Source organism: Pleurodeles waltl, chromosome 9 (assembly GCF_031143425.1).
Source record: "Pleurodeles waltl isolate 20211129_DDA chromosome 9, aPleWal1.hap1.20221129, whole genome shotgun sequence".
Taxonomy (NCBI): Eukaryota; Metazoa; Chordata; class Amphibia; order Caudata; family Salamandridae; genus Pleurodeles; species Pleurodeles waltl.
In genome coordinates, this window is record NC_090448.1 from 302,027,703 (window position 1) to 302,171,881 (window position 144,179).

Sequence of the window (144,179 nt, forward strand, 5' to 3'; positions counted from 1 at the left end):
CCCCCAGGAAGAAGTCCACTTGTCCAAAGAAAAAGACCCTCCCTCCCAAACCCAAACCCACCCCTCCCAAATCTGACCCCACCCAAAGATGATCCCTGAGTTGCCTGTCTGCCCACTTGATGCCCCTACCTGTGGAGGTTCCTTGACAGTGATTGGAGTCAAGTGTGGGCTAAGTAATGTGCATGAACTGATGTGGACTTGCTAATGGCCTTTGACTTAAATCATTTGGATTGAATAAACTCAAGTTGTTGTTTTGTTGGATACACATTTGTCCTGCAATTACGTTTCTTCCTTTATGTTGTTCCTGAGTAACTTGTGTTGTATGCCTACAGTTGTGTTTGTTTCGCCCTGATTTCTGATCCAGTTGCTGTTGTTTGCAATATCTGACATTGTGGGCAGTGCTGGTGTCACCCAAGACAAAGGTAGAGGTTCAATGTATAGATATTTGGGTGGTAATCCAATTGGGGTGTCATTACATTGTGTTATGTTTGGTATGGTAAGTATTTCATCTTTTGTTGTCCAATGTCAGCATGTATGGTGTTAGACTTGTCCCCCTGATTTGGATTGTACATTTGTCTCATGTGTGGATGCTCGAGTTTTGTTTGTTCTCACATGGAGAGTGTTCAATTGTGCTAGCTTCCTCTGCATTTGACTGAGCAGGTATCTATTTTGATCTGTGTACCTTGCAGCTACTTCATCTAGACATATAGCTATGCTGTTGCTGTTGTATGTGCTTTCTTGACTTGCACTTACACATTATGCAGATAGGCATGCGACTTGGCTCTACTATTGTTTGTCCCCAAGATGCATGAAGGGCCAGTTCTTCTGCAAATGTTGTTTTAAGGGCATGTGCAAACTGTAATGTGCCCTAGTGCAGCATCCTTCCATGAGTCCCCCATCCCTATTCTGAAGGTAGTGTTTGCATTGTGAGCTTTGGATATTTTTCTCACAAAGTATTGTCCATCCCATTGACCTTCTATTGTGTTGCAGTATGGGTGATGTGTGGGTACATTGCAGGGCTGTTTCATGGGAGGGGTATTTGTGTTCCATGACACATCCATACATATGTGTTTTCAATCTGACAACAGTTTATGGCATGTGTGCAATGTGAGGGTGTCATTGGAATTATGTGTGATGTCACTGTGGTATTGCTGTTATGTGACACAATTTTCTGTACACTTCACTGTCGATGTGACTTAGATGAGCAGACGTATGTTTTTGTGGAGTGTGACGGTGCAGTGTCAGTGACCTGCCCAAAGGAGGCATTTAATGGCTGTGAATGTGTCTGACTGAGGACACAATGACACGTGTACTTGGTGCCTGTAGCGTGAGCCCCATATCATGTGGATGACGGCGCGACGATTTGTTGTTCTCAATGACACAGGCAGGTGTGTGTTCTTACCATCAGTTGCGTCCATGGCGGCGTGGATTTTGGGCTCCATTGGGGAGCAGCACCAGGACGTGTGTGATGGGCTCCATGGCAGCACAGAATATGTAACATTATCTGCAGGTGAGTTGCAGGTGAGTTGCACCCCTTTAAACTCTCTGTTTCCACCCGCTGGAGCTTGGTGGTTGAACCGCCATGGTCACTTTGACGTTATGCAACATCATAATGTGTACGGTGGAAACACTGGCTCATTCGACCAGTTTGGCCTTCCTCGTCACCGCGGTGGTCAGCGTTGCCTGGCAGTGCCGGCGGGACTGAGGAGGACTTTGCTCTATGGGACTGTGTTAGACTTTTCATCCTTGGCGTGGTCTCCCTTAACTTTTTGCCTCTGTTCCCCAGGTTGTTGATGTGTGCTGGACTCTGATTTTACTGTTTTTGTTACTCTGGGCACTTTACCGCTGCTAACCAGTGCTAAAGTGCAAGGGCTCCTGTTTAAAATATGTACGTAATTGGTTCTCCATGATTGGCATATTTGTTTTACTGTTAAGTCCCTAGTAAAGTGCACTAGAGGTGCCCAGGGCCTGTAAATCAAATGTTACTAGTGGGCCTGCAGCACTGGTTGTGCCACCCACACAAGTAACCCTGTAATCATGTCTCAGACCTGCCCCTGCAGTGTCTGTGTGTGTATTTTTACTCTGTAAATTCGACTTGGCAAGTGTACCCACTTGCCAGGCCTAAACCTTCCCTTTTCTTACATGTAAGGCACCCCTAAGGTAGGCCCTAGGTAGCCCCAAGGGCAGGGTGCAGTGTATGGTTAAGGTAGGACATATAGTAATGTGGTTTATATGTCCTGACAGTGAAATATTGTTAAATTCGTTTTTCACTGCTGCAAGGACTGTCTCTCTCATAGGATAATATGGGGGCTACCTTTAAATATGATTAAAGCGTAGATTCCCCTAGAGAGTAGATGGACATGTGGAGTTTGGGGTCCCTGAACTCACAATTTAAAAATACATCTTTTAGTAAAGTTGATTTTGAGATTGTGCGTTTGAAAATGCCACTTTTAGAAAGTGAGCATTTTCTTGCTTAAACCATTTTGTGACTCTGCCTTGTTTGTGGATTCCCTGTCTGGGTCAGTTTGACAGTTGGGTTGTTTTTCACCTCGCACTAGACAGTGACACAAAGGGGACTGGGGTGTAACCTGCATTTCCTGATTAGCCATCTCTGCTAGGAGGGAGGGGTGGAGTGGTCACTGTCATCTGAAAGGACTGTGCCTGCCTCTGACAATGCCGGCTCCAACCCCCTGCTGTGTGTCTGATGCCTTGCCTGGGCAAGGCAGGATTTCAGAAGGAGGTGTGAGTCCCCTTCGAAGAAAGGTGACTTCAAAGACTAAAATGGGTATAAGAAGGGCACCCAAATCTACAGACTGGAGAAACACTTCTGGAACCAAGAGGAACCTCTGCCTGGAGAAGAGCTGATAGCTGAGGAAGAAGTGCTGCCCTGCCTGTGACTGTGCTTTGTGGAGCTTTCCTGCAGTGCTGCTTCTGCCAGAGTAAGAGGGCAAAGACTGGACTTTGTGTGCCTTCCATCTTGTGAAGAAATCTCCAAGGGCTTGAGTTAGAGCTTGCCTCCTGTTGTTTGAAGTCTCAGGGACAGCAAAGACTTCTCTTTGCCAGCACCTGGAGTCTCTGGAGAGACTCCTGCTCTGACAAGTGGTGCCCTATCCAGTCCCTGGGCCCTTGAAAGGAAAGCTGGTGGAATCCAAGGAAATCGACTTCGGACGACTTCGGTAACGCGCCTGCACCTGACGCCGTGACCTTCGCTGGAACGCGACGCTCTTCGCAGGCCCGACGCCGCAGCAGTCCCGCTGAAGTCCGCGACTCCGTGGAAGTCGCCGCACCACGTCGTGACCGACGCTGCTCGAAGTGCACGGATTCAACGTTTCGCACAGACACCGCGATTCCCGGCTTCGCGCATCGGCTTGTTTTCACTCTTCACCAAAGGTACTGTACTTGGGGGTCTACACGACTCCATGTCCGGCGCCGCTGGTGTCGGCTTGTTGGGAACAACTCCGTCACGAAGCCGTGTTAACATCTTATCGAAGCATTTTCGTTTCTAAGCGCTATTTTTGAGTTTAATCTTTAAAAATTCATAACTTGACTTGTGTATGTCGGATTTTTGTCGTTTTGGTCTTGTTTTGTTTAGATAAATATTTCCTATTTTTCTAAACTGGTGTTGTGTCATTTTGTAGTGTTTTCATTAATTTACTGTGTGTGTTGGTACAAATACTTTACACCTAGCGCTCTGAAGTTAAGCCTACTGCTCTGCCAAGCTACCAAGGGGGTAAGCAGGGGTTAGCTGAGGGTGATTCTCTTTTACCCTGACTAGAGTGAGGGTCTTTGCTTGAACAGGGGGTAACCTGACTGTCAACCAAAGACCCCATTTCTAACAGACTGCCAACATCATAATTCGGTGGTCCGACTGCCAAGCTGATGGTGGTTGACTGACGCCACCACCATTGTGGTGGTAGTTTTGGAAGAATAACCTAAGTCATTCTCATTTCTTTATTCAGGTATGGTCACAGCTGATACACTTTTAAATGCCATCTGGACAACATGAGAGAATGGCCATTAGACTCACTGAAAGAGAGCTCTAAAATGTTGTTGCAGCTCTTGAAGAAAGAGCCGTGGTGAACCTAAATACTTCTAAGTGCAAAGCGTTCCTGCTTCTCAGCCCTCTTTTTCAACCTAAAATGGTGAGTAGATTGGCCAAGTATGAAAGACTGTTCAGAGCTTCGCATGTTAGGCATCTAATTTTGAATTACGCTTTTGTTTTAAGTGACAACCAGTGAAGGCATAAGAGGATTGGGATGAAAGAGTCAGTCTTACTTGTTGAAGAAAGGAATCTAGATTTGGAGCATAATATAGCTTTGAGTGAGATATGTGAGGCATCTGGATTCCAAGGTCCAAATATTAAGTAACAAAAGCAAAAGGCAGGTTTTCTGTGGACTGAGAATGTAAACGCTCTCATCCATCTACCTGGATTTTAGAGAGTAGAGTGTGTGAGGTGAGAGTATCAATGATGAAAGTTTTTAGGTTCTGTAGATTGTGGGTGTCATCTGCATATTAATGAATGTGAACTCTCTATCCCTTGAACAACAACTCCAGTGGTTCAAGATACAAATTGAACAAATGGGGTGCTAATTTTAAATCCTTGGGCATGCTTCAAAACTTTGTAGCACAATCTGAGAAATTGTTTCGAATCTTCGCCAGTTGAGAACGATTGGTTAGAAAAGAGGAGAACCAACACAGTACTGGATAAGTTGTGATGAAAGCTGTTAAAGTAAAACAGGGAAAGAGGGCTCCCAACCATCCAATAGGCAATATGCATCATCTAATAGGTTTTTGTGGCATCCTATTGCTACAGCCCTGCGGAATCCAAACTGACAATGCGCAAATACCTGCTAGTTGTAAAGGCATTTATCTCTTTACGGCTTTAACAAGCCAAGGTAGATAAGAGAAAGGTTTGATATTTGGCAAGGAGAATAAGGTCAAGCTTGGCAATTACATGTTAGCTACCATTTACTTTCATGCTAAAGAGAGGCAGTCTTACATTTGAATGCACCTATTTCGTTTTTACAACCTGCTTGGTATTTAAGATGATGTTATGTGCATTAATTAGTTCTTGTAGCTTCAGACGTTTTGTAATGTGATCAAATACAATCAAATAGAGATATTGGTTGACAGCTGAACAAAATATTTTTCTCACCGTTTTTGAAAACAGACACAGTCACTGCACTCTTCCTGGTTTCAGGCACTAAGACAGATGAGACAAACGTAGTAATCCGTCTTGTTTGAAAGAGCAGGTGGGTGCTCAAAAGTCTCCTTCTACCATTGAAAACTTTACTGGTATCTTATCTTACTCATTAGGAGATCTCCCAATAGAGAATTTCCCTGTTTAAAAAATATAAGGGTAACTGCGTTTTCTGTATGGATTAAGCTCAATTGCACAGGGACCTTGCCAACCTGAAAAGATGTGCAAACAATAGGACCACTTTATTAGGGATTATTAGCAATATAAAACTGTACACAGTGCTCATGCCAATCGACAAAATGACTGCTGGTTTAATTTATTTGGTCATAGGCTTCTAAATAACTCTGAGCATGGATTAAAGGCCTTTAACAAACCAATTAATTTGTCTAAGGAATTCCTCTTTTTCATACCATGCAAGAACTCTTGTATCGTATATCTGATTGTGTTTTGTATTACCGTAAATAGTCTGGTGAATCCCTTAACATCGCTTGGTAAATCAACAAAATCGTCAGATGTTCGTTACAAAACAGATCCAGAACACATTCTAGCTAAGGAAAAGTTAGTGAGGAGGGGATTGCTGAATTCGAGATCCAAAGATACATATAAGACACTTTTACAATTATTTGCAACACTAATTGTAGCTGGAGATCCAACGTATTTCAGATATATAGAGCCAATGAATGACCTGAATAAGATGGATGTCTAGTTTTAGGCACCAAATTAGATTATATTCGTTTTCATCCTTGACCTTTATTTTAAAATCAACTATAAATGTCTAATGCTACACCAACGCAAAATGTAATATGTGTGCTTAGCAACAATCAAAACAATTACTCAATATATGCTGACCTACTTTAACTCCATTTATTAGCAAGGGCTGTGGAAAGCCTCATTTACCCCACCTAACTGCAATTTCTGCAGGTATGGAAAAACCTTATTCTAATTTCAATTATAGTAAACAACAATTATTATTACAAGTCACTCTCCTCTCCAGACAAGATTAGATGCATATGTTCGAATATTCCATGCAATATTTTAGAGACATATGTCTCACAGTTTAATTTTATTAGCATATTAAACACATTATAGCTATATTATTCCATCATAAGGTCCTTCGTGACTGACAGAAGAACATAATAGTACAGAGTTCCGCCTGCCTATACTGATATTGGGCAACAAATATAAAATTCATGCTAATAACCCTCTTGCCAGACAACTCAACCACCCTTAAAGTGCTGAAAGCATGAATGATAGCTAAACTTGTTTATGTGTTTTTTAAGTACTATAGGATGCCCACAAGCATATGATATTGGTTGTTGTAATTAAACTTCACCATTCAAGACCCCCTCTCTCTAGAGAACGACTGTGTGGCGTTTAGTCATTGTTTCTTACAGCTGCGCAGGCATGTTTCATGAAATCACCTTCAGAATCTTATGATGCAATGCTGCCATGTAAAAGAATGTTTGTAACACTTTATTGGCAGCAGCTCTGGCTGAGGTGCCATAAATAAAGCATACGCTTTTTTTGTTGTTTCTTCTTACCTTCTACGTTGCCTCACTTGTCTCCACCAGAGCCTCCGCTTTAACCACCACACTTCAGGAGAAAGGGGGACCACTTTACTGAAACCTGCAATATTCCAACTGTATATGGATATGTTAGAAATATTTCATTATTTCTTCTTGAATATAACTAAATGCTAGATTGTGGCATTGTCAGTTATCAAGATCTGAAAACATGTTAGCTATTATTGAATCAGTCCTGTGATTTTGCGAGTCACCGTGTTTGCTAATGCAAAATCTATTCATACATTGTCCCTGAGTAGTATGAAGATTCCAGCTCTTCTCACTTGGCAGAGATTGCATTGCATGTTAACCATAATGTGTGACTTTTTACTTTTCTCTAAACAAAATGTAGAATTATAGAGGGGTAACTGTGAATAAAGAGTTTAAAAAACGGATTTAGATTCAAAAGGTTTATGCTGAATGTGATTAATATTTTAGACAAACACATAGAAAAGACAATTTTGTGGGTTTGTTTTCATTCCATCGCTATCGGTATCATTGTGTAAGAGAGTGTGAGAACAGGCACATAACGGTCATTTGGAACAAAATTTACAAGCTTTTTGGTGAAACCTTTAAGGAAAACTTTTGGTGGCTTAAAATGTACGAAGAGGTAGTACAATGGGTTTGTGTCTGTGCTGTATGCAAGGACAGTAATAAAAAACTAAAAGTTGGTCGGGAATCGTATACATCATACAAGACCCTGATCAACCCTGAGTAAGAGTGTGTCTTGATTTTTTCAGACCATTAAATGGGATACTGCACAATTTGTGTTTCAAAGTTGTCATTGTGGATTTGCACACTAAAGAGATGAAAGTTGAGTTTGTGAGTGACATAACTTAATCTGTAATCATTAAAGTACTCTGAAAGATGTTTGCACTTAGGGCCTGATTTAGATCTCGGCAGATGGAATACTCCCTCACAAACGTGATGAATATCCCGGCCAATGTATCATGATATCCATAGAGTATAATATGATCATAATATGGCGGACGGGATATCTGTCATGTTTGTGATGGAGTATGCCCCTCTGCCAAGATCTAAATCAGGCCCTTACTTGGTCAGACAAAGGTACACAATTGAATTCAGATGAAATGATGACCTTTGAAACATTGTAAATCAACTGTATACAATCTCCACGTTAATGGCACTGTAGAAAGGGTGAAATGATTGGTCAAGGGAGTGATTGAATTGGCTGTAAGGAGCACAGTGGATGTAGCGAGAGCTGTGCTTGAAGCAATGTAGGCGAACCAGATGTGCAAAAATGGTATGACTGGAAATATTTCATTTTGGATGATGCATGGAAAAGAAGGACAGACCAGATTTGTTCTGGGTTGGATGATACCGTTAGTTTTTGAAGAAAAAAAAAGGCTGGCCAGATGCCTTTAAAGGTAAAAAGAAGAGATGGGTTGAGGTAGGCAACAGGATGTAATTTAGCTCTAGACAGCTTGTATGTCACCTTTCAAAATTTTGAGAGCCAGATCAAGGCCAAACTGTCAAGGGTAATTATGTGATACTATCAAGCGTCAGAGGTGAAGCAGGAGAAGGATTGTTCTGTATCAAAAGGATGCTGAGTGTTTGGACGTAGTGAGGGACAATGAGGATGATGGTTGGCCTGGGCTAATTTCTACAGCTATGTAGAATGTTTGGAAGGTCTGAGGAATGTAATAGAGGCTGGAGATGTGAGTAGACCATGTTGTGATTGAAATAGTAAGGAAATGGCAGGCTAACAACAGCTAACCATCCTAGGACATGCCTGATTACCAGGTTGTGCTTGTAATGTTCTGCTTCTTTACCTCTTTGTTCAATATTAAACAGTAGCAGGTGTGGGTTATCAATGTAGAGAGGTATTTGATATGTTCAACTTTATGAATGTTATGTTTTATACCCACTACAATGTGTCTATCTTTTGTTCTAGTATAGTACAATGTATTATTAATTCATGTCAAGTTTTCATTATTTAAATGTAATAAAAGGAAGGAAATGTGCTATAAGTACTATGCGGCTATGGCTTGGATTAGAATGTGTTGACATCTTCCTGCCAGGTAGCAACTGTGCGAGTCAAATGGACTGCTGTGTGACTGGGCTATAGTTGTTCATCTCTTGTGATATGTGCTACCAATAAAGGTTAATATCCCCACGTTAGTGACACTCCTCCTTACTTTACCATACCTGGGCAGCAGGGTGATGGAGGAGCCATACAAAACATGGCCTCATCTGCTTCATCACCCTTTCCTATCTAGCACCGAGTGTTCTCCCTCCCACACCACCCTACTGCTAAAACAAATATACTTGGCATCCTGCCACCCTCATTCACCACTTTCTGTGCTATTCCACCAGGACATTGACTGCGAAACATCATAGGGGAAAAATATCAAGGCCTATGAATTAAGGACAAAATTATCATGAAGGTAAGTATGCATAGGTAAGGAAAGGTTTACTATACATTTATTTACATACAGTTACCTTAATGATATGTATATCGTCAATGTTAAGTAGATGTGGAGTTTGGAACAGTAAATATATACTTAGCCATATGCACAAACCTGCTAGAAATTTGGGCCTAGCTGTTTTTGCCCCACAGTATTTTTGTCCTCTATATTATTACAACCTCTTCGGCATTACCCATCTCTGCTCTGGTGCCCTGCCATCTACCATATCCACCCTGTGCATCTAGCCTCCCTGTCCTGCCCAAATTAAAAAAAACTGCAGACCTTTTATCCCACCCACAGCACCCTCTATTTAGAGAACTTCTACCACTTCGTCTGCTCAATATAAAATGTAATACTTGGCCTCCTGTCACTCACTGTCATCACCCTCTGGTTCTGCGCTTCTTTCTCGCTGAAGCTGAGCTTTCTGCGCTCCACCTCGCAGGCAGCCCATGCCTCACTTTGCAGAGACCCGCAGCTGACAAGGAATGTGGCAGTTGATAAAGAGGGAACTCCACCTAGGTTCTCCGACTTTCCTGGACTTGTGAAGACCAAAGAAAGCAGGTGAGACTGCCAGCTGCCATTGCTCCTGGGTATATGGAGAGCTGAGCAACGCAAAATAACTTCGGGAAAGTGAGTACTTCCCATGGTGACGTCACATCAGAGGAAACAGCTTTTGTTTTTCGCGGCTGTAAGACAGCAGAACATAACCGGCAATACAAGACAGTATTCTTGTCAGTCATACATAAAAACACTTTTATTTTACTCAATTAAATAGCATTCTGATTCCTGTGCGTGTCTCAATCAATTGTTACCTGCATCTGTGGTTAAAGAATGCTTTGCCACCCAGGATTAAGCCTTAATAACTCTCGACCGCGCTTCTCCTGCGTTTCACGACGGTTCTTGTAATTTCATTGACCTGCACTGTACGTACTTTGCCACAGGGCTCCAGAGATAATAAGCAATATCTTTCACCTCTGTACCCTAGTGAGTTTCTCCTTATGAAGAACTAGTCTGACATGAGAAAACAAAATCCTTTTTATTACAGGGCAACTTGATCAGCCAAAATAGGATTTCATCTTGCATAACCTGCAGCCATATTGACTTTAACTGAGATGGAGGGAGTTTGTGTTTTTTCCGTAATATTTCTTCTCTGCTGGAAAGATTCACTTATAAGAACAGAATGCTGTTCTCGCTTCTTTGACCACTGGGGTTCTGGGATCAATAAACGTTTACTTTGACATAACAGTCAATAACACTTGCAGGAATTCGTTCTTCATTTGTACTGGGAGTGCCCTGGTCCGGGGAGCCCGTACCAGATTTGCAATCCATATGGATCCTTAAATGTATTCTTTCCACTTCTACCTCTCACTACCTCAGTACTAGCATCCCTGTACTGTGCAGTCAAGAAGTAATACATTTTGTTAGGACCCTCGATGGTCATTGATTCTTAGTGGCATCACCTGGATTCAGTGTCTCACTGATCTGCAATCCACGGGCTTCTTTCCTGCCCTAGCTTCCACAGCTATTATATATGATTTTAGAAAGGCCAAGTAGACGTCTACCAAACTCCTGATTATTCAAAGATTCTTTGTTTTGTGTCATTTAATGTATAGCATATAACAATACATTTTGTCCCACATTTGGCATGTTTCATGCATCTGAGATGCCTCAAGGTTGTACAAGCAAAGAACGAGGAACTATTATAACGTATCCAGAGTTACAGACTGTGTGGGTTTATAAATAGATACATATATTCCTCTCACTTAAGTATCCAGTACCTCCTATGTTGGTAACTCTCTAACCACAACTATAAGTAGAACCTACTGGATTATTTGAAATTGCCGGTTTCATTGCTATTCTGACTCCACTCTACAAATGCATTTTGAGAAGCAGAAAAAATTAACTGATCTCTTTACTGATAATTCATACTATCAAAAATTACTTATTGTAGTTTTCAAAGGAACTATCACAATCATGCATATTAATTATGGAGCTAATTGGCGCCTACCCATTAAGGCCAGCAATTTTTGATGTTGTGAATACAGATCTTTTTTAGCTCATCTTTACCAATAAATCTCCTGATAACCAGATTTTTCTTTGTTTATGTATTGATTGATAAAGTTTTCACCATGAACCAAACAGGATATGCAGACCAAAATCTACTGACACATCCCTGCTTGTTAGTTCCGCAACTGCACTCAGTTTGGGTGGGAAATTCAAAGAGGAGAGCTGCCGGGTTACGAGGTTAATGTATGTGTCAGGGACCTTCCAGTGGTGAGAACGAAGCACTAGTATCCACAAACTCGTACCTGAAGAAACATGAGAAAATGTGAAATATCAGAAAGTCTTATTTTAAAAAAATGTTTGGAAGGACAGCAAAGAATGATTCTTTGACAGATGAAGTGTGGGAGGGTTCCAGTTCTTGGGACCAAAACCGAAACTCATAGGATAGATCGAGGGAGCACCAAGACAGAAATATCTTCCGATTGAAGAGGCCTGCTAGGTGAGTACAAGGCAATCAATATTCTCTGGTAGAAAACTAGGCAACAGCTTAATGGTACTATTTTTGTACCATGGTAAAAATGTTAAACACTATTGTGGCCTTCAAAAGTAGACAGTGAATAGCCTTCGTAAGGGGCAACACATGGTCTCGTTCATGCTGTGGCAAAAAAATAAATAGATAGGCATGTTGTGGGTTTGTTGGATGCAGGCAGGCACTTCTTAAGTTCATACCACAACCTAATATGGCAATCACATGCTCTAACATAGAGGGTTTTCAAACTTTGTATTAGGTTTTCAAACATGCAAAAAACAGTAAAAAGACAATTAAAGTAAAACTCAGCATCAAGAGGAACCATGTAATCCATTGTATACAAAAAGTATTTGCTATAATACTTGTAGCAAGAATTAACCATTAATATACACGTAAAACATAACCCATAAGTTAATTTCAAAGCCACTCAGATACACCCATGTCTCTATCCATGGAGGGGTCTGGCTTCTGACCCCTATATCTTTTCGAATTTCTTGAGGCATCCTTTACCCTCACATATCACCTTCTGGACCACATTTTGGACAAGTACCAAACCATGCAAGCACACAATGCTTTTTAAGTGAGCGGTAGCCAGCCAAGGCAATCGATAAGAATTATCTGCAGGCTAAAAACTGGCAATGGATGAATAGCTATTGACCCATAGATAATGCTACATAGCTATAAAGGCGAGACCTTTATATCTGAAGTCTTTAGTTGATTAAGATTTGGTTGCTATAACCTGGATGGTCCCAAGATATCTCTGGAGCATCCATAGCTGAGTGGCATAATGCAAAATGTTGCCCTCCCATTACAGAATGCAATGAGGGACACCTGAGTCTCCCATATCTCACAGATATTTAATGATCTTGGGCAGAATGGGGACCTTGAAGGGTTGGGGTCCTCCTTGAGATTTGGGGGCCGCATGCACCACAAGGGCTGCAGGGGCCTGCATTACGCCTCTGCCACATCTGCAACCAGTGGTAAAAGAATTTAAACTATCTGAAACAGGCTCTCAAAATTAAAGGGGACAAGTGTCAATGTCTGCCATGAGATCCTGCTGCAGCATTCCCCTCTCCCACATACGCAGTGCACTGTCTGTAGATTTACGTTTTTAACAGAGCCTCAGTAGCTTCTTCGTCTGGGTCAAAAGGGTAGTGTAGGTCTCTTGAGGGTTTCCAATACTATTAGGTCTACCCTAGGTCTGTTAAACATGGGGGTAGGGAAGACGGATGCATGTCAGATTTTCAGGATAATTACTTAGTATTTAACTTAATTTTCTTTAGCTTATTTGAACTTAAATGTATCTATTGGGAATAGTTGAATATCTTTCAAACTCGCTGGGTGATAACCCTGCCCCGGCTCACAAGGTTAAGAACCTTGGCTTTCTATTGGACTCTAAGCTTTCCATGAACCCTCAGGTGGCAAAGGTATCTGATACTTGTTTCGCTGCTCTAAAATGGCTTCACAAAATTGTCTGGATACTACAATCTTCAGTCCAAATAACCCATTATACAAGCACTTATTTTGTCTAGACTCGAGAGTGGGAATGTCCTCTACTTAGGGATAGACAAAGCCTACATCAGACACTTGCAGGTGGTTCAGAACTTTGCCGCTAGTTTGATTTACAGACTCTCAAAATATACGTCCACTTCATCTCTCCTTTGCGAGCTTCATTGGCTCAAGGTTGAGAAACACGTTCAATTCAAAGCCCTATGCTACATTAATAAAACAAGAGTAGGGGTTGGCCCCTGTCATCTTACTAAACTGATTAAAATACACCAGCCATCTCGTTCTCTACGGTCTAGCAGCCATTCCCTGTGTACTATCCCCAGGGTCAAACGGACATGAATGGGTAAGCTTTGGAATGCTTTACCAGTATACTTGAGAAACTGTACATCATTAACCACCTTTTGTAAACATTTAAAGACCTGGATGTTTTGAGCCAACGTGCTCCGTTGGACCCTACCTGTTCTGCACACCGTCGGGAAACCCCGTGGGGATAGCTGTTGCTCTATGCACATTTTCAAAATAATATTAATAATAAAAATAATAATAATGATAATTTCATGGATTTGGTCCTCCTGGGCCCTTGTTGGACATCCTATTCATATCTACTAAGACGTGGTGCTGATCTACTCTCTCACTGTGATGGCAAACTTCAGTCAGCCATGGGCCAACATTGTAGACACCCTAGCATCACAGTGCAAGAGTGTCTGCAATGTTTGAAGCATAGGTTTTGTAATGGAAGGGGTGGGTGGGAGTAACTGGGGGAAGCACAATGTCAATGGACTGGGGCAGCACACGGACAGCAGAGGGTGGGCTTGATGGGAATTCGGAAGGAACATGGAGAGAGAAGTACAAAATGGAAAGAGCTGGAAAACTACTGCACTCCTAGCGTGCTGAAACAAAAAGAAAAAAGTAGCACCTGAAAACGTGAGCAGTGGAAGGACATAGTAATGCATCTTTCCCGCAGGAACGGAAGAAACACAAGCAGATGAAGGAAATTCTGTGGAAGGTGATGAATAAGAAACTCGCGAATCAGTGGTAATGACGTTTTACAATTGGTAAGCAATAAGCGGCGTCTAAGCTCGCTGTTTTAGGGAAGACCTGATGAGATGATTCACTGGGGTCAGTCGATAAGCTGCAATATCAAAGGTAATGGACTGCCTCAGTCATGCCTCAATGGTTTCAAATCATTGTCAGCACAGTCAAACGGTTTAATCAGAAACTGTAACCCAATAAAAAAAAATCTCAAAGTATTCCTGTTTTTATCCAGTGGTGAAGTCAAATTAATGCAATTTAGGTTTGTAGATTTTAATTAGGAAAATGTTAATGTTTTCTGTAAAGCACACGGACATTGCTGGTTCAAAATACCACCCACTAAGTCAAAAAGAATGCATTCAAATTACAGCTGCTTTCAGCGGGGTTACGTTCATGAATCCAGGCTGCATAAGCAGTGGCAGTGTTGATACTCTGATAGGGAGCGGCTGATAAAAAAGCCTTGGCTTGTTTGTGAGACGATCAGCTGACCTGCACACGGATGGGGCTGGAGTTGTAACCGCTGCCGGATACATTCCTGAATTTAATAGTTTTAAAATTCATTCCTAAACTGAAAAAGAATCCTGTTCACTCATTGACAATGCAGTTACTGTTCTGTTTAAAGCACAAAACACTATCTCACGATTTAATTACAATAGCACTCTTTGTGGGACATCGCTATAGAAACAGCCCAAAAATTTACCAGGGCATTCTGGGAACTGGAGGCTTTTCAAATCCTTAAGTGCGTTAGGACGACATTTGAGCATGCGTTTCGGACTTTGAGCTTTATATTCACACAAGGTCACTTTAAGTGAGGGATGTTCAATTTAAGCCGAGGAGTGTAGATCCATGCCAGATTCTATGTTTTCCTCAAAATTGTTCTGTATTTATTTTGCCTTAGTATCTGTAACTTAGTTAAAGAAAGCAAAACTCGGTAAACGTTGCCGCTACTTAAAAAATAGTTTCTGCAGGTTATATCGGTGGCATCACACAAAACATTGGGACCACCTGGAGGATATGACGAGGGCCCCTTGAATTTCCTCATATCCCACTGATGTTTCATTCTCCTTGAGCTGAATTGTAACCCCAGCTTAGGTTAAAGGGCCCCTGAATAGTTTGTGGCCAGCACTACACCCTGCGCGGTTTGTATACATCAGCAGATGACCTTTCCTCTTAGAAGAGAACGACTTACATCCTGTGCAGGGAGTTACAACTCTTGGCACAAGTAAGTATTCCTAGCATATCACGTTCATGCCCTAAATCTCAGAGGCAGTAGTGTTGAGGACAACTGGTTTCGACAAGACAGAAGCACTAAACCCCTTGGCACACACCAATGTGTATGCTACTTGGTGTTGCTGCATTACTAGTGCAGTCAATCCAAATCAGTTCAATTACATTCATTCAAGCATGCAATATATATGCAAACCCAACTTAGAAATTCTGTTATCTTCTTGACGGTAAGAATTGGCTGAAACATGTAGGCAGTGACGGCTGCTGATATTTGAAAGTGATGGGGCGTAAAAGTTGCGAGTGAGCCTAACTATCATAAGACAGGATCGGGGAAAAATCATTGCTTTATAATATCAGGAGAACTGCATGATTTGAAAATGTCGTGGCCATTTCAATGGAAGTGTGCTGTCTGTGGATGTCCTGCACCATCCTTCAGTAATATATTTGCAAAAGTGTACCACAAAATGCACCACCACCAGTTACATACTACACCCTTACCAAGTTCCCAGATGAACGGATGTATCTCATTTGTGGCACTTGTGCTTTGTGCTACATTTGCATTTTTCACAAGCCCTATGAGTTCGGTGATACAACAACGATGGCAGTACCCCACTCTGAAAATTGTCCCAGCACCATAGCAGCGTTTCAGTAAGGCACACCAGATCCACACACCTTGACCCGATGCACTTCCACTGTGGGCCTGAGGATGTTGATGGTAAATGCTGCACTTTTTTAACAGCATCCTCAGGCCCAGAATGGAAGCTGCACATCTGCTGTTCACTTAAGTGGGAGAATTGCATTTAACTGTAGAGTTCTTCTCATTGTCCCAGTGTTGTCGCAGCAGCAGTGTGCAGGAGGTGCATCATGCATGTCGAAAAAGAGAACATTTTGAAAACTTTCTGAGCACTCTGGGCAGCTTGTACTTCTGAGCACAGGGGATGCATTTTGAATGCAGGGCACCTTCAAGGCAGGAAATATGATCTGGATGTCACCAGTTAAGCTAACATTTTGGGCCCAGGTGTAGCATTCCTCCTTCAACTTGTAAACAATTATAGAAAGCCTTATACATATAGAACATATATTCTATTTTTAGAATGTGTTCTATTATTGCTTGCAAATTGCAGAAGCAATGCTGAACCTGCAATCACCAGGACTGCTGCAGTGGCAGTACTGGAACCAAAATACAGGTTGTTGGCAATACCATGCCATCCTGTGCAACTGTTTGAGTTATACAAACGATGGTTAGGGATTCTGTGTGGTGGAAATCATGACACCCTGAATATCTGCTGAACCTCAGGTCAGCATCACAATATCAGAGTTCACATCTAAGGTAAGGCTGGGATTTCAGTCCCCAAAATGTACAGACTACAGCCTGAGCCCAACCATCATCTGTTTCCAGGCCCCTCTTTATGTCCTGACAAAAGGTTTTTATTGCCTGCATTTCAATTGCCTGCTTTCAGCAAACCACAGTGCTTCATTCAGGCTGCAAAACCCATTTTAGAACATAAACACGGAGATCATAAACACGGGGGTGTAAACTTCAGTAAAGAAAATCCCACCCTTGCTGTACCTCTGATGAGCTTGTAACCACAAGGGTCCGAGAGAGTTCACAAAATGTTTGTTAGAAATCTTAAAGTGACAAATGCAACCCTGCACGAACAGCGCTTTATTTGTAATGTAATATGATGAACTGGGTTGCTACATTAGGTCCGGTGAGTGCACTGAAGCGAGGCTCAAGAGAAAGGCCGACAGTATGATGCAGGTAAAAGAGTGAACATGCACATCCGCTGACTGCGTCACGTCTGTACCAAGCGGGATTTTACATCTGTGCTTTGACTCTGTGGCTTTTAAGCGCTACGGTAATGTTCCAGTGGCAGTGTTCTGACTCCACAGGAAATAAACACCCCTACGCACATCTGCTTCCAAGGCTTTCTCTCCTAGGGGATGCCTACGATGATATTTGCTCCATTATACAATAGCTCACAGGCTCACCTGAGTTCAATATTTAGAAGAAGGGCAATAAAAACGCGCAACGGACATTACATCTCCTTAATCAATACAGAGACAAGCGCTTTGCAAAATGTACTTTCATTGCCATCCAATGAAGAGCCCAACATGAGCTTGGCACCTGCAGTTAGAGGCACACGCAATAAAATTCGACTATCAATTAAAAAAATGTGTCACTATATAGAGCTCTAAAATATAATATCATGACCATGATTCCTACAGTGTAAACATGTAAATTGTTATAGAGTCCATTAGCAGCAGTGCCTCTCCCTGCGCTGTGATCTCCCTTGCTCCCCATGGTCTCTCTCACTCCCCACGTACACCTAAATCTTTTTTTTTCAAGCATTCTAGTAACAGGCTGTGGTAGTGACACTCTGGTGATCCCTGCTGGTCCAATGGAAAACCTCACCGCTGTTACTAACAAAAAGAAGGGGTTGCAAGAAAATGTGTGTTTTACACTGTGTAAACTACTTTATCTAGCTCATCATCCTCTGCTAATGAAATAGTGGTCTCGGGAGTGGAGTGATTTGTAGCATTTTGATTAATTTAATTTCCATGCCACAAGCACCCCAGGTTTTTGCACCTTATGAGGCTGCAATCAATAATAACTATTGGTGCAACCAGTGGTTAATTTGTAAATAAAAACGTGCTGGTGCCCAAAGCTCTCCTTTAAAACATGCGGCGGCTGCGATTAAGTGTGCGAGCACCGAATAATAAGGCAGTATAATACTAAAGCCATCGTGGGCCTCTTTAATCCGTTTACAGCCACTCCCTGCCCCTTAAGCTCACTCTTGCAGCTTTCTGCCTTCTCCCTTTTTCTCTTCTTCTGTCTTTCCCATATGTGTCTTTTGCTCACAGAAATGCCTGATGCAAAAAAATAAGTGCTGGTTCTCCCCACCAGCAACCACCGGCTCAAATTAAGCACTGGGTGCAACCACTGCTCTTCTGTTTACACCTGGATGCTTTCAATAGAAAATCTATTCTACGTGTAAGGAAGGCCCTGCAGGTGGCATATGACGCTATAAGCTGTGAGGCCTGCTGGTTGTCAGGGCAAGCAAGCCTCTTTAAACTTTTGAATGTGAAGCAAGCGCAAATGAAAAGAATCGCCTTCTGGGGCACAGAATGAATATCTCACTTGCGAACATTGAAATCAGCTGTCAGAAAAAGTGTGTTCACAGACACGTGGTCAAGATTTAATTACACTGCTATGGTTGCGGAGCAGCACTTTAAACAAGTTGGCTGTGCGGTGTATGCTAAGTGTATCCAGTTGTTGGAAGGGCAAACTGGTGCTGAATAGAGGCACAGCCAATAACAGCTCAGCAATAGAAAATAACCACAGGGACAAGTTGCTACTGGAAGGTTCCATGGACAAATTGCGCAAAGCCAGACGAATGGTCTGTGATGGAAAACTGTATTCCAATAACTGAGGGAGAGGGGTTTCTTTATCTGTACATTGCAGATGTTATTATCATTGTTTCATCATGAAAGGCTTTGTTGCAAATGCAGAATAATATGCTTCATGAGACATGAGAGGCACGTGGTATCCATGGGTTATTGCTGAATCGCGATAGATCCTGTTTTTTCAAATAAAGGCAGACAGAAGTTTGATGATATGGTTTTGAAACGTATTTTATCTAGTCTTTTGTCAGGCGTAGGCAGCACCCTGGTGGGAATTTGATTTCGACGCCGTGTTATTATTTATTTAAAACATTTATAGTGCGTTACTCCCCAAAAAATGATTCAAATAGTTTTCCCACGCACTTGTTCCTAGTCAATAGGCATCAGCGAGAGGCTGCAGTCGGATATAAACCCCACACAAAGTGCATGGAGGGTGATGAGGAAGTTGGCTCTAGGCCTGAAAACTCGATGTTTGCCACAACTTTCTAAATGTGTGATTGGCAGTGTTTATTAATGAAGGGGCTGGGCAGTTTAGCCAAAATGTGCACGCGCTTTAACAGTAGCCAACCAAAATGGAATCTAGAATGTGAAAAGCAAAACAAAAAAAAAGTAACCATATGCTGATTTAGTGGCTCTCCTCCGGTCCTCAGCGCTGCAGTCCCTTGACGCTGCAGTCCCTCGGCACTGTTCTCTACTGCAATTGAATTCTCCACACAAATCCACACTGCTGTCATGCTGCTGATAATGTTCAGCAGAATGAGTCCAGTGACAAGATTGGCTGGGGCAGGCTTCCTCACGCTCCTACAGGCACTGGGGGCCTGTGCCTGCTCTCCATCCAGCTGTTAGACAGCTGGGTGGAGAGGTTTATACTGCGCATGTCAGGCTGGTTGTCGCAAGACAGCCGGCCAAAATGACTTGCGCAGTGTTAACTGTGAGGTGAGCATCCCTCCCCTGCTGCCAGTCAGCAGCAGTAGCCCCGCCCCCAAACACAGCTTGGCTGGGGAAAGGGAAAGGGAAAAATTAAATGGTAATAAATGCATTTTATTACCATTTTATTTTTCACCTTTGCTGTGCTGGTAGTGGGGAGAGGAGGGTAGAGGGGGCAACGCTCCTCCACCCTAATATAGGGGCCACACCTGCATGTAGGCCCAACAGATGTCGGCGTCTTAACAATTACTTCTATGAAGCCATCCTGTGTTTTTCATCTTGTCACAGGATACTATAAGAAATTATACTTTCAGGGGTTTTTCTATATACCTGGAGGTAATTTTGTACCTATATCCCACCCACTAAAAAATAGAAAAAGCTCCCTTGAGTATCAAGGTAGAGCCCACCAAGATACAACCCATATCTTGGTGAGGAATCAGTGATGAAGCATGCCATTAGGAATCCTAGTTGGTGAGAGTCCTTTTAAACAAATGGGGACCTCCTTGTAGCATGACTGAGAGACAATTGACAAGTTACCAAGGGACTTTTCTTTTGGTTTTTGTACCTTGTGACATTACCAACTTTGGGGCATGCACTAGCTTTGCTGTGGTGTAACGCATTGTACAGCATTTGACTAATCCTGGCATTTCTTGAGGATCTTTTAAGTTTCAGTGGTTCCATATTCTCTAGAGGGAATCTCTTCACTACAGACTGCTTCCCACTTGCTCTTTCCAACTATTGTTTTTTTCTTCAGGTTGTTTCCGTACAAGGCTGTTGCAGCCCTTTCCTAGGGAATCAGTTCTGTTAATGTGCATAGTGTATTGGATGTAGGTGGCACCTGTGGGAACATTAGTCATGAGTCCATCTCCATCTTAAGGAGTCTCCTGTTTTGCAAGAATAAGCCATGCCGATGACAGAAGAGTGGGAGTTTTCCTGAGGGATATTAAAGCCACTGTCTATGAATAGATCACCTATGAAAATACAAACCCTCCACCTCCAATTAAACATATTCATGTTTCTAGAGACCAGAAACTGAGACAGCAACCCCTTTGTGAGGTATTTGGTCCTGTTAGAGAGTAAACATTATTAATAAAAATGAATCACTAAAATGCAATGTGAAATAATAGGCCTCACTGAAAAAACGTTTGTTAGAAAAATAAACCTGCAGCTTTAATATGACTGACATGGTGGACACCATAAAGAACGTGTTTAATATGAACTAGTAATGTCTAATGAAAATGTATTTTGATTAATCATATCTATATGTGCTAAAGAAGATTAACTATTAATGTATATAAAATTATTGTTTGAAATTATTATTAAAATGTTTTATTTTCTTCATGTATTCAGCATCAGTGAAGAGCCTCACATTTTAGTAATTTCCCAGAAACACAGTGTTTAAATGTGTGCTAAATTTGCAAATAATGTGTCATCAAACATCCTGTGTGACCTGCATTTTTCTGTCTTGTGCTCATGTTGCACTTCTTGAATTTTCCTCAAGTTAATAGTTGCGACATTTACAATAGGCCTTAGTCTTTGGCAGGAAGCAACATGCCATGTTTAGTTCAAATTGTAATTTTTCTACGAAACCTGCTGACCAGAGATGAGAGAGTAGTGACAGTGTAAACCAATACAAATATGCTCTATGAAGAAGAGATATATCTGCAGCACAGATTAGGTTTCATTGGCTGCACACAAAACCACCCCATAGACTTGTCCATTGGAGGCTTAGCTAGTACCTTTTAGGACTTTATTATAGCAAAGTTTTAGGTGATGTAAGTCAGCTCCTAGATGACTCTGTTCCAGTACATTCGGTTCTAGTTTCTGTGCTGAGTTAGATGTGTTTCCGTCTTTGCCTATGAATCTATCAGTTCAGCCCTATTATTACTGAACTCTTGCCCCTTTCATGTTCCTGATGCCTGATGCTGTCTGAAGAGCTGCAGTTCCTGCGCTCTGCTGATGAAAACCCTGCTGACTGCTGTTTCATTTAGGGGAGGTATAACCAATGTGCATTTGTTTTTCCTTCGTAGGTTTGCTCCTTAGAAAATCCATCTGCATGTTTTTGGTTAGTGACATAGTTAGATGTTTTCCAAATTCATTTTTGCTTATTTTTATTTTTGCTTGAAGCTCACACATGCTTTTTAAATTAGAGTAATAACCAGGGGTGCCTGACCTAATACAGGGAGTGCAGAATTATTAGGCAAGTTGTATTTTTGAGGATTAATTTTATTATTGAACAACAACCATGTTCTCAATGAACCCAAAAAACTCATTAATATCAAAGCTGAATATTTTTGGAAGTAGTTTTTAGTTTGTTTTTAGTTTTAGCTATGTTAGGGGGATATCTGTGTGTGCAGGTGACTATTACTGTGCATAATTATTAGGCAACTTAACAAAAAAAAAATATATACCCATTTCAATTATTTATTATTACCAGTGAAACCAATATAACATCTCAACATTCACAAATATACATTTCTGACATTCAAAAACAAAAGAAAAACAAATCAGTGACCAATATAGCCACCTTTCTTTGCAAGGACACTCAAAAGCCTGCCATCCATGGATTCTGTCAGTGTTTTGATCTGTTCACCATCAACATTGCGTGCAGCAGCAGCAACCACAGCCTCCCAGACACTGTTCAGAGAGGTGTACTGTTTTCCCTCCTTGTAAATCTCACATTTGATGATGGACCACAGGTTCTCAATGGGGTTCAGATCAGGTGAACAAGGAGGCCTTGTCATTAGATTTCCTTCTTTTATACCCTTTCTTGCCAGCCACGCTGTGGAGTACTTGGACGCGTGTGATGGAGCATTGTCCTGCATGAAAATCATGTTTTTCTTGAAGGATGCAGACTTCTTCCTGTACCACTGCTTGAAGAAGGTGTCTTCCAGGAACTGGCAGTAGGACTGGGAGTTGAGCTTGACTCCATCCTCAACCCGAAAAGGCCCCACAAGCTCATCTTTGATGATACCAGCCCAAACCAGTACTCCACCTCCACCTTGCTGGCGTCTGAGTCGGACTGGAGCTCTCTGCCCTTTACCAATCCAGCCACGGGCCCATCCATCTGGCCCATCAAGACTCACTCTCATTTCATCAGTCCATAAAACCTTAGAAAATCAGTCTTGAGATACTTCTTGGCCCAGTCTTGACGTTTCAGCTTGTGTGTCTTGTTCAGTGGTGGTCGTCTTTCAGCCTTTCTTACCTTGGCCATGTCTCTGAGTATTGCACACCTTGTGCTTTTGGGTACTCCAGTGATGTTGCAGCTCTGAAATATGGCCAAACTGGTGGCAAGTGGCATCGTGGCAGCTGCACGCTTGACTTTTCTCAGTTCATGGGCAGTTATTTTGCGCCTTGGTTTTTCCACACGCTTCTTGCGACCCTGTTGACTATTTTGAATGAAACGCTTGATTGTTCGATGATCACGCTTCAGAAGCTTTGCAATTTTAAGAGTGCTGCATCCCTCTGCAAGATATCTCACTATTTTTGACTTTTCGGAGCCTGTCAAGTCCTTCTTTTGACCCATTTTGCCAAAGGAAAGGAAGTTGCCTAATAATTATGCACACCTGATATAGGGTGTTGATGTCATTAGACCACACCCCTTCTCATTACAGAGATGCACATCACCTAATATGCTTAATTGGTAGTAGGCTTTCGAGCCTATACAGCTTGGAGTAAGACAACATGCATAAAGAGGATGATGTGGTCAAAATACTCATTTGCCTAATAATTCTGCACTCCCTGTATTTATAAATGTTTATTACTTGATTGTGATTAATTCAACTGCACAAACTAAATGTATTCTGTTTCTATTTTTTACCTAATTCTACTGTTATTTCATGTTGTTCTTTTGGAGTGCTTAATGTTAAATACATTGGCAAGATTGAGATGCTTTAGACGATTTGGACAGCCTGTGATGTTTCTGTATTTTTATCATTTAGTTTTGGGCATGATCTACGTGACTTTAGCATTGTTAATTTGAGGGCAATAAATGTATAAACTTTAGTAAACTGGTGTGGTGATTCATGGCCACATAGGTCATAGTGTGTATAAATTACTAACTCTAAATTGAATATTTTGATTATTGGCTGATATATTTGATGTTTACAGGTTTATATTGTCCGTTTGGATGTTCTCTTACTCCTGTCTGAGTCCTAAAATTTGAGTCGACCTCGGAGGTCTTTACCCTTTACGTGTCACCTTATCATTCTACTATAAAATAACATAAGGTCTGACACATCCACCGATTTTGGTAGCAGGAGATGGTTTTGTCTCAATAGGAGGGACACATCCTAATTTTGATGATTTCATCTTAATAGGAGAGAATTGAGAGATCTGGTTTTGCCACTGCCTGTTTAGATGAAATATGGTTTTGCAAATGCGTATTTAGATGAAGTATGGTATGTTCCCAGTGTTCATAGTGTTATTTGAGTTCTGACTAGGTTTTGCGCTTACAATGCTTTAGCAAATCTCAGGTGAATTGTAATGTATGTGTGAAACAGGGAGTTTGCATACTTCAAGTAGTTTGAGTAGGGAGTTTGCATACTCCAAAGGTGTAGGGAAGTTGGCATACTTCAATTGAGTGTAGCTCATGGTGCTCAAAAATTGCCCACGTGGATGTTGGTATACAGACCCTGCGTTGGTCTAAGACTCCGGAGTTTCGTACAAGTGCAGAAGACACTCAGTTGTTGTTTTAACTTGTCTGTTGTGTTGGGTCGATCGGGCGTGGTTGACAAATAGAATTCCTAGAGTGTGTGTTAAGGGAGTGTTAGTATGACAAATACTTGGTGATTCCTCAGAGATCAAAGATTATCTGGTATTAGTCACGGGTGAAATTTGCTGGTCAAATTTTACTTACGAATGAGAGGAAGCTAAACCCAGATGAGTAGTTGTCAGAGCTAAAAGCCACAGTCAAAATATCTGTAAAGCTTCTGAAGTGATTGAGCCCCTACCTGTAGTAAGCAGACAAGTTGGTTTGTTGATTTTTCTTTGGTGCTCAGTTTTGAAAGCTCGCCCACGAGGCTTTCTCAGCGGCTGTGTGAGTGAGGGTAACGTCACTAGGTCCATGCTGGGATTGGTCGGTTGGAGAAAAGGAGCAGCAAATGGATTGGTGGACACTCTGGACAATGGCTGTTCACTATAAATTGAGAGAAACAGGCGAAAATGATTTTGGGATTGAATTACTGCCTGTTTTGAATTTAATCTGTAGTTTTGAATCAATTAAAGCTAAAAAAAAAAAAGAATTCAAAGCGTTAAGGAGTGCAATAGGAGGAGATGCTTTTATTCCAGTCGGGTTAGAAGAAATTGCCCTGCCAGAAGGTACACCCGCATGCATAGTAGTTGAAGAGTAAGGTCCCTCAAATATATTTGGTTAAAACAGTGGTTCAAAATAACAGAGAAGGAAGGGAGCTTAGCGTTATAGAAGTTTTAATTTGTGAATTTTTGTAAATTTGAGAAGAATACTTTACGAATTAAAACCGCCTCCGAGACAAGCACAATTTGAAGCTTTAGCTCTTTGGGAGTTAGTAGCCAGACATCAAGAGGAATTAACATTTCAAAGATGAAGAGAAAAGTTGAGAAAACTTTGCTAGAAGCAGAGTGGGATAAGTAGCAGAAAGTCTGTAGAACTGAAACTTCACAGGGTATTGGAATGTATCCTGCAATTACACAAGAGAAAGAGGACAAAGCCTGACCATAGAGGAAGAAAAAGAAAAAGGATCCTGAAGAAACTGAGTCAAAGTCAGATGAAGCTAGGAAATCATTGACTTATGATGGTGACTCAGATGATGGTGAATTTATTACACAATTATTGAGAAATTGTCCTGCTCCATATGCACCACCTCCAGTTGTAGCAATACAAAGTCAAGTACAAGTCACAACTAATGTTCCTGCTATTACAGTTACTCAGACTCCTGCGATTCAAACTGTTGCACAGCCTGTAGTTATTTCTACAATTCCTGTTGTAAGTTCTGCAACAAGTTTTACAGTACCGGTGACACCACAGTTACCATAGATTGTTCAAAATCCAGTGATAGCTCAGGTGGAGTCTACATCTAATTCAGTGACTCCAGTGCAAGTTTTTAGTCAAGCCCAGACAATGCCAAGGTATACTCCAGTAACAGTAATGCAATCTGGTTTCTCAGTATTTACAGATCAGAGTTCTGGAGTAATTTACTCTAGAAATTAGAATGCTCCATCAGGTGTAAGAAGTATTAACAGTTCCTGTCACTATTGGTCTAGTTGTTCCATTGTATGTCAGAGGAAATAACAAGAGCAATGTACAGAATTTCTTTAATCAAATGCAGAAATTGAGAAACTCAATGCTATTTCAGTAGTTATGTCTCCAATTAATCAAACCTTTTACAGAACAGGTCCACTTATAGACTTAACCTATTCCAGGAATTCACAAAATTTGGAAACACTGAATCCAAATCCAAATTCAATTTTGATGACAACTGAGAGAGTAATGGGTCCTCCATGTATTACTCCACAATGTGTGCCTAATGTCTATAATAATGTTTATTTACAAGGCTTGACGGCTCAACAGTTAACAGACTGGTTTGAGAAAATTAGTGGAGTAAAAACAGTTACTTGAGGGTGTAGAACACAGTCTGGCAAGATTAAAATTAGAATAAAATTTAATGATCAAAGGGAGGCTTGAATTAACTAGAATTTACTCATATAATGAAGATGAATTATGCTTCATGAGTAAAGATGTCACAAACAGAGCAGGATTGGTACATCAGAAATTTTCTGAACTTGCAGAGAAAAATGAAGTAGATATTGAGAAATCTAAACCATTGAAAAGGAGTTACAGATTAGAATTTGATTCAAAAGCCATTGAAAACATGGGATCACCTGGAAAGAAAATTCACATGAAAGAATTCATCCAAAGTATTCAAATATGGAGAGCACTGGATAAATGGGAAGGCAGATGGGTAAAGAAAAGTGACCAGAAGAAAAGAGAATCTGCAAATTCGAACTCTAATGACACACAACAGACTGATAGTCCAGTAAAAATATTACCAATTAGAGAAATGCCTGAAGGAAATTATGTTCATGTCCCTTGCAGCAGGAGTGATATGTTATCCTTCACAAATAATTACTTGAGATTGAGAGAGAAACCATTGGAATGGTACCATTAGACAGATAGGTTTGTGAAACTCGCAAAATACCCTGTGGGAGGATTTAAATACCTTGGTTAGAAATAGTGCTTCCAGCCTATTTATGTGTTGAATGCAAAAGAAGTGTTAACTGACTGGCCAACAAGAGAGCCTCCATGAGTTCTAGTTAGAGGCGCACCATCTCCTAATGTAAAGAAAAGCTATTACAGTGTGACTGAATTTTTTATAACGAGAATTTCGCATAAAAGCATTGATTATCAGAGAATTGATAGGACAGCACAAGAAGCAAACAAGTCAATTCATGCATATTCTGAAATGTTGTTGCAGGCATTTAAACATTATAGTGGTACAGAGACAATTGAACCTAAAGACATGATTCATTTCATGTTCAGATCTGTTGAAGGATTGAGACCTGAAATTGGTCACATGCTTATGAGTCATTCGATTTGCTGGCAAGCAAAACCAGTTGATGAAGCAATGCAGTTTTCTGAATTCTGCACTGATGAAATTGAAATGAAGCAGAAGAGATTGAACGATAGGGTAATGGTGATGCAGATTAGAGCAGCACAATCAGGGATGCAAGGAATTCCACAACAACAGGGAAATATGCAAATGAATCAGAATCAGGGACAGGCGAGAGGTAGAGGATGTGGTGGTGGTAGAAACGGAAATGGAAATTGGGTTGCTGGTGTTGATTGAATACTAATGTTAATTCAGGTGATATGCAGACAATGAGAAAGATGTTACCTTGTCACTCTTGCTGGGGTTTCGTGCATTGGAAACGGGAGTGTCCAATGATGGTACAGGAAGGTGTTGTTCAGATCAATGAAAATAATATTTTTCCGAATTTGAGAAGACCAAGAGTTCAGAATCATAATTTAAATGTCCAGAATATGAATAATCAAATGAAACTTTCTCAGGAAATACAAATTCCCCAACAGCAGGTGCAGGTGCAACATTTTCAGGTACCACAGCGAAAACAAACACAACCGCAGATACAAATGATGCCACAAAAGCAACAAATGCAAATACCTCAAGCTCCAATGGCACAGCAGCAGGTAGTGGTTCCTCAGCAGACGATGGGTCAAAGGTTAAGTCAAAACTTTCAACCACTTATAACACAGATTCCCCTATACAGTGAGGATGAAATGAATGATGAAGTTGCGAGTGGGAGTTCGGATGAAGAAGAATGTGTGTTAGCAGCTTCATTCGATTAGTGGATTAAGGAGTTCTTATGTGAATGGAACAGTAATGAGTCATCGAGTCTCATGTTTGGTTGACGCAGGAGCCACGTGCTCTACTGTCAGAACTGCAGAAGTTCCCAATGTGCCACTTTCTGGGAAAACAGTACCGGTTGTAGGAGTAGCAAATCAATTCCTAAAAAATCCAATTACTAAACGGATTCCTCTTCAAAGTGGTACTTTTGAAGGTTTGCACACATTTGTAGTTTGCGACTCAAGTCCAGTATGCCTTGTGGGAAGAGATTTGTTGTGCAAAACAAAATGTTCAATTACCTGTACGAATTATAGAATTGCCATTCAGACAAATAGTGATGATGTTGAGGAATCATCCATACCAATTGACTGTCATTCAGTTAATGAAGAATTCCCACTGATTTCTTTTTATCCTGCATTAACAGTACAAGACCTGTCAATTGAACTATAAGGTAGAGTTACTTTGCAAGTATGGGATCTTTCTGGAAAAGACATTGGTTTATTTAAAGGAGTTGAATCAGTAAAAGTCACAGTCAAACATAATGCGTTTTTTTCTGTAAACTCCTCAGTATCATTTGGGGCCAGATGTAATTGAAGGGATTACTCGTGTAATTGCAGTTTTTGTCAAGCAGGGAGTTTTGGAAGAAGTATTGAGCAGTCCATATAATTCACCTATTATGGGTTTGAGAAAACCAAGTGGGAAATTTCCCATTGTTCAGGATTTGAGAAAAATTAATTATATTGTAGTTACATTTTATCCAATTGTACCTAATCCAGCAGTGATTTTGCTCCAAATTCCATGTGTCGCAGAATGTTTCACAGTAGTGGACTTATCTCAAGCATTTTTCTAAGTGCCTCTGCATGAGGATAGCCAGTTTATTTTCTGTTTCAAATTCTGTAATCGTATGTATTGCTGGTGCAGGTTCCCACATGGATTTTCTGAATCCCCGTCAATTTTGAATCAGGTGTTGAAAAAGGTTTTGGAATCATTGGAAATGCCTTTCCAATCAATTTTGGTTCAGTACATTGATGATTTATTAGTAGCTTCAAAGACACAAGAAACATGTAAACAAGATACTATTGCGTTGCTGAATCATCTGTCTCCATCGAAATTACACTACTGTAAAAAAGAAGTGAAATATTTGGGACATCAAATAGAGAAAGGTGCAAGGAAAGTGGCCAGAGAAAGGGTTACAGCTATTTTGCAAATTAATCCACCTGTTACTCCAAGAAATGTCAGGATATGTCTGGGACTGGTGAGTTACTGTCACCAATGGATTTCCAAATTTTCTCTCATTTCAAAGCCACTGCAGAGACCAACCCACAAAGATCTTACTGACCCAGTCCCATTTGATGAAGCTTGTATGAAAGCTATTATTGAGCTGAGAGAGAGTCTGTGCAAAGCACCAGCTCTGGGAATGCCTGATTACACCAAATAATTTTCATTGTTTTGCCATGAACGGGATTGCTGTGCACTTTCTGTACTAACACAGGTACATGGTGACATAAATAGTCCTGTAACATATTTTTCAGCTACTTTGGATCCCGTGTCTGCAGCTTTTCCCAGATGTTTAAAAAACTGTGGCCACGGTTGGGTCGAGTCTCGCTCAGATTGAGAACATTGTGATGGAACATCCTTTCACTGTACTGGTCCCTTATTCAGTTAAGGTGTTGCTTACCAGGACTAAGTCCCAGCTGGTCATTAAGACCCTGGCGGTCTTTGACCGCCAGGGTTACTGTGGCGGTATAACCGCAAACAGGTGGCAGTGAGAGCCGCCACATTATGAATGTTCCTCTCTGACCTGGCACTCCACAGAGGACTGCCGGCGGTATTAGGAGCCAGCCCAGCAACATGGTTTTCGCAGCAGTAGCACCACCACGAAAACCATGGCGGTAGGGCTACCCGTGACAGGGAATTCCTTCCCTGTCACCGGTAGAAGGCTCCCCCCAGCAGGCACCTGACTCCCCCTACAGTAACAGCACCTCCCACCCCACTACTCACATAGCACCTCCCTAACCCCCTGCTCACAAAGCACCCACCACCCCCTACTCACATAGCACCCCCAACCACCTACTCACATGCATACAGACACCCACAGACACCACACATACACCCACCCACCTACACTTCCAGACACACATCCACTCACACGCATCCATCCACGCATTCACTTACACAAACTCACATGCATTCAGGCATGCATACACACAAACATTCAAACACACATCCTCACATGCATACATACTAACATGCAGACACACGCTCACTTCAACATTTATACACACATTCACTCACGCATACAACCACGCATAAACCACAACACTCACAGTCGCATTCATTCACGCAACACATGCATACACACATGCAGACACCACACACTCAGACACACACACAACACTGCCCACCCCCTTCCCTGTCGAACGCCTGACTTACCTTGTCCAGTGAGGAGGTTGTCCTGAAGGGAACAGGAAGGGGTGCTGCCACCGCCTGCAGCACCCCGCCAGCAGGACACCGCCGGGCCGTATTAATGGTCTTAATATGGCTGGCAGCATCCTTCTGGTGGGGTGGCGCAGGTGGTAGCAACACCAGTGCACCACCGCCCGCCAGCATGGCTACTGCCGGATAGCCACCCAAAGTGTGGCGGAAATCCGGCAGTACCCATTGTATGGCGGGCGGAAGACCGCAAGCACTGGTGGTCTTCTGGCACCCATGGCTTTGGCGATCTCACTCAGAGACCTCCAAAGTCATAATAAGGGGCTCAGTATTTAACAAATGCTCATCTGATGAAGTATGAGTTGTTAATTTTAGGATCCCCAAACATAACGCTCAAGAGATAAACTGTACTTAATCCAGGAACCTTGCTTCCAATAGACAATGTTGAAAATACAAATGGAAAGGAAGTTGAACATGACTGCCTAGAGGTTACTGTGTTGTGCACCAAACCCAGACCTAATATTCAGGATCCTCCATTAGAGAAAATGATCAAATAATCTTTGTTGATGGTTCCTGTTTGAGAGATAATGCGGGAACATTGAAATCTAGATATGCCATGTGCACCATTTCTTGTGTACTTGAAGCTTCATGGCCTCAAGGAGTATTTTCTGCACAAGTGGCTGAATTGGTGGCTCTTACTAGAGCATGCTGTATTTTTGCACAGCTGAATGTTACGATTTTTACAGACAGCCAATATGGATTCGGTGTTGTGCACGACTTTGTGCAGTTGTGGTTCCCAGAGAGGATTTATGACCCCTTCTGGCTCACTAATCAGAAATGATGATAGAATTCATGATTTGTTACAAGCCCTACAACTACCTGAAAAGATTGCTGTCGTTAAGTGCAATGCTCACCAGAAGTCGAGCAATTTCATCTCCATGGGAAATTCCTATGCAGATTGAGTTGCTTGATTCTGTGCATTAAATTGTGTTACTTTTAATGAAGAATGGAATAATGTTAATACAATGAACACTTATGAGACAAGTCAAAGTTATCTTTTGACAGTAATTGACACTTGGAAGAAGATCAAAAGACCCCAGGATGAGGTTCCAGAAGATGAAAAGAAAAGCTTGATAAAATTGGGTTGCATTCAAAGAAAAATTGATGAAATTTGGGTTTCAAATGAAGGGCAAGTGGTTTTGCCAAACTGTCTACTGACGCAAATGGCAAGATGCAATCATGGTCAAACACTCATTTGCAGAGATGCAATGATTCGAACACTTAAGCAATCCAGGTTCAATCCAAAGTTTAGACAGGTTGCTGAAAGTAATTTGTCATAGATGCATTACATGTCAACACATGAAAGTGGGAAAAAGTACTGTTGTCAATTTGAGTCACATCGGAAGAGCAGGTGGTTCATTTAACAGAATGCAGGTGGATTTATTTGATATACCTCTGTGTGGTGTTTTGAGATATGTGTTTGTGATTGACTGTATATTTAGTTATTGAATTGAAGCCTACTGTACACCTGGAAATGATAGCCTCACTGTAGCAAAGCTGGTACATAAAGAGTTGATCCCCAGGTTTGGATCTCCAGTCTCTTTAGAATCAGGCAGAGAATGTCATGCATACAAGGCCCTCCATGACCTGGGACCTACCTCAACTACTGCATCACCTTTGACTACCCCACCAGACCTCTCTGTTCTGTTCAACAAGCACTAGCCACAGTACTCCGTATATAGAAGACCTTGACTGGTGGAAGATCCTTTGCCTTCCTCAAGGCAAAGAGCTGGAACACCCTGCCCCTGCACCTCAGGGAGTCAACATTGCTGCATCAGTTCAGGAAAGACCTTAAAACCTGGCTCTTCAACTGAAGCTCAGAGGACAAACCCCCTCAGTGCCTTGAGACCCTTACAGATAAGTAGCTGCTCTTTATAAGCATTGCTTTGCTCACTTCAATAATGAGGTGATAAAATTACTATGTTCAGCCTTAAAAATTGAGCAGAAGCTGCACTGTAGCTATCTCCCTGTAGCTTCTGCGTTAGTAGAGCAAATGAATGGCACTCTGAAGGCTCAACTGGCAAAAATGTGTGCCTCTAATAGTCTGAAATGGCCTGATGCTTTACATTTGGTCTTAATGAGCATGCAAAATACACCTGGCAGGAAGCCTGGACTTCCTCCGCATGAAATCCTAATAGGCAGAGCAATGAGATTGCCTGCTGTTTCTGCAAATGCATCTGTAAACATAACAGATGACTTGGTGCTGGATTACTGCAAAGGTCTAGCTGATGTGGTTCGCTCTTTTTCTTACCAAGTGGAAGCTATGGCCGTGCCACCATCCCAAGACCAGTGTATCAGTCTCTGAGTTGGTGATTGGGTGGTAATCCAGAAGCACATGCGGAAGTCTTGCTTCGAACCTAGGTGGAAAAGATCTTATCAGATTGTACTGGTGACAAAGACTGCTGTGAAGTTTACTGGAATCCCGTACTGGATTCACGCCAGCTATACTTATAAAGTGCTATATCCTTTGGGTGATTAAGAAAATTCAGTGTTGCTGAAAGTACCAGCAGAACTTGTACAGTCCCAAGAAGCAGAGCAAGAGCCTGCAGAAGTAAAGACAGTGCAAACTGGTGAAGATCCCAGAGGTACACCTCTGAGAGATGAAATAGAGGACAATGTTGATATTCCTCTATCAGCATTAGCAGAATCAGAAGTGGATGTAGCAGGAGAGTCAAGTCTGAGCCAAAGGCTCTCCCAGAAGCCGTCAATTGGGAAAATTAGTTGAAACAGATCCCGTTTCCTAACGTAACCGAGAGTGGAGTTGCGTTGAATCAAAGTCATGCAGATTTTACTCCTCCTGAAGTGGCTAATGGCGCAGGTGAATCAAGTCAAATTGCTGCTGAACCAAGAAAAATCATAAGTCCAGTTTTGCCATCTCTCTCTAGAAAAATTGTGAAAGGAGACAAGTGCCATACACTTCAGGTAACAACTGAAAAGGTTCCTGATGTGTTGTCAACTATTAATGAGAAAGCAGAAGAAACAACACAAGAAGCATATCTGAGTGAAGGAGAAACAAGTGCAAATCGAAGTTCAAAAAGAAAAAGAGTTGCAAATTGAAGATACTCAGGTCTTGAATCGGCATACCTTGCAGCTAATTAGTGGAAACCCAGGTTTATGTCCTTTTGTTTTGACTGTGAGAATACAGTTAAACCTTTTGGAACTTGAAGTTGCATTTGAACTGAATATTGAAATCACTTTGTCAATTGAACAAGAAAGACATTATATACTGGAAATAATAGTTAGCGATCATCAGATTATGATCTACTACGAGACTTTGAAAAACCTGATTTGACAAAGATGCTAAACTGATTTTTGACAAGCTTTGTAGAAGCCTTAGATCTTCTGTAAATAGAAGACTGAAGATTATTTTTGATTTTTGTTTGACTGCATAGTTAAATCTATTTTTCTTTTTCTTTCACTTTCTGATTCTTTACAGGCCATTGATACCAACCGCAAAGGCAAAAGAAACAATGGGTGTTGCAAGTGTATGTGTGTTGGATTGGCAGTTCTATGTGTATTAATATGTTTGCTGTTGATTGTAAGTATGAGTGTTTCTGATAAAGCTGAAACTAATAATACACCTTCTCCCATGACTACTACACTTTCTAAATTAGAAAAGGTTAATAGGGATGAGAAATACTTACACTTAGACAACCCACAAGGAGATCTTTCTTTCAATGTTTTCTATCGCTTATTGTATGGATATGTGAGAAAATGGATGTGAGAGTGTGTTATTTGTGTACACAAGTTCCTTCATTAGCGCAAGAAGGAATTACTTATCATAGCTTACCACTAACATATGAAATTAGTTGCAGTCTTTTATTAACAAGGTTCTATAATCAAGAATACTTATAATATTTCTATTCCAATTTTTACGCTGCCTTTTCTTTTGTTCCTGTTAACCAACACTTAAACAGTATTGCTAGAGCTAGAAACATTGACACTGTAGGAGGTTTCTTTGAGCCTACATTAACATTTGGCATGGCCTACGCCCACCATAACAACCTCACATGCAGACTTTCACCAGAGGAGAAAACGTTCCTGGATCAAAGAGATGATAGAGGAAAGGCAATGAAGGAGAAAATAGAGAAAGGTTTAGTGAAATGTACATTTAGAAATGATCATGCATATATTGTAACTAACACACAAGGGAAGCTTGCTTTAGATTACCAACATTTAGGAAAGCTTTTTATATACAGGCCACAATCCAGAACCGGTACTAAGTTTGTGGGAATGGGTGTTTGTAGACATGTATTTCAATTTAAAAATACATGGCATTTTATGCTGAATGGACAAGATCCTGCGATTCCTGGGGTTTAATACATCTCTGGAAAAATGCTTATTATCATCTCCCTAGGCATGGTATGGGACTTGTTACTTGGGAGTGGTCTTTCCAAAGATTTATCAAGTGACAACATAGATGACACACATGAAATTCAAAGACCAAGATCAAAAAGTGCAAGTTATTAGCAAATAGTATAGGATATATTTGGAGCAATCATTTCTTCTGTAGCAGTTGTTCTGACTAACCTGAAAATTAGAAAGCTGTCTACCATTGTAGATAATATGTTAATAATTTTTTTGAAGATAAAAGTCTGATGGATACTGAAATGGCTGCAGTACATTCAATGGTTCCTCAGAACCATGTTGCATTAAACAACCTTTTAGCAAAAGAGGGCGGAGTCTCTCGAATGTTTAAAGCGAAACATTGTTGCACATTTATATCTGATAACAGTAAAGGAATTAGGAATTTTATTAAAAACTTAACAGATCAAAATTCTGAGTTCAAAGACTTGAAAGAGCCAGGTGTGTGTGAAAATATAGGCACAATTTTCACTGGAATCAAAAATTGGTTGGGAAGTCTTGGTCAGAGAGCTGTGGGAATGATATTGAAACCATTAATAATAGTGGTTGTGTGTGTTATTTGCATAATCGGATTTTACAAATTGTATAGATTCATCTAAAGACAAAGGATGAAAAATGAACAGAGGAGCGAAGAAATAAAAATGAAAAAGATAAGACGCAGATATTTTCATAATTTGCAAAATTTTGACAAATGAAGAAAACTGAGAAAACCTAATAGTAGATATAGTAAACAAACTAAGGCCCTCTTTACAACCCTGGTGGTAAATCCCGCTTTCCGCAATGCAGAAGACCCCAACATACTGCTGCGGCCACGGAATTCCGTTACAGGTATTACGACCCACATCCCGTAATCCGCCACAATACAGACACCCACACAAGTCTGCCACACCAAAGGTCAGTGATAAACTGGCGATACCAAAACCTACACCGTCACGCCAACAGGAATACACCCACACTATCACGACCCACGAATCAACGCGGCGGTTATTCAACCGCGGTAAACCATTGGCGGTACACACCGCTGCGCTCAAAATACACACACACTTACAAAACACAACCACATTGGGCAAATCAAAATACACACACCTGATACACATACACACACCACACCCACACACCCAATCCAATATACAGCACACACCCACATCACCCACAAACCCTTACAACCAAAAATTTGAAAGAAGGCCAGAGAGAGAGACTACCTAAAACAACACCAGCATCCACAGACACACAACACCATCACTTACACGACATCCACGCACCTCAAACAACACACACCAACACATCCCCTCACACATCACAACAGACACCACCTCACACATCAGCCACACCACATCATGGCACCTCAACGACACCCCAGGTTCTCTGAGGAGGAGCTCAGGGTCATGGTGGAGGAAATCGTCCGGGTAGAGCCACAGCTATTCGGATCACAGGTGCAGCAGACATCCATTGCAAGGAAGATGGAGCTATGGTGCAGAATTGTCGACAGGGTTAACGCAGTGGGACAGCATCCAACAACATGGGATGACATCAGAAAGAGGTGGAACGACCTACGGGGGAAGGTACGCTACGTGGTATCCAGACACCAGATTGCTGTACAGAGGACTGGCGGTGGACCCCAACCTCCTCCCTCACAACTAACAACATGGGAGGAGCAAGTCTTGGCGATCATGCATACTGAGGGCCTCGCAGGAGTAGCAGGAGGAATGGACTCTGGTAAGTCATTTCTTAACTACTTTATCACCCCAACCCCACATGCATGCCATCACATACCGCCACCCTTACCCTCACACCCATAATCCCAACAACCCACAGATACCCCACTAACACAACCCACACATCCCAAAACCAAGCCCTGCATGTAACACCAATGCATGGCCACCCATCACTAAAGCATGTCCAGTAGAGAGACTCACTCATGCCCCAAAATCACCAATCACACAAGGGCCATGGCAATAATGCAAGCACAGGAGTAGAGGGTCACTCACCCATTGCACAAGATGGCACACACAGATGCAATAATTATGCATTTACACCTCAACAGGACCCCTACCCAACGTCACCGGACAGGAGGTGCCAGACATATCAAGTCCCCCCACAGAAGAGGCCCACAGTGACAACGGCAGCTATGCACGCCTGGATCAAGATGACCAGCCTGTCCCATCAGGGACCTCGGGACAGTTGGTTCCCCTGACACAGTCACAAACCACCACTGAACCTCCCCCTCAGGAAACACCACCACAGCACCCACCCAGCGGGCCCTTCCCTCTGTCCCCAGGACACATCAATCAGAGGTGTGTCCACCACTACAGGGAACCCAGGCAACCCCACTAACACAGGACAATCAGGGACCTGGGGGCAGTGGCAGTGGGCACACGGTTCAGGGGACAGAGGCACAGGATAAAAGGTAAGCTGGGAGGACTGCTGTGTGACAGGGGGAGGACAGGCCCAGGGAACTGACACTCCACAAGGCACTCTCCAACATCATGGGAGCTTACCACCATTCCCAGGAGACCATGGGCACGGTACAGGCCAAGTTTCAGGAGGCCCAGTGGCTGCAGGAGGAACACTACCTGGGGATCAGGGAGGAATTGAAGTCCATCAACACCACCCTGGTCACCATTGCAGGGGTGCTGGCAGACCTTCTCAACACCAGGAGGGACACAGTGGCACACCAACGGGCCCCTGACACTAGCCTGGACGATGAAGAGCCCTCCACCTCTGCCGGCGCTAGTGGCCAGGAGGCACCGCCACAGGAACAACAGAACACCAGCACCCCACCTCCTGCAGATGGAGAACCACCCCGCAAACGGTCCCTGAGATCCAGGAACAAGACAGAGAACACTGCCAAGAACCCCGCCAGGAAATAAGACCCCCCTGAATGTCACAATTCTGTCCCACTTTGTCACCCTGTCCACCTTAAACTGCCTTTGCTCCACTTCCTATGCCCCTTTGGACAATGCACCTGTGAAACAAATAGACTGGACTCTGCCATGGACATTCCTCCACCATCACTCCAGCCCATTTGACAACCCCCTCCACTTATTTGCACAGAAATAAACACACTTCAATCACAAAACAATCTGGAGTCAGTCTGTGCTTTCACAAATGTGTAATTGCAATATCTATGGAATATAGCAATTTCAATGTACTTGTTCACATACCAATGTAACACAGCAGTAGGCCAGCAGTAAGCATAGCAGAGGGCACGAAGTGGGAGCCAGATCTGTGAAATGGAAAGTCAAAGTGACAAGTCAGTGTCCATACACTGAGTGAAAATGACAGACTTATGCTAGCTCCAACAATATTATGAGATGTGGGAAGCAGTTACATCTTCTTACCTGTGTTTCACTGGAAGTATTGCATGATGATGTTGTTCGGTCGTTGACATCTTCTTCTTCTGCCTCCTCTTCTTCGCTGTCCACAGGCTCCACAGCTGCCACAAGACCACCATCTGGTCCATCCTCCTGCAGAAAAGGCACCTGCCGTCGCAAAGCTAGGTTGTGCAGCATACAGCAGGCCACGATGATCTGGCACACCTTCTTCTGTGAGTAGTATAGGGATCCACCTGTCAGATGGAGGCACCGGAATCTGTCCTTCAGGAGGCCAAAGGTGCGTTCTATAATCCTCCTAGTTCGCCCATGTGCCTCATTGTAGCATTCCTCTGCCCTTGTCCTGGGATTCCTCACTGGGGTCAGTAGCCATGACAGGTTGGGGTAACCAGAGTCACCTGAAAATGTCGAGGGACAACTGTTAGACACACACTAACCCTTGGGGACAACACCATACCCAGACACCTATGTCAACTGTATTGGGACCTTGGCCTCACCTATTAGCCACACATGGTGCCTCTGGAGTTTCCCCATCACATAAGGGATGCTGCTATTCCTCAAAATGTAAGCGTCATGCACTGAGCCAGGATACTTGGCATTGACATGGGAGATGTACTGGTCTGCCAAACACACCATCTGCACATTCATCGAATGGTAGCTTTTCCGGTTTCTGTACACCTGTTCATTCCTGCGGGGAGGTACAAATGCCACATGTGTTCCATCAATGGCACCAATGATGTTGGGTATATGTCCCAGGGCATAGAAGTCACCTTTCACAGTGGGCAAATCCTCCACCTGAGGGAAAACGATGTAGCTGCGATGTGTTTTAGCAGGGCAGATAACACTCTGGACAACACGTTAGAGAACATTGGATGGGACATCCCTGATGCCATGGCCACTGTTGTTTGAAAAGACCCACTGGCCAGACAGGACCTGCACTGGATTCCTGTGGGATGGCGGATAACTGAAATCAGGTCTAGCTCCAACTGGGCACACAGTTCCAGGATTGTTGCACGATCAAGTCTGTATGTGATTATGATGTGTCTCTCTTCCATTGTCGACAGGTCCACCAGGGGTCTGTGCACCAGAGGATGCCGCCATCTCATCACCTGCCCCAGCAGACGTGCCCTATGGAGGAGAACAGCGAGCAGAGAGTCATCCAACACTGAGGTATCACAATGTGTTATTTGCAGGAACGTTTGTAATTCGCGATGTGCCGGTATCTGTCTGTATTCCCGGCCTAGATAGGTGTGACGCAGTTTTGATCCATGCCATGAGGCCCCCTGAAATGGCGGCTGCCTGACCTATAAGGTGGGACAAGGGGAAATGAGGTAACTGCGCTGGCGTTGTACACCGTCGTGGTGGGCGGTCGAAGACCGCGGCGCAATTTTGCATTGGTTAACATTGGGCCCTATGGGTCCCAGGAGCCAATGACGATGTACGCCGGTGGTGACAGTACTCACCTCCGCGGACTGTAGTGTAGCCATTTTTAATGTAGCTTTTTGCGCATCGGCTTAAAGGATTAGGCCTCTGAGCACTTTGCCCTAGATGCATTTTATTTAGCCTCGCACTGTTATTTTACAATAACCAGATTCACGGTCTTGTTTTATTTTCTTCTATCACACTGTTTAGCTTACTTCAGCACTGAAGTTCTCAAACAATACATTCTTGCTCGCTATGTGCTTCAGTCAAGGATACAGTCTGGTACATTGCCGATAGACGTGGTAGAAGTTTAGTCTTTAGGGTTAGAAGAAAGTACACACTCTTACGTAGGGATGTTTCTTAGAACACCAGCGTGTTAGTTATAAAAACACTTCCTAGTCCTGGTACACGTAAGAGGGAGATTCCGACCAGGGAGCCACAACTAGATGCTGACTGCCCTGTTGCAGATGCTGATCCCGATCACAGGCCTTTGCTCAGGTATGAGGGTTGATGTCCTTCCGGGGAACCTGAAAGGCAGGCTTAGAGCTTAACATGCTGTGCTCAAAATAGAACTTAGAAGAGAGAACGTAATCTAGTAGCACTATGATAGCGTTATTCTTATGTTTCACTCTCCTCGTTACTATTTCAATCCTACTGTGTTGTATGGTTCTGGTTATTGCGGCTCACGCCTTGTTATCTAAAATGCAGTCGTTTTATTAAACCAATCTATAAAACTCAAACTGCCTTTGTCATTTATATATGAGACCACACTGTGTATGAGAGAACTGGTTGGGATCTGAGTGACCACGACTTCCCTGGGAAGCACTGAGATGTCATGCGCTCGGCTGCCCAATTGTCTCTTCCCTTAGGGAGAGATGAGGCACTGCTAGTTAGCCCGAGCACAACCCGGATTTGGGGTGACAAGGGTCCTTCGCCGTCGGTTAGACTTAGTCCCCCACCCTGTGAACGATCCCGCCACCCAAAAATCCAGTAGTCTCATTAAGATAATGAGAGCCAACGCGACATGGCGCCACCAACGATTGGTCTGGCTCTAATTTTCAGGTCCACCAGTCTCTCTTGGTCTCATATATTATAATGATCCCTCAGTTCCTTTAACGGAGACGTACGTGGCACTGAGGACTTCCACCGCCGCGATATAGGTAGTCCTAGATATAGCAAATGGGGAAAGACCCCGTTTTTGGTGTGACTTCTCTGAACCATCACAGTTTTTCTAATGGCAAATCCCCAGTTTATACAAATAGCTCTTAATATGAGACAGACGCTCACGGCACATTTGCTTGCACATGGTCTTACGATCCAGGGGGGTCCAGTTACGTTTGTGGTGGCCGCCCATGCAGCCTATAGAACAGAACTTTTTTATTCTTGGGTCACATTTCCAGCAGTTGATGGGAATACAAATACATTTCACACATATAGCATTGCGAACGCGCCTGGCCAGTACAGGGTGTACGCATATCTAGAGATACCTCTATCTTATCAAGAACATAATAATTGGCTTGATGGCGCCCTACCCCATACAATATTGCCAGTAAGGTTAGGTCCACTGAGTAATGATGGTCCGACCTGGCCTTTATTGGCCACATATACACCACATTCTGTGGTTGCAAACATGCCGGTTGCTGAAGTTCGTCGTTTATATACAGACTTAACGGCTACATATAGATGCTTAGTACAATTTGTGATGCAGACACTCAATACAAACCCAGCGCGTGCTGCTCCAGCACAACCACATGCAGTAGCTCCAGGCATAAACCCGGCGACTGCACACTCTATCATGGGTAAAGTTCCAGCAAAACGGGAGGAGACTCCATTTTGGCTGGCACAGAAAATTAATACGCTGGAGGCAGTATTTCCCCATACGGGACCTCAGGACAAACATAGAATATTAACTATGTGTTTACCATTTGGCATGGTTCCCACAGTGGAACATTGTAATACATGGGGCACGGTGTTTGCAGCGCTCTACACAACAGCACACGGTACACCGACATTGGCAAACCTATCGGAAGTGCTTAAACAGATTCAGGATGAATACGGGGCTGCCCCAGCCTTAGATTTGGGAATGCAACTGATGGGCAATTCTGCCACGGTTTCTTCAATAATATTAAGTAATCTTAAAGGGGAGGATGTTGCACTAGCGGTGCGTATGCGTCTTCGTGATGTCCTGCAACTCGATCAGGAGCGGGAACTGCCTAAAATAATAGCGGAAACATATTCCAGTATCGGTCGAGATAGCCTAGTGGCTAGACCACAGAAACCACAGTTTCAAGAGAAAATTAGTAAAGATAATACTAAACAGCAACCTGAGGGTAATAAAAAGCGCTCGGAGAAAAAAACAACAGACGCCTAAAAAAGAAAAGGGGAGAATCTCCGCGACCGGAGACCCCGCAGATTAGGTATAATCTCAGAAACAGGGATAACTTGAAAACGCCTGATAGATATCAATATACTGATACACGCCAATCTCGTTCCTTTCAGGACTCATCGGAAAAGAGAAATGAGAGAGGTGGGCGGTCAGAGCGGAGAACAGAGTACGTGAAACCAAGACAGGAATCACAACGCTCTTCAGAGGTTTCTGTCAAGAAGGAAGAGAAACCGATACAACAAAAACAACAGTTTAAACAGAAAAAGGTGGCAGCAGTCTCAGTTAGACATGCCACGCAGGAGGAGAGTTCTCTTGAAGAACAAGACATGGGCCGTAGCACTGCTAGACAGCGCGGCAGAGGTCACAATAGTTTGCCGGAATCTTCTAGAGCATCTGGAGGTGAAAGCAACTGATGACTTCATACAAGTTGAAACTGCAGATATGCGTGTCTCTGAACCAAATAGGGTATATACAGTGACTTTACAATTGAAAGGAGACATTGAACACACTATAAACACAATCTTTTGGGATCGTGTAGTCAAGATATATGACATTTTGCTGGCTGAACAGGATTGGCCGCCTGACTTTGTTCGCACCTGCCCAGTTGGGGAGGAGGTTATTAAACCTTCGTTCTCACCACTTGTTCCAGGGGAACTCGCAGAGTCCTATAGCATCAAATGGGCTCTAGCACAAGCACCTGCCTTATATAGAAATCATATAGGGTGGGATAGGGATTCTCCATATCATGTAATTCCGATTAAAGGTGAACCTCAGCCACAACCACAATATCCGATAAAACATGAAGCAAGGGCACCGGTGAGAGAAATACTTACGCAATTAGAATACCAGGGAGTAATTGAACCCTGTGTCTCGCCGATGAATAATCCCTTATTCCCTGTAGCTAAACCAGACCATTCATATAGAATAGTGTTAGACTACAGACATTTGAACGGACATACACGTACATATGCTATACAAAATTCACATAGCGCCGCACTGATGAACAACATTGTGCGGAAAAAGTACAAAACGACTTTAGACATCTCGAATGGTTTCTTCTGCCAGAATATAGCACCCGAAAGTAGGGACCTTACAAGCTTTAGTGCGTTAGGCTCCCAGAAAAAATTCTGTTGTTTGCCTCAGGGGTATAAGAATAGCCCGGGACTGTTTGCGGCTCATGTGACTGAAATTTTACACGGGTTGGACCCTGAAGCGTTGTCATATGTAGATGATATATGTGTCCAATCATTGTTGGGCTTTCTAAATTTTGGCAGAACATACATTCCTGATTATGCTACATGCATAAAACCTTTATATGAATTAATGCAGTCTGATTTTTCAAGTAGATTCTGGACAATTGAACATACACATACTCTTCGGGAGTTACAAGCGGATCTGTTAGCTGTGAAACATTTACATACACGTGACAATAAGACACATTTGGTCATCAGGGTAATAGCTGGGGCCATTGGGTTTACGTATGTCACATTTAATGAAGGTGAGACAGTCTTGATTGGATACAAGTCCCACTTGTATTCGGCTGCGGAACAACGATTCGCACCAACAGAGAAAATTCTCACCGCTGTACAGATGGCTGTTATTAAAGAAAGACCTCTTGCCCTATAGTCGTTTCCCCTATTCCGGCCCTAGAGGCTGTTACAAAAGCGAGTGTTCCTAATGCGAAAGCACTGCACCCGCGATGGATACAATGGGCTACGTCTTTGACAGCCACTGATGTAGATTACATTTTTGACCCAAAGTTACAGACTCAGAAATTTCTGCAATATGAAATTGAATATCCAGTTCCCGCTGACACGTTGCCTATTGATCGTTATCAAGTGGTCATGTACAACGATGGCTCTGCGCAACCGGAGGGGTGGACACAAAACACTAATATTCTGCTGCATGTGCAGTAGTGAGTGGCCATATGGAGGGGGAGAAATTCTTCCCCCAACATACTTATACACAAACCTTAGGGGATTGTACGGCACAATTGGCTGAGCTGAAAGCTCTATTGCTGGCATTAGAACATACGGATCCGACGCAGTTTACTCTGATTGTTTGTGATTCATATTATTGCGTCCAGTCTTTTAATGAATACTTGCATTACTGGCGTTTGAATGGGTTCTGAGATTCAAAGGGCAACACCATAAAACACAGACTACTGTGGGGGAAGGTAGCGGACCTGAAGGAGATGCTACCCAAAGTCCATGTTGTACATACTGTTGGACACCAGCGCGTTGGAATACACGTTGCTGGGAATTCTCTGGCTGATGAAGCCGCAAAATCGGCAGTGGCTGTTGCCACTGTAGCTGCAGTGACTCGTTCGAGTTCCAAACCAGACACAGAGATTCTGGTTGCCATAAAAGCTACGGTTGATGGCACGCCTTATCCTAAAGGATTTCCTAATAAATACCAATACTTTATGGGAAGTATGCTGAATGCTGAGGTCAAAATTCCAGGCATAGGCGTACGCGAGATCCCCAATAAAGTTGTAAGACCTCAATTGATTAATGCAGTGCATGAGGGCATGGCATCTGCACATGCTGGCGTGGCCGCCACAATTTCGCTATTACAGGCCCGTTACTGGTGGCCTGGTCTCTACAAAGAGACTAAGCAGTATGTCCTTTGTTGTGACATCTGTCAACAAATTAAAGTCTCAACAGCTAAGCGCCCGCCGCAGACCCCCCTCTTAATATAAAAAAAAACATTACAATGTGTGTACTTGGATCATTGCAGTCCACTCACAGCGGATAGTGCATATAAATATATACTGGTGGCTATAGATTCTTGCTCCATATTTGTGTGGGTATGGCCACAGCGCTCGGCTGACGCTCAAACTGTTATTAAAGATATGCGTGTCTTTGTCGGTACATATGCAGTTGCGCCGTTCCATTCGGACCAGTGCCCTGCTTTTGCCTCAAGGGCATTCAGGGACACCATGGCTTTGTTGAGGGTCCAGCTCCAGTTCTTGTCTCCATTTCATCCCGAAGGAAATTCTGTCATGGAGCGTTTAAATCGCAATTTAAAGCAATCCTTAACAGCAAGAGTCTTAGGTACGGGTTGTAGTTGGCTAACCCACCTGTATGGAGTACAGAGAGCACTCAATAACTTGCCTAGAAGGTCCCTGGGGGGTCGTACTTCATATGAGTGCCTGTTCGGAACACAAATGTTTGTTCCGGATCTAGATGGTCCTGGTGTGGAGGCGGCGGAAACGCCTTTTGACATAAATGATCGTGTCACTGTTTTGCAGGAATTACAACAGTTCCGTGAAGATAACTCTTCTAAAAGTGCTGCCTCCACAGGAATTAAGGATGTGCCAGTAACACCTACTGGTTGGATTCCCAGAGTTGGGGATCTTGTGCGTGAAAAGGTCGCAGTGAAAAAAGAATTTGGCCCTTCTTATCGAGCACCAGTCCCTGTGTTGGGGACACACGGAACAAGAACTGTTATTTTACCACTGTTGCCAGGTGCCAAAGAAAATCGCTTTGTTTCTATTGACAATGTCAAGTTACAACATGTGGCCGATTCTGCACAGCAGACCAAGAGGAACGTCCAGTAGTTCCTGAATCCCTCTCACTACTGGGGAAGATGTTCCGCTCCAAGTTATTTATAACAACACTGTTGCCTCTCCGAGCTTGGGGAGGGTGGAAGATGATCTTGCATTGGTTTCACTGACGACGAATAACTTGGAAACATTTGATCGAGTCATCATGACTACTGATGTTGCGGGTGGTGCTATCTACAGTGTACCACCGCGAGAAACACTGACTCCTCCATTGAATACGGCGGCACCTTTTACACGAACTGCCTCTGAGTACTTTGCCAACAGCAACGATACTCTATCGGACTCGTTTACCTCTTCAACACCTGACCCAAGTCCACGTAAGCTGATTTGTTGGCTTAAAGATATGTATTTTGTTTTTCCTTGGAACCATCTGTGGCTTTTATTGACTATGTCAGCATTTTTTCTCTGGATAGGGTTTGTCGTTACCTTTTTTCTGTTGATACATGGTCATTTTCTTCCTGAGAGATCAGCGGTTGAGCAGGTGGAGGAGGTGTTGAAGCCACATTTTTCGTCACATAAGGTTCGAAGAGACTTGTCCTTTGTGAACATTTCTGCAGTACCAATTCCGGATGGGATTGTGTGGGATAAAGTAATGTTTGATATATACGGTCCCACTGAGATAATTCAAATACTGTATGTTCTAAAGTTATCTATGAAGGATATCGTAATACCAGGCATTGTATCTGATGATTGGGATGTGAAGACAGTTGATTCCATGATGACTGAATTACAATACTATACTGTCTATGAGAATGAAGGTGTTTACCAGTTCAAAGACAATTATGGTGACATGTTTTGCTATAGTTATTATGGGCACCACTTTATACATAAAGCAAGTAGTCTGAAAACAATATTTGACTATACACAATGGGAGCATTGCCCGACTCCCCCGCAGGGGAGTTCTAAAACCTATTCTGATAAATTTGCGTATTTTTCTGGGTATCATCAAATGAATGCTAAGTCTTATTATTTTAAGTTAACTCCGTCTGAAGATAAGCAAATGTTGTTGACTAATACGAAATTCATATACTCAGATTCTTTTGTTTCCCGACTGTCGATTGAAGGTTATGAATATTGGTCAAATAATATTGATTTGAAAAGTGTTTGGGGAACAAAACATTGGCAGACACAGGGTAGAGAAACATTGTTTAGAGCATGTCTAATTCCAGTCCAAATGATTTTTTTTAATGAAACAGTACAACAGACTAGTTGTCTGGGCTTAGCAACGATTAGAGAATTGAATATGCCTAGTATACCTGTCCCTACAAAAATTAAGGATTGGCAGAAATATATTAACGCCACTTTTAGTGAACTTACAGACTGGGTCCAGAATGGTACGTTTAACACTTCATTGTCACGTCCGGGCGGGTGGTTATTGTGGCCTATAGACACCAATAGGTGTCATCAACGTTTTGTCACCTCCTCGGGGGGTTTCAGGACGAGTCGGGTAGACCCTCGCTACATATCACCTGAACATGCTGAGATTATTACTACATATATTGTGGGAAAATTGTGTCAACAATGGTTAAGATCATCCTCACTAGATGCTTTCAAGACACATCTCACTCTCCTGTCTAATAACACTGACTTGCAAGATTTTTTGTCAGGCCCGAAGACACCATGTAGGAAGCGTTTCTTGTACGAAGTGTATAATGAAATATGGAAACTTTCCAAACAAGAGGCTTCAGCCCGGTTAAGGCAAATAGATCAGGAAAATTTGAAAAAGGCATTAGCTGTTGTGGATAATGGAATTCACACCTTGTCCGACCGAATATATACCATTGACAACATTGTTTCTTCTGCTATAGACATTATACGATCTGATATGTCTTCTTTATATCATGGACAAAGTCAAACGAGGTCCATTATGCAGTTGGGTTGGACACTTCAGACATTGAAGGCGGGTCGCGTTCCATGGCAGCACATCAGTGCCAGGGAGATATTTTCTTCCTTTAATTTGACACGACAACAACAACTGATGGCTAAGAAGGAGGCGACTTATGTAATGCTTAACATTGAAAAATTGCCCTTTACCGTGGCCAAGATTCCCTCAGCTGAGTGGTTAATACACGGGGTTATTAATCTGCCTATTTCTACACTACAATTCACATCTTGTTTAAAACATGTTCCAGTGGGCAGATATGAAAAGCTGGGAGATAGTTATATAAATGATGTGTGGGAGCTTCCCTTCTTGTACAAATGTCTCAATGGCATGAGAGAGGTTTTTCTTAGCGGTAGTGAATGCAAGACTTCAGTCAGCCATTCGATGATTTGTAAGCAGCTGTCCTTGCATGGGGCATGTAATGCCTTGATTGCGAACTTAGCTTGCTATTCCGGTCCCCTTGATTAAACACACATTCCAGGTGCTTTCAAACGGCAGCTACGTCCTCCTCAATAGTGGAGACTGTTGTGGCATGCGGGCCGGAATAGTTTACGTTGTTTCGGTCACCAAGGTCGTTACTTGCTGCGGGAATGTGTTGTTTCCCCCCACTAAACTAAGGGAGGTAGCAGACATCTGGCCTCACATTGCTACTTCCAAGGTGAATTTCGACAAGTTAAGTAGACTAAAGGCTCTATTGTTTCAGAAGCATGTGGCCCTTACATCTGCACGCGAGACCTACGCACTTCAGGTGGCGAGGTCATCAGCAGAAATACAGTCCCTGTTAAATACTAACTTTCTGAGCCACTTTGGTGAACTTGTGGGATTATATTTAATGCGTCCAGCACGACTGGATTGGCGCATTTTTTCAAAGCCGTAGGTGTTGGTTTCATTCACACCTTCTCTTCCATATTCGGTTTAATACCTTCGGCTATTCATTCAATTTTCGGAAGCATTTTTGGGGGATTTCCGATCACTTTGGCTTTCTTAGCTGGCATTTTGCTGTTGCTGTTGTTTTTCCGCAATGGCTGTCCCGCCGCAACAAGTGCGAATGTGGGCGCTCCCATCAGCGCAGCTGTGTCGTGAACGCATGATGCAGCACTTTGGAGCAGCACTCCTGGGACATTTGGAGTGTGACTGGTCTCTGTCATTCAGACCGGTTTTGGATTGTGTGCAGCCTGTGTTTCGGTGCCGTTGGTGCTCTTTTGAACATGCACTAGACGTCTGTCTCTCACAGCAACGCCCCCCAGTGGTTGATGCTGATCTTTTGATGTTCCCGATGAGGGCTCATTCCCAGACATGCGCGCTGCGGCTGCGTTTGCTTCGTGAGGCTGATTACGAGATACCCTTCCTGGAGGAAGTTGATATTAACTCGTTCACAGGCACTGCACGGGATGCTGCCTTGGTTGATATTGGGGCTTTGGAACACACCTGCTTCTTAATGGTCTTTGGCGTGGATTTTCTGGTCTTGTCATCTGCCGAAGTGGAGAACCTCCTGCTTTCCATGACCTCTGCTTGAATTGGATTTGGTCTAAATTGACACTGTTACCTGAATTTGGCTCTTAGACGCATGCTTATTTTTAAATTTAGGATTATTGTGCTTTGATGTCTTCTTGACTTGTTGAAATTAAATAAGGTTTTAATTAGTTTTTTTGCTTAGGGCATTTTTTAGCTTCGGCTTAAACCACTTTCTACCGACAAGGGGAGGGTGTAGTGTAGCTATTTTTAATGTAGCTTTTTGCGCATCTGCTTAAAGAATTAGGCCTCTGTGCACTTTGCCATAGATGCATTTTATTTAGCCTTGCACTGTTATTTTACAATAACCAGATTCACGGTCTTGTTTTATTTTCTTCTATCACACTGTTTAGCTTACTTCAGCACTGAAGTTCTCAAACAATACATTCTTGCTCACTCTGTGCTTCAGTCAAGGATACAGTCTGGTACATTGCCGATAGACGTGGTAGAAGTTTAGTCTTTAGGGTTTGAAGAAAGTACACACTCTTACGTAGGGACGTTTCTTAGAACACCCACGTGTTAGTTATAAAAACACTTCCTAGTCCAGGTACACGTAAGAGGGAGATTCCGACCAGGGAACCACGACTAGACGCTGACTGCCCTGTTGCAGATGCTGATCCCGATCACAGGCCTTTGCTCAGGTATGAGGGTTGATGTCCTTCCGGGGAACCTGAAAGGCAGGCTTAAAGCTTAACATGCTGTGCTCAAAATAGAACTTAGAAGAGAGAACGTAATCTAGTAGCACTATGATAGCGTTATTCTTATGTTTCACTCTCCTCGTTACTATTTCAATCCTACTGTGTTGTATGGTTCTGGTTATTGCGGCTCACTCCTTGTTATCTAAAATGCAGTCGTTTTATTAAACCAATCTATAAAACTCAAACTGCCTTTGTCATTTATATATGAGACCACACTGTGTATGAGAGAACTGGTTGGGATCTGAGTGACCACGACTTCCCTGGGAAGCACTGAGATGTCATGCGCTCGGCTGCCCAATTGTCTCTTCCCTTTTAGAGAGATGAGGCACTGCTAGTTAGCCGGAGCACAACCTGGATTTGGGGTGACAAGGGTCCTTCGCCGTGGGCTAGACTTAGTCCCCCACACTGTGAACGATCCCACCACCCAAAAATCCAGTAGTCTCATTAAGATAATGAGAGCCTACGCGACAGGACGTGACCGATATTTTCTGTCTGTTCACTCACTTGATACCTGACCTTCAACAGGAGAGGACCTACACTGCAATTGCTGCTGTGACCTGAGTCTGGAAGCGACGGTGGCTACAGTGTCTGGGGAAAGGGCCCCTGCCTTCACATCGGACGAGTTGGAGAAACTAGTGGATGGGGTCCTCCCCCAGTACACGCAACTGTACGGTCCTCCAGACAAACAGGTGAGGACACTGTGAGCATGCTGTGTGGGTAATACCTGTTTTGAGTGGCGTGGATGGAAGATACATGGGGGGGGCTGAGGCCTGCATGTGCGGATGTTGAGTGTATGTGTGTCAGGGCATGGGTGGGAACTGGTGGGCAATGACTATGATGGTCCGGACAGGTGAGTAATTTCCTTTCCCACCTGTACCATTCCTCTAGGTCAGCGCCCACCAGAATAAGGGTATTTGGCATGCCATCACCAAGGACGTCCGGACCCTGGGGGTCTACACACAGACGGAGCACCCACTGCCGTAAAAGATGGAAGGACCTGCGCTGCTGGAGCAAGAAGACAGTGGAGGCCCAGCTGGGGATGGCCTCCCAACGTGGAAGGGGTGCCCGTCGCACCATGACTCCCCTGATGTACCGGATCCTGGCAGTGGCCTATCCGGAGTTGGATGGGCGCTTGAGGGCATCACAGCAGCCGCAAGGGGGTGAGTACACTCTCATTCAGCTGACTGCGCGCATTACAAGGTGTCGGGGTGGGGGATGTGGGCAGTGGGGTCCCCTAGGCCAGGGCGAACTTGGTAGGCAAGGTCCCTTGTGAGGCAGGCTCTGTGGCACCCCAACCCCACTAGTGGTAAGAGCCATCTTCACCTAGTCAGGCTCCTGTGACTTCCAGGTGTGCAGCAAATGGGCTTAGGCATCTCCTTCGCCCCAGTCACCTCAGGCCCTGCCCCAGTCAGCCCTGCTGCCCTCAGTGAGGAAGACCTCCTGAGATCCCTCACTGTTGGGCAATCTACCATTTTAAATGCCACCCAGGGTGTTGAGAGGCATTTGCAACAAACAATTGCATACCTGGAGGGCATTCATTCTGGGCAGGAGGCCCAACAGAGAGCATTTCAAGCTCTGGCCTCAGCACTGATGGCAGCCATTGTCCCTGTGTCCAGCTAACCCCCTCCAACTTTCACTACCCAGACCCAACACCCTGTACCTCAGCCTATCCCAAGCACACCATCAGACCAGCATGCACACTCATCAACACACAAGAGTGGACATGGCAAACATAAGCACCACACACACCACAAGCACTCACACAAGCACCATCCCCATGCAGACACACCAACATCCACTGCCTCCACTGTGTCCCCCTCCTCCACATCCTCCTCCTCCCTCACTGTCTCGTCTCCACTCATACCTGCATGCACTACATCCTCAGCCACTACCTCCATCACCAGTACGCCCATCACCACACACCGCTCATGTGCACTCACCACCCCCCTGCCATGCACACATCCCCTGTGTCCTCTCCCAGTGTGTCTGTGAGCCCTCCTCACAAAGTACACAAATGCAGGCACACACCCACCCAACAGCCATCCACCTCACAACAGCCTCCGTCCCATGCACCTTTACCCAAATTCAGCAGACGTACACCTCCTACAGCCACTACCTCTTCCTCCACTCCCAAACCCACTCCATCTTCATGTCCGGGTATGTCTAAAAAACTTTTCCTGGCAAACCTTGACCTCTTCCCTTCACCTCCCCCCGTCCCTCCCCTAGGGCCAGGCTTTCCAGGTCCCAGCCCAGCACCTCAGCCACCAAATACCCAGGCACAGTGGTGCCAGCAACTGCGGGGTCATCGAGTGCGCCACCCATCAGGGCTGCAGTGTGCCACGTAGCAAGGGCAAGGACATTCCACCACCTGCCAAGGTGAAGAAGGTGCCCACATCCCGGAGGGAGAAGCCGTACCTACCAGCCACCAAGGGCTCCGCAAAAACAAAAGGGGATAGTGCGGCACCATCAAAGGTTGGGAAAGGACAAAAGCAGAAGAGCAGGTCAGGACAGGGCACGGTGGCACCGACTGGGGGACCAGTGTCACCCCTTCTGTCCACGACAACACCAACCTGCATGGCGGCGAACACCGTTAGCTGCACCGCCACCAGCACCGCCACCTGCCCCGCCACCAGCACCGCCACCTGCACAGCCACCTGCACAGCCACCGGCACGTCTGCAGCCTCAGTGACAGTCCCCAGCATCTTCCCCAGTTGGCAGCCGTCTGAGGCTGCAGGAGACGTCCTGCTGTGTCCCTAAGAAGGTGCTGACCCATGCACCACCGCCACCACAGACACTGCTGCAAGCACCACCACCAGACCTGTGACATGCTCGGACAGTGGCACCACCGCTGACATGGCTACCATCCCCAGTGGTCAGCCGTCCGAGGCTGGAGGAGAGTTCCTGGACCCTGGCCAGCTTCCATGAGGCCTGACTTCCATCACTGTTTGCACCTACAGGTGGAAGGCGAAGGCGCAGCAGTGTGGGGTATGTCGCTGCCTCCATGGCGTATCATGCTACCTGTTCCTCAGCAATCTCGTGGCACACACACCCAGGTGAGGGAATGGTACCAGCCACACTGCACATGGAGCACTCTGGGCACCAGGCCCCCTCCAGAACCAGTGAAGATTGATATCCACTACCTCAGTCCTTGGCAGGATGAAGCACACTGGGCACAAAGCCCCCTCCAGAACAGTGAAGAGATACATCCACTACCTCAGTCCTTGGCAGGATGAAGCACTCTGGGCACATAGCCCCCTCCAGAACCAGTTGAGAGATACATCCACTACCTCAGTCCTTGGCAGGATGAAGCCCTCTGGGCACCAGGCCCCCTCCAGAACCAGTGGAGAGATACATCCACTACTTCAGTCCTTGGCAGGATGAAGCACACTGGGCACAAAGCCCCCTCCAGAACCAGTGGAGATTGACATCCACTTCCTCAGTCCTTGGCAGGATGAAGCACACTGGGCACACAGCCCCCTCCAGAACCAGTGGAGAGATACATCCACTACCTCAGTCCTTGGCAGGATGTAGCACACTGGGCGCAAAGCCCCCTCCAGAACCAGTGGAGAGATACATACACTACCTCAGTCCTTGGCAGGATGAAGCACACTGGGCACCCGGCCCCCTCCAGAACCAGTGGAGAGATGCATCCACTTCCTCAGTCCTTGGCAGGATGAAGCACACTGGGCACAAAGCCCCCTCCAGAACCAGTGGAGATTGACATCCACTACCTCACTCCTTGGCAGGATGAAGCACTCTGGGCACCAGGCTCCCTCCAGAACCAGTGGAGACTGTTATCCACTTGAGAGACTGTGGCTTTGCACTCCCCAGGACCAAGCAGTGGGCAAACCACCCACTGGAGAGACTTGAGAGACTGTGGCTTTGCACTCCCCAGGATAATGCAGTGGGCAACCCACCCACTGGAGAGACTTGAGAGACTGTAACTTTGCGCTCCCCATGACCAAGCATTGGGCAAACCACCCACTGGAGAGACTTGAGAGACTGTGGCTTTGCGCTCCCCAGGATAAAGCAGTGGGCAAACCACCCACTGGAGAGACTTGAGAGACTGGGACTTTGCACTCCCCAGGATAAAGCAGTGGGCAAAACACCCACTGGAGAGACTTGAGAGACTATGGCTTTGCACTCCCCAGGATACAGCAATGGGCATGAAGCCCCCTCGTGCATCAGTGGCGTCGTGTGTTCATCTGGCTGAGGTGCCCCTCCTCCCCCGGAGGTGCCTGTTTATTTTCGATCTGATGCCCCAGCAGCGTTCTCTCCGTTTCCAGTCAGGTATCTTGTGTGGGCTTCACCCATGCATTTTGGGACCACTGGTCCACGGACAATGATTGGTACGCTATCCGGACTTGTGTAGTTGGTGTACATATTTGTATATACTGGATTTTGAACTTTGACTATCAGGTTTGTCATGATTACAATCGTTACAATCATTTAATTTTGTCCTTGCGTTCTTCCGGGGGGGGTGTGCATGTAATGTTGCTGCATTTATTTGTGTGTATGGTATTGTTGGTGAGGGAGGGGGTGGGGGTATTGCGTGTTGCGTGTATGTGTCACTCTCTTTTCCCTCCCCCCTGTGTTGTAGGTGCAGTGCTCACTTTGGTCGTCGACGGCGTCTGTCCTGCTCCTGATAGAGCAGGAGGAAGAGCAGCTTAGGCAGGACCTGTAGTTCGGGCTCCATGGCGTCCTGGTTCCTCGTTGGGTGTTGAGAGGTGAGTGGTTTCCCTTCTGTGTACTGTTTCTGTTGTGCTTTCGATCGTGTTGGTTCCGCCCTGGAAAAGGTGGCGGATAGGCCTGTTGTGATAGGGTGAGCGGTACATTGTGTTCCGCCTGTCTGTTGGCGGTTACCGCCACAGTGTTTGTTTCTACCGCCGTGGCGGTCTGAGTGTTAAAGTGGCTGTCTATGTTGGCGGTTTCCGCCATGGTCGTGATTCCATTTTTTTCCGCCGGCCTGTTGGCGGCATTACCGCCGCTTTAACACCGACCGCCAGGGTTGTAATGAGGGCCTAAGTTTTGAATTGTCGCATTAGTATTAATATAAGTATTAATGTATATTTCTTTTGTGGCTGCACATTTAGCCGTCAGAGGAGGGATTGTTAGAGAGTAAACATTATTAATAAAAATGAATTACTAAAATGCAATGTGAAATAACGTGTAATTAAAGGTCTAACTGAAAAACATGTGTTCGAAACATAAACTTGCAGCTTTAATATGACTGACATGGTGGACACCATAAACAACGTGCATTATATGAATCAGTAATGTCTAATGAAAACGGAATTTGATTAATCATAATTATATGTACTAAAGAAGATGAATTATTAATGTATTATAAAACTAATGTTTGAAATTATTATTAAAATGCTTTATTTTCTTCATGTATTCAGCATTAGTTAAAAGGCCCACGTTTTAGTAATTTTCAAGAAACACAATGTTTGAATGTATGCTAACTTTGCATAGAATGTTTCATCAAACATCCTGTGTAGCTTGCATTTTTGCTTCACATGCTCATGTTTCATTTCTTGTACTTCCTTCCAGTTAATAGTTGCAATATTTATAAAAGGCCTTAGTCTTTGGCAGGAACCAACATGTCATGTTTCTGTGTAGTTTAAATTGTAAATTTTGTACAAAGGCTGCTGACCAGAGACAAGAGAGGAATGACAATGTAAACCAATCTGAATATGCTCTATGAAGAAGAAATATATCTGAAGAGCAGATCACGTTTTATTGGCTGCACACTAAACTACCTCAGAGTCTTGTGCAATGGAGGTTTAGCTAGTAACTTTTAGGACTTTAATACAGCAAAGTTTTAGATAATGGAAATCAGTTCTTAGATGTTTCTGTTCCAGTTTGTTCTGTTCTAGTTTCTGTGCTGAGTTAAATGTGTTTCTGTCTTTGCCTATGATTCAGTTCAGATAAGTTGGGCCTTATTATTATTGAATTGTTGCCCCATTCATGTCCCTGATGCCTGATGCTGTCTGAAGACCTGCAGTTCCTGTGCTCTGCTGATGAAAGCCCTGCTGACTGCTGTTTCATTTAGGGGAGGTATAACTAATGTGAATGTATTTTTCCTTTGCAGGTTTTCCCTTTAGAAAAACCAACCGCATGTTTTTGGTTAGTGCCTTAGTTAGATTGTTTCCAAATTAAATTTTGTCTTATTTTTATTTTTGCATGAAGCCTACACATGTTTTTCAAACTAACGTAATAGCTAGGAATGTCTGACCTAATGTTTGATTTTTATTTATTCATTGATTGTGATGAATTCAACTGCACAGACTAAATGTATGCTGTTTCTATTTTTTACTTAATTCTGCTGTTATTCTGCTGTTTTTTTGGAGTGTTTAATGTTAAATGCATTGGCAAATTTGAGATTATTTAGACAGTTTGGACAACCTGTGATGTTTCTGTAATTTTATCATTTAGTTTTGCGCATGATCTACATGGCTTTAGCATTGTTAATTTGAGAGAAATAAATGTTTAAACTTTACTAAACGGATGTGGTGATTCCTGGCCACATAGGTCATGGTGTGTATAAATTACGGACTCTAAATTGAATATTTTGATTATTGGATGATATATTTGATGTTCAGTGGCTCATATTGCCTGTTTGGATGTTCTCTTACTCCTGTCTGAGTCCAAAGATTGGAGTCGACTTCCGAGGGTAATAGATGTCTTTCCCCTTTACATGGCACCTTATCATAATAATATCAAATAATATAAGGTATAACACACCCTCAGTCCATATATGTTTCTGTTATGGTTTACTTTTGTTGTTTGACTCTTTTGTAGAGTGGCTACCCTAACCAGAAGCAGTGCATTGCGGTTCACAGAGTTGTGGTCCACTACAATTGACTATCAATGTCAGGTAATTCAGAGAACCTTCCACTACAAACTGGAGCAGAGCTGCCAACCAATCGTGTGGCAGATATTCTGTGTAACCATTAACTATATAAATCAGCTAATTGTAGATGCATTGAGCTATGCTTAATTTGAGCTGGTGGTTGCAGGTGGGGCCCATCAACATTCATTTTTGGGAGCTGGTGCTTATTTTTCTGAATAAGACTTTGACCCAGAACAAGAGAGAGAAAATCATAAAGAGGCAAAGAAGGAGGAAGACAGAAAAAACAGTGACAAAAGGAAAAGCAGGGTGGTATAAATCTTGCAATAGTGAGGCAGAGGGGCAGGGAGTGTCTGGTGATGGAATGAAGAGGCATGAGGTGGAATCAAGACTACACAGCATTGGCATTCAGCACCAAGACCTTCTGCAGTACCGGCAACAGCTTCCGAGCAAGCGTCTGAGCCCTGGCACTCAATTGAAGACTCAATTGAAGACTTGAGAGGTGTCCAAAGATTTACACATCTCTGTCCTGGCAGAATGTCTCTGAGTATAGATCATTTGCACATATGTGTTTGCTACTGAAAACCTGACTTGCTTACCATGCACCGGGTGCCAGAGCTCCAACTCTCTGAGATGGAAATGCAGTCTTTTTTTTTTTTGCACAGGCTAGTGTATGGTGGGGGCAATGCCTTTCTGGAAACAACTCAAAATATGTGCTGTGGAAAGACGCTGGCCCTACATTGTCATCATCTGTTTTACCAAAGAAAATGTGTATTATTATATATAAAATTAATTACAACCCACAATCAACAGTGAATGTTATTCATCTGGCATTGATCTGAGGTTCATGTAATAACATGATGCGAGCAAGTCTAAAGGATATAAACTTATTATTAATTAACATTACACTGAGTTCAGCTCCTCCTCGTCACAGTCTTAACAAAACCTGCTTGTACATAAAAGCCACGGAACAGGGACTTCAAAGTCTGTGACAAGGACTAAGTTGGCTAGGGCCAACAGATAAATAAATGAATGAGGATAAATGAGGATTTACAGAATGGGAGAAGGAAAACATGATACATTTGTGGAACATGTCTTTCTTTGCTTTTACTATGATTTCGTACTTTGAGAAAAGTAGTAGATAAGTAGCCCAAAAACCTCTCATTATTGACCTAGAACTTGATTTATTCTTTGGCTGATGGGGTGGAGTCAGCCAGGATGGTGGAAGACATTTCCCATGCCATCCCACCGTTACTCTGTCTGTGAAATTTAGAGATGACCTCCGGGCCAGCGATCATCTTTGTACCTTGAAAGGAACCATTGTCATGGTGGTTCCTTTCAAGGTACAAAATGTTTGATGGGTGGCAGCTGGTAGTTGTGATAGCAGATCACCAAACTTTTACACTTTCTTTAGACATTTTATGTTTTTCAGAAGCAAACTCCCAAACCTGGAGTTTGTTACTGACAAACAAAAAAAAACTAATGACCCCTGCACTGTGGGAGTTGTCTTCCAAAGTGTGGGGAGTCATTTAGTTTTTTTCCTCTCCCCACGGTCATGTTTTACCTGGCAATGACTGACAGAAAAAAGGCCATTACACCATGTACTACAAATAGGGTGAGCGGTGTAATGCCCTTCGCCAGAAATCTTGTATTGTGTCAGACAGTCAGAATAACTTCATGCCACTGAAGCCAGTGAAAGCTCCATCACCAAAAACCTTGGGTCTGCCAGTTTGCAAGTGAGGTCGGCAGGCCAAGAGTTTGAAAGACCAGGTATTTTATTGTGTTTGGGAAGGTGAACCCTGTCTGTCAAACTCTAAATCAGGACCATAGTTACAATGAAGGTTAACAATAAGTAATCTATTCATTTTACACCATTTTGTCACTGTCCTCACTTAATAAAGATGTGCAATCTGTCCAAGCACTGCTTATAGACAAAACGAAACTTGCGTCCAATTCAATTTGGAATCAGTGATCTATTAAGGGGAGAAAATCAACTATGCATGATCATCTGGACAGAAGATCAAGACATAGCCGAAGGGGCACACCCCAAATCAGTCTGTAGCAGAGATTTAAGTCACCCTAGGATTCTTAAGTGTCCTTTTTACAAAAGTGCCATGGAAAGATATCACCTATCTCTGCCCACTAGTCCACTGTCGCCCAAGTAGAACTTCGCTGGAAAAAGGTGGAGTAGCACATGGAGATGGCCCTCCTTGCACATGGTCTCAGGCGTGCATCTAGTGGCTTCTGATCCTTGACTACTAACATATAAATTAGCATCCTGGGGAAAACAAGCCCAAAACCTGTTGGCCATTGCTGACAGATTTAGAGAGTGCAATCCGCACTCAAAGAGCAAAGCACTACACCCCCAAGAAAAGTTAGATCTGTAAAAATTACAGCAAGCAATATCCTATTCTGCTTGAAATGCTTAAACGTGCATGTCAAAGACAACTGAAAAACGCTGTTTTAGTACAACACAAGCCTACTTTAAGGTCTGAGAGGAGGATGTTACCGGGCTGCAAAACTAACAGCGCGTTCTATTTGGTAAAAGCAGTGCAGCAGAAATTCCTAACCTATGCTTTCCTCACATCTTTCATCTAAAATTGTTTAAATCCCCTCTACCATTCATCGAATTCCTAACTTTTGCGCTGTTACCTCTACCTGCCAACCATACATTAGTCCATATTAGGAGGCAGTGAGCATACATTCCTGGGGTGAGGAATTACAGCTTTAGTGGCTCCACTTTGCCTATAACTTAATCTAAACAGTTTTGATTGACTAGCAAGTCATGATTGAAACTAGGAATCTGTCGTCCTGCTCTTAATCAATAAAACACTGCCCATTGCAAATGTGGGAGTAAAACATGTTTAGTACTATTATTGTTAACAGGTGAATAGCTATATAATACTTAAAGCGAAGATTTGTTTCTCATAAACTAGTAACTTTATAATATAGGTGTTAAATTTATGGAAGTTTTGTTGGTAAAGTCGACATCATGACAGTGTGTGTGTGTGTGTGTGTGTGTGTGTGTGTGTGCGCGTGCACATACACGCCTGAGCCCATGCATACGTCTCGATCTGTTGTGGCACCTTCCTCCTTTTACTAGTCCACAAAAAGGAGACGACACCCCCAAGCATTCCTTTGGAATCCCACTGCTCTCTTTGACATTTATCATCTTTATCAGTAAACTTGAACCTGGTGCTAAATTAAAATCCTTACTTAAGCCATTCAATAAACATACTTTTTAAACACTTCATTCCCCTTTAACCTTCCAAGTTCAACCTCCGAAAAACAGATACACAATTAAAGTGGTAATTTCAGAGAAATAGCTGGTGTGCTTCGGCATTTACAGATAAAGTAAACTCCAGATATCCCCAGTACATACCACCATAGAAACGTTTGGCAATTCTCATAATCTCCCCACAGTCTCTGTACAGTATCACCCCTTGACAGCAGTTTGTTGGGGAATTTAGACACAGCTGACTTTTAGATGTAAAATCGATCATCTCACAACTCCCTGCCCAAAAAAACAGAGCATCATCAACATTAGTCAGATGTTGGGGTTCAGGGTAGGGTAATCAAGTGGCAGTCTACAGAGGGTTCCAAATAAGACGAGTTTAGTTAAACAGAGGATTAATCGAGAGGGCATATAGTTCAACACTCTTCCTGTTTCTTTTGGGCTGTCAAACTTTTATGTATTATTCAAACAAAATAAGTGTGCATTAAAAATCACGCTATAGCGTGCTTACCTATATACACGACTTGCAGGTTCCTATGCCAACACTACAAGGATTCTTGTCAGTGTATGTGCAACAATGTGCCTGCCAAATGAAGAGTGGTGAACTAGATGCCTCATAATGAAGCAACTTCCACCAAAAGGGGCAGGCTGCTGCAAGTTTTTGGGCTTGTCAACTATCTATTCGCAGTCGCCATTGATGCAGAATAATTTTAGCCCTATCCCTAACATAACAATTATGCAGTCTATATGTGCATTTAGCATTTAATATTTTGTGTGCGTTAACATTATTAATATAAAGTGTTGCAATCGAACACAATGCTAAAGAGTATTCACGGTACAACTAGAAATTCACATATTATGTGTGCCTTAACTTTAATAAATGAAATGTAGTCTTTGGAAATGAGATAGAAACCTTCCTCACATTCATGAAATGCATTTACTTTACAAATGAGAAAGATTCATGTAAACGTGTGCACTAAAGTTTCAAATTTGAAATTATAATATGGTTCTAAATCACCTTTATACTCATGTACTCTAAATTGCATCGCATTCAACTAAACTTAACATGAATTTAACTTGAATTGTTGTACTGACATTTTAATTTATCTGTAATTGTATGTGCACAAAAAACATGTATTAAGTGCGCACAATTGAATTGTACATTTTAAACTTGACATGACTAGGCCTGTATTTCTGTCAGCATGAAATTGTATCTTTCTATTTCTGCTTATGTGTCTTTTCTTTGTAGGCGCATTCACATGAATTGTTAGCTAGAGAATAGATGTAATGCTCTGGTAGTGATAGAGAGCCTGAGAAAATTACGTTGTCGAGGAACATGGAGAGACAGAACGCTAACTGGCAGTCTCTGTTCAGTAATGTAATGAAGAGTCACAGGTGTCCAAGGTCGACATCGTTTTCAGGACTGGTCTACGAGAACCTGTAAAAGTTGCATTTTACAACATGAGAATAGAGAAAGCAATGCAACTCCTGATGGTGTGAGCACGGGGGTTACTTAGAAAATTCATGTGTGTTCTCACAGGTTGAAACTGGCCACCAGCCCTTTGGACTTTGAGAGTGTGGCGGGGTCTGTTTCCCGAGTCGAGGGGATATTGGAAGAAGGTGACAGACGCGGCACTTAAGGGTGTAGTATGTTTATTTTATTGCTCGTTTGGGATTATAGCAATAACTTTTCCGCCAAACTGTTATATTCCAAGTCCAAACTAATATAAAATCCCTTTTCTTTTCATGGTTCCTTGGTGTCCCTGGGACGGCCTGGTCCGGTTCGGAGGTAGAGGTCTTGTTCACCCGGTTCTTATGGCCCAGGATTTCCCAAAAACAAAGAAGGAGAAAGGAACAGGTAAGTGGGGAAAATTATTTATACACGGTTAATTGGGGTTAGTAAGGAGTGGAAGGAGGGGGGGGGGTGTTTCTGTGGAGGTGGAGGAATGTGGGGTTTACTTTTCCCTTGTGACTTTCCTTCGTTGTGCCCTTTCTGTGACCCCCTTACACGTTTGTTCACTGGTCTGGGTACGGAGGGTGTGGTTATTCCTTTATTTAACGGTGTTCCTGTTCAAATGGGCTCCCCTTCTTTACACGACCTTAGCCCTCCCTTCTTAGCCCCCTTAAACCCAGCCAACCACCCAGAACCCCAGCCCCGGTACGCTCGTACCTGGCTTGGCCACGCCCCTCCAGGGACGTGGCCGGCTTGTAGGGGATCTCCCGACTTCGCCTCGGCAGGGGCGGGAGGCGCCCAAGGGTTTTCGCTCTCCGTCCGTTGTTCCTCGTCTACGGCGGGGTTTCCCTTCTCTCTGGGTGGTCCGTGGCGTTCGTCTCTCCGGCTCTCCTTGACGTCGGCGTCTTCCTCTGGGTCGCGCGGCGCTTTTCTTTTGTCGGCTGTTCTTGTCTGACGGATGACGTTAGACGTCATCACGTCAGGAATCCCTCGGGTGCCCCCGGGGTATCCGCCGGCGGTCGTTCGCTCCGACGGGGAACCGGCGTCCGGAGGCGCCCGGGTACACATCCCCTCACATGAATGGGGCTGATCGAGCCCCACCAGATCCGGAAACCGGGACAAATAGTCAGCCTGACCCATAAGGTCACCAGGGAGGTGGCAAACCTGGAAGGAGAAAGGTTGGAGTTCTATGAACCATCTCAATATACGATTGTTGGTATTCTTGTATCTTGAGAGCCACGTAAGGGGTGCATGGTCCGTATACAGTAGGAAAGGTCTGCCCAAAAGATAGTATTGGAGACTTTCGATAGCCCACTTAATGGCAAGACATTCCCGCTCTATAATGGGGTATCTCTGCTCCCTGGGAAATAGCTTACGGCTAATAAAGACGACGGGATGGTTCACTCCGTCTTCATCCTTTTGAAAAAGAATGGCCCCTACCCCCACATCGGAGGCATCCGTTTGGAGATGAAAGGGTTTGTCAAACTCAGGACATTTCAATATCAGTTGAGTGGTGAGACACCTTTGCAAGGTATGATAACTATGAAGTTGAGTCGGGTCTAGTTGTGGGATGTTGTTGGGCTGTCCTTTTCTTAAAAGATTGGTTAGGGGGGCAGCCAAACTGGAATAGTGGGGAATGAATCTTCTATAGTACCCCACTAGACCTAAAAAGGAACGAATTCCCTTCTTCGTGGTGGGAGCATTGGTGTGTAGGATGGCTTCGATTTTATTCTTTTGGGGTCGAAGTATACCGTTGCTAATGTGATAACCCAGGTAGGAGATCTCACTAAAAGCCAGTCGGCTCTTGGCGGGGTTGGCTGTCAGTCCAGCCTTCCCTAAAGCCGAGAAGATGTGGTCTATGTGGGCCACATGGTCTTCCCAGGTCTCACTGAAAATAACGATGTCATCCAGATAGGCCGCCGCGTATCTGGTATGAGGTCGTAATATGGTGTCCATGAGACGTTGGAAGGTGGCGGGGGCGCCATGTAACCCGAAAGGGAGAACCTTAAAGTGATACAATCCGGAGGGAGTAGCGAAAGCCGTCTTTTCCTTGTCTTCGGGACCCAACGGGATCTGCCAATACCCCTTGGTCAAGTCAAGGGTAGACATGTATTTCGCTTTCCCCAATCTTTCTAAGAGCTCATCTATCCTTGGAAGGGGATAGGTGTCAAATTGTGATATGGAATTGACCTGTCTAAAGTCAATACAGAAACGTATAGACCCATCAGGTTTGGGCACCAATACCACGGGCGAACACCAGGGGCTGTGGGAAGGTTCTATGATGTCTAGATCTAACATCTTCTCGATTTCGTTTTCTACAAGGGTTTTCCTAGCTTCAGGGATACGATAAGGTTTTAGTCGCACGGTCTTCCCAGGTGGTGTGAGGATTTGATGATGTACCAATCGTGTCCTACCGGGTATCGAGGAGAACACCCGAACGTGTTTATCGAAGAGATTCTTCAACTGTCTATTTTGTTGAATCGAGATCTCTGTATTAATGAGAGGAACCTCCCTCTCGCCAGGGGGATCAGTGGGGCACCACCCTATCTCTAGTTCCTTGACGGTATTAATTAGGCAGCCGTGCCTTGGGTCGTTCGGAGGTTCTTCCCATCTTTTTAATAAGTTAACATGGAAGATCTGTGACCTAGGGGGGGTATCGTTAAGCTGAATTTTATAAGTTACGGGAGTTACTAGTCCTGTTACGGTGTAGGGTCCCTGCCACTTGGCCAACAATTTGTTATCTGAACTGGGAAGAAGAACTAGCACTTTATCTCCTAGGGAAAAGGACCTCAATTGGGTATTCCGATCATAATTCCTTTTCTGCTTGTCTTGGGCCCTCTCCATGTGTTCCCTTACGCTTTCCCATACTGTATGCAGGTGGGCTTTTAACTCACGTGCGTATTTTAGAATGTTTTTTTCCCCGTCTTCTTCTTCCCACATCTCAGCGGCCATATCTAGTAGGGTCCGTGGTTGTCGCCCAAACAACAGCTCAAACAGACTATGGCCCGTAGAGGCTTGTTCGTGTGTCCTGATTGCGTATAATACTAAGGGGAGTTTCCTATCCCAGTCCTTACCTGTCTCCGAGATAGCTTTCTTTAGTAGTGTTTTGAGGGTACGGTTGTATCTCTCCACCAAACCATCGGTTTGTGGATGATAGACCGACGTCCGTAACTGTTTAATCCCCAATAACTGACATATTTGTGTCATCAGGTTGGACATAAATTGGGTCCCTTGGTCCGTTAGGATTTCTCGAGGAAACCCAATTCGGGAAAAGAACCCTATCATGGCGTGTGCAACACTCTTGGTGTTAATACTAGAGAGGGGAATAGCCTCAGGGTATCTTGTGGCGTAATCCACTAATACCAATATATAACGATATCCTCTCGACGAGGGCAGAAGAGGGCCAACGAGGTCCATCCCTATTCTGGAGAAGGGGACATCAATGATGGGGAGGGGTTGTAAAGGGGCTTTTCTCCGTGAGCCTGGGTCAATCAATTGGCATTTTGGACATTGTTGACAGAACTTCGTAATCTGGGAAAATACTCCTGGCCAGTAAAATTTCCTCAGCAAATACTCCTCGGTTTTCTCCCTCCCATAGTGTCCACCCCCTGGCTGGCTGTGTGCTAAGTGTAGAACTTGTTGTCTATAAGGTTCTGGAACTATCAACTGTTTCTTTTCGTCTTGGTCTTTGTATGTGACTCGGTATAATAGGTCCTTAACTACGGTGAACGAGGGACCCTTATCCTGGGGGTTCCGTGGCCGTGCACTTTTCCATGCATGAATTAAACTGGGGTCTTCTCTTTGAGAAGTCCGGAAACTGGGAAGAGCAGTGAGGGCGAGGACCTTTGTAATTACCCTGGGCGTGCTGGAGAGGTCTTGGGTATAGGCTTTCTTAATTATTCTTTTCTCCTTCCGGGAGAGTTTAGGTCGTACCCTCGGAGGTGATAGAGGCATATTGGAGAAAGAAGCGTCTTTCCACCAGTTGTTAGTTTCTTCGAGCTGTCTGAGGCTGTCTAGGAGTTGTGGGAATTCCGAAAAGTCAGTTCCTATAATAGCTTCTTCAACCAGTTGCTCTACTAAACCCACTCTTATGGGTATTTCTTTTCCTCCCCAAGTGAGGGTTGTCCAGATTAGGGGATATTCTCTGGTTTCTCCATGGATACAACAGATTGATACCGTGAGTCCCGAAGTGTGGTAATGGGCGTCGAACAACCCGGCCCTGACCACAGATTGGCTACATCCTGAGTCGATGAGGGCCACTGTGTTTTTCCCATTGATAATTAGTCTCTTTTTATAAGGGGTGTCTCTTCTCCCTGTATAAAAGACTCTTCCCCTAGTGACCCCTATTTCCATGGGTTCCGGTTTTTCTGTTTTCAGGGGGCAACCTCGAGCTATGTGACCCCATTCCCCGCAACTGAAACACTGAGGTTGTTGTATATATGGCCTATCCAGTCCCCGGGTTTTCCCTATGTCCTCATTGATTCTTCGTCCCCCTGTCGAGGATGTTCCCGAACCCAGACGCAGGGGACTAGGTGTTGACCGAGGGGGGGTTACTTTGAACTCAAGGGAGCGATGAAAGGCGCAGGCCAACTCGATGGTAGCATTGGTATCTGGGTTTGGATGTTGTTTGATCCAGTTGCGGGTAGACGGAGGCAGCGCGTCCAGGTATTGCTCTAAGAGCACGATCTCAATAATGTCTTCCCGATTTGTCCCTATGGGACCCAACCATTTGAGACCCAGATCTTTGATCCTAAAATATAGGGCCCGGGGATTTTCGTTGGGCCCCCACTTAGCTTTTCTAAACCGGACGCGATAATGTTCAGAATCAAAACCCACCCGTTCTAAGATGCTCTTTTTAATATCCTTATAGGGGGTTATTCCACTGGGGTTTACCGCTTGATAGGCGGCTTGGAGAGTCCCCGTCAATAAGGGGGCGATATATTGGCCCCATCGCTCCTGAGGCCAAGTAGCGGAAGTAGCAACTCGTTCAAAATTGGTGAAAAAGGCATCGGGGTCTTCACCTTCTTGATATCGTTGTAAGACCGAACTGGGCACATTCGGGTGTACGCGGGTAGCAGCGATGGTATCTGTGAGATTCTTAATGGCGGTTTCGTGAACCAACTGGTTGTTGGCCATTATGGTGGCCTGACTCTTAAGGGCATTTTGTAGTGCCTCTCTTTCCAATTTGGCCTCTTTTTGTTGCTCTTCCCACACTAATTGCAGGTGTCTTTGTCCGGAGGCCAACTGTTGCATCATATCGGATATGGTACACTTCTCCTCCATGGTTGGGAAGTCCCTGTCGCCTATTCCAATATCCCACTTCTGACACCACTGTGGCGGGGTCTTTTTCCCGAGTCGAGGGGATATTGGAAGAAGGTGACAGACGCGGCACTTAAGGGTGTAGTATGTTTATTTTCTTGCTCGTTTGGGATTATAGCAATAACTTTTCCGCCAAACTGTTATATTCCAAGTCCAAACTAATATAAAATCCCTTTTCTTTTCAGGGTTCCTTGGTGTCCCTGGGACGGCCTGGTCTGGTTCGGAGGGAGAGGTCTTGTTCACCCGGTTCTTATGGCCCAGGATTTCCCAAAAACAAAGAAGGAGAAAGGAACAGGTAAGTGGGGAAAATTATTTATACACGGTTAATTGGGGTTAGTAAGGAGTGGAAGGAGGGGGGGGGGTGTTTCTGTGGAGGTGGAGGAATGTGGGGTTTACTTTTCCCTTGTGACTTTCCTTCGTTGTGCCCTTTCTGTGACCCCCTTACACGTTTGTTCACTGGTCTGGGTACGGAGGGTGTGGTTATTCCTTTATTTAACGGTGTTCCTGTTCAAATGGGCTCCCCTTCTTTACACGACCTTAGCCCTCCCTTCTTAGCCCCCTTAAACCCAGCCAACCACCCAGAACCCCAGCCCCAGCCCCGGTACGCTCGTACCTGGCTTGGCCACGCCCCTCCAGGGACGTGGCCGGCTTGTAGGGGATCTCCCGACTTCGCCTCGGCAGGGGCGGGAGGCGCCCAAGGGTTTTCGCTCTCCGTCCGTTGTTCCTCATCTACGGCGGAGTTTCCCTTCTCTCTGGGTGGTCCGTGGCGTTCGTCTCTCCGGCTCTCCTTGACGTCGGCGTCTTCCTCTGGGTCGCGCGGCGCTTTTCTTTTGTTGGCTGTTCTTGTCTGACGGATGACGTTAGACGTCATCACGTCAGGAATCCCTCGGGTGCCCCCGGGGTATCCGCCGGCGGTCGTTCGCTCCGACGGGGAACCGGCGTCCGGAGGCGCCCGGTTACAGAGAGGTGCAAAGCTCTAAGTTTTTGCTTGTCTATCTTAGTTTCCCCATGCACAGTGTGACTTAGGCTAATACTCATTCCTCTCTTAAAAAAAGATTCTTGACTGAGCTTCTGAAATGCTGACACCTTTTTATGTATGCACATATATTTTTTCTAGCATTTTCCCAATTTTTTAGATTTTTCCCTCATTAATTTCCCTTTACTGAGGTAGATAGATGTCCTCAAATAGTACTCATGCCGAGGAGAGAAGATCAAACATTTCTCCGAGCACCAGATTGTATTGCTAATTTTCTGTATTGCTGTAACTGAACTTCTGGTTTGTCTAATGCTGATTCACCTAAACCTATTTAGGAGACCTGGTTATCCTGTTGTTAGCTTGTATCACTACAGCATGCTTTTGAGATTGGTTTATATTAACCTGTCAACTTGTAACAAAATTCTTAACGTTAACATCTGATTCGTAGTCCTTATTGTGTAGCCAAATGGGTTACGCCATTAATTAAAGTTGCTTACCAAATGTTGACTGCCTCCATCCTTCTAGTCGACTTAAAAGGTCTGTTGGATAAATGATTGGTGAAATTTGGCCCAGCACTCCATCACCACCTACATGGAGTTTTCTGGGGAAAGAGGCTCTGCATACTCAATGTTGCCTGTCAGGTTATCATGACACCATGACATAAAAGAGATGGCTACCCAGTACCGCAAATCTTTATTTTCAATATTCTGGCTCGTTGCCAGCAAGAGCTGGGTTCTGTTTTTGTCTGAGCTTCCTTTGATGCCTGCTGAAAATTTAACTTCTACCGCGATTACCCACTTCTTCTTCACTCTACCCTCTCTTAGAATTGGATGCAGGAGCAGTGGTGTAACACAAAATTATACCTCCCCTCCCCTTTGCAGAATGTGATGAGGGACTCCTGAGTCTCCCATATGTCGCAGATATTCTTTGGCTTTGGGCTATAGGGAGCCCCTCCCCTCCATCTACACCGCAGGGGCCGTAAGGCCCTGCAACATGCCCCTGGGTTTACCATTGGAGCCCTTGTGGCTGTGGTATAAACAAACAAGTGCCTTTTCACTGTAGGCCAGTGCCTCTAAGAGGCCTGTCCCTGTTAGATTATGAATGGGATTGACGCATGTCACAGGTGCCAATGACTTTGTGGTAGAAACAGGCATGTGTCTTTTGAACACAAGTCGGTTCATCTAAAAGACCAATAGGAGCTTGTCAGGAGTCTATACAGGGATGTGATATGAGCAAGCAGGGTTGGACTTGGAACCCAAAGCAGCCCTGGCAGCTTGGTCGGGCCAGCCCCGTTGCAGGGTTGGGGCAGGGGGAATGTAAGTGTGAAGCACTGCTGCTTTTGGTAGTAATGGCCTATATCAAAGAAGAATTGCCCCCTCACCAAAACCGACCCCCACTGCTGCAAAACCGTCTCCCACCCTTCCAGCCTCTCGTGTACATTCCCGATCCCCTGTGAGCAAGCATGTGTCCGGGGAGGGTAACTCTGGAAGGACAGAGTGCTGGAGTCAAAACATGTCACTGGTGCCGGTGGGATAGGGGCTGAAGCAGGAATGCATCCCACCACAACATGTCACTGCCTTTGAAAGGAGGAAAGTACTGAGGCAGAAGCTTATTCAACACTGACTGTCGTCTCTGGAAGGCTATATCTCTGCAGGGTGAGCATCCCTCATTTCCAGATCCGAAAGGCCTCCAGGGCTGGGGTACAAGTAGACACATGTCATTAACCTGCAGCCACTTATCTATCTTAACAGAGTGCCACATACTTTAAGAGTCCCCTGAGCAGTGGAAAGGGCTCAGCTGTATTGCTGTAATGTAAAAGTTTTTTCTTAAACTTTTTGTTTTTCATAGGCCTCGGCTCCTGTCTTGGGCCCTTCACCATTCTTTCTGAAGAACGTATCCGAGAGATGAAGTGTTCTCAACCTAAAGTAAGAGTGCTTAGTAACATATTTGCATGGTAAACATATTTTCACAATAGATTTCGTGAGCAGTTGTTTCCTCTCTGTTGAGATTTTGTAAAAATACTTTTGTGAGCACATAACATGGAAATGTATTGCCCATGCCACAAAGGGAACTGACTGTTGGGGCAAAAGTTACTAAAATCCAAATGGCTATGTGACACTCGTTTCAACAACCATGGAAGGACGAAAGGCTGAGTTGTGCAAGAACGGTTTCCACATTCTGCTGCGAATTCCCAACCCACCAATCTATTTCTCTCAGTTCCTCTTTACCGATCTCATATATTTTCTGGTAGGTGTAGATATTCGAAAACTCTGTTTTAAATTACGGTGTGAGAACATTGCCCCCTTCTACACCCCAGTTATGAGGCATAGGAGAGAGCGGAGGTGCCAAAGAGGGTGGTTGCTAATGGCTGAGCTACTTCATGTACACTGGACAGGATGAGTCGTGCATGTAAAAACTGATGGTGCTCCTCCGGTCTGGGACGGCAACTGTGTAGAATGATAGGCCTCAAAAAGATAAGACTCAGCAGGGACGGCCCCTCCACTATGGCAGAGGGGCATCGCCCTGCTGCTGAAAGCAGGAAAATAAAGGGATGATAAAAGTATTTTTTTATCCCTTTATTTTTCCGCTTTCGTGGGGGGGACAGGGCCAGCCTCCTCTACGTCAACAAGTGAAGGAGGAGTAGTGGTGCGCTTCTAAGTGCGCATGTCAGTTTGGCCAGCCAAACTGACGTGCACTTAGAAACTCTCCACCCAGTTTTTAAAGCAGAGTAGAGATCAAGCGCAATGCCCCACTCCCTCCCTGTGAGGCATTTTGCCCGCTCAGGCCAATTGCAGAACTTTTTTCATGCTGTGTAACAGCATGAGAGAAGCGTCGGGATTGGTTGGGGAGGGAAGAAGACAAGTGGTGGCTGGATCAGGAGTGGCGGATCACGGAGGGGCAGGTAAGCTTATATATTTTTTTTCTCCCCCCGGCACACCCTGCTCCATGCGCTGCACCCCCCAGCCCCTTCTTGACAACAGCTGCAACTGAGACTCAGAGTACTTGATTGAGGGGGTGAGAGCTAAAGGGCACATGAGAGACAGCCAGAGAAGCTGTCTGGTGTAAGAAGAAGAGAAAAGGGAGACTAGATAAGATAGGCGTAGATAGAATTGTGTCTTTGCTTATTTTTTAAATTGAAAATGGTGCCGTGTTGCAGAGTAAAGAATCTTGCCAGTAAGACAAACTGCAAATGTTTGCTTTTGCGAGACCAGAGATTCTACTCTGGAGTCGTTGAACTGTCAGTGTCTTGAAGATGATATGCTCCTTATTAACTCTCCAATAAACTTCACATCTTCATTGCAGGAGTGGATGGCTTTCCATTCAGTGTGAACTGTATTAGATATGTGCTAAAGTTAACTGTGAGTTTGGTTCATATTAGCAAGAGTATCCCTGAATAAGTGGCTGTTTCTACGTGTTGGTCTAGTTAGATTTCCTTATAGCTTTTCATACAGGGGAAGAACCTCCTCCACCAGCTTGTCTAGCTTTTGGGGGTGAAGGCTGGGGCCCTATCACCTGCAGGACGTGGCATGGTAATTCCAGAGGCAGTACACAGCAGCTCAGGTAGTGGAGGTCTTGCTGGCAGCAGTGTCAGGAGTCAAGTGAGAAAAACTGCAGAAGATGGCAGTCACAGCCATCACGTTCATGGCCACCACCGCTAGGGACATCGCCATTGGCCCTACGCCACCAAAGGCAGAAATATCTTCCAACGGCAAGTTACAACAGGGTTGTGTCACCTACCACAATGACAACTTCCACCGGCAGACTTAGGTCACTTCCACCTGTCCTGTACAGTACATCAGGTGCCTGCCATTTTGAGTCCATGCCATGTATGGTGCTGTTTTCAAATCTGCGTCATATACGTCACCCCCTTTAGTGCAGTACATCTGTATGTACTGCCCTCCAGTTTGGGAGACATATTGTTCATATGTGCAAGATAAGCTGTACTGTGTGAGGACATGTGGTGATAACTGCACAGCTACTCAGATGTTACTATTTGTCAGAACATAACAAATAAATCCTGACATATGTGTGATATATGTATAAGTGCATTGTCTTTCACACATTGACAGTTACAGTAGTTACAAAAGTATTACCCCATTGTATTATTTGACTATGTGCAACAAGGAGTGTCTTATAAGATACATAGCTATGTGTGGTACTGTATATGTTGCATGTAGTAGCCGTCCTCTACAGCTGTTAGGTGTGAAGAATGTCAATAGCTGTACTAGATGTGTGCATTCTGCATTTCTCATACTATGTTTACTTTTTGAACCTAGTTATCATGCCATGAGGAGACTAAGACACCCACCAGTGTACCAACCACTGTTAGACCTGCACACCATGGAGGAAAGACATATACAGACATATCATCTGACTCGTCATACCATCATGGATCTATGTGATCAGTTGGAGCCAGATCTGATGCCTGCCATTCGCAATCCCTATAGCATACCTCCCATCATTCAGGTTTTGTCAGTGCTACACTTCTTGGCCACAGGGTCCTTCCAGAATACAGTGGCTCTTACAGCAGGGATGCATCAGCCCATGTTCAGTCTGGTTTTAAAGGATGTACTGTGTGCATTGTTGAAACACCTGGACAACAACATCAGGTTTCCCTACAGAGCGGATTTGACATATGAGAAAGCAGACTTTTATGAGCTGGGGCACATTTCATATGTGGTAGGAGCCATTGATGGCACTCATGTAGCCTTGGTCTCTCCCAGCACAAATGAATAGGTGTATAGGAACTGGAAGGGCTCAATCAACATTCTGGTGGTGTGTTTGACAGACCAGTACGAGTCACAAGTCACAGCCAAGTATCCCCAATCTGTGCATGATTTATTCATCATGAGAAATAGCAATGTGTCACTGCTAATGACACAACTCTACACAGAGAGAGCCTGGCTAGTTGGAAAGTCACCAAAGCACGGTGTATTTGTGCTTTATGTCTCCTGCCATCACATTATAGCATGTCAGACATACATGTTTGTGTTGTTTTCACATTGTTCTAACAGGTGATTCTGGCTATCCCAACCTGACTTGGCTGTTGACACCAGTGAGGTACCCAACAACGTCGGGGAGTCCGTTACAATGAGGCCCATAGGAGGACACGGTGTGTAGTTGAGCGGACGTTTGGCCTCCTAAAGGTAAGATTTAGGTGCCCGGACATATCTGGAGGTGCCCTCCTCCACAAGGTATGTCGGACAATAGTTGCCTGCTGCAGGTTCCACAATCTAGCCATGAGACGTCAGATACCATTGTTAGCAGATGAGGGGGAGGCAGCTCAAGCTGTATCTTGTAATGCTGAAATGCTAAGTGATGAAGAGCCAGAAGAAGATGGAGCAGGTGACTCTATGTCCAACCTCATCAATCAGTACTTACCTGACAAACAGTATGTGAAATAGACCTATTTTACAGTTGTTTGTGTGTATCCAAATGTTTATCATTGGCATCAGACCTCCTTACTTGCTTCTTCTGTGGGGGTGAAATTAGCTTCAATGCCTATGTGTGAGTTGTGAAGACAGACTGAAAATGTGTATTGTGTACAGGAACGATTCTTCTGGATTCACATAGCTTGTTGTAGCCGATGCTAAGTTACACTTCTGGTACTGTATTCACAGATCTGAGGTGTGGTATGTGCAATGTCCTATCCCGTTTCCCTTTCACTCACAGATATGCCTGAGACCTGTTTGGCTCTGCAACCTTGGCTTGAAGAATACTGTGTCAGAAACAGATGAGAATTGCTGACAGACATGAGAAGTGTACATGACAGATACCTGGTGATAAAGGTTTAGCGTGAGTGGGGTGTAAGGTTAATAGTTTAACCGTCATAAGACTGGGGTGGTAAATGGTTCCTCCTCTTCTTTCACCTGTGGAGTGGGGGAGGATGTCACATGGTGTATCATGTCTGGAGGAGTGTCTGGCACATGTGTTGAGGATGGATTATAGCCTCTCACTTCACTATAGTTGGAGTAAATTGTGATCGCCATTGTGCATAGCTTTGATATTGCTCTGACTTTGTAGTCCAAGGTGCAGGTCACTGTAGACTGACATAGGTGAATGACTTACTTGAAGGTAGGGGCCAATGTTTGTGTATGCTTTCAGTACTGGGTTCCTCTGTTCTGATCTTTGTATGTTCCATGGGAAATGTGAATTATGAACTTTGGTATGGATATGTGTAGAACCTATACCAGACAGAGGAGCTATCAGTTAGGCCCTTCTATGTAGTTAGATTACCATGAACGTGACTTCTGCATCCTGTGTCTATACATTTTATGACAGCATTGCATACATTATGATGGTACTCTCTGTCGTGCTGTATGTGTTGATTGCAATATTGACTATACATTTGTATTGACCTGGATTTTGAACTGTTTAACGTCTGTCTTGTGACATTTCTGTTGTTAAGTGACTCCTGCTGAAGGTATCACCATTTGATATCCATTACAATATCTGTTCGAAACTGGGGGGGATTTCCACAAACAAATAGGCATGCATTACTATTGTGAGTGGATCATAAAGGACACATACACAGTACCTGTGGTTAAGTGTGTTTTATTGGGTATATCAAGAGTAAAGTGTAAACATAATACTGACAAATATATACATAACAGTGATGGGTAAAGTCCTGGTGGATTATTTCATCAGGGGAGCTGCTACACCAGTTGGTACCACAAGTCCAGTGTCCTTGTACCATGGGAAAATGAAGTCAGGTTTCGGAACAATCAACAGGATGTATCTGTGGCACACAAGGGGGACTAATAAGGAGAGGTTCACTTCCTGGCAATGGGTTTGGTCTTGGCATCTGTTCCTGCTAGATGTCTGGGTGGAAGTCCAAGTTTGCATGGGGTTCTTCAGCTACAGAGGGATGGGTGTCTGACACATGAGTTCCCCTGGCAGGGCCTCCATTCCAGTAGCAGCCGCTGATGTTGAAGGGGCAGAAGTTACATTGCTAGTGGAAGGTGCCTGATGTTGTGTGGAAAAACGAATCAGGGTGGTATTGATGTCCCTCAGCACCCCTGCAATGGCAGCTATGTGGGCATTTTGTGTCTGATACTGCTGCATGACTTCCTGGTGGTGGTCCCTCTGCAGCCTTTGAATTTCCCACAACATTGTGATGATTTGGCCCATCCTGTCTTGAGAGCTTTGTGGTTTCCTGGTCAGTGGTGTCCCTTAGTTGACCCATCCTCTGGCCCATAGCATCCCTCCCACACACCCTACACCCACGTGCCTGTGCCCTTGGCACAGTGTGCCCACTCCTGGTGGTTGCAGGTCCATCATTGTCCAGGGTCACATCAGGAGACTCAGGTACTTGTACTGGGGGACATAGGATGGAAGACACTGCCCTTGGGACACAGGGTTGGGGGCAAATGGTTGCCTCTGATGTTGATGTAACTGGGTTGGCAGGAGTTACTGTGGGCAGGGTGAGGCTGTGAGTCGGCGACTGATCAGGTGTCCCGGATAGGCCAGGTTGTTCGGCAGTCTCCAGACAACCAAAGCTGTTGTCCTCGCTGGGGCCTCATCCTGAGGGGGGCTGACAGTCTCAGGTATCCTCTCCATGATGGCAATGGCAAGGTTACCTTTGGAGCGAGTGAGACACAGAGTTGAGTTCATGATGTGTTTACTTGCATTTGTATGAGATGCAGAAAGTAGCCTAACATGATTTCCTGCAATGACATTGACAGCTGCTGAACAGCATACCTTCGTTCCACATACAACCCTGTGATTAGGTTTCCATGCACCATGTTTTGAGTTGTTATACTAGGATGGTATATATTGTACTGCAGATGGGATATGTTATTTTCAATTTCAACATTACTGAACACCTTTGTTACCTGTTAAATAGTCAGGATTCCTAGATGTCACACATCAGAGCTGCACAATGGACAAAGGTGTCCTAGTGGGAACACAGTATGTAGGTATGCAAGGGTATTTGTCCTGTATGTAGATGTTATGCTTGTGCTTTGACTCAGCCTTCTTCCTTTCCAAACCAGAGCATTCTATTCTTTGTTTTGGAAATTTTATCTGTGGCCAGTAGGAATGGTCACTCAGCTGTAGCTGTGTTTTGCTTTGGTTGCTATTGTGAGCGTGCCATTGTATTGCTGTTATTACCATGTAATGGTCCTCACTGGAACACTCTAGATGGAAGAGACTGTAATTGATTTGTACTGGCATTACATGTGATGTGTTGTGCACATTCCTGGTTTTCACAGTGATGGGTTATTGCTTTCTAGGAGTCATAGTGATATCATTGGCCTGTAGTTCACATGCCATTTCCAAAGGCTGTGAGGGCAGTTTGGCTCAGTGGAGAGGTGGCATGCCAGAGAGGGGTGATTTGGTGAGAGGTTTAGTGGTGTAAATAGCGAAATTGGGAGGGGTTGGGTGGTGTGGTAGCATGCAGGAGAAGACAATTGTGTGACATTAACTTTGTCGGTACTGACTAGTCTACAGACCCCCGGTATACCTGAGAGGCCCTCTGGATGCAGTATGTCCAAGACGTTCTGCTCTCATGATGTAACAGTAGCGGGAGGAGGTGGGGGCCACTGCAAGTCTTCTGTACAGCTATCTGTTGCCTGAATGCCATGGAACGCACCTTCGCTCACAGGTTGTTCCACCTCTTCCTAATGTCCTCCCTTGTGCAAGGATGACTGCTTACAGAACTGACCCTGTCGACTATCCTGTGCCACAACTCCATTTTCGTGACAATAGATGTTTGTTGGACCTGTGCACTGAACAGATGTGGCTCAACCCTGACAATCACATCCACCATGATCCTCAACTCATCATCTGTGAAACATGGGTGTTTTTGTGGGGACATGGTTGTGGTTGTTTAGACAGTTTGTGGGGGTGTTGTGAAAGTAAGGATGCAGTGTTGGGCAATTGGTGTGGTGTGGGTGCTGCACTGTGAGTTGGAGACGGATTGTGTGTGCTAGTGATGTGTGTATTGTGATAGTTGTGCTGATGCGGGCTGTGTGCTGAGTGATATGTGTATGTGTGCCTATAAACAAGTACGAAACCTGTGTGTCTGGTGTGTGAATGTGTGGATGTGTGTCAGGTGTAGGGTATTCAAACTATCCAGTGTGGTGATGTGTTCTGACAGAAATGAGTTGTGATCACCGCATTTTGGACAGCCCATGATGTTCCGCCATGGAAGAACCGCTGTGGTGATTTGTGGATCGTAATTTGGTGGGTGGAATTGTGTTGGGCTGGCGGTGCTGCTAGTGTCACCCCCTCTTTTCTGTCCTCCAGTGTCCTGGCAGTTTCAGAAATGTGGCTGTTTTTTGGCGAATTTCACATTGTGATTCTTAGTCCGGCAGTCGGATTACCACCAACATGGCGGTCTTTTGGCAGCCGCCACCCCGGCAGTCTTCCCAAAAGACCACCAAAGTCGTAATGAGGCCTATGTCTGTGATGATTTTTTTTAATGATTGATTTTGAATAGAGCAATTTTTTTCATCACAGTAGGAAAATGGACTGCATTTAAAAAAAAGGAATGTTACACAAACCATTTTTTAAGAGTAGACAATGGCTCTATGGGTCACTCCATATTCCTAAAAAAATGTTTTGGTCAGTATTCACTAAGAAGCCACTTCCAGTTGGTGAATGGATTAACACCTTCTTTTGGGTTGGTGGTAAAATATAACTGTTTTGTGGCCAGAATTTGGTCACAAAACCTTAACACATACCATAAGAAACTGGAATTTGGAAGAGACGCCCTAAACACTCCCCTTCCAAATACTAAATCCTTATTGCTTGCTTAACCCATTTAAAATTTTGGAAAACCTTTTCCAAAAGATTAATTGGTTTTACTGAATTCTGAAAAGTTTTTTAGGGGTCAAAAATCCTCAGATTTATGTATCTGCGGGCTTGCAACCGTTAAAACACTTTGGCCCATATTCAGGGGAACCTAGCAGCTCCTTTCGCCACATTAGCGTAATTTTTCTTACGCTAATGCGGCCCAACGAGAACAAAATCTCTGCGCCAGATTTACAAAGTGGCGCTATGCACACATTGTGCTACTTTTTAACCCCTTGTGCCACATTATGCCTGCGCCATGCAGTGCTTAATTTGTGCTTGTTGTTTCCGGTGCTGAGCACCGGCACTTATTTTTGAGGGCTGGGGCTTTACTCCTGCCTCAAGCATTTGCTGCGAGGAAAAGACACGTTTGGAAAAGACGGAGAAAGAGAATAACGAAAAAGCGTCACAAAGTGAGAAAGTAGAAAGCTGCAAGAGTGAGCTGAAGGGGCAGGGAGTGACTTTATTTGGATTAAAAAGCCCCGAGCTGGCTTCAGGATTATGCTGCCCCAGTATTCCGTGTTCCCACATTTAATTGCAGCAGCCGCATGCTTAAGAGAGGGCTTTGGGCACCGGCACGTTTTTATTTAAAAATTAAGCACTGGCGCCAGGCATATTGTATGCAAGGGGGGATGTTCCCCCGCTAGGGGGACTGAAATAACAGCGCAAAGAAATCTAAAAGATTCTTTATGCCATTTTTTCAGCATTTGTAATGCCTTCTCAGAGCAGGCATTAAAGCGGGAACACCATTGGTTACAATGAGCCCTCTATGTATTGTTCAGGGTTAGCACCAACATTTTGGTGCTAACCCTGAATAGTAGAACAATAGCGTCAAAAGTTCTGTCGCTATTGCCCCCTACCCTACACCATGGTGTGCCATATTTTAAATACGGCGCACACATGGTGGGGGTATCGGGGCGCAAGGACAGTGGCTCTGCCCTGGGTACAGCACCACTTTTCTTAAATCTGCCGCATTTTTACATGAGGCCCCTAATCTTATATGCAGCTGGTTACAAATCGTTTCCAGTTACTAAGTTGGAAAACAGTGTGTCAGAAGTAACCTTGTAGGTTTTCAGAATATTTATGTGCCACTTTAAGTGAACTGGCTGCACATACCTTCAAGAACACAGGCACGAGAACACAGGCACGGGAAGGACGGGAAGGACGCAGCCACTGCTAGAATGTCTAGCACACATTTTTAAGAGCCTGTTTTGAAGGTGTTCCAATTCTAAAAGAGAAATAGGCCTTATCCACGATCACAATTGCATCCAAATTGAACACTATTTCACTGAGACAGAATATTTGTTTCGGAGCAATTACTTCATGGTATTAGATCATGGAAACATTAAGTGAAACCCTTAAGTGTGCTTTAGGATGTGAACTGTTATAGAATTGTTGTAACTGTGACATGCTGTGACTGAAATAGGTATGCAGGCGGATACGTTTCACTGGATTTCGGCAGTTGCATTAGCGATGTCCAATCTTCAGAGTGGACAAGATGCACTGTGAGCAGAAGCCTCCATGGTTTTGAACTGGCGAAAATGTATCCCTATACACAGAAAATGATTACCTAGTCCGTATTCTTTTTCCCTGCACTTGCAACATAATTCTCCTTGGATTTGTTTGTGCAATGTAAGGAATATAAATATTCGAACTTGTAATGAGGTAGACGGGATATCTGTCATGTGTGTGACAGAGTTACCAGTCCTGCAAAATCTAAATCAGGCCTTTGTCTTAAAAAACTTTGGGCCGGATGTACAAACATTTAGAATAGCTATTTTTTAAATAAAGCTAGTTGGTAGTCACTATTCTTAATGTACGGCACTTTTATTTTTGAATTACTAACTCCTAGTGGTACCGCATGTATATTATGAGGTTAGTCACAATTTGTTACCCAGTGGGAATCACACCATCATAGGGATAGTGGTGTGAGCACACCGCCACATCTGGGGTTGATTAATAATACAGCAGACTTTTTTTATGCAGCCCATTTCCCTTAAAAGAAATTGGACCGCTTTTGCCAATTTTAATAATGAAAAGTTTATTATTTCTTTTGTTTGTTTTATTTAAAAGCAATCTATGGTCTTTGAGCCGCTGCTTCCACTTCACTTTGGGAAATTTTGAATTTCAATTTTGGTTTGATAAATACCAAAATGCCGTTTTCGGTTCCAAGCTGGTTTGAGAACCCAAAATTGCTTACTACATCTGGCCCTTTTCAGGGGCGGCTCTTACATGAGGGCAGAGGAGCATTGCCCGCCTGCCAGCAGTGGCAGCTAGAAAACCTTTACAAGGAAACGTTTCCTTGTAAAGGGGCGGGGCCCCGGTGGTGATGAGTGTGAGGGGAGTGCTCAGCATTCCCCCTCAGAGCACATGTGTGTTTGACCGGCCGTCTCGGGCCAGCCAAACACACATACGCACAGGGCTCCCTCCGGCCCAGCAACATTGTTGCTGGGCTGGAGAGACCCTGCACAGGCTCCCAGTCTGCCTGGCAGCACCCTGGCTGGGCGCGCCCAGTCAATCCCGATGCTGCTTTGAGCAGTGTCAGGATTGGCCACAGGGAATCTGCACGGCAGTGCGTACAGGTAAGTTTATTTTTTTTCTTTAAATTTTCTTTAATATTTTCTCCCCCCACCACCCACTTCTCCCCCCCGAACACCACCCTGCCCTGCCCCCTTTAACACCTGTGAGCAGGGAGTGGCCTTTTTTTGTTTTTAAAAAGAAGTTCTCACCTAAAGACAGGCAATTCACATCCCTCCCTGTTGCTAAATATGAAACCCTTCCTTTCATCGTTGCTCCTGTTTCTTTTTCATTCCAAAATCTATTTCTCTTCCCTTTTTAGTTCAGTCATGTTCTCATGATCATCTGACTCTATCTCTCTGGTAGAGACAGGGTGTGTGCAATGATGCTTTAAAGCTGAGTTCATTTGACAAAGTCAGAATATTCACACATGAATCTGATAAATTTCTCTCCACTAAGTACAATGGTGTACTGGCAAAGCCTGGCCAGATACCTAGCTGTGCTATATATCAGTCGACATGGGGTACCAGTACGTGCTTGTCTGGCTAGCAGGGGCAGACATTGCTCAATAGGTCATGGTCTGTGTCCTTTATAATGTCAGCCATTCCGTGTTCTGCAGTGCACAGGTGTTGAACAGGGCTCTAGTTCGCCATGCAGCAGAGAACTGCCACTACATGGCCTCCATGGGCAAGGGTGTGTCATGCCATGGCAGACTTAGGTGACACAGCATGGAGACTGCCACTTAACTCAAAGATGCCTCACTTGGGCATGAAGTAGGAGGAGACCAAAGTGCCAAATGGTTGTTTTGGTATTAATCTTCAGTGTCCCTTGAAGGATGCTATGTGTAGACACCCATGCAAAAGGAAGCATTTGAATGCTAAAGCTCACAGATGCACATCTATTCGTAGTTCAGCAGGTGCAGTGGAACCCAGCAACAGGCATTGTAGATTCATATTATGGCTGTTTTTCACTATCAACTGAGGGGCGCATTTTCCTCCCTTGTATGAAGTCCCATGGCACACTTGCTATTGCACTGAAAGCTCCTGGAGGGATAGAATCTAACACTGATCATTTATACCTGTTGCTACCAACATTGCTGCACTTGGGAAACAGACCAGTCACTTCATCACTACAAACATATTTTATTGAACTTTATGTGCATTGTTATTTTATCTATTTGCCTGCCTTCTTTTGTTCTGCATTTTTTCCCATTTCTGCTATCTCTGATCCCTGGTAGCCAGGTTGTACTGAAGCCAATATTAGTCAAAAGAACGTTATCATCATCAAGGCTTTCCCCCACCTACTGTCCTTTCTTCAGTTACAAATATATGCTGGGTTTGCTATATTTATTCAACAAAGGCAGAAATCATCAGAGACATCATAAGAACTTGTCCCTCGCTCTGAAGTGAACTCCTTCTCAATACATTATTTGGGAATACTTCTCTCCTTTTTAGAGACTAGTGTCTCTTGCTTTCTAAATTGAAATCTGGCACTTCCAACTATCCTTGCATCTGTGTATGTATTTCACAATATTGCACTTTTGATCATCTCAGGCATAACCTCAGTCCTTAACCACTCCTATTTTCAGGATTGGTTCTTCAGTAATTTAGGTTTTTTAATGAATGCACTTCCAAATAAATCCATTATAGATCTAACTGGCTCCTTTGCCAATAATCTCTATTGTTCTCGTAGCTCATGTTTCTGGATTTTTTGGAATCCAGTAGTTGTGTGGATTATTATTTTAGGTCAGTTTCAATCCTTACTGTGAGACTTAGTTTGGGTTTTTGCCTTTCGAAATATGAGCATCGATTTCTGATATCGGCTGTGTTAGCACACTGATTCTTCTTCTGAATCTGTCTACAACATGTAACAGTCTTGACAACATTATATTACTGATACTAATTTCATGGGTTGCCTTATGTTGGACTGCATCTATTTGTTTCAGATCCATTTTCTCTGGTTGACTATTTCACTCCATCCCTTCAGCTTTCTACCAAGAATACTTCTCTGGAGGTTTTCCAAGGTTCTTTGCTGCCACTATGTCTATTCAGTGTTATTTAAGTTGAACTGCTTCTGCCCTAATCTGTTCCCGACACTACTGCTTTATGTGTTCAATAATGGCAATCAAGTCTTCTTCCATCTAGATGAGAATATAGCTGATAGAGCATCTGAATAACAACAATGCATGGAGGAATTATGAGTCTGAATGGCAAACAACTGCCTCTAGGTGAAAATAAACAAGACTGGGATTCTGCTCATTGGTACGAGTAAGGACCTATGTAACTCCACTTTTTAGCCTTCGGACCTGAGGTCTTGCCCATTCTTGATTAGATGTTTTAGAAATTTATGAGTCAAACTGGGCTTTGGTCTGCCACTGGTTCGTTCTGCTTGTTTATACAAGCTGAGGCTGCATAGAAAAATTCTCCCCTACCTATTGGTCTGATTTCCACTGTTACCATAGTGGTTGACACTAAGGACCTGATTATGAGTGTTGCGGTCCTCAAACCGCCACACTTGCAATGGCTGTCGGACCGCCGCGGTTGTGACTTAGTGGAAATGTAATATGATGACATATCGTGACTTTTTTTAACCTCTGTGGGAGGGGTCTTTCCTAAATATTATTAACTAGTAGTAGGTATGGTTCAGGGCGAGGTGTAGTTTGTACAACTATATATTGCCTGTTCATGGATTGAATGAGTTCCACTGACTCCCCAAACACCCTATTTCTCAACGAATAGGTCTTCTAGATCCAATATTGATTTCCAAACAATGGAGGGATTCACAAACTTTGATTTCCTACTAAGCTCCTCCAAGAATCTGTTTGCATATAACAGCCTGGGAATCCTTATACCCTTATCACAACTGAGGCAGCCTGACCAGATTGCCCATGAAAACTGTCAACCAACAAACACAATCACGTGTTGTCAAGTCCCATGCTTATCTTTTGGTTAAAAGAAAGTACTTTAATCTCAGCGCAAAATGGAAAACTGCACACCTAAATTAGGGTTTCAGTTACAAGGTTATAATCTTATTTGCAATCTTCAGTGAGGCTCTGCTCTCCTTTGGGTGCCCTTTGCCTGCTACTGAACTTTCTAAATGTCTAGAGCCCTCATGTATATGATGGGTACAGGCATTGATTAAGCACAGGTGCAGTTCACTCTAAGGTATGCTATGGCCTAGATTTGCAAATTAGTGGTAAAAGCTTTCACCAATTTGAGTTCACCTAGTAAAAGTCTTAACTTCATATGCAAGGATTCTTCTGCTCTTTCAGTATCTCAGTTAGTTAACAGGCACAGCATTTGCCTTTTGTTTGTGAAGTCCTGGTGGTGTGGGAGAAATTTCACCTTACTCCTTCTGCTGTGGTGGCTCAGAACTTAGCTGCTTAGGAAGCCCATGTGTTCCTCTTGTCTTTGGCAGTAGGGGTCTCCCAGGGCATGGGTAGACAATAGCTTGAAAATGTAATGTCTGGTCTCTGGGATAGTTGTCATCAAGCAGGCATTTTCACCAGTTGGTGGTCTCTGGGCCAAAGGGGTTCTACATCTGTTGTTACGAGGGATTGCTGATTAAGACATTGGCTGGGGCAGCACCAGTCTCTCAGCCTCCTTCCATCTTGGACCAGAATGGATCCCATTGGTCCCATTACTCAGACCCTAACCACACACAGAGCCCTACCACCATACATATACTATGCACTCATGGCACATACCCTCTCTCAAAATACACACAGAATGTCAGCACAAGGTATGCGTTCACATTAAAACTGAACTCTATACAAGAAGGGCCAGTAGGACGCACTCTCTCTTGACACGGAGAAAAATAGTCTTGGCGTACTAAAATTTCACCACCACTTTATGTGACTTACTTAGAGCATAACAAGTAGTCCCTTGTCCTCTATGGGGCACACTTTGTGCACCCCTCCAGGTCATGGAGCAGGTTCTGGACTTCACATTACCGGGGACAGGCCTTGGCCACAATACACACTGTAGATTAGTGTAATGTCATACCCTGACAAAAATGTCAGGATACCAGTTTTGCATGTAGTTGGGCACTAGGGCAACGTGGAAGCACATTCAACATGAGAGGACATTTCAGACTCAACAGACCCAACAGAGAGTATGGCATCTTTGTAGAGTCCACAGTGTCCAATCGAAGCAGATAATCTCTGGGGTATTGGCAGGACCCCTGGACACATGCTGCTGGAGAGGGCCAAATTTTGCGGCAGGTTGAGTAAATTATGCAGCGAGAAATTACAAATTATGTGGCATAATGAGGCACATTTTGTAATAGTATTAATTCATTATTTTGTAATTTTTACACCTGGTAACACTGTCTGAGCCTTGGTTGCACTTCATTAGTACAGGTTAAACACCCAAATATAGAAATAAGCAACAGAAAGGTGACCAGTCCAGCCTTGCAAAAGGCCTTCAACCCCGTGGTTACACAGGTCACTGCTAGAAACAACATATTTGTTTGTTTAAATCTGCAGATTATGCGGTAGGTGGTGGATTATGTGACAAATGTGGTGAATCAATAATTATGTGAACATTGCCGCGGCCGGACAATCGCATAATTCCAGGGGCCCAGGGTATTGGGTTGGGCTCTGTTGATCTGCTTGTGACCAAATGATTGTGGGTATGCAAACGTGTTGTTCAGGCACTGATTGCAGCATCACTCATATTTTGCACATTTCCACAGCTGGTATCACCCTTTTTTTCAATTAGCATTTTTAGATAAAACAAAAATGTTTTCATTTGAGTATTTCTTGCTGCAATTAAAATAAATATTTCCTCACTTTTTGGGACACCCAATAATAGTCTGTGTTACTGCAAGCTGTGGCTATTCACTCCAGCGAAACCCAGTAATAGCCTGTGACATTACAGCCTTGAACTGCTGAATCCCCAATCACCAAGCATTGATGGTTTTCTACCAGAATTCAGTATATTAAATATATTCATGGAAAATATTGTAGCCATAATATCAATCACCACAATATTGTGAAGGGATGCTTTTATAGGTTAGTATAGATTTACTATTCTTAACTCCATCATAGGTCTGGCTTTAATGTGCTAATACATGTTAAGAGCATGTGTGTCTGACCCTGATTGCAGAATTGAAGCTAGATTTATGGGATTTGCCAGTGCTTGTTGGTGCTTTAAAAAGTCCTTTTTTTAGATAATGCTGCACTGCAGCAGTTTGTCTCCAGTGCTGAATTTCTTCCTAGGCCTCACAAGGTCCTAATTGCTGACATATCACCTCTTCGCCATGGGATAAAAAACAGGCAAGCATCATGTATTATCATAACCTTTATTTTTGACGAATAAACTGAAATGACTGCTATACTCAGGTGCTTACAACACTGGAGGGTTTTAGTAGGATATATTGACATGGTCGAAGGGCTCTTGAAAATTCGCTAGAGCCTTTTTTCTCATCACTTGTGATAGGTTCCACTCCATGCACCTCAGCTTTCGAGGACTGGCTAATAATTTCCTATAGAGTGCAAAGTAATTGCTTTGGCTGAAAATGGTATCAACGGCTGATTATAATTGTCATTTGATTATCAAAGGAATATGAAGGAGTTTGTTGAGAATATGTAACACAAATAGATGAAAGAAGAGCATCCTCAGTTGTAAATTACAGGTCTGACGATTTTTAATGTTACCAGCACTTAACTAGTGCAGAAGGTCTGCCAGGCGACCAGGTTTCCTGCAGAAAGGTGTCACTGTCAATATAGTGAATGCCCATAAAGTAGTAACTCTACGTAATTTTAAGTAGTAAGTGGTGTTTACAAGCATTATGTACGCCTTTTCCAGAATCATGGCCTCCTAAACGTAAGTGATGTAATAAGCGCGAGGGAGTGCTCCAAACACTCCCATTTTTTAGTGTAGAGGAAGACAGTTCTTCACATGAAAAAAAAGCTGGTATGTGAATAATATGATTTGCTGTCATCTTAAGTGGGCACATTTTCTGTTGACAATCCACAGTTATAAGGATGGAGCTGAAGAAAAGTGTGTGCGAGACATCCTGCCTCTCACGTGTTTGAATCATAAAGAAATCAGCAAAGGTCGCCAAATAAACTAATGTGTGAATTGCCCATCCAGAATTGTATCGTTCTATTCGGGCTGCAGCCCCTTGGTAAAAAAAAAAACACATCCTTACATACACGCACGCGCGAGGACACATGCCCAAAAACACAAATAAATGCGCACAGACCTAAACACATGCAGAGACTCACACAAACCCACACACAAACACACGAGCACATAGGTGCATTTACAATGACTCTTTCACCACTGGATTCATGTTGCCTGTTGGTTGGATGTCCCTGGTGAAGTTGAAAATCAGAATCAGTGTGTGATTTTAGGTGTACAGGTACTTGTCGCAGTGGCGTAATGAAGAATGATGGGGCCACACCACTGAATGTTATGAGAGGCCCCTACGTCTCCGATATCTGACATTTATTCATTGGCCTGGGGGCTGATTGAGGGCCCCTTGAAGGTCTGGGGGAACTCTGAAGCTCAACTGTGGATCAGGGGCTGCAAGGGCCTGTGTTACGCCCATGAACTAGTGCCTGATGTCAGCTGGTTTAAAAAAGACATTGCCCCCTGCTCTCATCCCCCACCCTAAGTTATTCGGAGAACTGGAGTCATGTATTCCTGACAAGGCTAGACTGCCAAAAGAGGAGTGCTGTTAAAATGGCAACCCGCGTTAATCCCAGGTATTTATTCCTGCACCTGCTCAGACAAAAGACCTCATCACCGAGGATTAGCAGTTGCTAATCACGCGGGACGCAGTTTCCACGTTCACGGCTGGGTTTATACTTTTCAATCACTGTGCCTATGCTTAGAAATGCCTCAATCAATACCGCCATTGGGTAGAAAGCAGCTTTCCCATTCAGAGAAATAACTATTATGACAAAATCCCTCACCGATTTCTCCTGTATAAACCTTCCACTGCCACACTGATTTGAAGCTCATCATGTTGGGACACACCTGGCGCTGCGTTATCCCCCAATATTCCTGCAGCATCGTAGAAAAACTCAGCAGCGTTGCTCCTAGAAAAACGTAAATACTCATACTGAGGTCTAGTTCTTGGCGTGCTCTTGGGGTTTGTAGAAAACGAGATTCAAATCCTCTTTTGCTGTCTGATATGTGACGAAAAAGAGTTAGCCCTACGTATCACCGTGCACCAGGTGACATTTGGGTTACACCAATGTAAAATTGCGTAATTTCTTTACTTCATGTAACGTTTATTATGGGAATAGCCCAAAATAACACCATTACAACACATCGCATAACTTTCTGTGCATTGGGTAAAAACTGGAGATGGGGAAAACATAAATAAATATAACACGAGCTGCGGCTGTTTGCGTTACGTGTAATGCTTGTGCTATTTTCCCCAAAAAAGCAAGAAACAATTTCGTGCTAAAAATAGCACTAAATGCCGAATTTGTAATTTACATATTTTCGCATAATTTTCTTGAAATTGTGCGTAATGAGGCAAGGGAAATTATGCATATTTCGCACACTACCTATTAGTAGGTCTTAAGAATGAGCACAACATTTCCATACAGCTGGGGAAAATCTCAAAGCTGGTAAAAAAGATACTACAATACAATGAGAGACACATAAACCTTTAAACAGTTGCAATAACAATATGAGAGCGCCTTGACAGCATTTTTAAACCCGCAAGTCCAAGTCATGCCAAATCATTTTTATTCTACTGTTTTGTTTTATATTGTTTATCATAGCTGCTAACCAAGGGGATCTTCAAATAGTACACGTGCTCGCCCACATCACACCACTTTGGTTGGGGGCACGTGATCCACAGACAAAAGGCCTTCTATGCAAGCTGCATGCAGGTCCTCCCACTGCAATATTGACTGTGCTTCAAGCTACTAACAAGAGTTAAAAAAAAAAAAAAAAAGGCCACCGACCCGCTCGTTAACTCCAGGCCGTGAATGTACGTGTGAGAAGTCACACAGTGCAGCTGGCCACTGGCAAGCCTCTTTCTTTGCTTTCTTTAACTCTCCACACCTTCCTGGCTCACGGGTGTGTGAAATACATGTGTGATCTGATGCATAGATTATCCAAAAGCGATGAGTACAACAAATAGTAAAACAGTGGCATTGAAGCTTAGTCAAAGTACACAATTATTTCAACTCTAACTTCAACATGACAAGATAGCAAAAATAATTAAATAGAACTCCAACAAAAATGAACAAATTATTTGTTTGCATATCAATTTCCTATGGCTCCCAAAGAAGTGCAACTTCTTCAAGTCTCCAATTTATTTAACCTTCATTTGCATCCCATTCTTCTTTTCCACTGCCATCAATTCCCATATATACAATGCAGGGACGGAAAAGCCCTCTGCATGGTAAGAGATGTGCACCCCTGCCCTGAATGCCCAACTGTACTGTTGTTTAGATCCCTAATGCTGACGAACATGATGCCGAAACACGTAGGATGTTTCACTTCCACACCACACGCTGCACTTGGTGGTTAGAGTCATGAAATAAACCCCTCATTGCCAGAACACATTGCCAGAGTGCACCGCATCTCTAGAAGACTGAAAGGAGGAGTGCTTGTTAAATACGCGCTGGTGGCCTCGCTGGGAAGCGCTCCACTGCCGCCCGGACTCTGGTGTCGGATGCTCCTGGTGGCTTTTGGATTACTAAATATATATCAATAAATTGACAATTAATTAAAATGCAACAAACAATTTCCAGAACAAATAATCAGTGAAATATGTCACATTATTAGTAGTTCATTTAATATTTAATAAACTTAAAAAAATTGAAAAATGTAGAATTGAAATAACTTTTCACCCTGTTCCCCTATAAACCTAGCAACTCACTACTAAATTATAAATTTGGAATTATACTACTGAAAAAATATACATTAAACTCACAAAATATGCATGAATAGTCAGAATAACAATCAATCAACTAAAATTAGCTTATTTACCTATTAAATATTTAAGTAACATACAAAATAGTAAAAAAAAACAAAAACAATATTTATAGAACTTCCCACCCTATTCTCCTAAAAGCCCTACTATCCACTACTAAATTACAAATTAAAAATTATGAATCAATTCAATAATATACATAAATAATTACCAATTATATGTTTAACATCAAAATTAAGTAAACATAAAAAACAATTATAATATACATTTCTTTCCACACCATTCCCTTACAAACTCAACAACTTGCTATTAAATTACACAATAAAAATTACAAACCACACTAAAAAAATAATTCAAAAATAATAATATTAACACCAACACAAAATTAATATGATAACTAATATAATAACATATATATAAAATTAATTATAATACTATTTAAAACAACTATATTAAAGTAAGCAATATGTTATACAATATTTTTAATAAGACATCATACATATACAAAAACAGTACTCTTACCTTCCATATTCTGTTCCTCAATGTTTTTGTATTGTCAATATGTTTGGCACATCATTCATGCAACTTGCTATTCTCACCATTCACAATGCAGATAAGTAATAGACACAGTGGGCAAAGAGATAATTGAGAGTTCACAATCATAAGCACACCCCTAACAAACACAGATTTTACCAACAAACCATTATGCAGCAATCATGCATAGTCTCTCCTAATGATCCATATTACAAGTAAAGTCCCATCCACTTTATTACAAGAACATTAGGATAGAATGCACTTCTAATTAGGTGAACATAATATCCGTCACTATTGTGATGGAGTAGCCAAACTCTAAATCAGGCCCAAAGTTCTCCCAAAAGATGAGAATATTTCCTTAGATGAAAGAGTGAGTGTTTTAGTTAAATTTAAAGACATGGCCACTGGTATTATGTGGCCATTGCGAACCAGGCTAAATCACTATTGGTACTGGTGTCGGGCTCAATAGGCACAATGACTTGGCAGCATCAGATACCAGTTTGCAGACTGATCTTTCAGTACCTGGTATCACTACTACCGGAGCAGGTCTGGACCTTGAACCTTGCTTCACTGATGCTCAGGATGCAGCTGGACTTGTTGAAATCAGTGCGGCACTCCCTTAACATTCTTGGCAGGGTAACATTATTTAGTTGATGGTAGCACTGCTGATATTCTGGTATGCGCTGCAAACGTACCTATTTGAAATCTAATGTAGACTGTTTGATGAGATCCAAGCCAAAATAAGGTAATTCCTCTTGGCCAACCAAGTCCCATGAATTGCATTTAGAAAAGGCACTCAGTACATGTGAGATGGAGGCATCGCAGCAGCTGAAGTACAACTTCATTACTGGGTCACTCAGCTCATTGTGTTACACAACTGGCTATATGATGGGATGGCAGACCATGCTTACTGGATAGAACTGCCACTCATGGGAGCCCATAATATCAAGAACTGGTTTTACAGAGAGTTGCTCTCAGCCATGCTGTCGGAGTTGTCAAGTGTGGTAATCCAAACATGGATAGCAGCACATTTGCTGGAAAGGGTGGGGCAGAAATCTCACACTGATGACCCCTTTATAGAATGGGATCTGGTTGCGTGAAAAAGTGCAGCTTAAAGGTTTCAGTAAATGGCACCTGATCAGCATCAAACAGTTAAGAGACATTTGGCAGGGTTCCCATATGAAATCATTCCAAGATTTATGAGCAGAATTCAACCTATACCAGACTCAATTCCACAGATACCTCCAACTATGGCATGCTTTTTTCTCCGATGAGGACTCCATCTGAAGACCCCTGGAATTTAGCCCCATAGAGGCACACTTACTGATGGACCTATTGAGGAATGGAGCCCTATCCAGAGTGTATGGATGCTTAGTAGTCAGTTCACCAGACCTGTTTATAGAGCTGCAGGCAAGTAGGAATCTTGGGTGGGTGATCTGGAAGACAGAGACTTGAGGGATACCCTCCTGGCCCCAAGGGAACTATTATCCTCTCCAAATTGCTACTAATCCATCTGAATTATTTGCATCCCACTTAATTGAATCCTGTGAATCCTGCACACAATGCATGGTTTGAGCAGCTGACTTTTTGCTGGGTACCATTTTAGTGAAGAGAGACAGTGCACAAAACTGCAACTCCACCATCCCTCCAGAAATCGAAGTCTGGCGTACAGCGATGGATTGGTGCACCAAAATGGAGGAGCCCATTTACAAGGTGAGTGATGCCACAAACACGGCAACATTTGCAACAAAAGGTGGGAGTTCTTTTGGCTAGATTACATTCACAAATCTAGCAGTATACAAAACCATGTGCAAATCTGTACTCAAATATGTGCCTGAAAGTTGGAGGAGTTTTGAAAAAAACAATAACATTTTGTTTATTAAACAATTTGGCAAATTACAAAAGGCCAAGCACAACTACCAAATTTCTCAAAGCAATAAATAGCTTTTGACACACAACACCTGGTAACTTAATGTTAGTAAACAGGATGCACAACCTGTATTAAACAAAATATTCAGATTACTACAATTAATCCTCAACAAATGCACATAATTATCTTGCTAGCAGTTCAAATGTGAGATAGTCAGAGATACATTCCCAAAGACGTTTTTCTCACTATAGATATATCATTTAGTCATGGGTAAAAGGTTCCAATGTTAGAAGTGCAAATACCAACAAACCAAAGTCAATACAAAAGAGAAGACCAAACCTTCAGAACCTTCAATGACTTTTCCATAGACAGTGTAGAGCTTGAACTCATCTCTCACCCCATCAACTGCATGTCTGATGACAACACCCTTCTAAACACATTCACCACTTTTTTGAAAAAATATGCGACCATTCACACCTCACTTAAACACTCAAGTGCAAGCCAAGACCTTCTGCACCCTGATACTAACAAATCCTTGCTGACAATAAACAATTCATCTCAAACTGGAAAAGGAAAAGGAAGAAAAACAGAACGTCTGCTAACTTAATGATACTGAAGTCTTTCAAACACAACTGACAGTTCCTCGCATCAGCCAAAGCAAAGTACTATCCCAACACCATCAATGAAGCCATAAACAGAAGCAAAACATTTTTCAAGGCAATCAAGTACTGCATCAACCCCCCTTCCTGACCCACATATTCCTCACTTGACAGAAAAGTGCAATGCATTCAACATCTTCTTTAACGCAAACTATAGAAGATGTGACAGCACATCAACAACACAGCATCTGCTTTATCTCTTACGCCCACTCATTCCCTAAGAATCCCACACCAGTAAGCCTTTTAAAGAACTGTATCACAGAGATCTTGTTGATATATTCAACTCTCTCCAGCCACTTCTTGTGAAAAAGGTATCTTACCCTGGCTTGTCATAAAAGTTCTCCTTGAGTATGCTCTCACAATCCTAGTCACCATTGCCCATGCCTCGCTCACACAAAGGATCTTTCCAGAAGCTCTTGTTAGCGCATCAGACCTTAATAAGTAAACTTACAAGGGAGATGCAAATGGGTCGATGAACCTTTTGACTCACTTCGAGGTTTTCCCACCATATATCCCATACATGCAGATTAATAATCAATAACAGTCAACAACATTAGTAATCAAGAAGAGTCAGTAATTGTCACACACCATGACCTTGCAGTCATGAATAACCACTTCTTTATGTTAAATTTAGAAGATTTATTTTCCTGTATTAACAATGCTAATGTCACGTAGGTTAATCTCAAAATCAGTTGATAAACATACAGACACAACACTGGCTGACCAAAGCGGCGAAACAATCGCAATCTAATCAAACCTTGAGCTACTACACGTTGTAAAATTACAGAACAAATTAATAGCAAGAATAACAACACAAACGTAATAACATACATTTAGATTCAGCAAAGAAAAGACATCAAATGTTATTCCCTATATTGGACTTTATTAGTGAGGACCCTAACTAACACCAGATTAGCATAGCATGTTTGGGCTTCATGCAAAACAATTTAGTCAACACAAATTTGTAAAAAACATCTAAATAGGGCACTATCAATATAGCGGTTGGTACCTAGAAACAAAAGCAAATACACATAGCATACAATATCATAGTCAATATACCTGTCCTCGGTTTGGATCAGCAAGCTGTGACAGTCTTTGTCCTCAGAACATCAGTCGGTCAACTAGTCATCAGGATTCAGCATCAAAGTTCAGAAAAGGCAAAGTCTCTTCAAGCAATAATATTAAGCACAACTCTTCTCAAGACGGTCAAGAAAGTAATGGCCTTACGGTGAGATAGAAAATGGGCAAATGAGGCTGTCTTCCTTCAGTGAGGTCCGGCTAAGTAAGGTTTCATAAAGCTACTTCCTAAGTCCCTATTAGCCAAGCGATCGCATGTTCACACTTTGTCCAATAAAACAAAAACTTTCATATCTACATTTCTACTAGTACATGGTTCGCATGTCGATGATTGGCTCCTTTCGCACTGTTTTTAGCACCCAGCTCGTCAGGTAACAAAATTGCTGCAGCTTATAATCCAGTCAGTATGGTTATTGTTCTCTCCTGAGAAAGTCAGTCTCACACATTACATTAACAATGTTGCATTAGCTAGTACATTATCTCCTAGCAAGCAGTTCTTATGAGAAAGACGTTTAGCTGCAAGCATTTGGTCAGCACAGTGGAAAATCACAATTTAATTCTCTAAGCATCCATTTTATAAGACGCTTAAGCAATGCAACTTGACATGAGGCCCTGCAACTAGGCCAAGACCTCTGCTAAGTTAAGGCCCACAATTAATAAAGCTAATACATACTGCATAACTCTTAATATGACATATTACTACATTAAACAAACATAAGCCATTAATAAGTACACTTTGTAAACATTGGCAGCCACTCACGTGGGCACACCTTCAAATGCATGCATTCATTTTCCCTATGTTATTATATTTTCTACGCAAATTCAGCACTCGAAATACATGAGTATTCTTTATTAAAATCAGCGTTAACAATCCCTTCTCTGATGACTAAATGTGTCATCACACCAAACCTTTACTCACAATTTTTTGCTTCTGCTAAAATTCTGTAATTTCAATGCCTTCAAATCTTCGTTCCCTTTTCAAATTTTCCCTGTACATATCTTCTCTCCTCTGATTATTCTTCGTCTTCTTCAATTTAATCCTTTTACCCAATTTACATATTCCCCATATATTTTTCAATAATATCCCTTTCCCAGCGTTGCTGAGCCAATTTCCCAATGAAGCAAATCCTTTGCCATCTTTCTCGCAAACACCTGGGGCCAGATGGATCAAGATTCCAGGTAGCAATTTCCAAATTGCGAATTTTAAGAAATTGCAATTTTAGAAATGCAAAACGCGATGTATCAAATTTGAAAATCGCTAATAACGATTTCTTAAAACTCGCAAACGCCATTTGCGAGATACAAATACCGAATCGCAAAAAAAACGCGATTCGGTAACTAAAAATCGCAAATAGCGAAAACAGCAAACCGGAGCAGCCTGATGACATCACAAGCAGGAAGTGAGTCAGCCCATGCTGTTTCCAGGAGCCACACCCATAGGAGCAGTGAGAGAGATACAGCCCAGCACCAGGGAGTCAGCATTGTGAGGAAGCCAGGATCAAACTGCAACATGGCCAATGCTGGCAATGGGAAGGAGAAGGGAGACAGGAAGAGGAAGCTGAAATTCAGTGAGAAAGAATTGGAGTTGCTAATTGAGGAGGTTGTTGGGAACCATGATACACTCTTTGGCAAGACCTCACTCCAAGTACCTGAGAGTGAGAAGCAGAAACTCTGGTCTGACATACAGACAAAAATACGGGCAGTGGGTGTTGCGCAGCACTCTGTGGAGGAGAAACGCAAGCAATGGTACGACTTTCGGTCCCGTGCCAAGGAGAGGATGGCCAGCAGGGTTAGGGAGGCAAGGAGCACTGGAGGCAGACCATCCACCCACACACCGTCCACCCTTATGGAAGACCTGGTGGAGTCCACAGAAGCTGTCATTGGTGTAACTGACATTGACAGCTCAGGGACACCCAGCACCAGCAAAGGTAAGGTCAGTGATTATGTGTATCCCCACATGTGCATGTACAAATGCCCCTTAGGAAATAGAACATAGCTTCAATGCACAATGAAAAGTAGTCCATGTCACATCTTACATACAACACAACAGTGCCTTGTGGGAGTGCTAGTACACAACCCTAAGGTGAATACACAACATAAATAGCAAGATAGTTGGCAGCCACATAGAGAAACACCACAAATGACTCAGGGTGACACAATTTATTTGTACATTTAAAGCAACACTATGGAAATCTGTGACAAATGCTAGAACCGACATGCTGCACATTGTCCTTGCAAATGACTCGGTCCCTGCTGCTGCAGGCTCTGAAAAAGTGATGGAAGCAGAAACACAGCCACAGTCAGACTCAAATACAAGTGAGTCCTACAGTATTGTTCCGACTAGATGCAGGGCAAGGGTGTTACCACTCCCAGAGTACAACCTGGACTCAGCTGTGATGCCAAACACGAACCCACACCACCATCAGAGGCGAGTCCCTAATGAAGACAGCAGTCCCTGCACCAGCGCCAGCATCAGTCAACTCCCCTCAGGAGGCGCCACGATGCAGGCAGACAGGGCACAGAAGAACGAGTGGGCCCATCAATCTTTGGCGGCCTGGAAGCTTCCATGCTGAAGGTGCAGCGCCTGCAATGCAAACATTTGAAGTCCCTGCACAGACAGTTTGTTTCTCACAATAGCAATATGGGGTTACAAAACAAGCACTTGGAGGCCCTGATTGAGGGACAGCAAAATGTTGCTGAAAACACCAAGGAGTTGACACAGGCCATTGGGGAACTATGCACTGAGATACGGCAGGAGCGCGTCAGACAGCGCAGGCGCCATCACCAATATTTGTCAAAATTTGATACCTTTTGTAGATCAGTCAATCGGCTTGCAAGTTCAACAGCCCAGATATCACGGTGTGCCGTTGCCACACAATTCCTGGTAAATTGCATGTGCAAACGGCCATTCTGGGAATATTCGCTATTTGCGATTTTTTGCTACATCGCCTGGCGATTCTGCTTTTGCATGTCTCAACCTGCATCTCGCAAATAGCGGCAAGATTTAGGAGATCGCTATCTGCGAATTGCTATTTTGTATCGCAATTAGCATTTCGCACAAAGCGATTCAGTAAATCATATCGCTATTTGCGATACGCTGTTGGCAACAAGCAAATTTGTGCCTCATTCACTAAAAATCGCTAATTTTGAGATTTCTAATTTTCCAACTGCGAATGCCTTTCAAACATTGTAAAACACATTTTTGCATTTGCAAACAGGCATTCGCAATGTTTGCGAATGCAAAAAGGCTTGATACATCTGGCCCCTGGTTCTTTCAATTCTTTCACATGAGCACTATCATTAGTCAGATTAGTAAACAAGCTCCTAATTTCTTTACTATTATCAGGAATAAATGAAAAACATTGCCTAGGATTAAGCATTTTGCAAACTCTGCCATCCTTTGCTAAAAGAATGTTTAATGCAAGGTGGTTCTGAAGAGTCATAGGTCTTTCAGCATCTAATTCTGTGTCTATCAGGAGTATGGCTCCTGAAAAATTTGTCAGCGTGTTATCCACAATAGTAGACTTTCGAATCTTTATCAAATTCCAAGCAACTCCTACTGAACGTACCATTGCTGCAAATATATCTCCAACTATACCAGAAGGAAACTCTCTCCTTTGTCTAGTGCAATGTCATTCAGTCATTTTCGGAAATTTCTTTAAGTCGTCAAGTTGAAAAATCTTTGAAAAAACTATCCCCAATTAGCACGTCCCATACCATCCTCTTGGAAGACAGCAATAAGCATTAGGACCACAGATGTAATATATCCCAGGAATCGCTGGAACCTGTCCATTCAACATAAATGTCCATTTACTCTGAAACAAAAATACGTCTACATTCACTCATTCCAACAAATAAAGTGTCATTGCAGATTTGGGTCTATATACACAAAGTTTCCCTATGTGTTGCACATCTAAAGCTAATTTTCCTTGTGTTTTTATTGCACTATAAACATAATCATTCTGGTAAGTCCTTTCCTCTAGACCCTTGCCTTTCTCCTGTCAGCTGTGTAATCTAAGAAGCTCTTTTCTAAAGGTGTAAGCAAGCATGTCAGGTTATTTCTGTGTGCGTAAGCTGTGCCAAAACTTAATGTAGGCTCAAAGAAACACCTCACTAATACTATGTCATTGTCCTTAGCTATTCTACTCAGGTATCTAATTATGGGGACAAACGAAAACACCACTCCGTGGTTGGAGTAAATGTACTGGATGTACTCCTGGTTATAGAATCTTGTTAGTAATAGAATACAACTTATCTAATAAGTAAGAGGCGAACTATGATAAGTAACTCCTTCTTCGACTGATAAAGGAATTTGCGAACACACAATGTTTTTTCCGCATCCATCGGCTCAACATGCTCACTCAGCAAGTGATAGAAAACTTTAGAAGAAACTTCTCCTTGTGCATTACCTACGTGTAGATATTTCTCACCTAACGTAAACTTCTCTATTGCTGAAGTATAGTTGTCTTTACTCTTGTTAAGAACAGTCATACCCACAATCAATATCACAAACAATATCACGCATACAATTGCCAAACCAATACTCATGTATTTACAGCACCTGTTCTCCCTACCCTGCTGGCTAATTTTACTCATGATCTGTAAAAAATCATAAAGTAGAAGAGAAAAATTTAGAAATTATGCAGCAAAAATCAAAATCAAAAACAAAATTCTTCTTTCAGCAGTTAATTACAGCTTTCAGTCTCTCTTCCAGGATCCTTTGTCCAAAATCGGTAGATTTGTCAAAATCAGTTTAGCAGTTTGTCAAATCAGGTTATTTTGTCACAATCAGGTTATCAAAGTATTTTCCATTTACTTTCAACAGTTTCTTTTCTCTTTGCACTTTCTCAGATTTGTCTCAACAGTTCAGTTCATCAGTTTCCTTCAAGTGCCAAATTATTGACCTGCAATGTCTTGATCAAAACAAAAATATAAACATTCTTTCTGCCACCCACTTGTAGTTGCATACACCCATCCAGGACCTGCGTACCTTTGACTTGCTATTCTCTTTCTTTTCAACTTTCAATCTCCTTGCAATTCTCCTTCATTCAGATCTTCTCTCCTTGCTGTATCTACTTCTTCCTCAATTGTTGTTTCAACAACTACGTCCTTTGTCTTTGCTTGTGATACCTGCCACTTACCTCCTTTCAGTGGACCCTTGGTCAATGCTCTTTTCAGTGTTGAACTTGTAACTTCTTCTTGCTCAGCAGGATTTTGTCTTGATGGACCTGCAACAGGTTCAGGAGGAGTTAGATCACATTGACTTTGATCCCCCTCAACTCCTTCACCCTAGGGGGTCTGGCAATTGCTTTGTCTGTCTCTCAAATTCATCTACTTCTGGAAGAGCCCTCCTCTGACTACACTCTCCAGCTGCCTCGATTGAGATTGGCTTACTGTCAACTTCCTGGAGGTCCTCTCCTTCGTCTCTCACAGGAGTGACTGAACCGTCTTCAATGGGCTCAGATCCGGCCTCAGTTCCCTTTTCTCCTACTTCAGGCCCTGAGGGTTGACTTGTTGTAGTTTTTGGTGCTCTTAACAACTCGTCTTCAATGTCCAGAGGACATGCCACCTTTTTCGTGTGGCTGGCGTGGATCCAGTTTGGGACTCCAGTGCACTTCACAGCTGTGGTAGTAATCGGAACTACCTCGAACAGTCCTTTCCAATGAGTCTCCTAACACATCTTCTGCATATGTTTCCAGACCACAACCTAGTCACCGGCCTTCCGGTTGTGCCCTGGGTCATAGATCGGTGGCAGTGTGGTGGCTTCCACCTGCTGGGAGTCTCTAATGTCAAGTCTCTGTTTTGTGCACAAATCCGTTACTTCATGACAATCATGCTCAATGTCTTCCAACTTTTCAATTTCAACATTTTCATTTGGAAGCAAAGTTGACGGGTTCAGCTCTGTACATCTTTTTAATGACGCATTTGGTGACTCCAAAATACTTGTTTCATATTGGGTCAATCTGGCACCTGTCAGGTATTGAGCTTTCGTCTTTGTGAGTAGGATTCCCATGGAGTGAGGGACTATGATAGTTAAGGGGTGTCCCAACACAATGCCTTCACACTATGTGAGGCTCTGTCCAAAAACTGCAACTGCACGCAGACAGCCTGGTAAAGCTGATGCGACTGGGTCCAAAGTAGCTGAAAAATATGCTGGTGGGCGGTTTACACCTCCATGGACCTGCGTCAGGACAGACAAAGAACATGCATCTCGCACATGACAAAACAAGGTGAAGGACTTAGTGGAATCAGGCATACCCAAAGCCGGAGCTTTGCACAGACTCTCTATCAATTTGGAAAATGCTTTCATGCAAGCCTGGTCTAACACTGTGGGATCGATGACCTCCTTGTGGGTCAGCTTTATCAAGGGCTTGGAAATGACTGAAAAAGTGGGAATCCATTGATGACAGTAACCTACCATCCCTAAAAACATCCCGACATCTCTCTGGTTGGCTAGGGGACTCATCTGCAATATGTCGTGACCTTTTCTCTGGATATTTTCCTTGATCCCTTCTCAATCTGGTGACCCTAGTGTTTAACCTCCTTTTGACAGTACTGCAATTTAAGTGGAGATACTTTATGGCCATACTTTCCCAAACGGTTCAGCAAGGCAATCGTGTCATACTTGCACTCGTCCCCTGTCTTGGACGCAATCAGCAAGTCATCGATGTACAGTACCAAGGTCAATTGGAAAGGCAATTCCAACGACTCCAAATTTTTCAAGATTTGATTAAATATAGAAGGTGACTCCCAAAACCCTTGAGGAATTCGACACTAGCAGTAAACTTGGTCCAAAAATTTGAAACAAAAGAAAAATTGGCTGTCCCTCTAGAGAGGCACAGAAAAGAAGGTTTGTGACAAGTCTATGACAGTGAACCATTCAGCATCACATGGAATCTGAAACATTATCACAGCTGGATTTGGCACCACGGGGCAACATTTAATCATAATGTAATTTATTTTTCTCAAATCCTGGACAATTTGAACTTTCCCACGCATGGGCTGCTCAATACTTCTTTTAAAACCCATTGGTTTGCAAATTCTGTAGTTATCTGGGCAACCTTTATTAGAACATCCCATGGCATGTGGTACTGGGGAATTTGAGGAAAAATTGCATTCAGCTTTACAGGAACTTTAACTGGCTGAACTCCCTTTATCAGACCTATCTTCTTTCCTGTCAGATCCTACACCTTCTCTTCAACTGTTCCCTGTAAATCAGGAGGAAACTCCTTCACTGTGAACACTGGAAAGAAATTAATCAGAGGGACCTCTTCCCTTATTGTCTCACATTCTATCTCTGGAGCTGGGTGATCCTGATCATCACTATTTGTTAGTATCTCGATTCCATCATTTGAACAAGTAATCGAGCACCTGGTTTTACACTTCCAGTAGGGATACCAGACTTGAATCACAGACTACGAATTTGTGCGATCCCTGAAAGTTGCTGATCTTAACTTGCACTGGATCTATAATTGGGTTGATCAAATACTGATTTGCTACTCCTACAATCTGGACTGTTTTTCCAGAAATGGTCAAATTTGGAACTTCTGCACTTCTTACTGTAGAGGGTGTAGCTCCTGTGTCAACCAATAATGAAACGTTGTGACCCATGGCTTTTCCCTTCACATAGGGACCTTTATGATCTACTTCTAAAGAGGCTGCAAGCACACATTCCTCCTCATCTGAACTCTCACTCATCCAGTCATCGTTTATTCCAATCTCACTGTGTAACGGGAATTGGTGTACCGTGTTATTATTTGGTTGGACCTCTGACCTGTGACCTGCTGAGGAAGCATCACCTGCTGCTGTTCCATTTGGGCTTGAGGTATTTGCTGTCTAGGTACCATGGGAACCTGCTGTTGCATTGGCTGTAACGGTGTCATTTGCACACAGGCATTTGCACTTGCTGCATGCGTTGAACAATTTGCATTTGATTCACATTATTTTGGAAATTCAGATTAGGAACTCCCATTCTCAGTCCTCTCATGTTTTGGAATGAATTGATGTCACCTGTTTGCTGAACTACACCTTCCTGCTCCAACTCGGACATTCCCGCTTCTCATGTCTAATTGCTCCGCAAGCGTGACAAGGCAATCATTTCTTCATTTCCTGCACATCATTCTGAACCACTACAGTACCCATGTCTGGACCATGGCTTATATTACCTCCGTGACCTCTACCTCTAATCTAATTTTGAAATACCATGTTTCCCTGCTGTTGCTGCATCCCTGTTTTTGCGGCTTCAAAATGCATTACCATCGCCTTTTCTTTCAGCTTTTTCTGCTTCAACTCAATCTCGTCACTACAGTACTTTGCGTACTGCAACACCTCATCAATCAGCTTTACTTGCCAGAAAATCAAATGACTCTTAATCATCTGGCTAATTTCAGGACTCAATCCTTCCACAAATCTGAACACAAAATGAATCATATCTTTCGGCTCCATTGTCTCTGTACCACTGTTATGCCTGAACGCCTGCAACAATCTCTCACAATAGAGATGTATTGACTCCTTTGCTTCTTGAGCTGTCTTGTCTATTCTTTGCCAGTCAATGTTTTTGGGCTAAATTCTCGTCTTCAGGAATTCAATCACCTTGTAATAATATTTAATTACTCAGGAGACGGCACACATGTAACCTGATCTCTCTCTGATTCTTTTGTTGGCCAATCTATGCTCCTCTTACACTCCATCCATAAATCATCTGGGACTACTCTCTCTAATAGAGTGTTCAAGTCTTCCAAAGGCATTTTGCAAGTTTCAGGAACCTGTCTGTCTGCTGATACCATTCTACTGGCTTTTTTCTCAACCTGGGATACTCATTTGTAAACGACAGAATGTCACCTCTGCTCCAAGGGACATTAACAAAATTAACTCCTGGAATCTCTCTCATTGGTAAAATTTTCACCAGATCCTTGCCCTGCTGCACATTTGCAGTTAGCTCAGCAGAATCCCTTTTTGTCTTATCTCTTTTCTTTACCCATCTGCCTTCCCATTTGTCTGATGTTCCCCAGTTCTCGGCACTTTGAAGTAACTCCTTAAGGTGTGCCTTCATTCCGGCAGATCTCATGTGTTCAAAATCTTTAGCCTCAAAATCTAAACTGTAACTCCTTTTCAAATGTTTTGTTTTCTCCATTTCTCTGCCGTACTTATCAGCTAGGTCTGCTAGCTTTTGATGTATATTGCTTACTTCCCTCATAATCTTCGGGCACAGGTATCTCAACTCTGCTTCTGTTTGGGACTCTAACCTGTTCATACCCATTGTTCACTCAATGAGCTCACCTGCTTCCATCTCTAGTGTAGTTTAATTCAAATACTCCTCTCCCTTAGGAGAACTCTGCTGGGTATTCAGCTTGTCTAACCATTCAGTCAATTGCTGGGCTGTCAAACCTTGCAGCAAAATGTCATTAGCCTGTGCCTGTGGCGCCTGTTGTACAACTGTATTTGGGGTCTGCGGTGTCAGTAATTTCAAGCTCTGACTAATGTTCAACCCTATCACAGTATCCGGAGGAACTCCAAACGGGCTAAGGTCTAGCAGTGATCTTGTTCCTTCAAAAGTCTGTTCCCCTTGGAGAGACTACTCGGGTATTCTCATTCAGTCCTCCTCGCATTGAATTCTGACTCAGGACTCGCTGTCCACCTGCTCTGTTATTCTCCTGTGCAAACAAAGTTACAATTGCACCTACGGTAACAGGTACAGATACAGCATCTGGGCTTGGTCTAACACTCAAGTTCTGTGGTTGTGTAATTCCCTCATTCTGGTTCATCAGTACAGACATATCTGACTGTGTCCCTGTTATAGGAGTGTACTTTGGCATTTTTTGTGACTGCATTTGAGCAGTAAAAGTGGAGTTGGCTCTGTCTGAGCCAACATCGGTCTCTGGAAAGCCTGTCCTGTTGGCACTATTAGGTTTGTGGCAGTTTCCACAATGGGCACATCAGGGTAAATTCTCTGGACATTCGACTGTGGCACCTGATTTTGGACTACTGGAGTAGTAGGTGCGTTAAGACTACTCTGCATCGGACTCTGTGTCACGTCTGGATTAACCTGTACTGGGCTTATTTTTGCATTAACTTATGTCGGGGCCGATGGATTCATCATCAAAGTTCAGAAAAAGTCTCTTTAAGCAATAAAGTTAAGCAGGCCTCTTCTCAAGATGGTCAAGAAAGCAATGGTCTTACAGCAAGATAGAAAATGGGCAAATGGGGCTGTCTTCCTTCAGTGCAGTTCGGCTAAGTTAGATTTCCTAAAACTACTTCCCAAGTCCCTATTGGTCAAGGGATTGCATGTTTACACTTTGTCCAATAAAACAAAAACTTCAAATCTACATTTCTACTAGTACATGGTTCACATGTCGATGATTGGCTCCTTTCGTACTGTTCTCAGGATCCGGCTTGTCAGGTAACAAAATTGTTGTAGCTTATACTCCTGTCAGTATGGTTATTGTTCTCTCCTCAGAAAGTCAGTCTCACACATTAACAATGTTGCATTAGCTAGTACATCATCTCCTAACAAGGAGTTCTCATGAGAAAAAGTTTTAGCTACGAGCATTTGGTCAGCACAGTGGAAAATCACAATTAAACTCTCTAAACATCCATTTCATAAGACGCCTAAGCAATGCAGCTTGGTATGAGGCCGTGCAACTAGGCCAAGACCTTCGCTAAGTTAAGGCCAACATACTAAGCCATTAATAAGTACACTTCGTGAACATTGGCGGCCACTCACGTGGGCGTACCTTCAAATGCGTGCATTCATTTTCCCTACGTTATTATATTTTCTATGGAAATTCTTCTCTCAAAATACATGAATATTCTTTACTAAAATCAGTGTTAACAATCTCAAGGTGTGCCAGATCCTCCAACTCCTAAAAAAACCCTTAATTTGACACTGATTACCTCGCCAACTACTCATCCATCACTCACCTAGCATTAATCAGCAAGATTCTTGAAAAAGCAGTCTATGTTCAACTCCAGAATCACATCATTGCTAACCATCACCTGCACGACTACCACTTTGGGTTCAGACCACACAACAACACAGAGACACTACCTTAATTAAATCAAAGATAATACCCTACTAATGAAAATGACCACCTGGCTCTCGATTGCGCTGTATCTCTCAGCTAGCTTTCATACACACGGCCATCCTTCCATCATATGCACCCTGGACTCCTGAATGGTATTCACCAGTAATGTCCTTCACTAGCTTTCTTTCCACCTTTCCAACAGACAGCAGTTTGTTCATGTGGGCATCTCCTGGGTGCAAAGGATCCTTATTACCTGTGGAGTTCCCCAGGGTTCCATACTGTCTCTTGTCATTTTCAACTTTTACATGGAGCTGTCTGGTGCTCTACTCATCGATAACAGCATCAAGATTCACCAATATGCCGACAACGAACAACTCTACTTTAAAGTCCATGCTGCTACAGACATCTAATAACTCAAATACTTCTTACACATAATTCAGACCTGGATGTCCAGCACCAACCAGAAGCTCAACCCAACTAAGACAAAATTCCTGTTATTTGCCACAAACAACATACACAATACAGTACAAACCTAGCTCAGTGATATGAACATTGATGGCTTTGACCCCCCAAACCCCTCACTGAAAGCTGAGGCACTAGGATTCACCTTCGGTACGAACCTCACCCTCAAGGAACACATTGGCAAAAAAGACAGCCTGATACAAACTCTTTCTTCCAAGGAAAGTGAAATGGTGTGTTCCAGGAAGAAACTTCAAACTGCTGTTCAAGCCCTCATAGTCTTGTTTCTGGATTGTGGTAATGCCTGCTCCATGACCTTCCAGACTCTACACTGGGATCCCCAAAGGGCATCCTATACACCCCAGCTTGTCTCATTCTGGATCTTAAGAAATATGATAATTTCACCTCCACCCAGATGAGACTCTGTTGGCTCTCCCTTGTCTTGTTTGCTCACACAAGCTTCAAAAACAGAGGCATCATTTACTAAGCCATCACAACCAGCACCCCTCCTCATAATCTTGCAGACAAGCTCATTATCTCTGGTGGTCCTTGGCACACCCACAGCCAGGACATCAGGCTAACAAATTAGGGACAGATGTACGTAGTTTTAAAAAAAAAAAAAGCATTTTGGTATGTACAAACCCAATTTTGCGATTCGGTAATCTCTTTACCGAATCGCAACATAGTTTTGGGAGTCGCAATTAGGAAGGGATGTTCCCTTCCTAATTGCAGGGTTGCAGTGTGATGTATGATTGTTTTGTGACCGTGAATGCGGTCACAAAACAATTGCAGTTAGCACCAGTTGTGAATTGGTGCTAACCCATTCGCAAACAGGAACGGGTCCCCACGGGACCCCTTTCTCTTTGTGAATGGAAGCGAAAATATTTTTTCAGAGCAGGCAGTGGTCGCAGGGACCACTGCCTGCTCTCAAAAATTAAAAGAACACTTTTCATTTTTGTTTCTGATATGCATCCTTAAAGGAAAACGGGATGCATTTAAAAAAAAAACTGCTTTGGTTAAAAGCAGTCACAGACATGGTTGTCTGCTGTCCCCAGCAGGCCACCATCCCTGTGAGTGCAGCCATTCCCAATGGGGTAGCAAATTGCAACCTACCACATGAATATTAATAAGACAAGTCATTTGTTCGGAATCGCGAACAGTGTGAGGTACACTGTTGTATATATGGTTTTGCAGCTCGCAATTTGCGACTCGCAAAAGGGTCGCAAATTGCAAGTCGCAAAACTCTGGGTCGTATCCCTGGCCCTTACGAGTTTGGCAGTCCCTCAACCACTATTGCAGCAGTGGCGGTCCGTAAGCGTAAAGAAATAGCTGCATCATTTACAAAGCCAACACAACCAGCATCCCTTCCTCATAACCTTGCAGACAAGCTCATTATCTCTGGTGGTCCTTCGCACACCCAGAGCCAGGACATCAGACTGATAAATAAGGGCCTCATTATGAGTTTGGCAGTTCCTCGACCACCATTGCAGTAGTGGCGGTCCAACTGCCATTAGGTTGGCAGTTGCACTGCTGTGTTACGAGTCAAGCGGGCCTATGGAGCTAAGACCGCCACAGTTCTGCCGGCACCACCAGACAGCACAGACCACCACTGTCACGAGGCTGCAGGCTGGCAGAGCCTGTGTTTCCGCCGGACTAATTATGAGGTTGTACACTACCAACGTGACCGTGGCGGTCCAACCACCACATCTCAGAAGGCGGAAATCGACAGTAGAAAGGGAGACACTCACCTGCAGGTAGCCTCACTCATCCGATACCGCCATGGAGCCCATTCCACATGTTTTGCCACTTCTGATGATCCTTGAAGGTGCACAAAACCAACTCCGCTGTGGACACCAACAACCAAACGCACACACACCTACCTGTATCAGAACACTTAATAACAAAATTGCAGAGCCGTAATCCACATCATGGGGGGCATGCCACAGTTACCAAGTACACATCACATCCCGCAAACAGTCGAAACAATACATTAAGATGGACACATTCACAGTCACAATACAACCCCTTTGGGCAGCTCACTCACATCGCACCACAACACTACACAAAAACACATGGCCACACATGTCTGCCACAGGGACAGTGAACGGTACACAACATTCACCTACACATCACCAACAACACACAAACATCACATATGCAAAAACAACTCACATTTCACACAAGCCAGGGATTGTCAGCACAAACAACACACATATGAATCAATGTGTGCAACCTTTGACCCTGCTTGCAGGTAGGTCGCTCCCCGCTCCGCCTTCCGCGCCACCTCCTTTCCCGTTCCCTCTTTGCTTTTTCCCCGCCGCAGCGTCCCCTGCGGCCCCTCCCACCTCCCCTCCTTTCTCACCGCTCCTTTTCCATTTTCCCGCCGCTGCGTCCCCTGCGGCCCCTCCCACCTCCCCCCTCCTTTCTCACCGCTCCTTTTTCCTTTTTCCTGCCGCTGCATCCCCTGCGGCCCCTCCCGCCTCCCCCCTCCTATCTCACCGCTCCTTTTCCATTTTCCCACCGCTGCTTCCCCTGCAGCCCCTCCCACCTCCCCCTCCTTTCTCACTGCTCCTTTTCCATTTTCCCGCTGCTACATCCCCAGCGGCCCCACCCCCCAGCCCTCTTATTGGACAGGCCCTCCCGCCTCCCAGCTGCCACTCCCACCCTCCCCTCCTCTTATGGCAGCCAGCGCCCCGCGCCAGAACCCCTGGCCCTCTCAGACACACCTACTCCCCCCCTCACCCTCCACTCTCTCAACCCAGGCTCCGCCCCACATGCACCACATCTACCCCCACACACACTCATGGCCCCTTCACCTGCTACACCTGCCACTTCTCCTGCTCATCATCCCTCACACCACACACCAACCATAGCGACCCCACCTTCAACAAACACAACACCCCCAACACAAGACTCACCCACCCTGCCCCCACCAACCAACCCCGTAGCACACCAGCCCACAACCAGAACACACCCTGCAACAACACCCTCACGCACCACACCAACGCCACCCACCACAACCACCTTAACTGCCTGCTCCTCAACATCCGCTCCCTTCACAAACATGCTATAGAACTCTGGGACCTCATCACATCACACTCACCCGACATCGCCTTCCTCACGGAAACCTGGACCAACCCCTCCTCAGAACCCGACATAGCCATAGTCACCCCCAAGGGATACAAACTCCAACACAAAGACCGCCTCAACAGGCCAGGCGGTGGCATCACCATCCTACACAGAGACACCATCAAAGTCACCACCAGCTCCCAAGACACTATCGACAACACTGAACACATGCACTTCCTAATCCACATCAACAACAACTCCACCCACAGAGGTACATTAATCTACAGACCACCCGGACCACGCCCCGCCTTCTGCGGCACCATCGCCGACAGCATCAGCTCGCACGCCCTCACCTCAACAGACTACATCATCCTCGGTGATTTCAACTTTCACCTAGAAAACCCACAAGACCACAACACTTCCTCCCTCATAGACAACCTCACCAACCTCGGACTCAAACAACTGGTCACCGCACCCACCCACTCTGCAGGACACACGCTTGACGCAATTTTCACCTCAAGCCAACACATAGCCTACACCCACACCAACGAACTCCTCTGGACTGACCACCGCTGCGTCCACTTCTCCTTCACTAAACCCCCCACACACTACCATCAACACACCACACCCTACCGCATGTGGGACAAGATCCCCACAGAAAGACTAAACTCCCAACTGGCCCATAACCCCCCCACACCAACGACCCCAACACAGGAGCACACAACCTCTCCAAATGGATCACTACCTGCGCAGACACACTAGCCCCCCTCAGAAAACACATCGCCACCCGCAACATCAAGAACGCCCCATGGTTCACCCCTGAACTCCAAGACTCCAAGCGCAAATGCCACCAAGCTGAGAAAATTTGGAGACTAGAACCTTCCACAACCAACTTCTCCACCCTCAAAACCACCATTCGCACCCATCACCAACTCATACGCACCGTCAAAAGAGATCACTACAAGACACACCTTGACAACAACTCTCAAAACAGCAAAGAACTCTTCACCATCATCAATGAACTTGCCAAACCCAAAGCCAGCAACATAGACCCCTCACATACACAGCCCCTATGTAACGCCCTTTCCAACCACTTCCTCCACAAAATCCTGGACATCCACAACAGCTTCATACAACACACACCCACCACACATACCCCTCACTCACCCAACCCACCCCCACTGAGGACCCCCCCACCAAACTCTCCACATGGACCCCCACCACACATGAAGAAACTGAAAAAAACATGATCTCCATCCACTCCGGTTCCTCCTCCAGCCCCTGCCCACACCGCATCTACAACAAAGCTAGCCCTACCATCGCCCCCATACTCTACAACATAATCAACTCCTCTTTCGACTCCGCCACCTACCCAGACCCCTGGAAGCACGCGGAAATCACCGCCCTCCTAAAAAAAAGAACAAGCCGACCCAGAGATCGTCTCCAACTACCGCCCGTCTCCCTCCTCCCTTTCCCCGCCAAGGTTGCAGAGAAATTAGTCAACACCCGCCTATCCCACTTCCTCGAAGAAAACAACACTCTTGATCCCTCACAATCTGGGTTCCGCAAGAACCACAGCACAGAAACCGCCCTCATCGCATGCACTGACGATATCAGGACCAAAGGCGACAAAGGCGAGACCGTCGCACTCATCCTCCTAGACCTCTCCGCAGCCTGTGACACCGTCTGCCACCACACACTCCGCACACGCCTCCACAACATAGGAATTCGCCACAAAGCCTCAGACTGGCTCACCTCCTTCCTCACCGACTGGACCCAGAGAGTCTGCCTTCCACCCTTCCACTCCAACACTACCAAGATCACTGGCGGAGTCCCCCAAGGTTCCTCTCTCAGCCCCACACTCTTCAACATCTACATGATCCCCCTAGCTAACATCCTCCGAGCACACAGAATCACCATCCTCTCCTATGCAGATGACACCCAACTCATCCTCTCCCTCACCCGCAACCATACCACCACCAAAACCAACCTACACACCGCTCTCCTCGACACCGCCAACTGGATGACCACTAACCACCTCAAGCTCAACTCAAACAAAACAGAGATCATCATCTTCGGCCCCAACAAAACCACATGGGACGACTCCTGGTGGCCCACCGCCCTAGGTCCCGCACCCACCCCCGCAAACCACCCATGCAACCTCAGCATCATCCTCGACCCCTCTCTCTCCATGACACAGCAAATAAATGCTCTAACCTCCTACTGCTTCCACACACTCTGCAATCCTTCAAATGGATTCCCCCAGAAACCAGAAAGACAGTCACCCACGCACTCATCAGCAGCAGACTGGACTACGGTAACGCCCTCTACGCTGGCACCACACTCAAACGCAAACTCCAGAGAATCCAGAACACAGCCGCTCGCCTCGTCCTTGGCCTCCCACGCCACAAACGAATCTCACCACACCTCAAATCTCTTCACTGGCTCCCCATAGACAAGAGAATCACATTCAAGATCCTCATCCATGCACACCAATCCCTCCACAACACCGGCCCAACCTACCTCAATGAAAGAGTTAACTTCCACACTCCCACACGCAACCTCCAATCAGCCGACCTCGCCCTAGCCACAGTCCCCCACATCCAACGTACCACCACAGGAAGCAGGTCTTTCTCCTACCTCGCCCCCAAAACCTGAAACTCCCTCCCCACCGACCTCTGCAAAACCAAGGACCTACTGGTCTTCAGAAAGAAGCTCAAGACATGGTTGTTCAATCAGTGACCCACCCTCTCCCCCCCCGGTTTTCCCTCCCCCAGCGCCTTGAGACCCTCACGGGTGAGTAGCGCGCTCTACAAATGTTTTGATTGATTGATTGATTGATTGAATGTGTCGTGGAACACAAACAACACCACCATTAAACAGCCCTGCAATGGACACACACATCACAGCACAATAGAAGTACAATGGCATTCACAATACACAGAGAGACAAATAGACAAAGAGTACCATGCACACAATACTTGCACAATTGGGATGGGGCACCAGGAACACTCAGGGAAGGAGGCTGCATGGGACACATATCACCTTGCAGCTGCCCATAAAAAACACTTGCAGGGGGCATAGCCTACATTGGTCTCAAGGACAAACATTACTAGACAAACATCATGCCCATCTACACAATGTGGAAGTGCAAATCAACAAGTACTTACAACTCCTACTGCATGGGACATACCCCTACAGGAACTAGCTGCAAGGGACACACACCTAAATTGACATGCACAGTCAAATGCAAACAAAGCTAGCAGAACTGAACACACTCCATGTCTACACTAACAAAACTCAAGCTGACACACATCAGATTGACACATAAGCGAACAGACATGCGTTGTGTTACAAGATGAAATACTCACCAAAACAAACATCATACAATGCCATGAGACCACCATTGACTTTACACACACATATACATACACTCAACATATACCATCATCTTGAGTGACACCAGCACTGCCCACAAAGTTACACACTGCCAACAACAGCAAATAGAGATGCAGGCAGGCAAAAACACACACAAATGTAGGCACAAAACACAAATTAATCAGAAACAACAGTAAGGTAGAAAAGGAATTGCAGGACAAATGTATACACAAGGAAACAAACTGGTTGGGTTTATTCAACAGGAAACATTAAAGTCCAAAGGCCATTGGCCAGTCCATAGACATGTGCCCCAAAATAGCACAGTTTTGTGCCAAACTTGACTCCCAACTGCCATGGAACCTCCACAGTAAGGGGCATCAAGGAAACAGGCAGGCAACTCAGGGATTATCCGGGGGGGAGGGGTGGATTTGGGATAGGGGTTTGGGCTTGGGAGTGGTGGTCTTCTTGGGAGGGATGGGCTTCTTCTTGTGGGGGGAGGTATGGGTGCTCGTGGGGGCAGGAGAGGCCTGGGAGGTGGAAGTGATGGCCTGGGAGGTAGGTGGGGGCTCTTGAATTTGGTGCAGGGGTGGAGGGAACAGTGCAAAGGTCAAGGTCTAACATAAAAAAAAAATGTAAGGACACGAGGATGGTCAGCAGAAGGGGTTGGGATTTGGAGGTTGATGGAGTGGTTGTTTGCTGTGTAAGTGTGGATGTTGTGGGTGTGTACTTATAGGAGGTATGCTTGTGTTTGGTGGGTGTTGTGGGGCTGGGAGGTGGGGGCACAGGGGAATGCAGTGTGTGGTAGGTGTGTGGCTGTTGTGGTGGTGACTGCAGGTATGGTGGGTGTCTGTGTGTCTGTAGTTGTGGTGTCTTTGGTTGTGGTACCTGTGGTGGATGTCTGCGGGTCTGCTGGTATGGTGTCTGCAGATTTGATGGTTGTGATGGGTGTCTCACTGACTGTTGGTGTCATGCCTGAGAGTATGCTGGATGTGGTGTGTGAGTGAGGGGTGTCAAGGGAAGTTGTGACTGTTGCTGTGTCTGTGGGTGATTGTTGTTTGTGTGCATGCTGGTGTGTTGTTTGCTGCTTGTGTTTGGGTGCGCTCCTCTTGGCCATAGTGGAGGAGTCGCCCCTGCATGCATGCCATCTGAACTGTCAACAGTTGCCCACAGGAAAATCAGGATCTCACAATACTACAATTGCATGGCTAAAGTTGAGCAATCACAATAACCAATCAACCTTTTGGAGACACCATCACCCACAAAGCATTGCCCCATGGAGCAGACCTCAGTTACCTGTCGGCCTACAAATGTGGACCAATACTAAGTCCATTCCCACAGATGCCGCACAAGGGCATGCACACATCCATTTGTCACATACATTTCGACCCTAGAATAAGAAATGATGCTCCAAAATTCAGCCATGTTGATGGCAAAAGTACAATAGCCTGGAGAAGGTGACATGGAAATATCCATGTCGCACTGGGAAAATATCAACAATTCACACTTCACCAAGTGATTTTTGTCCTAGTAGAGTCAAGGAGGTAGTATCAGTGTCGTACAGATAGGCCACATATGTGTCATGGAAATAAACACTGTAGACTTCATGTCCAACATGTCAGGGAGAGATGGCCCCAAAAACACAACATAAGGAATCAGCAAGCCCCAGGGTGAATACCACTAATGCCTGGCACCCCTTACAATGGCATACTCTCAGTGCATCAGCAGAAGCCATCAGTCTTTTGCAAGTTGGAGAGACACAGAAGTAGCAAGGAATTGGAGGAGTCCCACAATATGTTGCCCAATAGGAAGTTACATCATCATACCCATCATGGTATGCAAACCCTGATTTTTGTCTGTGGATGTATGCCTGTACCTAAACACATGTGTCTAAAACATAACTGCAAGTCACTCCATGATGTATTGCAACAGTCGAGGCACATATCTTAACCTTTACCCATGTGCAGTGCATTTTCTATGTGATGCCACATCAAGCTCAAAGATATTCACATTGTGGCTCTAAACTCTAGGCCTATCTGTCATGTCCTTCACTGTTACTCCAGTAGTACATGCCAAATGACATGCTATGACGCATGAGGGAATGTGTCAGCCAATAAACAATGGTGACACACTCCTGTATGTGGCACAGCATGAAATGTACCCCCATTGTAAATGTACTATTCCACAAACAGTTTGCTATGCACAGATAGGTGAGGGAATACAGATATCATCCCGTCAAAACCGGTAGACCATGCATGAAACTGAAGCTTACAAAGGTTTCCGAAAGTGAAAGGGACACATGCTGACATGTAGGCATAAGCAATGTTGGCAACAGTGATGGCACATAATTCATGTCAATTGACATTGCCCACTTACCAAGGGAAAGTAGTGATCTATAGCTTCACACAAAGAACAATTTAAGCCCTGTCATATGTATGCTGGACACCTTCACATAACGGACTGCAGTGATGCACCAGCAACCATCACACACTGAGAAAACAAGCTTCTGGGTGGCACATTTATACAGACTGATGGCTGAGTACAGTGATCCATCACCTACTTACCTGTGGCCTGGAACATTGAGGAGTAGTGGTCTGTTGCATAGAAATTACACACACTAGATCAACAAACTGTATATGATTGAAAACTGTACACAGCAATATGTGGTCTTTTCAGAGCAAGTGGTGTGAGGATTCCACCTAGTTTTTTCAAAGGTCCATGGTCCAATAGACAAGGCACATCAGTAAAAAACATATGGCATGTCAACACAAACAATCTCTTCTCCACTGTGACAAATGGCTCATCCCTAATAGTCAGGGGGAGCAGTCACAACCTCACTCAATCGCTTGGCAATGGGACAGGCAGGAATACGCCCTGTATTCACCCTCTTGTGGCTGCTGTGCTGCCCTCAAACGCTCATCAATCTCCGTATAGGTCACCACCAGAATGCCGGCCATTAGGGAGGGTCATTGTCCGACAGGCACCCTGTTCACATTGGTAGGACAGCCCCAGCTGGGCCTATGCGATCTTCTGGGTCCAGCGTCTAAGGTCCCCCCACTTTTTTCTGCAGTGGGCGCTCCACCAGCTGTGGACCCCAGGATCCGCACCTTCTTAGCAATGGCTCTCCATATCCCGTTCTTTTGATGGGCATTGACCTGCATGGATGCAAAAGACAAATCAAGAGATCACGATCACAAATATCATCACAAATGGTTCAGTAACATACATGTCAGTTACATCAAACTATAACTTTCCCATATTGTCAGTACTCCCCAATTGTGACACATACAAGCCAATAAGTATAGGAACATGGCCCAAGACATACATTTCTCAAACTGCAGACCAACCCACCACCCTGCTCCGGACCTACAATGACTAGGTAAGCCTACTGACATCTTGTGGGATGTGCCCTAGCAAGCCCAGATGTGAGCCACTATGAGACACATCACACCTCTGTGGCACATTCCCACTCTGTGTGACTCTCTGCATACAGTCCCTACAGGCTACTGCCAGAGTACTAACTCCAACATCACACATGGGAAACAATGAAAGGACTAGCATGGTGGGCACAGAAAGTGTCTACCCTGTCAATTTGTGGACATTTGCAATAACCAATTCAGCCTCATGCCACTTCAAGGGGTGGGGTTCTGTGGTATCCACCTGTAACATAGAACACACTTTTGGGCACTTGTGTCCATCCTACAGAGATGGCATCCAAAAATCAAAGGCATGCATTTTCAAGTTTCTGCTATGTGACCAAGCTACTGAGTCACATATCATGGTCTCCCAGGAATCACACTGTCCGCACTGTGGGACGGTCATTTATGCAATAAAACTGCACAGGGAAAATAAGACCTGTATAAAGTTGACAACAAGGCTGTGGGAGTAAGGGTCCTGTCAGGAGTCAGAGACACACATTGGCAATGATGCTAAGTGCACATCTGTAAACAGATCAGTAACCGACCCCTGTACCCATTCCAAATCTGATGAAAGAAATGATGAATTCTGGGCAGCACTTTACAACAGAACCTCATATTTGCTGCATGACAGGGTCTGCTGGTGTACAGAGAGTAGGCACAGTGCCATAGTTGCACAACCACAGAGACTCCACAGAGGCCTAGATTATGACCCATAGTGGGATTCACATGTGACAGGTCCTGGTCTCTGCAGGCTGAGCAGACGGAACCCACATCACACTATATTCCCTTTGCCTCCATGCACAAGAGTACATTATTTAGCCACCAGCAAATTGGCATGTGGTGTGTGTGGCAACCTGGAGGGCAGAGATAGTAATTACGTGCTTTACAAACAACAGTCTAGCAAGGGCAGATGTGCAAATAAGTCTCTACATACACATAGCTCACATTACTCACAACTGACACATACAAGATGCATACTCAGCTCATGCAGTCATGCACATACATGTAGTCTCACATATGCAACATTCATGAGGATAGAGATGTCAGTGGATGGCTATAATGTCACCTTACCTAGTTAGGTGCATCCAACACAAGGTGGATCATGAAACACAATGAACACACACACCACAATGTCAATGAATTTAACATGTGTCACCGCCCACCAATTCATGCATATTGTCTCTCCCATTGATGCCACACAGACTGCACCTACAGGCACATGAGTATTTGATCTACCACACATGAGCACACTCTAGAGGGTGAGGAGGGAAAGGATGATGAAGTACAGAGAAAACTGTGCACATGAGATACTTAGCTGCTCCACTGGTGACCCATAGAGCTGTCCATACAGGGGTAAGACCTCAATCAATAGCCTCTCCAACTCCTCTGCTGAGAAGACAGGGGCCCTATCATGGCATGATTACTTCCAGAGGCAGTACACAGCAGCTTGGTAATGGAAGTCTTTCTGGCAACAGTGTCAGGAGTCAAGTGAGGGATTTTGCAGAACATGGGGGTCATGTCCGCTGCATACGCGGTCATCACCACTGGCAGACACAGTCATTGGCCAGCAACCGCCACTGGCAACAACATTAGCCTATCTCTGCTTTCACCACAGTTGCAAATGCCTACCTCCATGACGACTTCTGCCAGCAGTCGTGGGCGGTTCCGAATGTCCAGTGGAGTAGCTCAGGTAGGCATCATTTTAGGGGCATGAAATGAGGGATTGGGTTATTAATACTCCGTCACACCTCTGAAAATGGTTTCTGCATAAAGACCTGCTCATCTTGTCTTGTCATGTAGGACCTACTACTCAAACACCATTGTTGCATGTGTCAGGGCACAGATGGCAATTCACAGTGGGGCACAGTCTACCCCCATCAAAGGTCATTTTTTGTGCTTGGGACATTCAGTCACATTTCAAGGGACATTTGTGATGCACAGTTTGGATTTAGGTTCAGATACATGTCGTGTACATATATGTGACAAGCCAAGGGGGTAACATTTGAACCTTGTCTCATTAACAGCTGTGATGTTTACCATTTGCCATGTCTATCCCTTATAAGTTGTCTTGTCACATGTTAACCTTGACATGTACCATGTATGTTGCTGTAGACACAATGGCTAATGTCAGTACTCATTTTCTGTCATATTTAGGTACCAAGGGAGAGGGCGGATGCGACAACCACAGGTCTGCCGTCCACTACCGTCTTCAGGCCATGCAACAAAGACATATTATACTCCTGTATCATCTGAATCGGAAAACAATAGTGGATCTATGCTGTCAGTTGGAGCCAGATCTGATGCCAGCTATTATTAATCCAAACACCATACCACCCATTATACAAGTCATGTCAGTGTTGCACTTCCTAGCCCCAGGGTCCTCACAACATACATTGGCCCAAACTGGTGGTATGTCCCAAGCTATGTTCAGTCTGGTGTTGAAGGATGTCCTCCCAGCAATGTTGAAACACCTGGACAGCTACATCTAGTTTCACTGACATGGGGATTTAGCCCACGTGAAGACGGACTCTGAAGGTTTTGCAAGCATCCCACATGTGGTAGGGGCTATTGATGGCACACATGTTGGCTTGGTCGCACCGTATACCAATGAACTAGAATACCGCAACCGAAAGAACTTCTATTCCATCAGCATTCAAGTTGTATGTTTGGCAGACCTTTACGTTTCACAGATCTGTGCACGTTTTCCGGGTTCATGCCTTCATTATGTGGAACAGCACAATCCACCAGCTGATGTCACAACTGTACCCAGAGAGGGCCGGCTGGTTGGTAAGTCACATCTGTCCTCTGTGTGTGACTGCAATGTCTGATGAGGATTTACTGATAAGAGGGACTATTTGTTACACATATGTCCCATTCCTTAACAGGAGACTCAGCATATCCAAACTGTCCTTGGTTGTTGACGCCGCTGAGGAATTTAACTATGCCATGGGAAGTACGGTTCAATGAGTCTCATGTAAGAACAAGGCGGGTAGTGGAGTGGGCTTTTGGGCTCCTGCAGGCCAGATTTAGGTGTCTGGACGGACTGGTGGAGCCATCCTCGCCTCATCCGGGAAAGTGTATAAGATCATTGTGGCCTGCTGCATGCTCCACATTATTGCCCTGAGGAGGAACACACCCATACATCCCAGAGCGTCCGGGTGAGCCTCTAGAAATGCCAAGTGAGGATGACAGTGGTGAAGAGGAAGGAGCTGACTTGGGTAAAATCTCATCAATAACTACTTCTGTAGTTGTCAGAATGTGGGGAGTTGAGTGTCTTGGCATTACACTGGGGAGCTAATGCTCAGCAATATTGAGGCAAAGGGTGCTTGAAGAGTTAGCCTCTGACATATCCCCACCTTGATGCAGTTGCTTTGTTTGTGTCAGTCTCATTGCAATGTAACTACATTTCCACATGCTTGCTATGTGATTTGTGTAAAAGGTATGTTTTCAAATCTATGCTCCTTGTTTTGTCTACTCCCAGGTACCTTCACCCTGAAATCCACATGTGGGCATTTCAGAGTTGTGACATTGGCAGGTATCTAATGCTGTTTCAGCATAGGAGGTGGATATGGATTATTCCAGGTAATGTGGGTCACAGATTTGGGGTCTATGAGACCCGTGCAAAAGCCAGCTTGGACAGTGTGTGGGTGGAAGGACGGAAGTGCACATTGTACTTGTCTAGTGTGCTGTGGTGGGCCCATTGCTTCATGTGTGTGATCATATGGCCATGAAATATGTTGTCAGCAAGTGCAAGCCAGGCATTCACGCTTCACATAGACGAAACACTCTTCTTGTATGACCTGTATGTAGCTTAGGTATGCTTCATCATTGTAGGCCACAGTGCCTGTGTCACAACACTGACATATATTTGTAACATACTGTCAGATACATAGTCATTGGATTATGATGGACCTGTGATCAGGAACTGTTGTACTCCCCTCTGCCTGTATCGTGGGTTATGTGATGTTTGATTACTTGGTCCTGGTATGTGATAAGGCTCGAGCTGGTGACACCCTTCACTTCTCTGTTTGCCTATTCTACAGGACAATGTCTGACAAGGCCCTTCCTCCCTGTGGTCTGGGGTGCTGTAACTCCGTATATTTACCTTGACACAGTGTGAGTCAGCCATTCTTGGCTCTGACAGTCCAGACATATTGACAGCCTATGTGCTGTACAGAGAAATAAAATGTTTGGTGTGACCATATACTTGTACCAATGTGTTTGTGTTTGTGTGTGTGTGTGTGTGTGTGTTAGTTGTAATCCTTAGCAGGACACTGTGCTTATAACACATCTCTCCTTGCATTAGTATATTTTGTCCTCATCATTTGCTTAACATGGTCTTGCATCTCTACATAGCAACAAGTGAAACAGAAGCAAGCAGGCACAAACTTTGTGATAGGTGGATTTTTTGAACATTTGTGCATAAACTGATATTGGAGCATGATGGAAAAGAAAACTAAAGGGTTCAGTCATGGTGGATGAAATCACTGGAGTAGATGCGACAGCACTGTAAATCCAAAGTCTAGTGCACTCTTCCCATAGGAAATGAAAGGTGGTTGAAGGACAGTCAACAGAGTGAGTATGTGGCACACAAAGGAGTTTGTTCAGGAAGAGGGCAGTTGCTAGCAGTGGTCAGTGTCTGGCCATCTGCACCCCCTGAAACTTTGCTGGATGTCCCACTTGCTTGTGGGGGAGTAGGGGCTGGAGCTGCAGCTACAGAGGTAGGAGTGTCTGGGGCGAGGTCTTCCCCTGACAGGTCCTCCCTTTCAGTGGCTGGCACCGATGACGATGGGCCTGGTGTTGCTGCACCAAAGGAAGGGGTAGAGTGTTGCTAACGATCCCTGAAAAGGGTACTGTTAATGTCCCTCAACACCCCTGTTCGGGAGGCCAGGTTGGTGTTGGTGGCCTCTCACTGCTAACGCATATTCCTATTGATGCCCCTATGCAGATGCTTGATCTCCCTGGAGTTCGGTAAGTACCTAGCCCATCATGTCTTGGGCTCTGCCTGTTGGAGTTCTGGCCAGGAACATCCATAGTGGCCTCACCCCCATGGCCCACAACATCTTTCCCATGGACCCTACCCCCACAGGCTTGTGCCCTTGCCACAGGGTACCCCCGCCCACTGGTTGCAGGACCTTCATGGTCCGAGGTGTTGTGCTGCGACTGGGGGCCACAAGATGGTAGGTGCTGTCCTAGGGACACTAGTCGGGGGGCGAGTGTCTGCCTGTAATATTGGGGCAACTGTGTTGGGAGGTCTTGATTTGGGCACAGTGAGACTCACTGTAGGGGTCTGACCAGGTTGCCCAGATGGGCCAGAACCATCCGCCTTGTCCAGATATTCAGGAGTTTCATTATCACTGAGGGCTTCATCTAGGGGGATGGTGGCAGTCTTGTCTGTGGCCACTGTGTGCCAAGTGTCAGCTTGACATGTTGATGTGAACAATACAATGTTACTAGTGGTATTGTGAAATCTACCTCCAAAAGTTAACAGTGACATTTTGCACAGCCGTAGTACATAGTTGATTTGCAGGTGACCCTATTGTGAAAGGTACCCATGCTATTTGTTGTATTGAGATGACATTATTGGAGCATGCCAATTCCATTAAAGTCAAGCAGCTGCTAAACTTGGACAGAGATATACATCTTGGCAATAGTGCATGCAAAATAGTGGCTGGGCAGGATATGGCTTTGACCATTTTGAGGCCTAGTTGAATGTTATGCAAGCAGGACCAGGAGTTTGTTGTATATGTCACTGGAGTCATCATGCGGTCAGTGCATTGTGAACGTGTCTGCAGCCAATACCATTCTGGAGATGCATGTTGAGGCCTTGTTGATAGTTTATGTTGCACACTGTGTGAGCTGTCCTTCCTGTCCTCAATAGTTTCAATTTAGCTAAGCAGTTCAAGATAGAGGTAGGTCACCAGACACATCTCTGAGTTGGGCATTGTCTGTATCTTGGTCCCTCCCAAGAGAGCAAACATGATTTGAGAGTGATCAGACTAGCATATTTGGACAAGTGACCACTATTCTGCTATTTGGAGTCATTTGAACAGTGCCTCCTGGTAGTTGCATTCAGGTCACTCCCTTAGTTCCCAACTCTAGACAAATGGTATCCTCCCAGGTGAGTAAACTTCCTTTGAGAGTTCACTAACAAATGCATTGGGGCAAATGTACACTGGGCTGGTGATTGGAGTTAGCAAAACAGGGCCAATTGTGCTTTACATTTAGGTCACTCCATCCAGTTTCCAACACTAGAGAAATGTGATCCTTCCAGGAGAGTACACTTCCATTGTGAGTTAACGAACAGGTCTATTTGAGCAGGTGTACACTGGGCTTGTGTTTGGAGTTGGAGAGACAGAGCCTCCTAGCCTTAGTTGTCACGTCACTCCCTCTACTTCACACACTTGGGAAATGTCATGCCCCCAGGTGAGTACACTTCTTTTGTGTTTTTCCAAACAAGACTCTTTGGCAAAGAAGACAGTGGCCAGGTGGTTGGACTGACAGTAAGATACCCTCGTGTGAGTTGCAGTCATGTAACTCCCTGTACTGCACACACTGTACAAATGGTATCCTCCCAGGTGAGTACACTACAACAGAGAGTTCAGACACAGGGGTCATTGGAAGAGAGAAGACAGTGTTGTTTTTTGGTTTTCTAGGAACAGGGCCTCCTGGCATTGGCAGTCATGTAACTCACTGTACTACACACACTGTACAAATGGTATCCTCCCAGGTGAGTACACTTAAATTGGGATTTAACAAAGAGGGGTATTTGTTGCAGAGGGCACTGGGCTGGCTGAGTGGATCTGATAGTAACAGAGCCTCCTGGCTTTAGCAGTTATGTCAGTCCCTGTACTACACACAGTATAGAAATGTTATCCTCCCAGGTGAGTAAACTTCAATTGGGAGTTCACTAAAAGATGAGCTGGGGCAAGTGCACACTGGTCTGGTGCTTGGGGTTACAGGAACAGTGCCTGCTGGGAGTTGTACTCAAGTCAGTCCCTGTATCACACACAGTATAGAAATGTTATCCTCCCAGGTGAGAACACATCAATTGGGAGTTGACTAACAAGGGTCTTTGGAGCAGAGGGCACTGGGCTGGCTGAGTGGAGTAACAGTAACAGTGCCTCCTGGCCTTAGCAGTCATGTCAGTCCCTGTACTACACTATGTAGAAATCTTATCCTCCCAGGTGAGTACTCTTCAATTGGGAGTTGACTGACAAGAGTCTTTGTTGCAGAGTACACTGTTTTGCTAACTCCAATCACCAGCCCAGTGTATATTTGCCCCAATGCATTTGTTAGTGAACTCTCAAAGGAAGTTTACTCACCTGTGAGGATACCATTTGTCTAAAGTTGGGAACTAGGGGAGTGACCTGAATGCAACTACCAGGAGGCACTGTTCAAATGACTCCAAATAGCAGAATAGTGGTCACTTGTCCAAATATGCTAGTCTGATCACCCTCAAATCATGGTTGCTCACTTGGTAGGGACCAAGATACAGATTCCCCTAGTTATCTAGTTTTCAAAAATGTACAGATTTTCTAGGTTTCCCTAGGTGCCGGCTGAGCTAGGGTCCAAAAATCCACAGCAACCCACGTTGGGAAAAAGGGTTGGCTTTCAGTGGAAAGATTGTGATGCGTCCATGTTGTGTTTTGATCCGTTTTCTGTCACAGGCACAAGGCCTACCCACACAAGTGAGGTACCATTTTTATTGGTAGACAAATGGAAATAGAGAATAGTAGAACATGTGTTATTACCAATTGGATTTCACTGCATTTGAGCCTTCCAAATGTAAGCCAGTGTGTAAGAACAAAAACATTTAAAAAAAACACAATATCTTGTGCCCATTTCAGAAGGACATAGATTTCCTTGATACACATTTTTCACTTTACACCTTTCACCATGTTACTTGGTCTATACTCAGAACACAATTAAAAACCATTGTACGATGCAGCTCAGGTGTTGGTTCTGAGTACCTTGGGTTCCTGGAGAACCTACAAACCACATCCAACCCCACAAACAGAAGGGCCTAACGGACGTAATGGTATATTGCTTTTTGTAAATTGCCCATTGTGACAAAAAGTTACAACTGAAAACATTGTCACAAATGACAGTTTTTTTCCTGCTCATTTTCATTATTTCTTTATTTCAGCAGTTAATTGCTTTGGAAAAAGCCTTGTGGGATCTTGACATATGTCCCTATGCTGTTTTTAGAATGTTGTCTACTTATCAGAAATCTATAGCTTTCCTGAATCACTAATGGGTTTCACATTGGTTTCCACCACAAAGTGGTTAAAAGCACAAAAATGGGAATACTGGGCTACCTTTTTGAGAAATGCCAGAACTGTGGTAAAAAAGCAGTTTTTTTTAATTCAGCATTGCATGTTCCTGAAAGCTGGGAAGTAGGTGACTTTAGCACAGCAAACTGTTCATTGGTGCCATTTTTAGGAAGAAAAAACACAGACACTTTTATCCAGAGTACTTTTTTTCCTATTTTTCCACAAATCTAAAACTGCAGCTATATTTTGCATATTGTCTCAGTCCCCTTCAGAGACATCCACAAACCAGGGGTTAGCATCCACAGAATTTTAGAAAAAAGGATGCAACTTTAGTAGGAATACCGTATGTGGGAAAATATTTTTGGGCTCCAAGAGCAAAGTACCCCGAATAGCCAAAAACGTTTTGGGGAGGGGGAACCCTGAAGTTACGGGATTAATGTAGCTCAATTTACTGACCTCGGACAGAGGGTTTGTGTCTCTGTCAGCCGTGTTGGGATTTAATCTTGTGGCCTACCAATCATTGCGTGTCTCAGCAGCAAGTGTTTACCTCACAGAGCAGTCTTCTCTGCACAAGGATTTGAAGGCACGCTGGCGCACTCCCAAACTCATGCTTGAAAAACACTTTTAAAAAACCCATCTCTTCCCAGCGACTTATGATCTGATGATGATGTGAAGTCATCCCCCTCATCTGGCGAGGTGGCCAAGGGCTTAAAAATCTTCAGGTGATGATAATAACTCTGCTGATCTTTTTTCTCATTCCCCTGTGAAACATTTGTGAGTTTTTTCCAAAAGTGTCAAGTAGACAAACAAATTGTGACCGTTCAAGTGAGTTCCTTAGAAAGCCCAGTAAAAGACAAAGGCCCAAATTTAAGAAGGCCTAGCTCCAAATATTCAGACATTAACGTAATTATTTTTTACGTTAATGTGGCGATAGTGTGGCAAAAATGCAGCGCCATATTTACAAAGTGCTGCAATGCTCTTAAACCCTTGCACCACATTATGCCTGCAAATCTATGAGATTCCAGGGTGTCATTTTTATCGGCATTTTTAACGCCTGTCCAGAGCAAGCGTCAAAAGGAGGCACCCCAGTATTTATAATGGGCCTCTATGTACTTTGCAGAATTAGCACCAACATTTTTGGCACTAATCCTGCAAAGTACAACAATAGCATCAAAAATTATGACACTAATGTCCCTAACCTGCTCCATGCTTCGCCAAATGATGAATACGGTGCACACATGGTGGTGTTAGGGGTTCAATGGGCTGCAAGAAAAGTGGCGCTTCATGACATGACATGAAGTGCCACTTTTCTTAAATCTGGTCCAAAGTTGCCTGTGTGGTTCTTTATGTCTTTTACCAACAAATCTATATATTTTGTTGCGAAGTGGAGCTGTTTCTAGTAGGGATCTGAATTAAGCTTAAAACGCAGATTGAAAAGTCTGATCAGCAATCTCCTCTATCAGAGACTTTTATGTGTTTGTGCTTAAAATCTCTCACAATGTCTCTTTTCTCGAGGCTCAGATTTGTTGACTTTCAACCCTAAGGTGAAACTACCCTGACAAACTAGGAAGGTGGTTCGCCAATAATAGTGGCACTTGGTACCTACCCACCGATATCAAAAATAATCAGGATATCTGTTCCCATCAGCCAAACTCTAAACTAGGTCATTTGCTTCGATGCTTTTGCTCTGTTTGTGACTTTATATGGTAACGAAAATTGTGCCATTTATTTTTCTACATTTCTACTTTAAATTGATATTTCTACATTCTGTTTTTAGCCCCGTTACTGTCACATCTTTTTTTTATGGCTCTTGGCTTTCTTCCCACACGTGAAAATTGATCCAGTTACCTCTAAAATTGAAACGCTGTTGACATTACCCGATTTGCTGTTGTTTCTTTTCCTTGCAACTTTAATATCATTATTAAAGATGTACATATGTGTTAGCAGTTCTTATTGATCCTTGGTGAAACATGAACAACTGCTTTCTGTCGAGAGGCTTTACTCTTAATGACCCTGTATGCTCCTGCCTTTCTATTTTCTCGCTTTGATCAGCTCAATTAATGTATATTTGTCTCTTGGAAAGTCTCTTTCCATCAATACCTTTTTTTCCTGTTGCCTGCAAATTGATTGACTCGTGTGCCCTGATGAAAGGCTAAAATGGAACTAACAGCGTAAGTGACTGTGTGGCAGTGAGATGAGGGCTCTGTCTACATAACTAAAGTAAACCTAGGCTGTTCTTTTCCTTCTATATCGATAACCAGCCGTCATATCATACAAAGAGCAAACACTAAAGTTACTGACACTACGTTTTCTCTGTGTCTGTATTTTGTTTTAAAAAATACCTCTAAGAAGCACACCTGTAACTTAAAAAATATATACTACAAAAAAATAATTCGGGATCCCATAAATTGCATCTTTAAATGAGTCACGAAAATCAGAATCTGACAGTTATCTTAACCATGTCTTTTTTAAAAACTCTGCTGCGAAACAATTGCCAACAGGGACCAATGTCACAGTAAATCTATTCTGGCTTAATAACTGGTCACAAAGAGTCTGCATGTTCAAATATCTTAAGGGTTTAAGCCACTTGCTGCAGGGATATGTGTGTATTTAGCAATTTTCACGGGATAATAATTATGGTAAGATGACTGGTGGTTAATGCAGGAGCTGAAGAGTGTTGTGTTTTGCCTAGCCACATTTCCGAGTCCTAAAGCAGCATGGGCTAGTGTGCTTGTTGAAAAGCACATCATTTAACATGAAGATAACAGATTTGTATTTATTAAGATAAATCAGTGTGACTGTTTCTGTCAGGAGATCCTTTGTTACGTGAGGTTTATGAGGTGCAATCCTTCTGATACAGCACAGTGAGCTGTAAACCAGAGTCAAAGAGTGACATGCAAACTGAAAGGCATGGTTTTAGAATCTTACTGGTGTTTTTTCAATCTTGTGTTAGATAAATAAAAAAGGTTCTTTAAGGTAGCAATAAAGTCCAACCACAGCAATATTTTTAAATGTTGACTATGTTTCTCCAAACCATGTACTCTCAATATAGGCGTACTGTTGAAGACAATATAGAACTCATACACATTGTAACCTCCTTTGCTTTTTGTAACAGTTACTGTTCACTGTTTTCCACACTTGAATGATGTATTGTCTCTGTATGATGTGTGTGCGATGTAAAGAGTTCTGACACCCCACATTGGGATGTGTAGCACTATACACAATATTTACAAAATGAGTGTTATTAAGATCGTTATTTGAATAATTAATTACTCATGCAGACAAATACACTTGAAATTCCCTCACTGCGTGCTATCTGTTACATCCAAAAATCTACCACTAAACCATAGTTTCTTTTCAGCACTTGTGAAGCGATAACAAGCTCAGTGCATTTGGTTTCCTCCATTGCCTTGGCATACAGATGTTGGGGTTCAGATGGCTCCCAGTCAGGATGATACTAGAATAAAAGGAGGGCAAATGGCCCTTTAAATCAAGACTTTGTTTTGGGCCCCTTTGGAAGTGAAAATAAGAAAGTACAGCGGCGGCTCCTCCGCTATGGCAGAAGAGCATCTCCACCCCGAGCAGCAGCAGCTGCAAAACTTTAACAAAGAAAGGATAAGAAACTGTGTTTATTATCCTTTTGTTTTTGAAGGGGCAGGGTCAATGGGAATGAAGGGGACAAGGGGAATGCACTATGCACTGCCCTCGGTGTGCATGTTTGTTTGGGTGGCCATCTCCATGGCCAAAAACGCATGCGCATTGTGTTCTCTCCAGCCCAGCACTGTGTTACCGCGTTGGAGAGAGCAGGCACAGGCTCCCAGTCTGCCTGGAGGAACCCTGGCTGGCCGCTCCAGCCAATCCTAACGCTGCTCTGAGCAGCATCATGATTGGCCACAGGGCAGGCTGGAATCTTGTGCCTGCTGAGGGGAGAGAGAAGCAGCAGCACGGCATACAGGTAAGTTATTTTTTATTTTTTATTTTTTTATTTAATGTTTCTGTTCCCCCTGCGCTGCCCACCCCTTAAATGCACAGCGAGTCGTGACTGAGAAAGTGCCCTCACTTGCTGCTTTGAACAGAGCAGAAAACAACTTGTGGTTGCTGCTGAGTATGTCTTGAGACACTTTCAACATATTTCACTGGGTCTAGCCCAAATCCGGTGCAAGAATAGCTGATGGATCCGGGGTCCCACTGGATCTCCCTTATTTCCTGGACCAAGGATACAAAAACATCCACAGCATGAGACAAAAAACAGAACTGCTTTAAATCTCTATCCTGGCTAGATATGTATACACATGTAGTCCACCACGTGCTATAATGTGCATAGCTCGCAGAGATTCTTCTTGCGAAGGCATTTCTGTTTTTTCCCAGAGTAATAGCTGCTATATATGCAGACAAACACTTTTTTGCCTAATTTAAGCCAGCAATTCCGTCACAGTTTCTTAAAAGTGACATTGATTTCTTTTCATCACTACCACCAGCTGCAATATTTACAAAGCCATCTCAACCAGCAACTCTATCTGATTGACAAGCTCACCACCTTTGGTGGCTTTCGGTACACCTGCAGCCAAGTCACCATTCCAGACTGGACACCAAACTAAGATTTGAAACAAAGATATCTAAAAAAATACAACACAACAAACCTTAGCCCTTATTGCACAAATGATCTGGAACACACAAAAATTGACAGGAGGAATGCTTGCAATATGTTCGGCTCTTGGCAATCACTCAGGGTAGCACTCAAATAATTGTTTTGTTTTTCTGCCCACCATTAAACCTCATATTAGACCCAGCCAACGCAAACTGATCCTTCTCTAATATAAGCAGTCCAGCCATGCTCCTGTGTAAGAGCTTGAACCCATAGCATTTTTTTGAGAAAGGAGATCAACACGCTTGGCGTAACTACATTGTTATTGTTGATCCTAAGTAATCCAACTCATTCTTCCCAAGTATTGGTAACAGTGGAAGATGTACCACTGTAAAGGAGAGCTTCTCCTTTTTCCAACAGATTCTCTACGTAGAGGACACTACATCACACGGCCCATGACATCTCTCTATCCCCTGGTGGGCAGCTTGGGAATTTACCACCAATCTGCCCATCACGGGGAGGGCAGAAGGCCAACTATACAACTGGGATCCTCTTTACAATTGTCACCACTGCCACCAGGCCCAAGACAGCCTGTTTTGCTCCGTTAGGTGAGGAGCAGTTTGGAGATTTATCCCTAATCTGCCACTCCCAGGGAACAGAATGCCCACTAAACACAGGAAGGGATTTTAACAAAATAAGTGGATATGTGGCTGACTTGTCCTGGCATTCGTTCATCCACCGCAAGACAGTCTTTCTGCTCACTGGAGCACATATTGGAGAGTTTACCTCCAATCTGCCCCTAATTGGGCAGGGCTGGAAAGACTTATAGATACAAAATAAAGAATATAGAATTAAAAAAAGAATGAGGTGGATGACTGCTCTGTCCTGGTGTCAGCTGTATTCACCACCCCTGACTCAAAGATAATCTTTCTGCCCCCTTGCAATCCTGGCCTAGCCCAAATACTCAGCCATTTACTGTTGTGAAAGATGTTGAATTGCTTTGGGTGTAGTTTTGACATATGGGCCAGCAGCGAGGGTGGTGATCCCTCAAATGTGTTCCCCGAGGAGCAGAAACACTATTCTGCAGCCAGAGGTGACAGATGCAACCCATACCAGGATGGGCAAGCCTAATACCCTTTTTCTTTTCTCACTTTTTCTCTCTGGTATTCCAGTGGGCTTTCTGTCCCCCTTTGGAAGGGGTAGATTTGAGACAGACATACCAATTTGCACACAAAGGGGGAGAGTTTGGGCTATTCACCCCCAATTCCCATATATCATTGTGAGAAGTTCAGTTTACCCCAGGCCCAGAGTACAAGTTGTACATCGCTTATTCAATCCCTTGGTCTTATTTAAAAATGCAAAGAACTTGAATTGATCACCACTGCAGTTTTCTTAAGAGTCATTTCAATCAGCAACATATTTTAACTTAGTTGCCACTTGCATTATCGGCAACAAAATTATTGTGGCTCACCAGACAGAAACTCATATCTCCATTCGGGAAATTAAAATGAAGCAAAATCAAAAGAACAGATTTGGGGTCACCTGGTTTGCAGACAATCAATTGCTTCATGAAGGTTCCTTAAGGCAAAGAGTTATTTCATTTATGAGCATGGTTTAAATAGGTGACTGTGCCCAACATGTCTAATGAAATTTTGGCTTCTCACGGTATACAAGCCAAGATGAGATCAAGTGGGAACTCGCCTGCAAGACTGGAATTGGGCTCAAAGGAGACCATATGTATAATGCCTCAACTGGATAAAGAGCTCAATTTAACAAATAAAGGTTTGATCTGTTATGGATGGGTCTTTGAGAAGGGTTGCCATTGTCAGATGACTTCCATTGTCAATAACCTGCAGTATCGTTGGGCTGAAGGTGGTGATTCCTGGCACCACCTGACCTTAGCCCAAACAATGCAGGTGTCCTCCATGGCCATTGGGAGTATATTGGGGAGCCCAAATAGAAAGCCATTTTCCATGGTGAAAAAATGTTGAATTACTTTGTGTGTAGTTTTGATATATGGACCAGCAGAGAGGGTGGTGATCCCTCAACGTTTTCCCCAAGATGTTGGGTTGTGGGTGAGTTTATCCATAGTTATGATGTTTGCAAGATATTTTGTGCCATGAAGCTTCAGACTGGAAACTCTCAGGTTTCCAGTTTTCAGAAATGTCTGCAATTAGTAGGCTTCCATGTGTGCCTGCTGATCCTGGGCCCAAATACCACAGCTGCTCACATCCATCCCCAGACTAAGTGACATGTGAAGAAAAAAAATCTTGATATGTCCATGCTACATTCTGGAATCTTTCCTGTATCAGGAAATAGGCCACCCACACAAGTAGATACATAGGGTGGTAGGACTTTTTATTGATTTCCACATATTCAGGAATTTTTATGCATAGAAATGCAAGGGCTTTCTCCGTGTTTTTTAAACATTAAGGGCACTCTAAGTTGGAAATGGCAGTGGGCTTCATATAAACCAAAGAACCCTGAACTCTCTCAGGTGTCTAGTTTTCAGAAATGTTTTAGGTTGAATGTTTCCTTGGTCACTTGCTGACACCGGTCTCAAAAAGCTACACTGCTCAGATCCCTAGAAACATTGAAAATCAAAGAGAAAATCATGATTGTTTCCGCAATGCATCTTAGAGTTTTCCCAGTTAGAGGTGAAAGGCCCAACTGCACAAATGAGGTAGCATTAGTAATTGGGAAAAGTATGGAAACACAGGGTTCTAGAACTGTTATCTATTCCATATTTTGTAGAACTTTCTTTCTCAGAAATATGAGGAAATTGTCGGTATTACTTAGAGTTTGGTGGACATATTATCACAAGCATGACAGATGTCCTATACACATTCTATAAGTGCATGATAGTCAATGGCACTTGTGAGCCAGCAGTCATACATCTGCCACATTTGTGATGGAGTCCCTACCCCGAACTATAAACATGGCCCTCTGTCATTTTTTCCAAAGTTTGATGCTAGAGCATTGTGGGTAAGAAAAGTTGGTCAGACGCAAGAAAGGTACACTACCTTGGACTTCCCCTGGAGTCTAGATTTCAGATATTTCTGGGGTTAATATGTTTCCCAGGGTGCTTCTTGAACCTAAGCCCTAAAGTATCAGCTCTCCAAATCCTACCTATCTATATGTAGGTATGTATGTACATATATATATATATATATACATATATATATATATAGACATACATATACACCACTGTTATTTTTGAGTAAACCTCTTCCCACCAAGTGCTGCAGGTGCCAGTGATGACTCGCTTTCCCTCTTGTATGTCCAAATTCTCTGCAATACCACCACTAAGGAATAAGTGGCACACTAATACCTTTGCAGGGCAATTTAATGGCACCAAAACAGCAGAACATGTTTTGCTATGCAGTAGACTTTGATTTTGACATATATATATACAGACATACATATAGCTTTATACACACACACACACACACATATATACATATACATATATACATATATATATATATATATATATATATATATATATATATATATATATATATTCACATAAACACTCGGACTGCAGGAACACCACACAGCGGTCCCGGGTGGGCTCCGAGAGGCCCTAATAAATCCTCCAAATGTGTGCTGAAATAAATTCATTTGCACCTTGGAGGTGTCCTGGGTCTCCTGTTATTTGGAGGAGAGTTGGAGGATATATATATATATATATATATATATATATATGGTATTTCTGTATAACAAACCTAGTCGAAATGAAATGGAGCACTGTATTTGGTATACCTTTCAATCATGTCTGGCATTGGGAAGCAGTACGGAAAAAGTCCACGACTTAACTTCTTTAAAAGGCACATTATATAGGTTTGACTTGACAGACTCCCATAACTGCCCATCCTTCCCTGGTATCAGATATAACCATAGGCAAAAGTATGAAGTGGCCTAGGCCACCGAAAGTAGGTCCTGAGGTGGCCCCTACTATCAGCAAAGGATCACCAATTCAGTTTAATTCAATGTAACTTTATTTGGTTGTTTCCAACCATAAAGTGCAGAGATGAAACATAACAAACAAACAAAATCAGCATTTTCCCCTTTATAAAGTGCAACAATTTAAACATAAACACTTTAAAAATTATGATTGTGATGAAACATTGATTGCGTTCAACCCGAAAGTGTGTTAATCAAACATGGATAAGCTTAAAATCACTCTTTAGGACCTGCTGTAAAATGCGTATAGTAAAAAGCAAAAACAAACTTAATTTCACCATTTAAAATTTAGCGTGCCTATTTGTTGAAATTGTAAAACTGACGCACCATCAATCAATTAAAATTAATTCAATATGTTAAGACCAGAGTTGTTGGCTATTTTTGTGGACGGCCAGCTCCTGACTCTCAGCTTTTGGTCTTACATCTTTGTTTGTGGTAACTATGCACATGCCCATGAGATGTGTTGCCAAGGATGTGCTGGTGAGGGAGTAGTCAATAAGTCTTTGAATTTCAAATTGAACAAGGATCACCTTCCCTTACTGCTAGGGGGCATTTTGGAGAAGGTTATTTACTGTGGTGACAAATTTTACTCCTCGGCACACTAGTGAGATTGATGTGCCAGCCAACCAGATGATAACAGCTGGCCTGCAAGTCCATATGTTCAGCTCCAAGAAGGCTGTTTTGAGTAGTAACTTCCTGTGATCCAATACTCTTGGACAAGCTTGTAGCCACATAACCAGCAGTTTGGCTCTTTCTTATCACCCTTCCATGATGGGAGAAGTCACCCTTGGATGCAAAGTGGCCAAACCGGAGGAGCATGAATCACTGTTTTGTGACTTGATGGAAGTGTGTGGCAATGTATGTTTGAGGTTTCAAGTTGGTATTAGAGTTCAGCACAGCCCATGCTTTGCAAGGATGTTCGTATCTAGTATAAATGACTGCTTCTTTGATGAGAGGTTGCCAGTCTTGGCAAATGCGGTGTGTCCCATCTTGCTGACCCATGCATCTCGTAGCTCAAGTTCTATCAGAACTTTCTCGAGGTAGATGCAAAAGATGACCCTTGCCAAGAAATGTAGACTGCAGAGAAGGGTTCGAAAGGCAGCTAGTACACTGATACACTGTATATGTTGCCAAATGTGCTTGGACTGATACTGTTGCAAGAATTCCACGTCAGCTTTAAACAAACTCAGTAACATTTCTTACTTTGAGGTTGCATTAACAGAAAACTCATTTTTTTTTACTATCTTGATGATAGAGACAAGAAACTGAGAAAAGGGGACATTTTAATGGTATTATCCTCTGCAGTATTTCAACTGCAGCAAGCCAACGCCCATCCCATCAGTAAACTGGACATTATTTTGGGTTTTGAAAATATATATATATATATATATATATATATATATATATATATATATATATATATATATATATATATATATATATATCAACTTCTGCAAGTAAGTGTAACTGATTTCTTTGAATAGCACCAGTTCCCTAGAGATCATCTCATCCACATTTTCTACAATGCCTGTCAGTCCATCCTACTTCTTTGCACTGTACAACTATGTGTCAAGCCTGTTCCCTGCCACTGAGTTTATAGCCTGCTAAGCGTCCTTTCTTGAAGGCCACCTTTTGGTACTGTTAAGTCATAGGCAATTTTTATGTGTGTCCCAGGAATCCCAATAGTGCTCTTAATGGAGCTCTTAGTGCTCCAATCAGAATTTTAGGTTTTGTGAAAATACCACACATCTGTGATATTCCACACAGAGTCTTTGCCTGCTGAAAGCAGCAGAAGTATCAGGGTGAAATAACAATGAAAGGCATGCTGGAACCATAATGGAAAGAAACATTCCTTTATGTTGTGCTACAAAAACAGCAAATATCTCTTAATTCCTTATCCCAGAAGTATTTGGACCCTGCGTATTGTTAATTCCAGGAACGTGGGATTAATGACTTGAATCTTGGTTAACTCATAATGAGAACCATGGCCTAATTCCCAATGTTACATTTTGTCATTGATCATATTTTGCTTCTGCCTCAAAATTTTGTAATCCACTTTACCCATTTTCCCATTCCAATGCAATCATCTGAGAAATTTAGGAAATCCGGATGCTATTTGAGCAATATTTGAAACATCCAGAGTCCATACCATTCAAGGTGTTCAGAGGTTCTAGTACTCAGGTCAAATGCATGTTCCTAAATTAAATTATGATATCTGTTCCAATTTCTAGACTCAAGGTGGGGGTGTAACATTTATTTAGGTTGACCAAATAACTAAAGTCATACCAATGTGGGTGGACAAATGTCCTGTCTAGTCACAAAAATGATTTCAGTCTTCTTTTTCATTGTCTTGCCCCCTTCAATTCCTCATTTTACACATCTCCATTTGACCCCTTTGGTCATTCAATGATTGGTATGGTCTTTGACTATGTAAACCTAGATCCTCGGCTTGAGGTAGAGGTGCTGCATTAACATTTTATGATTGATAACTTTTCTGAAGGTGTTGAAGGGTAGTTTGGTTAAATTTGTAAATTCCATCCATTCTTGATTAAGAGTCTCCCACAGGGAAGAATCCCCCTAATTTTCTATTGCTTTTGACTCTGTACTCATGTACGATGGTGTCCAAGCATCCTCAGCCACTCTTGTTTCCAGGGTTACAGGGACAGATAGACAGAAAAGGCCACAACCCATATAATTTGAACCAATGTGTGCCTGTGAGGACTCCGCAAGGACACAAAAAACCTTTATAGTCATTTGGTACTGCATTCCACCATTTTGTCTTTAATTAAAAACAGTTCCATGCATTGAAAACTCATGTGACCCTAGATAATAATATGTGTAACACCCAGCACCTTATAGTGCATTGAGAGTGTTTGCTCCAAACACCCTAGTGCAGTGCTTCCCAACCATTTCAGAAACACGACCCACATTTTAGAACAAACTTTGGCAAGCCATCAAGCTTTAAAGGACGTGAAGTGGGCAATTTGTTAATATAAATAAAGCATCTGGTGGTAGCGCACTGTCATTTACAGCCAGCACATTGTCCATTGATATGGCCATTAAAACTGCACAACATTCAGTTTTACTGATAAAACTATATTGCACACAATTGATAATGTGTTGAAATTAGGTTCTAGTCAATATTTTTGATTTGCGCATCACCAAGTAAAGTTTCTCGATTTGCTTTGCTCCCAATCAGAATCTTTGTTTCCGTCACACTTCATAATTACAAAAAAATGAGCTTCATGGTTGCTTTCCAAACTGCTGAATGTGTACACTTCATTTACAGGTATTTATATTTTATTGTGTGTTACAAAATAATGGCATTCTATGGCCTTTCCTTTCACACTCTCTGTACCCCAGCAAGGTTGTCACATAAGTCACTTTATTTTTCTTTCTCTGACTGCAGTGAGATGAGTTTGAAAGCATCAATCTCCATGTTAAAAAAATAAGCAGCAATTTGTCATAATGCGATCCTGATATTTGATATTTGTCTTGGAAGCACAGAAAACATGACGATATACATACAGGATTCAAAGGCATCTTTATTTTATTGCTTGCACTTTCACGACCCACCAAAATCGGCTGATGGATTGAGACCCACAGTTTGGAAAACACTGCCTAATGACATGTCTGATACATTTTTCTGTATAGACCTTACGCATTTGGTTAAGGGTGTATACAGTTGTTATTCCATTCTGCGAGTTTGCCTTCTTTAGCAGTCGTAGCTGTCATCCTATGGAATGTAATTCCCATAACATTCCACATCAAGAGGGAGTGTGCATACCAAGTGTACCATCACTATGTCTCATCATGTTTTCTACACAGTTTCTTTTCCCTTTACATCATATTTCTTTAACATTCCGAATGCCTTATAATCTAGTAATGGAAAGCAGCTGCCATTCAAATAAACAAAGCTGTCATTCAGTCTAATTTGCTGTTTAGTGCGTGCCATGGAACATAGGGACTGCACTAAAGAACATTTCTATATATATTGGTAGGTCGTGTTACCATTTTATACATTTGCTATTCAATCCTGTCGCTCTGCTTGCTCCTGAGAAACAGCTGTCATTCCATGAAACACAGTTCAGGCTGCTCATTCTGTTGTGTTTGTTGATTTGCTGAATAAATAAGATCAATGTATGATATTTGTATGTTTCAGATACTTAACTCTCACTGCCAATTTTCAGTGTACTGAACATTTGTAGATAGGATAAAATGTGAAAATCTCTTTGTTTCTAGGGAAGTTAAGTTCTTAGGGGCATATTTACTGCTTTTTGGTGCAGGGCTGCATCACAAGCCTTCTTACTGTGCTGTCCTGCGGCAAAAGAAAAGGGCAAGAAAGCGCAGTATCTGCAGGATACAGCATATTCCTTTCAGAAGGGAAGGTGTACCTTCCTGCACAAAAACAATCAGCCCTGCAATACAGACACCTTTGCACCATGGTGCAAGGGTGCCTGTTTTGGTGCATGGCAGCCCATTGCGGCCCAGCACAGGGGAAAGGGACAGGAATGCACTGTACCATGTAGATACAGCGCATTCCTGCCCTTTTCTTTTGACGCAGGGTAACGCAGCAAGAAGACTTGTGGCACTGTCCTGCGCCAATAGTAAATATGCCCCATAGATTTTATGCGTCCATTGACATGTACATCCTCTGCCAGTAAATTACCAGAATGAATTCCCTGCTCATTTTGGGGCATTTCTTTTTTGTTCTTAAGTATTTTTGCTCCAATTTAGTGCTGCAAAGCTTATTTTGTCCGGCTCTTATCTATCTAGCTATCTAGCTATCTAGGTATTCTTTTATTTTTGCTTGCTGGCAGTTTTTACTATTATTCCATGGGAAGGTCTGCTGCAGGTGGTGGCGATCCAGAAGTGGAAATAATCCCTGATTGTCTTTAAGTGGCCCCTTTCTTCCACCTTCCTAACCTCAGGGTTTGCCCTGCCCGATGATTCTTGTCTCCTTCTGGGCTGCCACTCTACCCCTAGCCCTAAATTCCGCTTACAAGGGCGAAAGTACTAGCAGTGTGGTACCACAAAGAATTCTCCAGTAATAAATTGTTTCCAGTAAATTAACCACATGTATGTGTCTTTTTCTTTCACTTTTACCGCTTATGTTTGAAGGAACTTAATAGGAGTTTTATCCACAGCTATTCTGCATCATTTTGCATTTCACTCACTAATTATTAGCACATTGAATTTTAGTGATCTATGGATGTATTGTGTGCTGCGTCCATGAACATGCTGATTGATAATTCAACATTTGGGGTGGCAAAATAGTGTTTGAGGCCTGCAGAGGTAATGTCTGTAATTGGGGGATGCATATGTACTGTTGCTTGCAGGTGTTTCTTTTGTGGATGCCACTTTAATATGTGTGCATCCCTTGAAAATCTTCGACTTTTGCTGATTCCAACAATATGGAAATTTCAGAAATCAACAGGGAAGTGCGCCGCTGTTAGAATAGCTATTTGATTTCTTCTCTAGGGTTTTGCAACTTTTCTTAAGTAGAAGACATTAAAATTACCTATGCTGGAATTACCTATGTTGTTGACATTTTCACACCCTTAGTCCTCCAGAGTAGGCGAACACAAATTAGATTTTTTTCTTTTAACAAGTGCATGGAATAGGCTACATAAAATCAAATTAAATTGGTTTAATGCTGTTAGAATTTGACTTGCCGAATGCAGTCCCTCGAGGGCTTCACTAATACATGTCGAATGGTCCTGCATATGTAACAGGGAGGATAAACTGTTCTTTTCTCTGCCAATTTCGATATATTTGATTAGAAGAACATTTGGCAGTTAATTGGCAATGATAAACTTTCTGTTAAAGCATATTGGTGCACTCAGCATCTATACTGGATAGTATCTAGATGGATTGCTCGACAGAGAAGATGCTGTCAGGGTGAACCGCAGATATTTAGCAGATTTAGGACGACATTCATGTTGCTGAATATTATTTATGTGGTTCCCTGAAAGAATTGAGCAATGATTTCTGGATCTAAGGCAGCAGTTTTGTGGCATAATGGGTCAATGTCACTAATATGGAGCTTTTATTTTAGTTTACTTTCAAATTGTTTATATAGAGCTCTTGTTTCAGAGGATCAAAAAGGTTGGGTTTGATGTCAGTGGTGGGGCAAGAATTCCGTCGGTACAACCATAGTTCATAGGATCATTGAAACAATTCCTGTGGATTTGGGACCTGGAAGTTGCATGTTGAAGGTCCACGTGTGTAAGTAATTCTGCCCCCCAAATTGTTTGCATTTCAAAGGGTGAAAAGCAGTTTGTTTTGGGTGACAATCTTAAGCATCTGCGCAGCTGGTAAGACAAAGAAACATGGGCAATGCCAATCGGTTGTCCTTACCTTTACATACAGTGAGGAAAATGTAACAACTTCTGGGGGCCAAAATACATGTAAGAACTCCAAAGTTTAGCAAATCAAGAGAAACAGCTTTATGACAACATAGACTTCTATTGGTATCATTCACCTACCATGCAAACACAAAACATAGTTCAACAATGATAAAACAGGTGCTCCTTGTGATGGTGCAGTGCAAGTGACCAGTGAAAAAAGTGAATGTGCACAGCTAAACAGGTAGAACTAGACATACAACATTGACATTAGAGAGACATCATTAGAACAGCCAGACTCTAATGTCAAGTTTTGGCCCTGAGCTTGTGTACATTGAATAAAGTGAGCACTTCGATGTTTTGACCCAAGAGGATTATTGATTATAGGTTCTTCATCAAGGCAACAAGATGATGGTAGCATCCTACAATATGTCAACAAAAAAGAAAGAGGTGAGGAAAGTGTTACCATTCTATGTCAATAATGTGTGCATGCAAAAATTGATTTATTTCTGAGCTTTGAGTCTAATTTATGGCTTATCTCCTACTGGAAACATAATCTACTTGTGGGTATTCAGGACCAACGTTGGGTAATCTATGATTCAAAAATGGAAGCCATCAGAATCTCTGCTCTGACATGGAAAAAACTACTCATTCAGCCTAATATGATAGTGCGCATCACAACATTTGTGCCATTTATAATTGTGAAATTCAAATGGCTATGTGTGTACATTCACGTTTTTCACTGCCCCATAATGCACCAATGTTACCATTAAATAATACATGTTTATATAATATTTGAGCGATACCAATAAAGTCTATTTTGTCATTAAATTATTTCAGCATATTTGTGGTATTTTGGTGTTCTAGCACATATTTTTGGCCCGCAGACATTGTTACATTTCCTTCACCATATCCAGGGAACTAATTTTATTTTTGATTATGTTGTTACCCTGATTCCCATGAATACTTTGCGCATACGGAAGACTGATTACCATTATTGTTTACAGTGCAGTGTCAAAATCGATGGTCTTTCTTCCATAATTCTGCTGTAGATTTGCTGCTCACCTCTGGGTGTACTGAAAAGCATCAAACTTGTGTTTAAATGTGGGTCTGCTTGCAATGCAATGCTACGTTCAAAGCAGAAAGCTGAAGCAAAGAGATCTTGCTGCAGGTCAAACATGGAAAGAGAGGAAAGCAACAAATAGAAGCAAGGAAGCTGAGATTAACCACAAAACCACCCAATCTTGAGCAAGGATTGACTCTGTGGAGTATGGCATACACTGCTGTCTCCCAACATCTGTCTTTAGTGAGACCGTAAAATGTCTCTTGACGTACCCCCAGGCATGACTGTTATTTTTCATAGGCATCAGGCAAAAGATTTTTGAAATTTGAATGTCCTTTTGCCCATAATAAAGATGTGTCCGGCTGTGTGTCTGAGTCTCTTTGTGTCTTTGTAATTGTTTGATGTCTTGAGGGTTTGAGATCTGAATCCTTGGCATTCAACTTCAAAGCATTGGAGAGTCTGTCAGGTGTTTTGTTTTATAAATTGCCTCCAAAGTACTCTTCAAGGTAGAGTATATACGTGCAAGCAGAATACTTGTGAATGTCTGCAGATGCCTCTGTTTTAGTTGTTAGTATGGGATCTGGTAATAAAACGTTACTGCTAGGAGGAGACACATTATCAGGTGAACAGTCAAAAAATTAAAAAAATATACTTAATAATTATTTCATACCTACGGAGCTGTTCCAGGCCACACAGCTATTGTTACACTGCCTTGAAGCTGGTTGAGTTTGTTCACTCGAAACATCAAAGAGTTGTTTGGGTTTGCTGTCTGGGGTTAGTCCTCTGGTGCAAGTAACATTTGTTTCCTGGTTTGTTGATAAAAAATAGGATTGAGTTCTTGCTTTTTAGTCCTAAGGAAGCTTCTCAAAGAATATTGTCAATTAAAAGTGGTTCCTCCAAAGGATTAGATAGAGAGATGTCTGCAATGAGGAGACAGAAAATGGTAGCTAAACCCCAGTTTACAGTAAGACAAAGAGCCTCATTATGAGGCTGGCCATCAGGCCGCTGCAACGGTGGCGTTTAGACCACCACATTACGACCCTGGTGGACAGACCCCCTAGGAGACCGCATATCCAGCCAGGAACATTGTTCCCGATAGGGTGATGATGTTGGAGTTGTAACCGGTCAGGGCAGCGCTGAACTCAGCGCCGCCTGGCTGATTCCAACCCCACTTTCAAACGATAAGTAGGACCCTGCTATGAAAAAGGCTGGCAGAAAGCCAGTGCCAAGAGTCACAGGGGGGCCCCTGCACTGCCCAAGCTCCCTGCCCAGCAGCAAACGGATGCGCACTGTATGCTTTGTAGACAGTGTGCATTGCAAGGGTGCTGGAGTGCTAGGATTTTCGCCTTGGCTCCCTTAAAGGAGTCCTGTTCCCACCTGTCAGCCCGGCAGGAACGTGTATTACAATGTTCCCACCTGTCAGCCCGGCAGGAACATTATTATGTGCTCGGAGGGGCGAGGGGAGACACTACTGCTATGACTGCGGCTTGCTCCACACGGCTTTGGCGGTCTGCTTGTAGGACCGCCAAAGTTGTAATGAGGCCCAAAATCTCCAGAGCCAGTCATAACGCTGCCCTGTGTGAAGCAGCTGATTTCTTCCAAAAACTTTAGTTCTCAGTGGAGGGAAGAATGCAACAGCCACTCAAAAGTTTCCCATCAGCCAAAGGCAAACTTTTAGGTGGCATGTAGCTTGTTTGCCCATGAAGAAATTCTTGACTCATTCATGAGTGGGGAAGATATCACCCAACATGAAAGACCATACATTAGAGAGCATAAAAGGAACACAGTGAGGCGACCCCTTCCTCTAGAAATGGGCCATAAAGCAGCAAAATAAGAACAACTGAAACAGGAGTACCATCCATGGTCACTAAACAGAAATGTTTTGCCCACCTGATTAGTAAAGCCATCCCTCTGGATACCTGGATGTCATATTTGAAACCACACACGTATTTCTTATATCACACATCGAGGCTGGAGTGGGGTGGATGACAATGAGAACCATGAAAGGCAGCCTGGGCAGGCAAACATTAGGACTCTTGTTATCAATCATGATAAATCTTTATTATAAGAACTCTACGTTTACATACTTACCCTATAATAAACAAGGTACAACCAATTATAGTTCAATGTGAGCAGTTCAGTGCTGAGTGTTGTTTTATGTTGCTGAAGCAAACACACAGGAAGATAGCTTCCTTAATGTACATAAAAAATAACCATCTTCTATTTTCATTACCGCTTAATGCAAAGTGCAGCTTCATATGCCGAGGTAACCACATCAAATTCAAGATCCAACATCTTATGTCAATAGGGGAGAGGAGAACCTCATTATCCTTTATACTGTCATCATATGGATGCCGTATCATTTTTATTTTTTGTTCATTAATAGCAGTTTGTAGATGGTGCAGATATAGCCCAACTGCATTAGAGCACTTTAAACGAGAGCAGGATGTTCGTTCTTGTTATCAAACATCATAAAAACAAGCTATTAGCACCAGGAAAACAAGCACTTCATACCAGCTAGGACATTATAGGACAAGAAGTAGTTAGCTAACCATCATAGTAAATCAGTGGTAAGCAACCAAGAGAGAAGAAAGAACAAATATTTCTTAACAGGAAAAAATGGTCAGGTCAAAATAGGAGATGCAAGTAGGGATCCCCACAAAATCCAAAGTGCCTCTCAAATGCAAACATTTTGCATTCTTTTTTTAATGTGAACAGACAAGAGGTTGTGAGAAGAATAGGAGAGAAGTGGTTGAATTTCCTGTGGCCATGTAGCGGGCAGCAGTATAGAGCACTGGTCTCAGAGGAGCGAGGTTCACTGTAGAATGAAGTGACTTAAGCAGGTGATGGCGTGCACTTTTGGGTAAGGGCAAATTTTGCTTCTAGAGGCCTACACTGTTGTCAAGGAAGAAGCCCAGCCATTTTGCTTTCTCCACCATGGCAAGTTCGCAGTACAGGGGATAGTTTTAGTCGGATTGGGTTTTATAGGGTTGGGACAGGGCTGTAGCTACTGTTGGTGCAGCAGGTTCAGTGGCACCAAGACCTATTGAAGAACACTGATCACTTCTGTATTCTTCTGTACCAACAGCAGTGCAAAGTGCTATTTTTGCTTGCATTAGCGCCCCTGGCATCCTTGCTACGCTATGGAGTTGGATATCTATTGTATACCCTTGTCGAGGGTGGAGAAGAAAAGACAGATGTCGTCAGGTTTCCAGGAATTGCAATTGTATGCAAGGCATTGTAATTATGTTCCTTGGTACATTCTCAGCTGGTCAGAATTTATGCTAATGTGTTCTAGGTACAGCCCTGTATGCTATGATACAGCTATACTATACTGGCCCCTCATTCTAGGATATTATCCAGTTCTTACATTCAAAGACAAATCACCAAAAAGCAATTCTTATGCTGTAACCGTTCAACATTCATGCAACCACATATAATCTGCAACTATCCCACATCATAAATGCCTCACTCTCATAAGGTAAAGTTCCAGCTGCATTAAACATTTGTGTAAGATCATTTGTCACCACTGTTCTCTGAACGTTCTAGAAGCCAACCAATAGCTGAGAGAGAGAATAACATTTTCTCTGAACATTAGGCAATCTGGAATCCAGCCTCATTACAGCACAGTCTACTTCCTCATAGACATAAAGGAAAATGTGAATAAAGCGCTACAGGAGGCTTCTCAAGCAACGCTCATATTGTTAGGTAAGGGATGTCTCATTAGGCACTGCGAGTTACAGTATGCTTCGTCTAAGACCCAGGAAATGCATGCGAACAAATTACCATGCTTGATTTTGCATCAGAAATGTTCCCTATCTGGAGTACACTTGTAGTCTCCTGCCCCGAGTGTCCAACTGCATGCATCTAGTATCCAGGATTTCGATTTTGAGCTAGTGCCACACTAATATTGCATGTGTGCAAACGCCTGGGCATGCCCACTTGAAATGAGTGAGGTCCTGGATGTGTCTTAGGACCTGGAGGAATAAACCAAGCACATCTTCTTTGACAGACAGTGGACTACTTTCCTTGTTAGGTGCTGTGACAGTACTCTTTTAGCTTTGTCACTGGAGTGGAGCATGCTGCCACCCTGTGTAAAGTTCTGCATCTTTGTGCTTACTCTTATCCAAGCACTAACATCCCGTGTCTCTATTGTGCATGGTTACATTTGTTTCCTGTGTGCTACATGCATGGTGTGTGTGAATGAACCATGGTAAGGGAGGCCTGTGGGCCCCACCTTGGATACCCCTGACCTGGCTTTGACACAAGATGAAGTTGAGGTTATTTTCCCAGACAGTGAAAGCCTGTCACTGACACTCCTGAAGCTGATGGGATGAAACCTATACACTGAAGTGTGGGAAGAGGAAACAATTCTTCCTTGGAAATTAAATTAGGCTTTTTGCTGAGTCAAGGGATGCTGATATGTTTTCCTGAAACACAGCCATTTGCTGAATGGTAGAGGTTAAAGGTGAGACTGTAAACTATGTTGTGCAAGGTGAAGTAGACCACATAGGTGATTCCCAGCCTTTTGTCTTTCCCTGATCATCCTTTCAGTTTGGCTGATAACAGCCAAGTGCAGAAAGCTCACACCTCTTTGTGTCCATTCTGTGTTTGCACCAGGTTAGAGACAACCCTTCTTTGAGACGTATTACTCTACACAAAAGCTGTGTATGGAGAGCAGCTTAGAGAGGACACTTGAAAGGAGAACCACCCCAAGGGTAGAAAGGGTAGACCGTGGATACACATCTCTTGTCTGCTGTAAAAGTGAGACACCAGTACCCTACTTGTTGTTCCATTTCCAAGTTCTCCAAAACCAAGGAAGGCAGTCATCCCAAGATGCTGGCCAAACAGACTGATCCATGTAGGGTGGTTATAACTTGGCAACTGGACTACATAAAAACTGAGCAACAGAACTGTGAGATAATGAGCGCAGCTTACAATAGGAGGGGTGCTCTTTATTTGAGGCATAATAATGTTGTTGTCTTAATCCCTGGGGAGAACTGCATGGACCAGAAAGGGGGAGGTTACTAGAAAGAGATAGTGGATCGAGGCATAGCCTGTCCTCAGTATCCAGGGCACTAAATTGTACTTTGTAAATATTGTAGGCATATTTTCTGTTTAAGTGTACATTAAAATAACTTTCCTTCCTGAAGGTAAAGCATTGGTTTTAGCATTCAGTTGCCACCCTTGTGTGATTGTAAAGTTCTGAATTGAAGCACTCCCACGCTTCCTCCCTAAGAAGCCTGGGACTGCTCACCATCGCTACCACTGAAAGTCAGTTGCAGAAGAGTTTTCACTTGGACTAGTTTGTAAAGCCATAGTAGGGCAGATTCCCTGAATCAGAGGTAAGTGACTCAGTGACTCAGCCTTCAGGGTTGACACCTAGTAGCCACTGCTTGCTTCATGTCCCCCCAAATGTGGTCTTACACGGGATCAAAATATTTGTTTCTCGCTGCCAATAATACCTGTTAAAAAGTATCTTGAAATGGATTGCAAACTAAATCACTTGGGGAGTTCCTCATAGATCATTACTGTCTCTCTCCCTTCAAACAAACGTTTTCCATTCTGTTACCAAGC